The 144,179-nt window shown below is 38.2% G+C and overlaps 8 protein-coding genes across 13 annotated transcripts in view; 5 read left to right on the top strand and 3 right to left on the bottom strand.

Annotated features, from left to right (window-relative positions):
- Positions 1–17,258: 17,258 nt before the first annotated feature.
- mybpc1 (myosin binding protein C1) lies at positions 17,259–43,471 on the top strand. Its single transcript, XM_066669563.1, has 28 exons — positions 17,259–17,272; positions 17,914–17,955; positions 19,893–19,934; positions 20,661–20,771; positions 22,077–22,225; positions 22,332–22,449; positions 22,538–22,589; positions 23,404–23,460; positions 25,640–25,803; positions 26,473–26,605; positions 28,422–28,546; positions 30,018–30,123; positions 30,319–30,485; positions 30,663–30,828; positions 31,491–31,597; positions 32,151–32,287; positions 32,463–32,622; positions 32,969–33,073; positions 33,186–33,374; positions 35,411–35,545; positions 35,761–35,928; positions 36,212–36,300; positions 36,484–36,679; positions 37,834–37,973; positions 38,118–38,277; positions 39,196–39,332; positions 39,970–40,156; positions 42,888–43,471. Exons 2-28 carry the CDS (start codon positions 17,925–17,927, stop codon positions 42,995–42,997), a joined length of 3,441 nt encoding a protein of 1,146 aa, XP_066525660.1. The 5' UTR covers positions 17,259–17,272; positions 17,914–17,924; the 3' UTR covers positions 42,998–43,471.
- A 1,175-nt stretch (positions 43,472–44,646) lies between these two features.
- On the top strand, positions 44,647–63,608 carry chpt1 (choline phosphotransferase 1). Its single transcript, XM_066669564.1, has 8 exons — positions 44,647–45,040; positions 50,722–50,869; positions 52,271–52,412; positions 54,015–54,099; positions 55,214–55,345; positions 55,732–55,890; positions 57,525–57,650; positions 62,654–63,608. The coding sequence occupies exons 1-8, from the start codon at positions 44,801–44,803 to the stop codon at positions 62,768–62,770; spliced, it is 1,149 nt and encodes a 382-aa protein (XP_066525661.1). The 5' UTR covers positions 44,647–44,800; the 3' UTR covers positions 62,771–63,608.
- Positions 63,609–63,932: 324 nt separating this feature from the next.
- gnptab (N-acetylglucosamine-1-phosphate transferase subunits alpha and beta) lies at positions 63,933–96,442 on the bottom strand. Its single transcript, XM_066669562.1, has 21 exons — positions 96,126–96,442; positions 94,622–94,707; positions 94,184–94,303; positions 93,492–93,542; positions 89,866–90,062; positions 89,209–89,273; positions 88,218–88,352; positions 83,287–83,448; positions 82,914–83,093; positions 80,516–80,686; positions 80,232–80,355; positions 79,930–80,142; positions 78,246–79,213; positions 76,149–76,348; positions 75,072–75,291; positions 73,563–73,676; positions 72,991–73,076; positions 72,023–72,121; positions 71,716–71,883; positions 68,722–68,812; positions 63,933–67,297 (listed from the first exon to the last, which is right to left on the bottom strand). Exons 1-21 carry the CDS (start codon positions 96,255–96,257, stop codon positions 67,226–67,228), a joined length of 3,654 nt encoding a protein of 1,217 aa, XP_066525659.1. The 5' UTR covers positions 96,258–96,442; the 3' UTR covers positions 63,933–67,225.
- A 2,424-nt stretch (positions 96,443–98,866) lies between these two features.
- On the top strand, positions 98,867–111,022 carry dram1 (DNA-damage regulated autophagy modulator 1). Its single transcript, XM_066669668.1, has 7 exons — positions 98,867–99,105; positions 100,042–100,109; positions 107,560–107,699; positions 109,339–109,516; positions 109,666–109,724; positions 110,018–110,110; positions 110,737–111,022. Exons 1-7 carry the CDS (start codon positions 98,969–98,971, stop codon positions 110,779–110,781), a joined length of 720 nt encoding a protein of 239 aa, XP_066525765.1. The 5' UTR covers positions 98,867–98,968; the 3' UTR covers positions 110,782–111,022.
- washc3 (WASH complex subunit 3) lies at positions 111,023–116,203 on the bottom strand. Of its 2 annotated transcripts, XR_010802301.1 has the most exons (8): positions 116,032–116,203; positions 115,212–115,310; positions 114,412–114,477; positions 114,084–114,215; positions 113,147–113,257; positions 112,756–112,820; positions 112,390–112,654; positions 111,023–112,285 (listed from the first exon to the last, which is right to left on the bottom strand). XR_010802301.1 is itself a non-coding variant. In XM_066669669.1 (7 exons), the coding sequence occupies exons 1-7, from the start codon at positions 116,080–116,082 to the stop codon at positions 112,561–112,563; spliced, it is 618 nt and encodes a 205-aa protein (XP_066525766.1). In that variant the 5' UTR covers positions 116,083–116,203; the 3' UTR covers positions 111,023–112,560. The 2 variants fall into 2 exon arrangements, 1 of the variants encoding a protein (XP_066525766.1); XM_066669669.1 differs by having other exon boundaries at positions 111,023–112,654.
- A 239-nt stretch (positions 116,204–116,442) lies between these two features.
- On the bottom strand, positions 116,443–126,041 carry cwf19l1 (CWF19 like cell cycle control factor 1). 3 transcript variants are annotated; one of them, XM_066668160.1, is made up of 15 exons: positions 125,921–126,041; positions 124,626–124,792; positions 123,309–123,393; positions 123,140–123,224; positions 122,790–122,891; positions 122,462–122,676; positions 122,256–122,371; positions 122,055–122,139; positions 121,801–121,947; positions 121,351–121,480; positions 120,265–120,344; positions 119,410–119,619; positions 118,659–118,778; positions 117,544–117,641; positions 116,443–117,451 (listed from the first exon to the last, which is right to left on the bottom strand). In XM_066668160.1, the coding sequence occupies exons 2-15, from the start codon at positions 124,646–124,648 to the stop codon at positions 117,307–117,309; spliced, it is 1,641 nt and encodes a 546-aa protein (XP_066524257.1). In that variant the 5' UTR covers positions 124,649–124,792; positions 125,921–126,041; the 3' UTR covers positions 116,443–117,306. The 3 variants fall into 3 exon arrangements, with proteins under 3 accessions (XP_066524257.1, XP_066524256.1, XP_066524255.1); XM_066668159.1 differs by lacking the exon at positions 125,921–126,041 and adding an exon at positions 125,120–125,339; XM_066668158.1 differs by lacking the exon at positions 125,921–126,041 and adding an exon at positions 125,074–125,282.
- Positions 126,042–126,067: 26 nt separating this feature from the next.
- On the top strand, positions 126,068–130,388 carry klhl42 (kelch-like family, member 42). The gene is made up of 3 exons (XM_066668161.1): positions 126,068–126,879; positions 127,583–127,776; positions 129,055–130,388. Exons 1-3 carry the CDS (start codon positions 126,068–126,070, stop codon positions 129,510–129,512), a joined length of 1,464 nt encoding a protein of 487 aa, XP_066524258.1. The 3' UTR covers positions 129,513–130,388.
- A 2,053-nt stretch (positions 130,389–132,441) lies between these two features.
- nrip2 (nuclear receptor interacting protein 2) overlaps positions 132,442–144,179 on the top strand; it is a 41,396-nt gene continuing 29,658 nt past the window's right edge. The window contains exons 1-2 of one of the 3 annotated variants that reach the window (XM_066669834.1): positions 132,442–132,564; positions 134,682–135,187. In XM_066669834.1, the coding sequence (XP_066525931.1) occupies positions 135,032–135,187 (156 nt within the window). In that variant the 5' untranslated portion in view covers positions 132,442–132,564; positions 134,682–135,031. Of the gene's footprint in view, positions 132,565–134,596; positions 135,188–144,179 lie in introns of those variants that run through there. The other 2 variants (XM_066669835.1, XM_066669833.1) reach the window with 2 other exon arrangements.

The following is a 144,179-nucleotide window of genomic DNA, read 5'->3' on the forward strand; positions in this document are numbered from 1 at the left end:
ATGTGAGCCACTGTTTCATAACCATATAAGCATATCTCCATTTAAATACAATTATCAGAGCCCTGAAAAATAGGCTATATGGCAATATTTCATCATGACTTGTTTATTTGTGTATTTCTAGGGCTTAGTGTAATTCATTTTTACAGCTCTGTACTAAAATTAATCGGAGAGGCAGAAGGGGTGAGGGTTTCCTCCAAAACTCTGCTGAACCCAGAGTAGCAATGACAGAGGATCTTTGTTCCCTATCACATGCAAGTGAAGCATCACAATCATTTTGAAGCTGTAATTTTAAGGTAAAACTATTACATAGTGTTGCTAAAAAGAGAGCACAGTTAGTCTGGGATGTATAAAAATCAGTAAGTGATTATGCTGATATAATAATAATAATAATAATAATAATAATAATAATAATAAAGTTAAACATTTACAAACTCAAGGATGCTTTACAATCATAGCAAAACATATTTGCATATAAGTTCTGCCGTTATTAAATGTGGCCCTTCTAGTGGATCTTGTGTGTCACAATATGATTGTACATATGTATTATCCATCTCCAACTGTATCGTTGATCATTAGATGTGGATGTTGATGAGATTCTATTTATTTGCACTTGAGCTGTCTGCACAGCTTTATCTACCCTCGGGTTGTCTCCTCTCTACACAACATTTTCATGTTCTGTCCTCCTGCATATAATTCCTTCCAGTGGAGGTAACAAAGCTAGAGCTCACACCATCCTGGGACAATGGGGATTACATGGTGGTATGAGGGGGATTTGCAGGACTGCATGGCAGTCAGTTATTTTGATGGTACTCTCCAACATGGCCAAAAAACAGTGGCAATATGGAGGGTCCATTTCTGTACATGTTTGGTGGGCATGCACAGAGCCTGTGTAGAGGTCAGTGATGGACAGCACAGCTGTCACACACATGCTTCTATCACAAGGACTGATATGTGATGCCTTTTCAATGCAAGAAAAAAATAGTACTCTGGGCAAGCAAGTCACAATACTCATGGGTTATGCTAAATTGCCAAAGACATTGCCACTGGTGCTTTTTGACTGAAAGAAGAATCAATAATTAATTAAATTTTGAGCAATAGGCATGTGATTGTTACAGCTTAGTTGTTCCAGCTTGCTTGATCATGATTGGTTCCAAGCTAGGCAACAGGGCCTGGATGCTTACTTTTAAAGGTTTAGCAACTCTAGATAGCAGCCATAGACATAAAGCAAGAAACTTAATGGCTTTTTCCGTTTAAGAAATATGTTGCATTCTTATAAACATAGTGGGTATGTGAAGGATAAGAGGTTTAGGTTGTTTTAGATTGCTGCGGCCAGGCTTTAAAAGGCAGGATGATGGGATGAGTTGAGCATCAGACCCTTGGGAACTGGATTCTTAGACCCGGGAATAGTTCAGAATGAGCAGACTTTTAATCCCTTCCCGATCCCTCCTTCTCTCTCTCTCTCAGACAAGCATACTATCCCTAGTTCTGTTGCTCTCTAATTACTCTGCGCTCTTGTTTGTTTGACATTTAACTCTTATGGTGTTCCTGGGATGGATGATATATAACAAGCCTCAATCTGTGATATTCTACAAAACTAACTATAAACCAGTGAAACAAACAGACGTAGTGTTAAGTGAAAGTCATCCATGTACACACTCAACCATTAGCAGCACCTCTCGTCTCGAGCATCATCTAACTTCTCTCTCCCTGCTAGGGTCACAGATTAAGGAAAGCATATGTCTACACCTCCCTCTGTTTACAGTCAATCACTCTCACCCTTCCCCTGACACAGACAGGGTCCTTCTCTCGTGGCACTGTCCTGTTCTTCATAAATCACTTCAATGTAAACAACAAGTCATCACCTCTGTCTTGCTCCCCTGCCAGGCTTCTTCTCATGCTTACTGTCTAATATGAGAATATGGGAGTGCTTTTCTAGTCTCCTCATTGTCACAGTTAAAATCCTAAGTAAGTACAAGTACCTAAATCTGTACTTAAGTGAAAATATCATGAATTGATAATACATTTTATCTACAAAATACACCCCACCCCGGCCAACACACACACACACACACACACACACACACACAAAATCCCAGAAAGAAATAAGCACTAAAACAACAGTATATCTACTAATAGACCTGCAGTGGAATTTCATATTATTCAAGATGTATTAGCAAATAAAGTGATGTCTGTTTCCCACTGTTCTTCCCTTTTTAAACTTTTTGGTAAAAATTAAATGCTAAAGCTTTTAAATTTGATTAAAATAGAAAGCATTTTGCTCTGGAAAATATGCAGCATCGTATGGCTGCATCTTTTTTTTTTTAAGTATGTGTATTTCTTAATATAATAAAATAAATGTAATATCTTTAGCAGATATTTTTAATAGAATTGAAAGCATTATGATTTATAAATACAGGCATATACATTATAAATGCATTCAAGTATGTGAGTTACTACCCATCGCTATATATTAACATTCCCAAATGTTAAATTCTTCAGCAGCACTGGAGAATTTAGGAGAAAAAATAAAATAAAATAACATTTGATCTATAAAGGGCTAATCACCGACTCACCATCAAGGAGTAATTATGGTGCTTTAGGCCACAATGGAATGACAATAGCATGTGGCTGAATATGCTCTTTATTAAGTGAGGTCTGCATTAAAAGATCTATATTAAGCTGGGAGGGCACAGACAGCAGTTTGGCTCCGTGTGCTCAATAAGAGCCTGTCTGTCCTCACAGCGGCAGCAGAGACAGCTGAACATACCTGTAGTCTGCCCCATGTGGATGTAAAACAATATTTTCTCCACTCCCATTATTTCTGTCAAGGGATAGAGGAAGCCCGGGCAGCACGCCACTGCCCAGTACTCTGGACTGACAACAACATAAATGGCTCTTTGATGGTGGTAGGATTCCATATCACAAACAAATCTCATGTAGCTTCCAAAGGGATGAGTCACATTTTGGTGGCATCCTTACATAGGGCATTGAAAAGAAGGCAGCGGTGGGTTGGGGGTAACTAAAGATAGCACTTATAGACTTTGGAAACCATTGCATTCAGTTCAACACTTATCTCATATAGTAGCCTGTGATTTCACAGTGGGGATATTAGTAACCCTTTTGGCTTCTAAAGAAACATTTTAGATGTGACCTGATTTGAATCCCACTTACTTGTTCATGTTTAGCTAGCTGATGTTTCTCCACAAGGGGGTGCTGTTAGTACTGAAACTGGCTTTGGTGCTTTTCATTAATCCAGTGGATCCCAAAATTTTCTGCAGCGATCCCCACACCCCCTCGGGAACCACTGCATCAATGGCACAATGTGTCTTTGGAAATTAGATGTTTAAAGGTTTAAATAATTATTTGACTTTTTTATAAAGTGATGGTTTTTAAACCTTTACATTTCTTTTTAATTATAAACAATAATAATACCTCATGACTTTTTCTAGGGACAACCCTTTTATAACTTTTTTTTTATAAAATTATAAAATTTTATAAAACATTTTTTTATAAAAAAAGATTTACCACACACACACACGTATCCCATTTGAGAGATTTGAAAGCTGAGAGAAGTCAAAAATATCTAATGGCTAAAGGAGGAGAGATTTATTTAATGGCACAGGTGTTTCTCCTGGCTCTCCCTCAGTAGCAGTTTTCACATGGTCTTTGAGGCGAGTGGACATAAATGGAACAGTCAGGCTCTTTATTCCTCCAAGCACTTGACAAAGGAGCTGCTGTGCTTGGCGCTTCCCTCGCCTGGCGCCCTCCCAGAATTCACAGCACACTGGGCCAGAGGGTGGGTGAAGAGATCAGCAAGCACATGTTGTGAGTACATTTAATGGTGACACTATAGGTTTTACACGTCCAGTGTGTAAGATTCACACAAACAAACACAAAAACTTATTCTCACAGGGATGCATAATTTCTGATGACACCAGGGGTTACACAAATAACAGAGAAATAAGATATTTTTAAAGGAATCTATGCAAAAATGATGGTATGCAAGGTCTGACTACTTTGAAAAAAGCCCTGTTGCTATTATACTAAGATCCTGGTCAGAATTTTTAGAGGTGTGTCTGTTCTGCAAAGCAGGATTTTTCAGTTAGTTTGAACAGTGGTCCTTAACTTGGGAGTCCTGACATAATCCATTGGGGTTGGCAGTGAGAGCGATGCCTTTTTCACATATGAACTCCACAAAATGAAAAATCCAATCCGGATCTTATTCACAGTTGCCATTTCACTGTATCAGACCGAATCATTCACCATTCTACTCGACTCCTCAATTCAGCTTGATTCAGATTCGCACCTGCGCGTTTACACGTCCAGATTTGCTTTTTTTTAAGCGCTTTTTAGAAGGTAGCAGTAGGAGCGGGAGGCAGAAAGTAGCTAATGTGCAAACACGCTTGACTCCAGAAACTACAGAAAGGTCTCAAAAAAATAATTAAATACAAGAGAAAATATGATGAAAAGTACTTGGAGTATGCAGACGAGTGATGATGCAGGCCCAGCCATCACATTAAGTAATTATATAATTATTATTATATTATTATTCCAAAGCATACATTTTCATCATATGTGTGTTGGAAAAAAATGCCTCCCACTGTGAAAAGGTTTAAGAACTACTGAGATAACTTAAGCCTAAAGTTGAGGATTGTCCAATAGGAATCTCCCTCAGCTCTGTTCCTGTTGGACAGGCTTGAGTTTGGGCTTACATTACCTGGCTAAACGTAGAAACCCTTCTTTGTGTAAAAGAATTGTTAGCTTTCACAAGTTTACCTCAGTACAAGCAGTCTCTCTATACATGTCATAAATTATGAACTGTAAGTTTTACTTTAGAAAATCTATTTATTTTGTATTTAAAATTCACTTTAAAATGATGGCTCTGCAAAGGTTCTATACAGAATCCTGAACAACTGAAAATCCTTTTTGTATAATTAAAGGGTTCTTAGCATTGTGATGGAGTTTTTCAGTTTGATAGAGAATGTGCTATAGATAGCTCTATATAGAAACTTTAACAAAAATGTTTTTTTTTTTTTTTTGTAATTAGCTTGATACTGTAACAATAGAAGATGAGTGAGTTTGTGTGTGCGACCTCATTTAAAGAATGTCAGTGTGCTTGGTGAGTACACAGAGATCATAGAAATGCTTATTTTAAAAGCATAATTTTGTTTCTACAAAGGTGTGTTCCAACCTTGTTAAAAGTTCTACATAAGACCCATTCTAAAACAATTTCAAGAACAAAATGTTGAAAAACAAGTTACAAAATGGTTGCTGCAGAGTTTATATTACACTGGGTTTTTAAACCCCAAAATAATTACAAAATATGTCCAAAAATGTGAAAAAATGTGCCATGCTTTTCTGTTGAGTATGCAATAGTTTGTGTATACTCATATCAACCATAGAATTATGACCACATTCTTGTTTCTACACATAATGTCTGTTCTCTCAGCTCCACCTACCACAGAGGTGTACTTTGTAGTTCTACAATTACAAACTGTATTCCAACTGTTGCTCTACATACATTGTCAGTCTCTTTTCACCCTGTTCCTCAATGGTCAGGACCCCCAGAAACAACCACAGAGCAGGTATGATTTTCATGGTGGATCATTCTCAGCACAGCAGTGATTTAAGTGGTGGATGACGATTTAAGTGGTGAAACAGACACAGCAGGCCTGCTCGGGGTCTCTGCTGGACTGAGAATAGTCCACCAGCCTAAAATATCCAGTCAACAGTGTCCTGTGTCCAATGATGAAGGAAAACCAACACAAGCTGTGCTGCAACAGATGAGCTACTGTCTCTGACTTTACATCTACAAGGTGGACCAACAGTGAGTGGACACAGTGTTTAAAAGCTCCAGCAGCACTGCTGTGTCTGATACACTCTGACCAGCACAACACATCACCACCACGTCAGTGTCACTGTAGCGAAGAGAATGGTCCCCCAGCCAAATCACACCTGCTCTGTGTTGGTGTTGTGGGGTCCTGACCATTGAAAAGGGGTGAAAATGAGCTAACAAAGTATGCAGAGCACCTTACAGACTCCAGTCTGTAATTGTAGAACAACAAAGTGCTCCTGTCTGGTCATTGGAGCTAAAAGAACAAACAGTGAGTGTAGAAACAAGGAGGTGGTCATAATGTTATGATTGATCTGTGTATTTAGGGATATTATTCAGAGTGACGAAGTGACCTTTCCAAAACTACATTATGCAAGTGTGATATTGTTAGATGCCTAATTGCAATGTGTGAAGAACCACTCAAAGCTATAAAACCATGGATTTAAAAGTGTAAAGATCAGGCTTCTTTGTCCTGGGTAGTAAGAGTCAGGTGCCCGCTCACGTGTCCTTGCTCTGCTAACGTAAAAATAACACAGCCAGTTTAATTTAAACCCTCCTGGCTTGACCATACAAGAGATGTATGGGCTCATTGATCCAGTAGGGCCAACGCCTAAGTCCTCTAATCGGTTTGGGGTTGTGGAGAGACCATATTTGTTCTTTCATCTTAGCAGTCTCTGCATGCTTCAGTATAATGGTGTGTCAACAAGACCCTCTGTTGGCAATTAAGATTTATTGGGTGTCTAGACAGATGCACCAATGTATACTAATTTTGCAGTGGTGTGTAATGATTGAACACTTCAAAAGCCAGTGTAGCATTTTTTAGATATTTGGAAAACTTGAAACTGACAATTAAATATGAAAGCCAACACAAGTGATAAAGGAGAGCTAACAATTTAGACTTATTAAAGTAGAAAATCTGTTTGAAAGAATAATTTTGAATAGAAAAAACAACAAAACACACTTCAAGTATTAGACAAAAAAGCACTTTCTTAAATTCCTTGTTCAAATCATGTTCTTATTTTGTGAATTTTTATTTTGAAATGAACATCAGGAACAACAGGAAAAGTAAGTATGCATCAGGTAAATTAGTCTGTTGATGTCCAAAGTTAGTAAAGTTACTCTTTTACTTATTTATTTATTTAAAAACTTTAAACATTTATGTAATTTGCCTGTTGTTATAACACAGTACGACAAAACCAATACATACATCCCAAAAATGTGTTTTTGCTTTACCTTAATTTCCAGTAAATTCCTAGGGGCAGTTTCTTTCCCAAAAATGTGTTTTTGCTTTATCTTAATTTCCAGTAAATTCCTAGGGTCAGTTTCTTATTCAATGATACTTAAAAGGAAGAGCTCATAAATGCTTAATGGGCAGCCTTAAAATGTCGATTCTGAAGTGGAAGTTATGCAAATGCATAATTCACATGAATGTAAGGTGATTTACAAGCAGATGGCATTGGATCATGTTTCAAAATATCATAAACAATACAGGGCTCTGTCACATGTTGTCATTCTCCTTCTGTAATCAACTTAAGATATGTTGCCAAAAACATTTGAATAGTTTTAACAATATTAACAAATGCACTGAACGATCGATTTTATTTCCATTTTCTTGATGTTGTTAGCAATAAATGTTTGTATACATCAATGCATTACAAAGCGCCAATCACATAGTCAACATGGACAATACTCCATACTAAAGATGCCCTTTCAGTAGTGAAGAACATTGTTTTAATTACTTCTCTCTTTTTGTTTTTACAGATGATGGTCAACCTGAAGGTGAGTAGAGAAATGGTGTCTACAAATACCTTTATATATTTTACAGAGATGTTGGTTTAAATGTGGGAATAGACGATAGTGATTGAAAAGTCAACAGGCTATAGAATAGTGCATCCCTGAGAAGTTTCATATTTCATGGTAGGTTTCAGTGTAAACCAAGCACTCTTTACTCATCAGCAACTATTTATTAATTAAAGTTCATGACTAAAGTCAAGAATGAACTGAAACAGTTAAAGAAAATTTGAGAGAAAATGTTAAGTGGATTTCCTCCTTTATATTGCACTTTTCTAGATACCCATGGCCTTTATATTTTTGTAACATTAGAATGTCACCTCAACCAATACCAATGTGCAGTGTCCATTTCGTTGGTGCGATGGCAATCAATCCACACTACACTGACCACACATAAGAAAGGAGGCAAAAGTATAACATTTTATGGTGCTGTGCACTGTAATCAGTTGAATAATCAGGATCATTATATAAACATTACAGAGCAATTTTTTTTAAGTTAATGATGTGTTAATAATTTGATGTAAATGAGGCATTAACATAAATGGCCTTGTTGACTAATGATTTCATAAGTGAGAATTAAACAACAATCATTTTGTTTTTAAAATGTTTGGAATATAGATTTTTGCCTGTAGTGGGTCATTTGACCTTTTTTAAGCAGCTAAAATTTTTTGATGCATTCATTTTCAACACATTAATATGATTATAACAATCTACAGGCCACTAGATCTGTATTAAGCACTTATCTGCTCGAGTTTAAAAACAGCCACACAGATCATTGCCTGGTCAAAATAGATGTCTGGGCAGAAGATTTGTCTCGTTCAATATAAGCTTTGTGAATGCCACATTTTTTTTTTTTTTTTTAAGTTTTATCACTGTGCAGATATAAGAGCCACTTCAAATGACCAGGTATATGTACATGTCATTTCTACAGTAAATGTGTAAACATGGTCACTCCAGTTGTGCTGCTCAGGCCATCTATGTGTGTAAATGAGTCTAGTTTGCCATGTGATGATGGGGTGTCACTGCTGTTCTGAGTTCAGTGACGATGGTCAGAAGCTCTGCATTCCAGCAGCCCACCACCTGATTGCGGGGTTGTTGATTCAGCTGGCGCTCTGAGCCCATGTGACCATGCTGCTGGCATTTGATGGATCGCCCAAGCACCATTTCAGACTGTTTATAAACTGCTGATGAGCTGTAGTTAGTTAAGGATCAGAAGTGGGGAGCTGGACTAGCTCGTCCAGGGCTTTCTACCCTTCATACATGTCTGCTCTCACTTTATCAGTTTGAGAGTGTGTAGTTCATGCTCATTTTGAGATATCACTTTGAGAGGATTATTAATATTCAGATTTAGGTTTATGAGACTTGGATGACATAGTACACTATCAGAAAAATGAGTGCGGTCGGTACAAGTACATTTTTGTGTAAGTTCAGTGTAAGTATGTTTCTATATTACACTCACTTTTTCATGGGTGACGTTGCCTATTTGGACTTTTCAAAACATTTTTGTAATAGAAAAATACAGTCACTCACTTGTTTAGAAAGTTAATGAATTTTAAAAATATACAAATTCAATTGTATCTTAAGTAACTAAAGTCAGTATAGACATGCACAGCTAAAAATAAAGGTGCTTCAAAGGGTTCTCTGGGCGATGCCAAAGAAGAACCATTTTTGGTTCCATAAAGAATCATTTTTTCTAATAATTTTGAAATCAAGTTTACGTCAAGTTAAGTTTCTTTAAACTTATGAAAGTTCACACACATCGCTTTAAAAAATATGGTTCTTTATGAACAAAAACACACGTTGCAGGTGGATTGGCGACTCGAAAGTGTCCGTAGGTGTGAGTGTGTGAGTGAATGTGTGTGTGTCTGTGTTGCCCTGTGAAGGACTGGCGTCCCCTCCAGGGTGTATTCCCGCCTTGCGCCCGATGATTCCAGGTAGGCTCTGGACCCCCGCGACCCTAAATTGGATAAGCGGTTACAGATAATGGATGGATGGATGGATGGATGGGTTCTTTATGGAAATATAAGTGGTTCTTCTGTGGCATCGCTCAAAGAACATTTTGTAGCACCTTTATTTATGAAAGTGTACCTTTGATGGTATCAATACACTGTCCCAAGGGGTATCAAGTTCAGTGTCAGATCCACTGACCTCATTGACCTTTCCTTATACAATTATTCTAAATTAATATTATCCCTATCAATTTCTCCTGCTCTATTGTCAGAAGGAGAATAAGACTGTGATAAAGTAATTTACATCTAATTCCTCCCTTTTACTGATATTTTGTAGGGGTGTGTGTGTGTGTGTGTGTGTTAAACTGATTGCTATCTTGTCCTGTCCCCATGTCTATGTGTAGTATAAAAGGTCTTATGTGTGAGTGTTTATAAGTGTCAGTATGTGTATAACATGTCCTGTGTCTGGATTGGTTTTGAATGGGTCTGAGTGTGTGTGTATGTGTGAGGTGTTGGCCTGTATGCTGATGCTTAATGCTATGAAAGTGGCGCTTGCATTCCCGCTGTGTTTGTCACACACTCAGAGAATGTTGCACCAGGCACTGGGGAGGCCCTGCCCCCAGCTGAGATTTCTCTTGAGGTGTCTCCACCAGGTAGGTCTTCCCATTTCCCCATTCTGTTTTCTTTCTGTGTCTCTCATTCCACCTCTTTGTAGCTCACTCTCAGCACTTTTTTCTTCATGTGTGCAAGGGTGTATTTGGTTTCCACCTTGTGTTTTTCCACACTGTTGTGAATGTTTAAAAAAAAAAAAAAACCTCAGACACACCCCCCTCCAAACACATACATGCACAGGCACAAAAGCTTTCACTCTGTTGGCTCTAATACCCACCTGAGCACAACACTCACTTGCTTTGCTATGGATGGCAAGCTGTCCTTACTTCTGCTTACTCTGCACATCTCAGACACAGCGGTAATGTCTGTGTAATGAACGGAGAATGAGAAACTGCCATGTAAAGGTATAGTATGCACCAATAAGCACAGTACTTCCAGACTCAGAAAATGTTGTGGCATGTGTGCATTTTAAACATTTCAAATTGATGAATATGTTTGTGGTAACCCTTTACAATAAGTATACATAGTTTACTACTTTTATAACAGAATTAATTGCTAAATGGTTAGGTAATGTCACAATGAGTCATTAAGTAATGATAATAAAAAAAACTAGCATTAAGTAGCATTTTTGGGGGGATTTTATATTTATTTCAAATAAAAAAAAAAGTATGCACACAACTGGATGGTTTCTGAGTTTGTGTCATGGTAGCTTGCTTACTTGGGATTGGAATGTGTAATAGATGAAGAATGTCTAGATTTACAGTTTTAAGAGTCAAGCCATGGTTCAACTATACTGACATGCTAAACTCTAGCCTTGCTCTGTTTGTCTCTGGGTTTATGCTATGCTCGGGCAACTACGGGCCATGCTCCCGTAATTTTGGAGGAAAAGTATAGCTTATGCTAACTAGTAGAAAGTTGGCTATATATTTTAGGAGGACACTAACCACCCCCCCAACCGCATCCAAACTTATGTTTCCATGAGGCACAATGCATGCTTCTGAGGTGCATGAGATGCAAATTGAGGTATAAAGGAATATCTTTTTGTCAAGCATATTTTAATCACATTCCTTGTAACTATGGCTTTTTTTTTTGAAGATTCAAAACTGAGTACAACTCATGTTGCTGTTCTGATCAAATGAGAAAACTAGTTTTGATCAGGAAATAATTGTAAATCTAGTCACTTTACATCTATGCCAAGCATGCTCAATATGCCTGTGTATGGCTTTTTTGTAGATGTGTGAAAGTAGGCTATAGGCTTGCTACTGTACTTGGCTGTGTTTACTATGCCTGTGCAGAGGCTGAAGTGGAGGTCAAAGGCCCAGAGCCCATAGTGACTGTACCAGAGCCAGAGCCAATAGCACCTGAAGTCCTAGAACCACAGCCAATAATAACTGAAGTTACAGAGTCACATCCAATAGTGACAGAGAGCACAGAACCACAGCCAATAGTGACAGAGCCTGTAGAGCATGGACAGGCGAAGCCAGAATGCACACATGAGGTTAAGATGGTACAAGTGTGTGAGGTAAAAGAGGAAATCCCCATTCACGCCCCTGGTGAGTACTGCTCAGTCTCTGATCTTAAAACTTTTAAAGCATGATGCATAACATTGTTGTCAAAATCGTATTACTTTTAATCCAAAACAGGAGCCTTCAAAAGAACTGAAAAATTATTGTTTTGTATACAGCTTGGGAGTAATTAGCATAAAATGTCAAACATTGTTTATAAGAGACAAAGCTCATCCATGTAAGTTCTTTATATTTTACAAACTACATAAAAAAAAAGCCATGCTGTGCCAAATGTTAATGAAAACAAAATGCAATGATGTCCAAATAATTTTAACCTTTTAAAATACTACAAAGAAACTAAGGAATGTTATTTTATTTATTTTATTATTATTTATTAAATATATGTCCATTTTGAATTTGATGCCAGAACCACCTTCCAAACATGTTGCAATGACTCATAAAACTACATCAAAATATATTAGATTCATTGGCAACAGGTCAGTGACATGATTGAGCATCTCAGAGAGGCTAAGTCTTCCAAAAATAAAGATGGGGAATGGGTTATCCTCTTTGTGAAAACTGTAGGGGCAAATATAGTAAAACAATTCAAGATTAAGGTTTCTCAACATAAAAATACAAAGCATCTTGGGATTTCAGCATCTACAGTACTTAACATTAAAATGGGCAGAGAAGTGTCGATATGCACTGTTCCATTAAATTATTGTCTTTGTACTATTTACATTTAAATAGAGTTTAACTGATTTGCACAACATTGGCGTTTTTTTTTTTTTTACATAGTGCCCCAACTCAAAGCAAGTAAAAATTACATTTCCATAGCAGCAATGATATGGCCTTTCTTGGAAAAAAAAACAGGTATTCATGCTCATATAGATCAGCGTGTAGAGCAAACCCTCAGTTATTTCTCTAGAAAATCTCTTTGTCATACTGTAAGATAACTTTAAAAATATAAAAATATGATTTAAGTTTATTTGATAATAAACATGTAGAATGTATTATGTCCTCTCTGCTTGTTATATTACTTAGTTCTTAGGCTAAAATAAAAACCATTTACACTTAAAATGCATGAATATCCCTGAGGTACTGTTGGCTGTAATACTATGAATGCTCCTTGAATGACCACATTTTTCTTTACCATGTAGACAGTGCTTCTTTGCCTCTCTGAAAATATGTCCTTTCCTCTGTTTAGGGGGCATGAGGTTGAAGGGGTGTGTGAGTAGAGGAGTGTGGGAAGCATTATCCACTCTCTCTGAGGCTGAGACATAGTGTTAAATATTTTGCAGCAACAGGATGCTGTGACGAAGAAATTGCATCTCTGTCCCAACCTCACCTGTCCTTCAGCGATCATAAAACCTCTACTCTCTGAGTAGCCAGGACTTTTGGTGCCTGCCTCTCTAGATCACCAGGCCGTGGTCACTGGGTCTCTCTCTTTCTCTCTCTCTCTCTCTCTCTCTCTCTCTCTCTCTCTCTCTCTCTCCTGCTATCTGGAATTTAAATGGAATTCAAGTTCGTTATTAGTCATCCTTTTATTCAGTTAATCTCCAGTATAAAATCTGACACAGCTATTGAAGATTTGCTTTGATCTGTTGTGGCCGATTCGTTCATTTTTATTACTGAGTCAAAGCACTGTTTCCATGATGTAAAGTCAAGTATCTTTGCCTAACCGGCAGGTACAGTATGACCCAATCTAACAAAGAAGATACTAAGAATTGTCTAATGCTTTTTGCTGGCAGCTAAACTTGTGCTACCTAAATGGAATTTTGGATTTATTGCATAAACTACTTTTTTAAGCCTACCCCTCAACCAATACCTTAACTGTCTGATTTAGATTATCACTGAATCATATGCACATAAATATACACATGGTATATATATTCTAGAAGCAGACATTAAATGGTGTTTTATGGATTCAGAACATATGATACATGCCTAATGTACATGTGTGTTGGTAACAATCCAAATGTTATCTATAGAAAATTCTGAATAACTGAATAACTGTCATATATTTATGGTGTAATGTTTGTGCTAATATCAGAGTGTGTTAGATGCAGATGTCTTGAAGCAACAATGTGATTGAATGCTAAACAGCATATGTTTATGTGAATACATGAAAGAGACATATAGTGTGAGTGTGTGTGTGTGTTTGTGAGAAAGAGAGTGTGAGAGAGAGAGAGAAAGAAAGAGAGAGAGAGAGAGAGAGAGAGAGAGTGCAAGAGAAAATATACTAACATCCACTAGCCTTGTCCCAATCAGAACCACCTATGAATGATACAGTGAAGGCTGCTGATACAGTCCCGATAGTCATGGTGGTCCCCCCTCCTCCCCCTACCTTCAAAGGTCTGACACAGTGTGAAGTATGCTTGTCTGTCTGTAGTCACTCTCTGCACCATGTTTGTTCGTGTACCTGTGTATCAGCATATTTACATCCATGCACTTATAGCTTTGTTGCCTAAATACCTGTGTTCTATTAAGTGACCAGCTTTTGGAACAACCTATATGTTTGTGCTTTGATATAGTAAGATTTTAGGGAAGGTCCACTGTGTATTTGTATATATGGCACGATTTAAGGCCCGTATGTGTGGCACCCTTTAGCTTAGCCTGGTAGAATGCTCTGCTCTGTTCAGTACATTGCTTTATGTCATTTATCTGGCTTTTTCATTGCTTAAAGTCACCATTTTGGTACACTATAAATACATATTACATTTTCAGCTGCTTCAAAAAAACACATGGATTGCCATCTGGCCTGGCTTGCCATTAGACAAGCATGTGTTTTAATCAAAATAAAATAAAATTAAATAAAAATAGTAAATAAATTAATAATAGTGCTGCTTTACCTGCACACCACACATTTCATGCACAACTCATATTTCTGTTCCATACAGTACAAATGTGTCTATATGCAGACAAATTACATCATGCAAGATAGGGATGTGCATGAGTTCTCACATTTGGTGCATTTCAACCTATATCATAGTTATAATCCTAGTAAATGTATTAAATTTACAGTACTGTATAGAGGTTTTAGGCACCTGAGAAAATTAGATTTAAAAGGCTGTTTATCTGAGCAATAAGAGTTTATTTACTCTAAAAATAAGCAAAAAACAAACAAAACACTAAAATTAGAATAAAAACATATAGCAATATTACAGTAAGTATTGTTACTCTGTTTGTGAATCTGAAGCAAGATCTCTCTTTGTGGCAGTCCAGCATTGTTTTAAGTTATCATCCTATACTTAGTTTATTTGTTAATAAATACAGAACTTCATTACATTAAATTAAGTGTGCTGTTCGTTTAACAAACCCATACAATCAAAGAGAACATCTGGAAACAAACTTTGTTCCTCACACTCGCTCACATCTACTTTTTAGAAAGAAAATTTTACTGTATTTATGTTCTTTATTTATATATATTTTATACAAGCACCACACTTATTGAGAAGATCAATTATCTTAAATAATGATATCCTTCGGTGCCTAAGACTTTTGCACAGTACTGTATCTCAAAAGAAGTAACAAGCTGGTACATCATCAAACTGAGGAGAAAAGGCCTTGTGTTGAAGAGGCTGAGTCCTTATCAGCATCCAAGGTCTCTCTTGGTTAGCTGTGGTCTTAGCATATTAGTTCATCTGAAGAGACAGTATGTTCCACCCAGCCAAAAGAAAACAAGAGCAAAGAGAAACTAGGCAAGCCTATTTTTGCCGGACCGCCGTGACCCATATAGCCACTGTCACAGAGTTTTTTCTGGCATTTCAAAAATAGGAAAGCCCAAAATACATAGCCTTATCATCGGTAGTCTGGAGAAGCTTTGGTAATTCATATCAATGTCTTTGTTTATAATAATAACAAACAATATAAATAGTTTATCTTGTCAGTTGCGTACAGTGTGTGTATAATCATGGAAAACCTGTTATTTTCTGTTCACATAAAGCTACAAAATTGAAGCACCGTGTTGAGATGACAATAAAGCAATAAAACACGTTTCCCAGAAAGCAACAAGATAACATTTAAGCTTTGAACATTTCTAAAACCAAGCACATTAACATTTGATCAACCAATTAATCTACACTTAATAAAGGAACAGGGCATCACTGGGAACTAGATATTTGTTGCTGACACATTTCTATGAGGGTCCGACTGATAAAACGTTTGCTGTAACTAATTCACAGCCTGGTTTATTTTGAGTAACACCTCGCTCTGCCTTTAATAAACCGGAGATTTTGTCCGTTTTTGTGAAAAGTTAAACAAAATGCTGTACATATGTAATTTACTCGTCAGAAAGTCAGTAATGGTGAGATGGGTCTGTGTATTCGTGTCGTTATAGGGAAAGACAAGACGACTTTCTATTTGTTAAATATGTAGTTGGGGGGAATGGAGTAATGATCTCTCGCCCCTCGCTGCCGTTGTATGCTTAGCTGAACCCATGTGTGCTTTTAGGTCATTTACACCTTTATTTGCTACACAAAACATGGAAATTTCTTTTTTAATTCATACGAGAACTTACGTTTACGTTTCGGCATAGCTGCTCCAGATGAAGGTAGGTACAGGAGCTTTGCCTGAGGTAAACAATGACTACTGACGTGCAGACTGACCAATTACATGTTTACAGAGAAGGTTATCGACCAATAACGGTAGCTCTACAGTCAGACCGTGCAATCAGAAGATTCTAGGCTACTTCACCACGCACCCTTCTCACTCAAGCGAACCAATCGGAGTAGGGGAGGGCGGGACTAGTTTGTGAACGAAACGCTTCTCGAAATTCTATGTAAACTCTAGAAAAACCAAATCCTCGACGTTTGTGAAATTCCGCCCGGACATTTTTTAGGTCTGAGTGAAGATTTTAATAAAGGATATAGGGCTAGTATCAATAAACGGGATGGGGAAAGCCAACAGGCGGCAAAATCCCGGACATTTTTAGCGATTTAGATAATCCCTGCCGGACGCATTTTTTAGGTCCAAAAAGAGTACTTGTTTAGGGGAAAATGACATTTGGTCGAACTTGAATGTCCAATGTGGCTGAACGAACAACAGACGGTGTATTGGTGTAGTAGTGCCACCTTAAGTTCTCTCCATGAAATATTGCTGAATTAACAGTTTCTACTCGAGCATGCGCGTTTTAACATTAAGTATCAGGCAGTCAGTCAGTGCAAACGCCTCTTCTAGGCCTGCCCCTAAGGCGGTCCAGCAAAAAAGTGGCTATTTCGAAATAATTACATTAAAATGAAGACCTAATGAAATATATTTCTATAATAAATATTCAATTATATTGATAAATATTATAATAAATATATGTGTTTGTTAACTCTTGTAGATATTCAAACATGAAAATCACTAAACATGCACATCCCTAAAGTAAAAGTGTTGGCAAGTGCTTTTTTCACAGTCACTCCACTGGGGTCATGTCTGTAGACGTCATGTCTCTAATTATGTCTGTTTTTGCATGTTGTGTTGGTGTTTTGTTGAACGCGGATCTCAATGACAGGTGGGTCTATGTGTCAATTGCACCTTTATTGCAGATAAAGATGATGATATCACTGCCAGCACTCCATCACCTCCTCCCCCTTCAGGTTGGTAACCATGACTATTCTTCTGCTTCACATCACTTTGTCTTTGCGGAGGCTTTCATCATGGTAAACTGTAACGCAGCTCTGTTTTAGCTGGTCTCACAGACAGCATCAGGAACAGGTGTGGTATGATCAAAAAAAGGAGAAGGAGGAGCTGCTGTGAAAAAGGACAATTTAACAAGAGCTTAAAATTAAGACAGTTTTTTTTGTTTGTTTGGGTTTTTTTTTTTGGTGGAAGGGTTTTTAGCCTCTGACTGCTAAATGTATGTATTTAGGCATACATTCAGTGTATATGTTTGTCACCTTGGACACTGTCTAAATTTCCTACAAGCATTGCCTTTATATATCTACATACATATATAAAGGTGTGGAAAATATCATAAATGCTTACACATATACGGAATATTCATAATGGATGGATATGTATGTATATGTATGTGTAACTATACACATATTAATAAGTGATATGTGTATTGTGTCATTGCAGAGCATTTCAATGCTTACCATACATACTTTAGGTCTTTGTCACACTGAAAATATTTCAGCTTAGCTGAATTTTTGATTCATATTCGAGTTCACTTCACATATATGAATGACTTAATCAGAAGCAGGGGTCAATTTATAACACTTTGTTTCCTTTTCAGAGGATGGCAGTATGCAAAAGAAACTTTCTGTTGATCTACCTAGTAAGAATCCTCTTATCACTTAATCTCTAACAGTGAATTTAATAAAACACTTAAGTGAAAGTCAAATCCTTCTGATTATAAGACAATAAACTCTTTGAACTTGAACTTGATATGCTGTTCTTAAATAGGTTTGAATGAAGAATAAGTATGATTCTTTGAAATACCTGTGTAATTCAACAAACTTCAAAGTGCTTTGATGTGAAATAATCCTTCATTCATTCATTATCTGTAAGCGCTTATCCAATTCAGGGCCATGATGTGTCTGGAGCCTATCTGGAATCACTGGGTGCATGGCATGTGAAATAATGAAAACACATATAAAATGTATTCTATAAAATGCTAATTAACAATAAAAATGAATAAATATTAACAAACCCCATATACACAGACCAGCCATGACATTAAAGCAGCCTCCTTATTTTATCAGCTTAACATTCCATATAGGTTCACTGCATAGTTCTACAACTACAGACCGTAGTCCATTTGTTTTTCTGCATATTTTTTTAGCCTCCTCTTACCTTTTTCCTGCTTGACCTACAATGTTCAGGATACCAATACAGCAGGTATAATTTGGGTGGTGGTTATTCTGGGGACTGCAGTGACACTGACATGGTAGCGGTGTGTTAGAGTGTGTTGTATTAGTACAAATCAATAAGTGGATTAGACACGGTAGTGTTGCTGGAGACCTTAAACACTGTTCATTCTTACTGTCCACTCTGATAGACACTGAGGCGTTAAAAAACTCCAGCAGCACTACTGTGTCTGACCCAACTATACCAGAACAACACTCACTACCACACCAGCACTATGTCAGTTTAAGAACAGGGTGAAAGAAGACTAACAAACTGTGGAGAGCACAATTTGCACTACAGTCTGTCATTGTAAAACTACAAATTGAATCTGTATGGTCAGTGAAGTAAAGTCAATGATAAGAAACAAGGAAGTGTAGTAATGTTATGGCTGATTGGTATAATACCTGATTGGTGCTCTATTTATATCAGTGTGCAGTAACTGATTGTGCTTACTTTTGTACATTGGATTTTACTGTAATTTTATCATATGTTTAGCTATTTTTCACTTTGTAATCCCTTATATGCTTTACAAGGAGCTAGTAAATTTCACTAAAGTATGTCTTATTTCTTTACTGTGGGATGATAGAACCAGAACCTGGGCTGGCAAACTTTAGAAAACACTAATAGTCATTACACTTATTATGTGACACGTGAACATACAATTGTATGAGTCTCTGTAAAGTTGATAAATGGTGATATGGGAGTTTGTGCCCAGTGATTCAGGGTTGGCTCTGGACCCAGCACGACAATGAACAGAACAAAGCTGTTACTGAAAATGATGAAAAACGATACCAAAAATAATACTTTAGGCCAAGCCCTTATTTTAGAAGTATGCTCAGCAGCTCATGCAGCAAATGTGTACCCGTTTCCTGTATTCTCTCATTTTGATGAAGCTTTTAAAAACATTAAACAGATATTTATTCTTACTAAAATTCAGACTGTAGTTTTCTCTAGAACATTTCAAATTAGAGCACTCTAAATAGTCTCAATATTCATTAATGATGCTGAGATTTTGAAAAATGAGGGAAATTTGAGCACATATAGTCTTTCTAAACTTGTCTTTTTATTTGTGAATGTCTATGCAGCCTCCTTCCATCATTTTAAATTTAAAATGTGTATGTGAATGAAGTTCTGCCTAAAAGAGGAATGTTTGCATCTCTCGTATAAATATGATTTCAAACCTCATAAAAAAAACTCCAAATTTGCCTACAGAACTGAACATGGAGCAAAAGCACTGACAAAGGCTGCACCTTACTCTGACTGCATGTTCTTCGTCTGTGTGAGCGTGTCTTAACATGTGTCTGCTACGCTGGATATCACAGTAACCATAATGTGCTGTAAAAATTTCTCTCTGTCTCTGTTTAGATGATAGCATCCCTGAGTCAGCCACGGGGAGAAAAGACTCAGGTAATACTTTAGCCATGAAAGCAGCTGCAAAGCTTCCTCTTGAACTAGTGCAAATGCACACAAAACTCCACTGAGTCATCATTTTCCCAGAATGGCTGGTTAAATGGAGCCTGACTAAAGCACTACATTTTCAGGTTCTTTCCAGCCTATTGTAGTATGGAAAAGAGAGGTTTCCCAAAACTTCATAGTTCAGAACCCCACATTTGCTTGTAGGAAGCTATGGAGATTTTGGAAATGATCTGCTTTTTCATAAGTCATGGGAAAATGTAAAACAGGCTTGCAATGAGAGGTCATTGCAGCATGTAGAGTAGAAAGAAACGTAAGAATTTTCAAGTCGTGATGTGCCTTCGGACTTCCTCGGAAGTAGACCATCTGAAGCCTTTACAGATGAATAAGTGGGAGTCAATGAAAACATTTCACCATTTCTTCCTGCACAGGTTTCACAGTATTGTCTATGATAACAATCTCCCTCTTTTTTCCCCTTTTACAGGTTAATGGTTCATGTTTGATTGTTGCTAGCATCTTAATGCTTGTCACGTTGCTAAATGCTATGTTCTCAGCTGGCAGCTTTGTGTGTGTATACATGTTTATGTATGACAGAGAACATCTTTGTGTTTACAGTGGTTGAATGAATCTATTTTTGTGTGTGTAGAGTATGTATGTGCGAGTGTATCATATTTGCTCAAAGATTTCAGCTGTGATGATAATGTCCTACTCTATCTCTAGTGTGGTCTTTGGGGGAAGGGCAGCCTCCAGAAGACCTTGACAAGCAAGTAGAAAATCCTCCCCTCTCCACCTTACTGATTGAGAAGCCCCAAGGTGGTTCCATCACAGTAGGTTTGTATACCCAATCTTGCTTCTTTGAGAATGAAGAGTAACCTTTCCATTAAGGAATACTTTTTATGGCAGAACTCCAAAATTAATGCAGAGTTTCCAAAAGTGGGATGTGGGGGGGGGGGGGGGGGGGGTGCACACAACAAGGGGGAGATTGCGGGGCAGGGGGTGGATGGACATCATGGGACATCATGGGAAATCATGGGCCTACAAACGAGGCACTGCTATATGTAAACTGTAGCCTAATATAGCATGTGTACAAATACGTTTTAAAGTGTTTTTGTGCAGCATATTATTGTAAATTCAAAATTTTTTTGTCATTTAATAGTAATGGTTGTGTAGTATTAAAAATATGCTACTTCCATACACACTAACATCAAAATCACCATCTTTAAATTGTCTAAACCAAAATTCATACATACTTTTGGATACAGTATTATCCCCAAGAACAGAACAAATTGAACAAACACATAATTTTGCAGCATTTTTTCCTTTTGCCATTTTCAAGCCACATTATTTTAAGTAATTGTTTTTATTGAAAAATAAAATCCTTTTTAATACTACACAACAGTTAAAGGCGACATTTGCGTGCTGTTTGCATGCTTGAAACCACTCTAATGTATTTACAAAACCAAGTGTGTGTAAATGGTTATAACAACTTTGTGTTTTGGTCCAGTATGCTAAGCTCTTGCACCTCTCTCTCTCTCTCTTTCTCTCTCTCTCTCTCTCTCTCTCTCTCTCTCTCTCTCTCTCTCTCTCTGCTCACGGCAGAGAAATTGCACCTGGAGGTTTTTAGACCACTAATATATACCTCTAAAGTTGAAAATCATGAACTGAGTTGAATAGTTACTCTATTCCTTCTCAATAAGTGGGTAATATTTATTTATTTTTGGTGTAGATGGAACTGACTCTTAAATGGGAGAGCCCTAACTGCATGAACATAAACACAGCAAAAGCACTACAAACCTAAACAACTCAAGTTAAAAATGAGTTCCTGTGGTAATTTAAAGTGATTAAAACTTAGACAAGTTAAATTTCAGCAACATACAAACAACAGGCATTTTAGCCCCTCATAGATACTGTGCAACCTGAAAAGACAATGAGCTTTTGAACATAAACAAACAAGAGAACAGTGATTCCCCACAATCTTACACATTGCCTTTAAAATAAAATGACAAAAAGCACCTAATAAATGTGGAAAAATAAACTGTATAATTTCCAGCTCATCCATACGTGCATAAAGAAACACCAAATTGTTTTTTTTTTCTAAAATTGGGCTGTATCTAAATCAATTTACTTGTTTCTAAGGTGGAGACATTACCTTCATTGCAAAGGTAGAGGCCAAGGACTTGCTCCGCAAACCAACTGTCAAATGGTTCAAAGGGAAATGGATGGATCTGGCCAGCAAGACGGGGAAGCACCTACAACTGAAGGAGAGTTTTGACCGCATCACCAAGGTAATAATACCTGCTGATTTATTTAATATATAAAATATAAAAGAAAGTTCTCTGCTTTCGATGTCTACTGAGTAATTCTGCATGCTTTGATGTATTGCCACTGCAGGTTCACACATTTGAGATGCACATCATCAAGGCTAAAGAGAACTATGCCGGGAACTACAGATGTGAGGTCACCTATAAGGATAAGTTTGACAGCTGCTCCTTTGACCTGGAGGTCAAAGGTTTGTCTAATTTTACAAAAATTGTTATATTGACAGAATTTATTTTATGAATTAATTAGAAAAAAATGTTTGATGTGCTGTTTTTCAGATGTTCCAGAGATGACTCAGAGTATTGATATTCGGTCAGCCTTTAAAAGAAGGTAAAAGGAGACCAGCCACATGACCTTGTTCAATTTTGTTTTAACTATAAAATGTTTACAAAAGAAGAAGGCAACAGGACCATGCACCATGTCAGTTTCATTTAGAATATGTTTATTTATTACTTATTTTGAAATTAGAATATTTAGAATTTAATTTGTATATCACATTTGTATATTTGCATATTGTTGGAGCAGGTACGATTATGCGGGAAAAGTAACAAATGAAAAATGCGTGTATGTGTACATTTAAACTAGTGTTTGTCACTGTTGTTGTCTCTGTCGAGAAGCTGTGGTTATTTGTTTAAAGTTGAAATTCTGGTCCTGTAATCCTCCACAAACCGATGTTGGAACATGGTTTGATGTTCAGGATTAGTATGTTCACCATGGACTAATTCCAACAAATCAACCCACAGATCAAACAACAAAACATGCAAACCAATGTGTTGAATTGTTCAAGGCCAACGCTTGCATTTGAAAACTCCCCGGTGATGTGTCAGAAAGCAACGCACACTATTATCGCTCACAACATTCTCACAAAATGGCTGCAAGACAACACTGCAGCAGTGATGTGAGAACGCTGTCCTGGGTCTATTGGGACCAATCTTCATAGGCCTTGCACAAACTAATTCGCTAAATGCTGTTGACAATGCTCCCAACAGCAAAGCGAACAGCTTTTGTGTATGCCTCAATCATGCATTTGTTTGGACCTAATGCATAGATTGCAGGCTGAGGCCCTAGTTGCGTTGTTTTTATTCTAGTGTTTCTGACTGTCTGTCTAATTGAATCTCCATTAATCTCTCCTTGTTAACAACAGCAGTGAAGGCCAGGACGATGCAGGGGAGCTTGACTTTAGTGGGCTTCTCAAACATAGGTGAGAACCACAGTCCTCCCCTCAGGGGACAGAGTCATTATTTTTTTTCTTTTTTTTTTCTTCCCCCAACCCTAACTAGGGTGTCCTCTTCTTCCCTTTTTCACTTTTATCTCTCTTTTCTCGTTTATTGTGGACTAGAGAAGAGACAATTAGTGCCTCATTTTTCATCTTTCCAAATGACTAATTTCAGTAATATTTCATTTTGTTTACATTTTTATGTGTAATCTGTAATGACATGGTAAATATGTTCAGTACATGTGTGTTCACATTCTTGGAAGTAACCAATGAACATCAAACAGTGTGTAAATCACTTGTTTGGCTGAAAGGACACAGCATTTTTCACCATTGTTTTTGAGTTTTTTACTTTTTCCCCCCACACAAAAAGGAAAAAAAATGCATTTTTGGGGTTGTGCTTTTGTGTTCTTCTGTTCGGTGAATAGCACATACGAAACTCCAGTCTTAGAAATTAAATTCCACATTTATTTTGGCTTGTCTCTTCTTCTTCCCCATATATTCAGAAACACCAGGTTAGTAAAGAAAGTAGGTAATTAAGTTAGACCTTACTCTCGGTAAGTACCGTAATCCTGTAGTTATACCAAGCATGGATTGTAGCGATCAAAACTGGACAAGCAAGAGTGTTGGCCTACTGTAGTCTGGTAACACTTCATTTACGGGCAGCATTCATGAAAGCTCCAGTAACACTCAGAAATCATGGAAATTGTCCTTTGTTTTCCCAGGATTAAACCTTTAATATCCTGAGCTGAAAGGCACCATGGCCACCTTAAGGCATAGACTACAATGTTAAATCTATTTCAAGCTAAAATTTAGGAATTAATGATGAGAAATGCTTATAGTGTCACACTAGTAAGTATAATGATATTCAGATTTTAAATATGACCATGCAAATATAAAGGATAACTTTAATCGCTGTACTGAAATTGGTAAGCTTGTGAAGAATCTTCATGAAAACTGACTAGATAAACTGATTTCCCACAAGTGTGCTTTGTTTTGTTATGCTGTTAAAAATTAACCTACAAACTGTAATACTTTGAGAAAATAATCTATTATAAAACGGAAGCAAAGGGCATATTTTTTCCAGTAATTTATGAGTAGTTGGTGGACCACCTTGAAATGAAGCTGCAAAATAGTGTTATCGCTACATTTTTATGAATTACCACTCAATTAAAACGTAAATACAAATATAGTTACAAATGTAATCTTCAGTGCTCTTAATACCTGCCTGAGTATATGCAGACATGAAACATACTATAGAGGAAATGACAATAATCATTTCGTGCTGTTCGCCTCAAACCTTCCAGACATTTAGGAAAATGTCTGTGAAAGAAAGGCCTGTTTGACATGCTGATGACTAACTGAAAGTTTCACATTTTGAAAAGTAATAATAAAAAACACAACATGCTCAGTAACCATTTTACAACACTTCTGTTCACAATTAATAAACCCTTAACCTCTAATCCTGAGCTAATCTCAAGGAATAAGTTGTTTATGAGTTTTGAATTAGGAAAATTGCAAAGGGATGGGCCTACTTAAAGTGTAAGAAGTGAAGATCATCTTACCTCTCCAGCATGGCTTCGTATCAACATAAAATATTTTTAATTGCAGGAATGAACTTCACCTCCCTTTAGTGTTTATGCATCAATTGACAGTGTAGTATACACTGTAGTTATTAATCCTTTCATGAATACACAGATAATCACCTGATTTTCCCTGACATACTCCCTGTGGTATCAAAATATAAAAATTGCCCCTCTTAATGGAAGTACATTTACAGAAAGGCTTGTGTAGCATCTAGTAACAACCCCACTCCTTAATGCAAACACCTCATTTCCCTGACAGGACCTGATCCCATAGATCTTTTATTGATCTTACATAACAATTCATCACAAGACACCCACAAAACAAAAGATAGAATAAACAAGATTTGTGCTTTCTTTAGCCCATCCCTTTGTATGACATGTACAGAGGAACTGGAGAGAAAAAGACAGTAAAAACCAGCAGATCAAACTCAAACAAAACTTGAAAATAAATGCTGGAAATTCCATGCTCAAACACAAGCATTCGAGTTGGCCCCCTTGTTATTGATCTTGGTTCCTCTGCACATGTTGTTAGAGCCTGTGTGGAGCTCGTGAACGGATACTTTTCTATTGTGTGGTACCAGAGAGCCAAAACAGGAGGAAGTACCAGAGGTGGACGTGTGGGAGATCCTGAAAAACGCCCGGCCAGATGAGTATGAGAAGATTGCCTTCATGTACGGCATCACCGATCTTCGGGGTTTACTGAGGAGGTTGAAGAAGACAAAGAAAGAGGAGAAGAAGAGTGAAGGTGTTGAGTGAATTTATTTCAAATGTTTCTGGCAATTTGTGAAACTTTAAGGAAACGACTGGCAGAATGTTCTGGAACATTCACATTTAACTGCCGCAATGTGTTAAAATATCTAACACGGTCACTCACAAACACAGACTCGCAGATGACACAGACTCACACTCACACAGTACACACAGACTCTCACACACACACACAGAGTCCCAGCACTATTTTGGGGATCCGCTATTTTGTAGTAGTGTCGAAAACATGGACAGTTTTCAGTGCATTCAAACAATCCCACAATGCACTGCAAAAAGTACATTCCAACCCATGTACACTAGCAGAAACCACATATGCATAATCCACTGCTCTTTGGTTAAAACCCAAAATCTTTCACTACCTTCCTGAATTTAATTCCCTATAATAACACATTGTATAATGAACAATATAGTGAATAAGGAACCATTTTGGACACAGGGAGCATCTCACTCACATCACACACACACACACAGTTTGTTTGTAATCAGAAAAAAACAGCTTTCTCAAGGTTTCCCAACTACCGCTGCAGAGATGCAATCACACTCGCAGTTTCAGCAGAAACTGCACACTCTAGTTTTTTTAAATATATTTTTGTTTGATAATTTGATCACATTATTACTGAATTCACATATTCTTACTTTCCTTTAGCTTTTGCCAAGAAGTTAGACCCTACATATCAGGTGGACAAAGGTGGGAAGATACGATTAGTCGTGGACCTGGCTGATCCAACAGTCGATCTGAAATGGTATAAAAATGGCCAGGAGATCCGTCCCACTCCTAAGTAGGTCACATCTTTTACTTAAGTACTTACTTAGCATTTTGTTTATTCCCATCTCTTTTCACAAATGAAAGGCATTTTTGGGGTTCTCTCACAAAATGTGTTTGATTTGTGGTATGGTTTTGCTGTAATTTTATCTGTAGATTGAGCTACTACAGGTCCCAGATGTAATGGCTCATGCAAGTTCATTTGTTTCATATTAGAACACTCTCTAAAATTATGTTAGTTGTTTTTCTGTAAAATCCAGGTTTCTTCCAGACCAACTTGCAGTGAACCATTACACACAGCCAATAAACCACATTACTTAAATTTTGAGTTGTCTTGTAATGAATGCCATGCATTTCTAGACATATATGTGGATCCTGAGCTACTATTTAAATAGTAATGTCTTGTATCACAAGAATAATTATCCTTGGTTATTAACGACAGGACTTTTATTGTGCAAGAAATGGCTCTACCTCCTTTACAGGACTTTAATGGAGTGTGGCTTTGCAACACCAACTTTCATTCATTCATTCATTATCTGTAACCGCTTATCCAAGTCAGGGTCGCGGGGGGTCCAGAGCCTACCTGGAATCATTGGGCGCAAGGCGGGAATACACCCTGGAGGGGGCGCCAGTCCTTCACAGGGCAACACAGACACACACACACATTCACTCACACACCTATGGACACTTTGGAGTCGCCAATCCACCTACCAAAATTTTTTTAGTAGCATATTGTAACTTTTACTAAATGTGGATGACAATTAAACTGTCCTTAAAAATAGTTGTTACAATTTTAATTACACTTGTTATAGTGTAGTGGATAATATGATAGAAGACACTATACAGCAGACTGGGATTTTCTTCTTAACCCAGACAAGCACGCTGAGCTATTTCAGTATTGTTTGGCAAGGCTCCTAACACTACATTCCTCTCTGTAACAAGAGACATCTGAAGCATTAAATTGGAAATTCACTCGTCTACCAGACTAATGTAGCATTTAGCCAGTACTCTATTTAGCCAGAAAATCTATCAGATATTGAATCTACTGGTAATATTCACAAATTAAATCAAAGTCACAAAAATGTCCCCAAGTTTGTTGAAAGTCAAACTACGCTAAAGCCATCTGGGTGGTTAGTGCAACTTTCTTGCATTTAATTTCTGATGCTGTCTGTTGTCCCTGGAACACTCTCTCTTTCTCTCTCTCTCTGTTTCTCTATACATCTGGCTCTATAACTTTATAACAGTGGCTCTTATAGCCTCAATTGTTCCAGGCATGATGTATTTCTGTCCTTCTGTCCTGTCCAATTGTGCCTGTTGTGCCGTGGTGCTTTCATCTCTACACCATAACTTCCAACTCTTCCATTCTCTCCCTGTGGTTCCATTCTGGCTCTTCTTTTGGCCTTAAGTAATAGGAAGTAAGTCTGCATGTCAGTAAGTCTTAAAATATTTGCCTCTTGTGTCCTTTGATAGTCTTTGTCCTGGTGTGCAGTGCCATTTTTTAGACTAATAAAGCATGGAGGGATGTGTAATTCTTACATACAATAGGACAGTTACTTCTAGGTAGATTTTGGTTCTAACCAGTCGTGAAGCAATTAAAGGGTTATCATTAGGTGTTTATACACTTAGGTTTATGGCATTGCGTATTTCAGCTTACTTTGTTTTAAAATGTAAACAAAATTAAAACAATTTGGTTTTATAATAGAACCTGTACATATTGTGGCTTCTATGATGTTTTGAATAGAAAAGTAGAGTTCTTCCATAATACAAAAAAAAGCAATAGATGGTCTAAAAGGTGCATTGTCAGTAACTGAATTAATGATTCCATTGGCCAGGTATATCTTTGAGCACAAGGGGACACAGCGGATTCTTGTCATCAACAACTGTCAGATGAGTGATGATGCTGCCTATGCAGTGGTTGCAGGAGATGAGAAATCTGCCACTGAATTATTTGTGAAAGGTATATATGTCCACACATTTATGAACTGATAGTCAGAGTAAATTTAATTAATTTTCACGTTTAAAGGAGTTATGTCCCGATCAAGTTTCTTTTGCCCCTGATCCGAATCTTTTAATAGTATCTGCAGATACCGTATTCTGGGTAGGTTCCGGACCCACCGTGACCCTGAACTGGATAAGCGGTTACAGACAATAAATGTATCTGCCAATACCAATTCCCAATCCGATACTTAGATTACCTAGATACTACTGTTACACAGTGCACACTTCAAGCAAACACCTTATATGAAATCATCTAATGTTATTTTTATGTATAAAGAATTATTTTGATTCTAAAATCAGTCAGGGGCAGCACGGTGGCGCAGCAGGTAGTGTCGCAGTCACACAGCTCCAGGGACCTGGAGGTTGTGGGTTTGAGGCTCGCTCTGGGTGACTGGAGTCCTGCTCTGTGAGGAGTTTGGTGTGTTCTCCCAGTGTGCGCATGGGTTTCCTCTGGGTGCTCCGGTTTCCTCCCATGGTACAAAAACACACGTTGGTAGGTGGATTGGTGACTCAGAATTGTCCAAAGGTGTGAATGTTGAGTGTGTGTGTTGCCCTGTGAAGGACTGGCGCCCCCTCCAGGGTGTGTTCCCTTTTGAGATCAGATAGGGACATCCCTAAGTCTAAAGGTGATTTTGATTATTTAAAAAAACAAAAAAACAAAAAAAAAACATTTTATAAAATTAAAAAAAAACAATGTGTGTCGGCATTCTAATCTCTCTCTGTTACTCTGCTCATGGCAGAGAAACGGCATATGAATTTTTTTTATACAACTCCAAACGTTGAAAAGTATGAACCAGGATGAGGATATTGTTTTATTCCTGCTCCACAGGTGATTTATTTTTGTTGTTTTCGATCACTTAAAGTGCAGATGTCTCCAAATTTGGGAAAGAGCAGAAAAGTAAACACGGCTACAAAACAAAACAGTTCAAGTTAAAAATGAGTTTCTGTGGTAATTCAATCAATGTATAAATACTTACAGACAAGTTACTTTTCCTCAAACATACCGTTCCACCTTAAAAAATGCGGAGCTTCTAAAAGTAAACAAACCAGAGAGAACTGTTCCCCACAATCATAAATGTTCCCTTTAAATATCTGATGGATACTGACGGAAAACATACTTTTTTCCCCAATTTATTACTAAGCTATGACTGCATTCAGTGAGAGCATTATCAGGTAAAAAAATGTAGTCTTATTTTATGATGAATTTGTACATGTAGTAGTTTTGAAAACTTTTGGTACTCACTGGATAGCTTACATATTTTTTACATATTCCAAGTGAAAATAAGTACACATTATATAGAGAACCCACATCTGCACAATTGCTGTTTATTTGCTGAATTTAACATAAATTCAACATAAACTATCAGATGATGTATGTCTCCCTAGATTGTTTCTGGTGAAATCTTTGTCTTTGTCTGTTTATTCTGCAGAGTTACCAGTGAAGATTGTCAAAGAGCTGGAGACTGTGAAGACTACAGTCAATGAAAGGATTGAGCTGGAGTGTGAAGTGTCAGAAGAAGGAGCACAAGTTAAATGGTTTGTGTGCTTGTGTATTTGAGAGAGAGAGAGAGAGAGAGAGAGAGAGAGAGAGAGAGAGAGAGCAAGATAAAGATAGGGAGCACTTTACACCACTTAAGACCTATATTTGCATTTGTAACTTTCATTTTCACACAAAAAGCTAAATTGAACCATACTGAGTACTGTTTTCCATTTTATATCTCACCCTAATAGGATGAAGAATGGGGTGGAAGTTCCCACTGGGGTGCGTTCAAGATATCGCGTTAAGTGTGAAGGCACCAAACATTGGCTGATTATAGATGATGCCATGAAAGAGGACACAGGCACATATTCCCTCATGGCCACAGGGGGCACCACAGAAGCCCATGTCCAAGTGGACTGTACGTAACATTATAATATTTATGTACTCACGTATCATTAATATATGTTTGCATCAATAAAATATTTACATGTATGTAGAATTCTCTCTAACTATTCATTATGCTTACTTCTCTTACTTTCACTCTTTGTTTTTTTTTTCTTTTTTTTTCCTTCTCCCATGTTCTTGTCTGGTTCAGTGAAGCCTCTAAAAATTCTGCAGGATCTACAGGATATGACAGTACTTTTGGGAAAACCTTTAAAGTTGCACTGTGAGATCTTACCTGGGAATGTTCCTGGACGTTGGTATAGGAATGGCCAGCTGATCCAGTCCAGCGATCGCCTCACCATTATTCACAGAGCCAAGTACAGTGACTCAGCTTTGCTCATATAAATGATTTGTGTTATTTTGTGGTTGGTGTTTTGCCCATATGTCTAACGTGTTTTTCAGTATGACAGAAAAGAATGGGTGTGAACAAACCGTTATATTTTGATAACATATCCATTTTTTCTCTGAATTCTCTGAATTATTGGTTCCTTTAGGAGTTGAAATATGAAATATACTAGACATAACCTACAAGCAAGCTACTACTTGCACATAAAATCATATTGAATTTAAATCACAGGAAATGTATAAATTAAAATTTGAATCAGTAATGACCTTGGAATTTGTATCATCTGTTAATCTTCGATGGGAAAAGAGCAATAAGACAAAACCAGGTTTACCAAAGAGCAGAATCGGTTAAAGTTTCAAACAATGCTTTATTTTATGTTATAAAGGAATCCAGCTTAAACCTGGAATTCCTAATATGGATATATTTATTTACTAATAAATATACTGCCTCATATACATTTGGGCATACATGTTCTTATTATCTTATTAGTCAGAAATGTTTCACTTTCACTCAGCTTTGGTCAAATTGTGATTCAATTCTCATAGTTTAACCACACCCACAGTAGGTCTACCTCTTCTATTTAATTGCTACCACTTCTCAAACACCATCGTTTATCCTTTTTTGCATTTACAGGGTCCACAGGTTGGAAGTTGAGAGCTGCACTCTTCATGATGCTGGAGACTACACTTTTGTGCCTGAAGGATACTCCCAGAGCCTTTGTGCCAAAGTCCACATCATAGGTATTAACTAAATATCATGGTGGTATTACAAGGGTGGCACAGGTCGCAGCAGGTAGTGTCGCAGTCTCACAGCTCCAGGGACCTGGAGGTTGTGGGTTCAAGTCCTGCTCCGGGTGACTGTTTTTGAGGCGTTTAGTGTGTTCTTCCTATGTCCATGTGGGTTTCCTCCGGGTGCTCCGGTTTCCATCCACGGTCCAAAAAAAAAACACAAGTTGGTAGGTTTGGTTGGATTGGTGACTCAAAAGTGTCCATAGGTGTGACTGTGTGAGTGAATGTGTGAGTATGTTTGCCCTGTGAAGGACTGGCTCCCAATCTAGGGTTTGTCCTCACCTTGTGCCCAGTGATTCCGGGTAGGTGAATGAATGAATGAATGGTGATATTACAGGTTACAGTTAATTTCAAGAGGAACCTTGAAAGTGCCCACTCAGGGTGTTCTGCATTTCATGGGGTGAACTGTTACATAAATAGGATTTTATTACTCATACTGAGCAGTCAAATAAATTATGAATTGCTCTAAACTAACCAACATGAACTGGCTTAAATGCGATTTCAGATCCCCCAAAAGTGCATTTGGAGGCTCTGAATGCTCCAGACAACACTGTCACCATAGTGGCTGGAAACAAGCTGCGCTTGGAGGTCCCAATTAGTGGAGAACCTGCTCCCAGGGTGGTGTGGATGAAAGGAGAGAGGGTGAGTGGAACTGGAGTACAGCAGGACTGGTACTGGTGTAGCTTGATAAAAATAGTTGAAGTAATATAAGAGTGATGTCATGTAAAGCTGATTTATCAATTTTAGAATGTAATAATCTGTCCATAGCAGCAGTCTACAGTAATTAAACAAAACATTTTTGTTTGTCCTGGCTTAGGTCATTCTTGACACGGGGAGTCGAGTTCATGCAGAGACATTTTCTGACCACACCTGCCTCACCATTGATGTGACAGAGAGAGAGGACACTGGCAACTACAAGATTGTTCTGCAGAATGAAGCAGGAGAGGACACAGCCTGTGTCAAAATCAAGGTTGTTGGTAAGTCAATCAGATCACTGTATTTCAACGAGAATGTGTAATTCTACACTGAAATGTGTACAGCTAATGTGGTTTGCTTCATAAAAATTAATTACATCACAACAAACATTACAGATAATGTAAAAAAGACAGACACTTAGACTTACAAAGACACTGCTTTTCCCCATTGTTCATTTGCAGATCAGATTTGCCATGTAACACTATAAGTACTTGGTTTACAGTTCAGAACACTGTAGAACAGCTGAGGTTAGGTCATTATTCTGGTGACCTATTCTGGTGGTCCTATTGTTGATGGTATAAGCTGAAATAAGGTGAAGTAATGACTTATTTATGACTTCATCTCTAGATATCCCAGACGCCCCTGGGGCTCCCTTGGTCCCAGAGGTGGGAGGAGACTGGTGTACAATGTCATGGGATCCTCCTTTATATGATGGTGGTTCTCCTATCCTAGGTAAAGTTTTAGTTAATCAAAATTACTCATACTTTGTATACAGCATAACAAAAATAAGTAGATTCCCCAACACTATTCTAATGTAGAGGTCTTGTGTTCCTCTGTCTCTTAGGATATTTCATTGAGAGGAAGAAGAAGCAGAGCTCTAGGTGGATGAGACTAAACTTTGATCTTTGTAAAGAGACCGTATTTGAGCCAAAAAAGATGATTGAGGGAGTGCCTTATGAGGTGCGAGTATTTGCAGTGAATGCCATTGGTGTGTCCAAACCTAGTGAACCCTCCAAATCTTTTGTTCCCCTCGGTGAGTACCTACCCTTAACAGGAATGACACTGTGTCCTGTTACCTACACATACTCCATGTCTCAGTCTACCAAACACTGTCAAAGAGTTCCTTTGATCAATTATGTCACCATTGCTTGTTTAATTATATAATTGTACACAATCGTAGCAGATCATATCAAGGGAAATGGCGACGCTATAGATACACCATTACACAGTCACCATATCTGAACTTGCCCTTGGGTCTCCCCCTTTGCAGCTGTTGCGGTGCAGACTCCAGCATCCAAAGCATTCTGACTCTGACCTCCACCACACAAGCCTGAGATTTAGAGGATATTAAATATGTCTTTATGATGGCTGCCAAATCATCTGAGGATTATAGGTTTAGGCAATCAGGGTCTCTCTTGGAACCTGTCACACTTTGGGCATGAGGAGCAGTGGAAAAATAGAGAAACATAACATAATGAGATCTAGAGACAAGATGCCAGAGAGATACATGGAGGACTCCCTCCCCTCACGTGTGTTCATGTATGTGTGTGTTTGTGTGTATGTGTGTGTGAGGGAAGGATTTCCTTCTGGATGCAGTTTGTGGAGCATATATCTCGCAATTATATACCAAAATACATCAGCATGAAGAGGCTAACAGCCAATATCTAGTGTACTTCACTATATTTGTCATAACCAGAGAGAAATAAAGACACAATTACTTCATTCCTATTCTAGTAGCTTGTTCATGCAGCAGCTGACAGCATACCACAGCAGGTATTTACTAATTAAACACCTCAACAAACCTGAGTTGAAATAAGGGCAGATTTCTCAAACAAGTGGTTGCTAAGCCAAGTTCCTAAAACCTGCAGAAACAGATGATAACAAAAGTGTAAATCTTTCCTATTCTTTGTAGAAAACAGCTTTGTTACATGACTGGTGGTGACATAGGATTCTTATTCAAGTTAGCAAAATGGCATGAGGATCCACAGCACCTTTTTTCTAACATTTTAGTGGGGTGGCACAATGGCGCAACAGGTAGTGTTGCTGTTACACTGTTCCAGGGTCTTGAGGTTGTGAGTTCGAGCACCTCTCACTACCTATGAGGAGTTTGGTGTGTTCTTCCTAGGTTTCTGTGTGGGCTTCCTTCAAGTGCTCCGGTTTCCTCCCGTGGTGCAAAAAACAAATGTTGCTACGTGGATTGGCAACTAAAAAGCGTGATTGTGTGAGTGTATGTCACTCTGCAAAGGACTGGCACCCCCTCCAAGGTGTCTTCTCACCTTGTGTCCAGTGATTCTGGGTAGGCTCCAGACCCATCATGACCGTGAACTGGATAAGCGGTTACAGATAATGCATGAATGATTGAATGAACATTTTAGTGGCATCAAATACATTTTTGGGAGGTCAGAGGTCCTCCCTCTATCTACTCCCCTGACATGAGCACATGAATGTCTGTGTGCTGTCACATTTATTCTCCATAGAGGCAAGTTTTAACTGCCTCATAACTTTGTTTCTGTTTTTTTTTTTTTGTATGGGGATATCAGTCTCAAGATTAAAACCTGGTTTTAATTCGCTGAGGAGTGAATATAAATTATGCAAATGTACAAATATGCAATTATTTGTCATTGTACAATGTAAAATGAAATGTGTCTTCTGCATTTAAGCCATCTGTGTGGCACACACAAATAAATTAGTATTTACATAGCACTAGGGGCAGTGAATCTATACCCAGAGCGGCAGGCAGCCATCCCCTGTGCCCAGAAAGCAGTTGGGGTTTGGGTACCTTGCACAAGTGGGCTTCAGCTGTGGATTGAGGGTGGAAGACAGTGCTGTTCTTCACTCCCACCACCCCCAGTTTTTCCTGCCGGCCATGGGTATGAAACCAGTAACCTACCAGTCCTAAGCCTTCTTCTCTAACAGTTAGGCCACGACTGCCTCAATCTCGCTTGTCAAAGGGTGGATATAACTGGTGGTGAAGAGTCCATTCTTGATTTTGTTTGGTGCAGATCTAAGTGACTTGCTGGTATTACGCTCATGTTGTAAAGCTAACATTGGCTCTCTTTTCTGCTCAAGCTGTCACCAGTGAACCTACAATGCTGGTAGTAGATGATGTCACTGACACAACTGTGACAATGAAGTGGCGTCCCCCAGACACCATTGGTGCCGCTGGGTTAGATGGATACCAAGTGGAATACTGCTTTGAAGGAAGTGAGCCAGCTCTATCTTTGTAGTTGTTTCCACAGCCTTTTCTTGCATAAACTGTTTACATATACATTTTTATTTTCAAAATATATCAAAATTCAAAGTTTTATAGGAAGAAACAGTACATCTTTATATTTATATAGATATATAAAAATCTGTCATTTGTAACTGTGAAAATTATAAAGCCTGCTTTTATAAAAACCGAATTGTTTTCTTCATAGCGGATGAGTGGATACTGGCCAATAATGAACTGACTGAAAAAACCAGGTATACAATCACAGGCTTACCTCGCGAAGCAAAGATCTTTGTGAGAGTGAAGGCCATTAATGCAGCTGGAGCCAGTCCACCCCGCACCACACAGCACTCCATTCTGGTCAAGGAGGTCATTGGTAAGACACTTCAGTCACTGGACTACCTGCTTTATTTATAAATAATAATAATAATTGGTCTAAATAAGCTCATTTTTGTCAAAAAACATAAATGTCTGTGTGACGGAGTGCATTTGTTCCATGATTGCTTTTCCATCTTGTTTTATTCTGTTTATTAGAAGACTTTGATTGTTGTGTATTAGAAGGTTTGTAGAAAAGAAAAGCTGTATCAGAAGTTTCTTGAATTTCTGTGGATATATTGGTTCTAAATATTGCAGCTTATAATGAAGCTCATGCATTTCAGAACCTCCTAAGATTCGTATCCCTCGACATTTGAAGCAGACATACATGCGCAAAGTTGGAGAAGTGGTCAACCTAGTTGTGCCGTTCATGGTAAGGCAACAGATTTGGAGAAATCCACACAAAATATATATTTGGTCAGGACCATGTTGTAATATTCAGATTTAAATCATTTTAATCAAAACCACTTTCATTAAAATTAAATTTGTAACATTTTCCACATGGCTCTATTTGAACTATTAAATTACGACTGACGAATGCATGGCCGGTCCACAGGGCAAACCCAGGCCAAAAGTCAGCTGGCTGAAGGATGGTCAGGCCATTGATCCCACTCAGGTCAGCATCCGCAACTCAGACTGTGATAGCATCATCTTCATCCGCAAGGCTGAGCGCAAGCACTCTGGGAAATATGAGATGACTGTGCAGGTGGAGAACCATGTGGACACAGCTGTTCTAGACATCCAAATAGTCGGTGAGCTAATAAATACATTTTATTAGCCTTTGATAAGCAGAGGTTTGGTGTAGCAAGCATTAATTCTACCTGTTGTTAGATGGGAAAAGGCAATTTGAGTGACATCCGAATAACCAATCACAGACCACTGACTTAGGGCATTTCATCATGAAATTTTAACATTATGTAAAGGCCAGCTGCTGTGTTCAAACTAAAAAAAATCCACAAAAAAGGAGATACATGTTTTTAAGTGGACAGTAACGATTTGATTAGGCTTCAAGCGTACTGACACTGTCCACAACACATATCACATGATAAGCTCTGGTTGTACTTGCATTACCTAATTTTACTGGACTGAAACATGCTGTAGAGCACTAAATTCACATATTTGTACATATCATAAAGCCACTGAGAAAATCCCAAAAGTTGTGTTGCAATTAAGTGTAGTAAACTACCTACCCATTGTATATTTCTAGGTATACAAATAGGTTTTAAAGTGTTTTGTGTAACGCATAAATGTTATTTGAATATTAAATTACACAAAACCCCTTTTTAAAACCTATTTGCATACCTAACATATACATGGGATAATTAGTTTACTACAATAAGTTGTGAGTTAAGGTATAGTTTCAGTTTATTAATAAAATGTCCCTTGTAAAAAACATCTAAAAATGATGTATTAATATGCTATGTTCACAATTGCTAACATCAAAATCACCATCTTTAAATCATCTAAACCAAAACTCACACATACTTTTGGATACAATATTATTCCTAAGAACAGAACAATTAGATGCACATGCTTTTGAGTTGATGGAACTTATAAGGAATGCAGTGACTAATAAATTCTTCTCGCTTGCCATATTCAACCTATTTAAATGTCAGGTCATTTTTTGTTGATTAAAATGACATTTGTCATTTTTAATTCTATGCAACCATAAAATGCCAAAAAGCAGGAGAATGTTTGAATTACAGTTATGTTACACAAAACAACACTTTAAAATATATTTGTACACCTAACAACTTGGTTATCTCCATTTATTGGTTGAAACTTTACTAGCCAGTTATTATTGCTGGGTTTGAGTGAATGTAATGGCAAAACTAGAGGTTGTTTCTGCAGCTGAGCAGTAGAGTAACGTTGATCAGTTTACTGTTCCTGATACTCTCTAAATCAGACCTTCCAGGCCCTCCTCAGTGCGTTAGAATTGAGGAGGTCTGGGGTGAGAACGTTGCTCTGGACTGGACACCACCAAAGGATAATGGCAATGCACCCATAACAGGATACACCATCCAGAAGGCAGACAAAAAAACCATGGTACAAAGTAGTTTTCTTTTTCTTTCTTTCTTTCTTTCTTTCTTGGTGCACCTTTTCATCCTGAGTTTGATATCCTACATTTTGAAATTGCTACCCAGTGTAATTTCAAACAAAATGTGTGCTATGTTTGTGTGTGCGGAACAGGAATGGTACACCTGCCTGGAGCACTACCACCGAACCTGCATCACTATTAGTGAGCTGGTGGTGGGCAATGAGTACTTCTTTAGGATCTTCTCTGAGAACATGGTGGGCCTGAGTGAGAATGCTACCACCACAAAAGACAGTGCAATCATTTTGAAGGAGGGTAAGTCCACACTAAGTCCTGAAGTTTTTTTGGCAGCTTATTCATGCAGTGCAACCAGAAGTTAACTGTTGGTTTAAACTTTGTTTAAACGGCTTTGCAAAGTGTTAGTATTTAAAACCCTGCACCTAACCAAATATCTTACTGAACAGCAAATTCGAACATTGATTGAAATGAAGGTGCGGTTTTTAAGAATGAATAAAATAAAATGTTTTTTTTCTATTATTAATTCACATTAGCTGTCTTGTTTGTTATCCCTCAAACTTGAATTAACAGATTCCACCCCTCCGTGTTTTGCTTTGTTCCAGGCAACTAACCAGTGACCAGTGGTACTTGTTGGTAAAAACAAGTACTGTACACATCTGTAACTCAGGTCCTGCAGCTGTGCAATCCTGGATAACATCTTTATTTAGGGTTAAGTGATAATATAATGTTGTGTGCAAAAGTTTGCAATTCCCCAGGTCAGATTAAATGTTTTGTGGATTTTACAAGTAAAAGTAAATTCTTCCTTTTATTGCACAATTACTGTTATTAGCTGAATTAAATAAAAAAAAATTAACATAAAATTGACTTGGCCAAGTTATGGTACATGTTATTTTTTATGTTTTATTTTTGACATACTTCTACCTCAGCAAATAAATAATATCAACAAAACATGTAACTTGGCCAGGGGTAATCAGACATTTGCATATGACTTTAGGTGCTATAACACAAAGTATGATGTTACCCATCGTCCCTTTGAGGCAGATGATAAATGAAATCGCTGTTGTTTCTTCCTCATCACATAAGGGAAATTCCCCCATGATACAGCACTCGGCCCGTATCATGCACAGTCCCGCTCTCCCTTTCCCCCCTATTCCTCCTCCATTTCCTCCTACTCTTCCTCCTCTTCCTCTTCTGCCTCCTCTCACTCTCATTCAGGAATGAACTTGAAGAACCCGGAGTACATTGACTACAACTTCACAGAGCCCCCCAAGTTCACCCAGCCTCTCATAAACACCTTCGCCATTGCTGGATACAACACCTCCCTTAACTGCAGTGTTCGTGCAAACCCGCGGGTAAGAAAAAAATCATATATCATTATGTGTGTTTTTTTTAGGAAATAATTTAGTATAACATCTGCACTAAGCAATTTGTAGGGGAACGTGCAGATATCAGATTTGTTATGGAGCTGGTCACGGATAAACAAGCCATGCACTCTAAATTGTTTTATAGCTCTACTGAAACTTTTGTAAATGAGGAATCTAACATAATCATGTGTATTTGACGTAAAACTGTCCAAGTACACTCAACAACGTAACTTTGCTGGAAAAAAAATAATAATTAAAATGAATTAAATTAATATATAAAGTATTAGGAACATTTCTAGTTGTCCTAGTCATTTTTGATCATGCCTATTGGTCCATTCCTTATTATTTTTTTTAAATGTATCTGTGTTCAAATGATCAATAAAAAAAAAAAACTACTAAAACAAAAAATAGAGATACAGCAACTATATGCATGAACATTTAGAGGTTAAATATATTATTAAGATATTTACCTTCAGTTAAATATTATGCAGCTGCTTTAGTAAGCACTGATTCAACACTAAAGAAGTGATACACTATTCATTTATAAAATATTAGGTTTTAGGTTAATTAGGTTGGTGTTAAAAGCCTGTGTTTTGTCTGTTTTCCTGTAATAATTTTGTAACAGCCCAAAGTGATCTGGATGAAGAATAAAATTCTCATCTTAGATGACCCACGCTATCGCATGTTTAGCAATCAGGGTGTGTGTACGCTGGAAATCCGGAAGCCCAGCCCATTTGATGGAGGCGTGTACACCTGCAAGGCAATCAATGACCTCGGGGAGGCACAGGTGGAATGCAAACTGGAAGTGAAAGGTCAGTCTGTGTGCAGGAGTCCAGTGACAAAGTCTACTGTTGTATTGCATAACTGATTAAACAAATTATAAGTGGGATTTTGTGCACCTGTTAAATAACTATTATATTTTATTAACTATGAAAATATATTCTCTAATATGGTGACCAGGATTCAGAATCAAAATGACACAGGTTATATTAATCCCTGGATTCTGTTGGTTGGTTGTTTTTGGCTGGTGGACTATTCTCAGTCCAGCAGTGACACTGACGCTTTTAAAAACTCCAGGAGCACTGCTGTGTCTGATCCACATGTACCAGCACAACACACACTAACACATACCTGTTCTGTGGTGGTCCTGACGATTGAAGAACAGGGTGAAAGGTGGGAGGGGAGTAAGAAATTATGCCGAGCAACACATGGGCTATAATCTTTAATTTTAGAACTACAAAATGCTCCTATATGATAAGTGATGGTGATTAAGTCTCCACTAAGTGTATATCTCAGCAGTTACATCTCCCCAGATTCCCTGATTGATATTTTGTAGGGTGTGCATTTGCTACTGTTTACTTGGACCACTTACTTGATATATTTCAGAACATGTGTCTTAAAATCACTGTTGAATTTAGCATACTATCTTATATTATTTATCATAGCTGATTCAATTCACAATATCACTAATTCCTTTGTGAATTTAAAATGTTGAAAAAACAATGTGAATAATGTTATAAATAACTAATGCTTTTGTTCCAGATATAACAGCTGCCTTTCGATGTATTTGACTGTGATATAATGGCCTTTGCAAAAGGATTCAGGCCAGGTCAGAGTGGGGCATTATACAAATAAATAAATAAATAAATAAGTAAATAAACACCAGAAACCGTCACTTTCTTTCATTTTACTGATTTACTACAAAGCTCACAGAGGAAGGCTATGTGAAGTGTTTCAAGAGCTGATATCATTTGTAAACTTTGTGCATTTACAGATATTTGTCATATTATGTATCTCATACTGATGCATTTTACTACATCACAGCAAATTTCTTTATATAAACATTGTTTGAAAATTATAAGAATGTAAGTGAGGCCAAGATTAATGTTGTGTGTAGAACTGTTTTGTGTTAATCAGCACCAGATTTGAACTCTACCATACCTACACTATGACTCTCATTTTGACCAGATACAATCAGCAGATTTGTTCTGTTCCTCCTGAGGATGGTGCCCCTTATTTAAAAACCTACATTACTACAAATATAATTGATTTGTTTGTTTCTCTATCCTTATGGTTAATAGTTGTTAGTGTAGCATAAAGCTGGTCCAGCAGGAATTGTCCAGAATATAATGTTTACACACTCTAGTTTTTGATTCAGGTATCATCTACCTTTGTGAGATTCTGACTTTATACCCACCCCCAAACCCCCACCCAAACAAAAGCCACAATTCATCACCTCACTAAAATGTCAGCATTGAGAAAAATAAAGGAGAAATTATACACCTTGGACTGTAACTCTAATGTCATTATATATTTTTTTTGCTTATTTCTACTTTCAAGTCTGACTGAATTACATGAATTCTGTTTCTTTGTCATTCATCTTCACATCACCAGCAGATGGAGATTTTCCTTGCAGTCTGTGCCTTAATCCTTCATGTTAAATCTGTAATGACTAAGTCAGTGATGTTGCCATATAACTCCCTCATATAAACACTGGGTTTAACCCCTCTTCTTTTCTCTCCCCCCAGTCATCACTCAGGAATAGTGAATATGTTATTCTCATCTAAGGTAAGCTTTCATATGGTTTCGAGCATATGAAGCTTATATATGTCATTCATTCTGCTCCTCTCAGTAATCCTGCTTTTGCTCATTTTCTTTTCTTTTTGCTGAACTATACATTATGCACTAATGTCTCATAGAACAATGGTGAGAGTTCTATCAAAATAAGCTTTTTTTAAATATGCTGATGAGCAGATTTACCTAGAGTGAAGTTCCGAAATAAACGTGAGCTGTTTTAGTATGCTTTCAGCGTTCTTCCTTGCATGCTGATATACCACAGAGCTGACAACTTAGGCTGATGTGTGCATTTGAGGAAGCATCCTCTGTCTCTAATCACCTGGAAACCAGGATGTGTCTCCGCTACTGTCTCCGAGGACAATCTGCTGCTTGTGTGATCCCCATTTTCATAGTAACTGTGTCTGTTGCCTCAATAACATATCCCACAAAAAGGGTGAGTAACGTTGTCCTAATTAGACCAAGAAGTCTGACTAAGCCGGCAGTCAAGACTGACATCCATGGTGACGCAGCTTTCATCAGCAGTTATTTTTCCAGATGTTTGCAACTGCGAGCCTACAGCATTCAAAATGCAACTGAATGTCATTTTCAAACTTCTGGCAAACTAGTCATTTTAAACCACAGATAAGACACTGAATGGTAAAACATTCCTCTGTCTTTTAGATTTAAAATGCAAAAGGAATTGTTAACCTTACTGATAAGTGTGCAGATATGAGATAAGATACAGTAGACATGATTGTACTCACAGTGTGCAGAGCCTGCCCAATACTGACGTCTTTTTCTCCTGCTTCCTTTCTCTGTCTTTATGTATACCTGTCTTTTCTTCATAAAAGTGACTGCCTTAATATGTGGGAGACATATTGTGGACAATGAGCATCCATCCTGCTGCATACTGCAGTGTGTTTTTTTCTTTATTTATTTCTTCCTTCTCTCTGCCCTACCCTTGACTACTATTTTTCTCTCTCTTAGGAGGCTTTACTTTCTTTGAACTGATGAAGCGCGGAGTTCCCTTGCATCTTATTGATAAATACATGAGCGACACAAAGCCCTCAGAATCTGAGAAGAAGGGATCTGACTGACGGAGGATTCATCCAGAGCTTTCCCAGTAATCCCTGAGATCCCATCAATGATGTGTGTGTCCAGTCTTTGGCATGGAATGCTGTGTTCAGACATGGACCTATAGTTCCCATAGAAAAGCCAGTTGTATCCATCAACCCTGCTTTCATGAAAGGCTGTTTTTCCCAAATCCCTGTTGATACTGAAATGGATGTCTACAGTTGGATTGGACAATAGCTTCAGAACGTATAAGATGTTGTAGAATTAAAGATATTTAAGGGATTCAGTGATAAATATTTTAAGGCATTAATTTTTTGTTGTTATTCTGGTTTTGGGAAATAAACTGCTTCACACAAATAGAATTTCAATTAAAAATGATAAAGGGCTTTTTCTTGTTTTATTGTTTTCCATGTTTCTCATCCTAACTCCAGTATTCTCAGTATGTGCGGAAATAATTCCCTTTACAAAGTAGTAACAGAAATCTCTCTTTGACAATAAATGAGTTGCATAAGTTAGAAGTGCTTAGCTTTAATTTCTAACTGAACTGGTGCAGAAGATGAAAATATTTGTCTAAGATTAAAAAAACAAAGTTATGTGTAGCATGATTGAGCTGAATAAATGTCACAGTATGGAAAACACACTTTGTGGGTTTTTGTGTGCTTATGTTTTGTTTAAGATCTTGCAGTTTTACTAACAATTGGGTTGTGTGATTTCTGCATACTAAAATAATGTTAGGTCTAAAAAGTAATGCTTACTGTTCCTAATAGAATGTACTAAAATGTTAGGGCTACAGTATACTAGCTAGTGCTATTACTGTTCTTTCTAATGTAATGTTAAGCTTAATGCTGCATTCATGTGCCATTGGAATTAATGTAAATATGGAACTTGCACATGAACACACATCAAGTCATAATCCTAGTGTAAAATTCAGAGATAATTTTGATACCTGTGTTTTCAAGTCTCAAATTGAGGTGACCTTTTAACATAAAAACAGAAATAGAATTGGATGGTACACAATTCTTTATTTTTAATAGTGCAGCTACTGTAGCACAGTTCAAGTTATTAACCTTACATTAGCTGGTGTAGTGAATGCTATGTTTGTGCACAGCTGCGTTTTTCATGTTATACTGACCAAAAAAAAAAAAAAAAACACTTCACAGGAAAATAGGATCTCATGACTAGCATGTGAAAGCCGCATATAATGTACAAGTTAGTGAGCTATTTTTCTTACTAAAAGATTAGGCAAATTATGTGCTACGCTTCTTACTAGAAGGTAATGTTAGGGCTACATTGTACTAGCTAGTGTTACTCTTGCTAAAACAAAATTAAGTTAGGTCTACAATATTTACTGAAAATTACTAAGGTTAGCCCTACAAAACATGGATCCTTTTTTTTTTTTTTTTACAATTTTTGCTAAAAGTTACTGGTGTATTAGTGTTATTACTGGTGTTCATACAAAACATACTAGGACCAACGTGTACTAGCTAGTTGTTGTTCTTTATAAAATCCACTTTTGTGTGTCATTGTTGTTCTTTCCAAACTCTTTTTTGCGAACTTGTACACTTTGATGTTGATGAATAGGAGTTCTTAATAAATGCACCCTCCAGTGTTCGTTGTGAATATTTGAGGTAGTGCACTAGTGTACATATGTCGGATTGGAGCAGGGCCGTGACTGGGGGCTCTTCCGGGCGGTGTCTCCTGCTCTTTCGCCTTGTTTTGACCACTGTGTGCGGAGAAGACAGATTGTGTGAGAGCCGCGCCACTATGTGTGCGGACCCGTAGTCCGGTTTTCTCGGCGCGGTGTGTGTGTGGTGTGTGCGAGCGCTATGGCGCGGTGTGTGTGTGCGGAGCCGCTGAGTGTGGCGCAGTTGCGGCGGCTGGAGGAGCACCGGTACAGCGCGGCGGGCAGCTCCGTGCTGGAGCCGATCTGTCAGGTTTACTGGAACTGGCTCGTACAGCAGGTGCCCACTTGGGTCGCCCCCAACACACTCACCATCACAGGACTTATCGTAAACGTGCTCACCACACTCATCCTCGTCTACTACTGCCCCACCGGCACCGAGGAGGTAGGAGACAACACAACGGAGGAGGGGGGTTGCAGGGGGGGGCTCCCTCCAGAGACGAATTTCATACACGTTTTTTGTTCTACCTAAAAATAGCTGTTGTCTTTACCTAGATTTACTACACTTAGAAACGAAAAAAAATCTTACAAAAAAAGCTGTAGTCAAAAAGTGTAACGATACCTACTTCGCCATTTAAGGTGGAACGGCAAATTCGAGTTAGAAGCTGTCGAATACAGATTGTTTCTACTGCACTGTTTAAGGTGGAAAGGAAAAATAGAAGGCAATTCCAGGTTTGTGGTGGACGTCAAGCTCTGAGACTTGGCCTAGTTAACCTCTGTTTGTGTGTGTAAATAAAGTAGACACTGACGTTTACTGTGGCTCTACGGAGCCTTATCTCTACACAGCAGAACCACTGAGGCTAAACAGCTGAAACCTGAACAGATAGTAGGGCCTGTCATATTTAACTATTCATAGTTCACAGACTCGGAATAGGAAAAACATTATGCGCAGTCTATACTGCTGACATCTGAACTGTACACTTATGACTTCTCGCTAGGAATGTATCTAGTGAACTCAGCATAGAAATAATAACACATTCATTACTGATTTAATTGTCATTGTACAGTACTCAGACTCGTGTGCAGTTTATATATGCACATACATACACACACAAACACAGATACATACAGTGCATGTTGCCATTTGGTCAATATGAAAAGATTTTCTATAATTTCTATTGGCCCTTTCACAAAGACATGTTCAAGTGAAAGACAGCTGCTGTGTTTAAATGATGCAGTAAACTAAAAATCCACAATAATGGACACACAATTATGTTTTTTTGGGGACAGCAAAAAATGTTTGATCTTTTATAATGAGGAATTCTCCAAGTAAACGTAACCTGAAAGAATACATTAACATAAATCACATATTCAGCCACCACTTTTGCCATTTTAAAAATGTACACTACTAGACCATATCTGACTGGATCATGTTTTTGACTGGTGCTAGTCATTTGATAACTTTGTTGTTCAAACAGTTCAACATCATTAGAAGACTACTCAAAAGTGCATATAACCATGGTTTCAAAATTGCTCAGTTAAATGCCTCAGTGCTTAATGGTCATCAGTTATGGAATGTGATGTGGAAAATCATCATGTTGCGTCGCACATCACTTCACAGGTTGTTCTGCATATTCATCACTTGTGACGGAGATTTCCTGCAGAGTCATCATTTATCACAGTTTCATTCCAAAATAAACTCTGAGATCACATGGGCAGCAGGCAGCTTAATAAATGTGTGTACATGCTTTATTTTATTTTATGTCCACTACAGATGAGTTGTGGAAAACACATTTTATCAGTCCTGTTTGTCAGTCAATCTTGACCTTTGACGCTTTACGCACGAATTGACCCGAGTTCAGTATAATTCAGTTTAGCTTATAGTGTGTGTGGACATAACCCTTCACTTATATCAGGATCTGCATACAGCAACCTAGAGACAAAGTCCAGATTATTCTGCTGCTAGCTTAGAGCCACAAAGATCAGCAAGTTCCTATAAGAATTGAAGCCACCTGCTGCAGCAGTGAAGTAGTGTCCGATAAAAACTCACCTTTGTCCTCTTTGGCGATTGGTCTGTGGAATTCTGTCACAGAACAAAGGAATGAGGTGAGCTCTTGTCTCACCAACAATAGCTAGGCTATTAGGTGAGGCGGATATCAATCTCATTTAGGGGACATGCATACATAGTTAAATAGTAAGTACTGCAATTCCATTGTAATGATGGATTTATAAATAATAAATAAAGTCTTCCTAATACTATGTTAAGCAGACTGTAGGAAAAACTCACCATACTGTAAGGAATGCAAGTTGAAATAGCTTCTTATCAATTGGTCTAAAATATATATAGCCATGACCGAGCCACATGTTTAAGAGGAAAATGTACATATTACAGTTAAGATATAGATAAGAATAAACTTTGACCCCTGCAAGGAAATCAGTTGAATCAATCTCAGGCATTTGTGACATAATCTATGAAAGAATAAATCAGTATTTATAGACTGCACAGTGGCACTTTACAGATATTATACATAATCAAAAATTGCTTTAGGAAAGAAGAGAAACCCCATTTTAAAACATCACAAGGAACAAACTAAAAGCTATGTTAAAGAAATGTTTTCAGCTTGTGCTGATATTGATTGACCCAATGAGAGATAATGCTGTGTTATTCTTTATAGAAGCATAATAACGGAATGCAGCCTTCTGTGTGCTCTGTATTTTACAGAAGGCATTTGCAGAAGTTCAGTATCTATATCTAAGACTGAGTGTTGGGACATATGAAACTGTGAGGCAAGCGGGTAGGCAAGCGGGGTCAGTCACTGGAGTTTCTTGCAAAATGTGAATGAATGTGTGTTAGGATCCATGTTGGTGCATTATGTATGAGATGTAAGAGTATTATAACTATCAGTTCTGCTAAAAAGAAATACATTGAGTTTCTCACCATCACTCTGGATTAAAAAAGGCCTAACTGTAGTGGTAATTCTCAGATGATAAAGGACTGTAGTCACAGAAGTATAAAAATGCCAAACAAGTCCTTTTCATATCCCGAAGAAAGCCCAGAAGAATAAAATACAGACTCTTGTCAAAGCGCCTACATTTCTTTTGAAGTGAAAACACTGATTTTGCAACACGCTGGTCATATTAGCTGTACAAGCCAAAAAGGGTTTATTGCCATTTGTGAACCTGTCAAATATGGACTTTTCTCAAAGTCTTAAAGCCTGTACAGCACAGTCACTAAAGGAAAACAAAGTACTGCATTTGATCACTGGCCTTTAGTTACACCTTTGACAGTTCTTTCTTATCGTGCTAGACTATAAAAGATTGGTGAGCCTAAACAATCTTGTGACACACTCTCACTATGTCGCAATACATAGTGAATTGACTACATACGCTCTTGACATATACAGGCTGTTGTTTCAGCATGAGTTTAATGTCACTATGCGTGAGCTATAGGGGTATAGACTAGAACTATTCATCCTTCATCATTACCTTAGCTCACTAATGCTATTGCACCTTAATGTCATTTCATCCTCAAAGAAATGTTCCAAAATCTAGTGAAAATCCTTCCCTGGAGAGTTTGTTAGAGCCCTCCCAATTAGTACATTTGGCTTCTGAAGAAATCTTGGATGAGCTGGTTTTTACCATCTTTTGACCATATAGTACATCATGAGTAATCATTAGAAGCAGAGTAATAAAAAAAAAAAAAAAGAAGGTGCAGCCATGGCCTGGTGGTTCGGGAGCTGGGCTTGTTACCGGAAGGTTCAATCACCAGAACCAGCAGGTCATGACATAAGTGCCCTTGAGCAAGACACTTAACCCCCAACTACTCCCTGGGCACAGTGGTTAGGGCTTCTCATTGCTCCAGGAATGTGTGCCCACAGCCCCCGTGTTCACTACTGTGTGTGTAAATGTGTGTTTCATGACACGGATTGGGTTAAATGCAAGGAACAAATTCCTCTGTTTGCAAGCACAGTGGCCAATAAAGTGATTTTAATTCTAATTCTAAGTAATCACATCATCACTAAGGGCATTTTTTATAAGACACTTTGACTTTCTATAAGGCTTGGCTTTAGTCAGGGCCTCATTATAAGCTTTTATATGAGCTCTTTAAACCTGATTTGATAGTCTTAGACAGAATTTCAGAATCAGGCAAAATTTAATTGCTGTTCTTTTGATATAATTGATACAACTGCTGATACTGATACAGATTCGGACACAAGCTCTTTTACTTTAATATTATTGTTATTATTGTAGGTTTTGTATTTAAATGTTATCATGAGGCTGTAATCGACCGCATAGACCCAAATACCCCTGTTGCATTATGTCTTTGGACTGATTACTTTCCTGGTGTGTGGCCCGTGTGATTTATGAGCATTGGCTGTACACAATTGATGATTAAGATGTCTTAAACCACACAGATTAAGCCCAGTTTTAGCCAGAAATTGATATTTCTTTTAGCTAAAAGATAACCTTACTGTAAGATGTGGACATGCAGTTGCAAGGAAGTTGCAACTGTTTAGGATATTCAAAGACCTTTTAAGAAACAATGCAGTGACCACACTCCCAACCAGTCAAGCACGTTTGTGCTGTTACAGAAAAGGATGTCAGTAAGTTTCCGTTCTGTATTCATTCTTCATTAAACATATCCTTCTACAGACTTATAAAAGTTATAAATGCAACAATAAAGCTAAATGTTTTTTCTTGTCAATATATATTTAAAGTCAAGCAAAGGAAATTTCATAAACCAAACAATGCTTTTTAATCAGCATTTCCACTTTATTTTCATAGATTTTTAAAGAAAAAACTAAATTGGGTGGGGGAAAACTATGTTATTTATGGTGAACCATTGTTCACCACCAAAGATGTAATTTTAGGCAACTGTAAACCTATAGAGTGTCTAGAGTACTGTTTGGATTGGACTACTTAATCAGTGAAGCCTCAAAAATGTTTTACATGTCTTTAGTGAGTGAATATGTATGTTGGTATGTATGTGAGTGAATGAATAAATTAGTTACAAGCCTGTACAATGAGGTGCTTTTGTGTGTGTGTGTGTGTATGAAATATATTTTAATGTCTTAGACGCACAAACCCTATTTCCACAAATGCAATAAAAATGTACAATTTTAATTTGTGATCAAAAAGAAACTGTTTTCAGTGCATTTACTGACAAACCTAATTGTATTTTTTTACAATAACACAACATCATTTGATCCCCGCAACACAATCAAAGTTAGGCCAGAGGCAAAATAATTATCCAACACACAACTGAAAACTTTGAAACACAGAATTATCATCTGTTTATTCCCAGTAATAAACAAATATTTAGTATAGCATGCGCTCAAACTTTCTCTTAACTCTCTCATTATTCAGCACTCATTGGTTAAATATGAGACATGTCTCTTGACTGTGCTATTTTGACTAAGCAGCATCAGCACTGAAAACAGAACAGTCAGCTGTTTTTAATGAAACTGTTTTTGTTTACATTGTGTCAGGATTTGCTTCAGCAGGCCGTCCTGCCTTCTGAGTTCTCAGGCTGTTTATTTCCCACACTCCACATGATTTCCTGACTCACCAGATTCAATTAATCAGTTGCTGAATAATTTTAAAATGTGTCTCTCATTGACATAATAAACAAATAAAATCTCTTTAAACAGTTGTGAAACTAGCTGTATAATCAGAGCCAGATTTGAAGTCACTTTAAATGTGAATTTACATGTGCACACATGACTTGAAATCTGTATTTATAAGACAGCTTTGGGGGAATACAATGTATGACTTCTTTGTTGCTGGGCAGTTATAATCTACTGTTAACCAACTGCTGGTCAAATAATAATAAAAGAAAATGTGGTTTTGGTATTGGTAATTAATTGATTAATATATAATAATTATGTAAAGACATGATTAATTCATTGCAGGTACATTTTATACTATGGTATCTTGTGACTGTACATACAAACATATAAATGTCTTCACTTTGCATTATTTCTTACAACACCACATTTAAAAATCAGGGTAACATGTATATTGTCTTGATCTTAATTACGTCTCATTTTATAACAGTATTGTTTTTGCCAAATCACAATCTTTTTGTACCTATAGTAATTTCTGTCTCTCTCTGTCTCTGTATAGGCACCAGCTTGGGCCTTTATTCTCAGTGCCTTAGGTCTTTTCATCTATCAATCACTGGATGCCATTGATGGGAAGCAGGCACGGAGGACCAACAGCAGCTCCGCATTGGGAGAACTCTTTGACCATGGCTGCGATGCTGTCTCTACAGGTACAAGTCTTTTGTGCCCTTTAAAAGTTTTATTCTCTCTCACACACACTCACTCACATTGTCTGTCACTCTTTCTTGATCTGAGTCTCGCGACCGGCAAAGACACGGCAGTAGAGTTCTAGATCCAGAGTACCCCAGTAGCAAGCGATGTTCCATTGCTGCAGATGGGCAGGAACCTCAACCATCGAGCGAAGCCTAGGGGTAGGTTGCGAACCGGTAGATGAAGGACCAGGGGTTGTGGAAAATAATTCGTCATCAGAGGCGACGAGAGCGATGTCCATGGTGGGTGAGAGACAAAACGCAATGCGATCTTGTTCGACACGGGGATGGAGTGAGACTGAAGGGGTATAAATGAAGCTGTGGAGAGGTAATTGTGGCGCGGTCTAGTTCCCAATAATAAGTCACAAGGTGACTTCACTTCATGTGGTAAAGATATTATTCAATTCAGTTATCCCTTTTGTTTTTCAGAGCACAATGGATTTTGTAGGCAATAGGCCAGCATATAATACTTAAATTAATAAAAATTAAACCAATAAAAGGACCTTTACATTTGCAATATTTGCAAAGGACACTGATTATAACCTTGATTCTTTTTATTCATGAAAACCTTATTAAATTCCAACAGAATTAGCACTTTTCTTAGTGGGATATGTTTTGCAAAAGTTTCAAGAATCACTGAGTTATTAGTTGAATAAGAATTAAACAACAATTGCTCATCTTTTTATCACCAGTACGAATACGGTCAGTTTCTAGTCCATTTTTGTGCAAGCTGCTTACATCAGAAAACATGAGATAAAATAAACCATTCTGATTTTACTCAATTTCTCACATCAAGCGTGTAGACTACAGAATTGTATTATCCCTTCCTGTGAGTATCTCTAGTCGTAGTGCTGGATCACATTTATTAGTGTGTAGTTAAACAGTGTAAAAGAGGCACAACAACAGTGGAGAAATGAGAGAACCAATACAACATGGCAGTAATGAAAGGAAAGAATGCAGAAACACAAGCTAAAGCGCCTGTGTGCCTCGCCTGACAGTGAGTTGTCTGATTCATTTAAAAGAACAGGAGCTTAAACCAGTCCTTCAGGGATGTTTAGTAAGGGGAAGTGGTGCGATGTTGTTTGATCCTGGTGAAATTTTGACCAAAGCATGTCACAGAAATTTATTTATGACCCGAGGGAACCCCAGTAATTAATCCTTTGACTCATCATCCCTTATGAATGTGATTAAATATTCACAGATATACGTTCTGTGCATTTCAGACATGTTTAGATATTGTGCACAAAAAATGGATGTACATTTGAATGAAGCTCCAAAGTTGTATGCCCATTGTACTGTACTTATTACTTAGTCTTGATCCTTGATCATTGCTGTTTCCATGTGCTTTTATTTTCTCTGCAGTATTTGTGGCTGTGGGAACGTGTATATGTGCTGGAATTGGAGCTTATCCTGACTGGATGTTTTTCTGTGGCTTCGTGGGCATGTTCATGTTCTTCTGTGCACACTGGCAGACATATGTTTCTGGAACGCTACGCTTTGGCATGTGAGTACATATGCATCTATAAAATCCACTACACGGTTTTAAAGCCACACATTGGGACTGATTTTTAGTTACGTTTCATATGTCAGAAAATGAGTCTGTCTAACAAGAAAGCAAGCTAGTTGTATTCCTGGCCTGGGTTATATGGACAAAAATGTTATCACGATACATTTATCTATATTGATTGATATTGATAATCATCGCAATATAAAATTTGGGTGTGTTCACACAGCCAATTATTGTGTATTTGTTGTGCTTTCTTGGCCGTTTGCATTTAACACAGTTAAAGGGAAACTAGTAAATGTTCTGTTGAACATTCTTTCTTTTTTCCATGGGTCTACCACAATACATATTTCTATACTTTTATTCCATTGACTCACCAGACCCACCACAGCCTTGAACAGGACCATTACAAAAGAAGAATGAACATATTCATTCATTATCTGAAACTGCTTATCCAATTCAGGGTCGCGGTGGGTCTGGAGCCTACCTGGAATCATTGGGCGCAAGGCGGGAACACACCCAAGAGGGGTCGCCAGTCCTTCACAGGGACACACACACACACACACACATACATACACACACACTCACATTCACTCAAAAACTCACACCTACTGATACTTGGACCATGGGATGAAACCGGAGCACCTGAAGATACCCACGCAGACACGGGGAGAACACACTAAACTCCTCACAGACAGTCACCCGGAGCGAGACTTTAACCCACAACCTCCAGGTCCCTAGAGCTGTGTGACTGTGACACTACCTGCTGCGCCACCGTGCCAAAATGTGTTAAATCTTGAAATGGAAAATTTTCCATCTTGGTATTAAAATGAAAGTCAGATAGTTGCGTTAGGTGATCTGCTGGTCAAAGTTTTCAGGAGCGGGATTGAGAGCCAGAGAGATTTCAGATTAACCACTATAATAATTAAGATGTGACAGTGGAATTAATCTTTGTGGTCTTATTTTTAGGGATGCACCGAATATTTAGGAACCAAAATTATTTGACTGAAAATGGTAAAATATACACATTATTTTCAGCGGAACTAAATAATTTATAGACCTTTTTTCCCTTTTGGAACCTGAATTGAACCTAGCTCCTTAGCTTTAGGTCTATATGCAACTGCTCCAGTATAATACCCACTTTAATTAGTTCTTTTTCTACAGTGAGTCTGAGGTTTCCCAGTTTTTATTCAGGTTCAAGGATTTGAGGCAAACGTAACTCCAAGAAGACTAAAGAACAGAACAGAGCTGTTATGTTTACAAGCGTTAGTGAGGTACACAGCTTCTCAGAGCTTTAACATTTCAAAGTCTGACACTAACTTATTCAGCTGGTGAGAGATTCCACCTGTGCTCTTTTGGAAAAAAACCTGCAAAATAATTTGGACGGATTTGCAGAACATATATGCTATCTGCTCTGTACTGTTATGAATATATTCATTTTAACTTGCAAACATTTCTTGGAATAGCTTCACCTCAAACTAGCTGAAATTCACATTATATGAAAGCTGCGTTTTTGGGTTGGGTATTGATCTAGGTTGGATATTAGGCCAAGTTCTAATTTTGTCACTGTTTAGTGTCTTATATTATCTTATCTCCATTCAGTGTTGATGTGACGGAGGTCCAGATTGCCATCATAATCATGTATTTGATGTCAGCCTTTGGGGGAGTAAGCCTTTGGCAAACTACGGTAAGGCATTTACTATTATCATATATACTGTGGTTCAACGGAGTGGTTCACCCATGGGCCCTGAGGGTATCAGTTAGATAATATTTCCCTAGTGGGTTTGTCATCAACCCAGATTTTTTGTTATGTAATAATTATGTAATAATTTTGGGAGTATTTTGGCACTCAGATCTCTCCATCTCCTTTGTTTGATGGTGCCCCGATCATGGGAGCCTATATCATTGGAAATTTATTCACAAACACGTTGCTGATGGAAAAACACAACTCATTTAGCATTTTTTTTTCTGCTGATATCTCTTTATTGCATTTGCGAACGTTTGGATGGAAACCCAGCTACTGTCACTCTTGCTGTGTGCCTCTCTTGGGCACTTAAAGGGAACGTCTACGATTGTAGGGAACTGCACGTCTCTCTGGTGTGTTTATGTTCAGAAGCTCCACATGTTTTATGGTGGAATGATATGTTTGAGGAGAAGAATGGCAGCTGTTTGTATGTGGCTGAAGTTTAACATGTCTGTAACTTTCAGTCTGTGTTTTCATACAGTTAGCACTCTCTTGACTTTAGAGTGGGTTCCTAGCTAATTAATCTGAAACAGCAAAAACAAGCCAATATTTCTCACATATGGAGCAGGAGTAAAGCAATATCCTCATCTCTTTTAATGATTTTTAACATTTGGAGGACTCTTGGAAGCTTCACTGCCTAGCAGGTTTGGCTGAGCCACTTGGCTTTTATTTTATTTATTTATTTAATTTACATTTTTACTGTTTGCTGACACTGGGGCTTCATAAAAAACATTAGACTAGTTTCCAGCATGTAAACAGACGGGAGAGCAGCAAATTGTGATGAAATCATCTTTTGAATTTTATAAAAAGTTTTTTTTTTTATTACAGTTGTGAAGGTTCTTTTTAAGTGTGAACGTAAATGTAAAGGTTCGGTTACAACAAACCATCCCTATGGACATGATCTGGACCATCCAGCCAATGAGAGAGCCACTATTTCTTTTCCTACATTGCATAGGGATCTCACAGCTTCCAAATTTTGAAAAGAGAAACTAGGAAGAGTTATTTGAATTCTCTTTCCAGTGTTGCTTTTATTATTATTTCTATTCTTTTGGTGTAGTTGCCTGTGCTCGGCCTTAAGCTGCTGACCTTCCCCATTCTGGGTATTATTGGAGGATTCCTGCTTTCTACCTACAACTACTTCTCTGTTATTCTGAGTGGAGGAGTGGGGAAAAATGGCTCCACTGTGGCAGTAAGTGGTCTGGAGTTCTCTTATCAATGGAACTTGTAAAGATTTAGATCTAGAATTATAATTTATTATTATGTTGTTTAAATAAATTTCATAGTTGAACTGTAAATATTATGATCTTTTCGAAACTAAAGACCTTTCTTTGTTGTTTCTAGGAGTTTATATCCAGAGAGTGTTTATACAGTTTATACTTCATCTAGTTTAACACTGTTAGAGTTCATCTGTATTACATTTTTGTTTATTAGGAAATACAGAATAATAAATTGTCTAGTCCTAAAGGTTCTGCTAACTGCAGCAGACTTCCATGAACACAACACTTCTCCACCGTTCTTCAGACTAGAGATTTCATCCTCTGTGTCGATGCCAATATGTACTCTATTCTCCTCTAGGACACAAGTGTGTTATCTCCTGGTCTGCATATTGGCCTCATCCTCACCTTGGCTTTCATGATCTTTAAGAAGTCCTCAAGCCAGCTGTTTGAGCAACATCCATGCCTTTACATTCTCACGTTTGGCATGGTCATCTCCAAAATCTCCAATAAACTAGTGGTGAGTGCCTCTGCTATTAGTCTGGCTGATATTATCTGTTCATTAACAAATCAAGGCTTTGGCCTTTGGGTCAGCGGCTTGTGGTGCTCACTGGTAGTTCAAGTTTTGAGTGTGATACAGAAGTGAATAGAATTGTTGAATCTTCTCAATAAGTGTGGTGCTTTTATAAAATTGTATATAGATACAATAAATGTATCTTGAATTTCCCCTGGGGATCAATAAAGTATCTATCTATCTATCTATCTATCTATCTATCTATCTATCTATCTATCTAAATACAAAAACAAACACTGTAAAAGTAAAATTATTTTTATTTTTCTAAATATCAGATATGTTGCGAGAAGCAAACAGAATTTGTTTCCAGATGTTTTCCTTTAACATATCAATTTGTTAAAAAAAACAGCACATTAGATTTAACATAATTAATTATTTATTAAAACAAATATAAAATCAAATAACATTATTACAGTAAGTAGTGATATTCTGTTATTTGTTTTTATTCTAATATTATTTTTTTTGTTTTGTTTTGTTTTTTTTTTTTTTGAGCAAATAAAATCTTAATGCTCAGGTGATTAGCTTTTCAAATCTCCTTCTCAAGTGCCTAAAACTTGCACAGTACTGTATTTTTTACATGTCTTACATGTCCAGGTTTATGGACATATGTAAATTTATGGAGTTGTGGGTTCAGTGCCTTGCTCAAGGGCCATTGATTGAGGGAGGAGGGCAGTGCGGTTCCCACCGTCCCCAATTTTCAAACGCAGTATTATTGCGATTGTAATTACTAATGTTTTTACTATTGTACTGTTGTATGGTTTACTATTGTACTGGCAACCAGTTCCAACTGAAAACCTGTTCCTTGATTCATCAGAATCATATCCTCATATGCTTGCCTTTACAGATGCTGGCATATTTTTTGGGATATTGCACATTGTAACATGGGTCATTATGTCCAAATCTCCATCAAGTCTGCTGCAAACTTTTTCTGTAAATTTTGCTGCAAATTTTCTGTTCCACCCTAAATAGTGTTTAAACTCATTTTATTTAAATAGTCATTCATTGAGCCATCTTCTATAACCACTTTATCCAGTTCAGGGTTGCAGTGGGTCCCTACCATACACTGAATCATTGAGCGGAAGGCAGGAACACACCCTGGACAGGGCAACAGTCCATCACAGAAATGCAGATATTAAAAAGTAAAAAAAAAAAAGTCAGCCTTTAATTGCTACTTGCTTAACTGAGACAGAAACAGATATGCAAGTTAAATGTGTGGTGATGACGTTTGTGAATGACTGCTTTTTCCTGTCTACATGACTTGACTGAAAAGAGAGTTTAAGTGAAAATGATGACGGACACTTAAGTAAAAGCATTTAAGCATTGTAATTTTTTATAAAATGTTCACAAATATTAGGCAGATATTCTACAAATGTTCTAATTCAGAGAGTTTCAAATTCAGAGATAATAGAAGACTATGTTTTGATGCTGAAAACCTAAAAAGCCTACATTTTTACCTCAAACAGAAAATTGATCAGAAATGTACCGGTAAGCACTGTCGATTATAACATCAGTATTAATAAGGACTTTTTAAACAGCTTATGAACCCTTCACCTGCTAACAGCCTCATGTGTTCTTCGTAGGTGGCCCACATGACCAGGAGTGAACTTTACCTCAATGACACTGCCTTCGTCGGTCCTGGACTCCTCTTCCTCAACCAGTACTTCAACAGCTTTATTGATGAATATATTGTCCTTTGGATTGCTTTGGTGAGTCTCAATATTGTGCAATTGAGAAAGCTGCTTGAATTATCTGGAAAGATTTATGTCAATTTTCCAAATGATTTTGTGAGGTCTAGTTAGGGAAATGTCTAGGTTTGTCGAAGAAGTTTATCCAGCTCATGCCTAGAGCTCATAAAATTATTTTAAGGAATAGTATTGAACATTATTTAAGAATTCAAGACATTATTCAGAGTAGAATTTACAAAATGTCAGAGTTCTTTAGTCATGTGTGATAGGTGTATTTATGGCATTTGTGATATTTTGTGTGTCCTGTCACTTTTAAAGAGTGGGCAGCTAGGTGCTTGTACTTTCACAGAGTGTAGCTTGTGTGAGCCTGTGGGGTCTTTAACAGATATTGTGCTATTCTCCTTACACTGTGTGCTGTGGGAGATATTCCTTAGACAAATACATGAGTCAGGAAATTACAACAGAGTTTTAGGGCCACTGCACTGAAAAAAAAAAAAAGATTCAGGAAGATTTCTCTGAATCTCTGAATAATTCTGAGAATAATCTTGGAATAATTCTGAGCAAAAAGGTAATTATAATTCAGATCAGATAATTCAATTCTGAGTCAGCATATTTAGAGAAACACTGTTTTATTTATTTTTTATTCTAATATGGAGACAGACAGACTCTCAGTCTGTGCTCCATAGAGTGAGTTGTGAAAGAAGCAGTCAGTGAAGTGAACAGAATTATTTAATAAACGCATCCACACGACATGACGACCCCGTCAGTGCAGGCCCTGACTGCGATGCATACAGCTTTAGTTTATTTTAAGTTCATGAGCCGTAAAACGATGGAGCCTCGTGGGCACACCGGAGTTCCACTCACTCTGGATCCATCATTTTCGAGATCATTAATTGTATCCTGTACATGCCACTGTACAATGCACAAAGTATCCAGCATGCCCTCTTCTGAATAAACGATTCAGGGTTTAAATACTAATCACAATCTGAACCTGATGTGGCAGAGGACTGAGTGTTTATTCCTAAGACTTCAGTTACACACTGCATTCCTCAATTACACTGTGGCAGCCCCATTCTACATGTAGAGAATTATTGAGACATTTTTCTTAGAATTATTCCGAGATTATTCTCAGAATTCTGACTTTATTCTCATAATCTTTTTTTTTCTCCTCAATGCTGTGGCCCTAAAACTCCATCGTAGGAAATTGCTTCTAACACTTCAGAAATATCTGTTGGTGACCACACAAAAGATTTCAGTCTATTTAATAAAGCTATGTATCTATTTTTTCCAGTGCTCAAGTTGCACAAATGACGACTATCCAGTGGCCAGCATTCAAGAAAATTATTAGCTGTGCTTTTTTTTTCACTGTATTAAGTAGCAACCTTTAGACAATTATTTTTTGTTAAAAAATGTAATGGCCTAAAGCGTGTGTTAGTTTTTTTAATGCCTTTATTTTAATTCTTGTTGTGTCCTTTATATTTTTTATTAGATTTTGATGCAAAATCTGTCAGTCATACTGAAGATCCATAAGCTCTTTTTACTCATTTCCTAGAAGTACTTTCAAAATGTCAGTATTTATTCTGACAGCCTCTCATCACTACACAATATTTAACTTTCAGCCATAAAACTGTAATTTATCACTATTTTATTTAAAACCATTATACAATAATTAACTTGCATTTATGCATGAAGGAGGAATTTATGTTAACAATACATAATTCTGTGCTGTATTTACATTTTTATATCTGAAAAGCACATTTTAGTGCTTGCTTTAACACAATCACTTATCAACTAAGCAATGGCTGTTAATGAGCTTGTTATTTGGAGCAGGGAGAACACAAGACAGTAGGCCTCCAGGATCAGGTTGAGAATGTGTAGACCTGGAGCACACCGCCCTTTAAAACTCTGATTTTAAACCGCCGTAAAAATGCAAGATAATTTCAGAATTTTCATTGAAATGTCACTTACGATTTTAGGGAGAGCCGCTGCACCGATGAAAAGCTCACTGGAGTCAAGCTATCCGCACTTTGGAAACTGACGGTCAAGCCATTCGCGCTTCAAATCCGAATGCACGTATAGGCGCGTCATTACGGTTTTTCATTGCGGAGAACACCACGTCCGCTTTGGTACAGATAGAGAGTCTGAAACCCGCGTTTGAGCAGCGATGTCTCTGTTACTAAATAAATGCACGCAATGCTAAAATGGACTAAATGGGCTAAAATTAACAAGCCATTGGGAATATATTTCGTTTTAAATCACTTTAAAGAGGCAAAACACGCTCGGACACAATCGGGAATAAAATAAAATATGCAATATTATTAAGAGGGCCGAATAATATTGCATGCCCCACTTTTCAGTTTTTTATTTGATATTTTATTTTATTCCCGATTGTGTCCCACTTGTTGTTGATTCTTCACAGAAAAATTAAAATTTCATATATTTGTTTGAATCCTGAAATGTGGCAAAAGTTTGAAAAGTTCAAGGGGGCCAAATACTTTCGCAAGGCACTATATATTCTGCTGTTGCATTAGTGGTCTCTTCCCTGCAGTTACATAAGCATGGCATGCTGTACTCTGGGTTGCTCTGTAGCGGATGGATGCTCTCATTTGATTGGTTGTCATGTAGGTTATGTTCAAAAACATAGACAGCTAGGGTTAGTTTCCAACCTATACCGAACCACCTCTAACCCCCCCAACTCCAACATCCTAACAACTTGAACATTAATAATTATCAAAATTATGAAGAACTTGAATTACTGTGTATTTCCAGATTCTGTTTAAAAACAGCTGTGCAGTCTGCCTTCCAAGCATCACAGAAAAACAACTGTAACTCAAATGCTTTTGCCATATGATATGAAAATGCACAAGGTCCTTTTCCATGGGCTTCAGAAAATATCTTTCTTATCTATGCGAAGCATATACAGTGAAATTCTGTAAAAATCATACAGCTGATAGCCAAGAGGTCCCTCTGTTTAATAACAGTAGAATGGTTTAGTCATTATGGGTAATTTTTGAGAAATCCATATTAGTAATATTCAGTATGTGTTTATGAGAAAAGTACACAGTGAAATTCTACCAAAATCATACAGGTAATAGCCAAGGGGCCCCTCTGTTTAATGACAGTGGAATGGTTTAGGCATTATGGGTAATTTTTGAGAAATCCATATTGGTAGGTATTCAGTATAAATCCATGAGAATATTATACAGTGAGCTACCTCTGTTTAATGACAGTAAAATGTAATCTGTATTTCTACATGTCCTCCAGGATTACTATTCAAAGCCAGTTAAGTGTTTATAGAAAAGTAAAAAAAATACGTAAATGTATGAAATAATAAAATCAAAGCGTGTTTTGCCTCTTTAAAGTGATTTAAAACGAAATATATTCCCAATGGCTTGTTAATTTTAGCCCATTTAGTCCATTTTAGCATTGCGTGCATTTATTTAGTAACAGAGACATCGCTGCTCAAACGCGGGTTTCAGACTCTCTATCTGTCCCAAAGCGGACGTGGTGTTCTCCGCAATGAAAAACCGTAATGACGCGCCTATACGTGCATTCGGATTTGAAGCGCGGATGGCTTGACCGTCAGTTTCCAAAGTGCGGATAGCTTGACTCCAGTAAAAGCTCCATATTGACTCTCTCACCACGCTGCAGAAAACACTCGTTTATCTCCCGCAGATTTGTAACGGAACATCCCGGAGCTCTTAGTGCAAGGCAAAGGAAAGTTTTGACGTAAAGTCTTCTTGAATTTAAAACATAGGGCGTTTTTCTTAGATTCCGTATTTGCTTCAGAACAATGAGGGATGAAGAAGCGCTATGATTTTAGATATCAGTTTTATCACAGTCATAAACAACTAAAATTATAACTTGTGGGAGTTCAAATGTGAACGCTGAGGCGAAGTTGATTTTTAACCAAAAATCCCGAGGAGGAAGACTTTATTTTTCACTGCCCAAAAAGAATCACCACTCTCAACTCCAAAGAGCCGACAGAGAACCGACTCACCGCTATCAGTGAACCTCAACAGAATCCTCTATTCAGTCCGAATTAAAGGGCCAGCGGAATTAAACACAGCGTCTAAAATTAACCAAAACAAATCGTGTTTTGAGACAGTCTATTTTAAACTCTTTGACCACAAACTGCCTACCATGAGTTCGTTGAGTCGTTTAGTTTCTTTTATAGTGACATACCAGATATCTCATGTTCTTCGTCTTTCAGCTGCTCCCATCCGGTGTCGCCACAGCGGACCAACCGCAATCCGCACAAAAAACACACACAAAAAAACAACCAGTGCACTCCAGCCAACATTACAAACTTGCAGCTCGCACCCTGAATATTTTTGTTTAATCTATGTTTTTTGACTAATCTCTTAGTCAAAGAAGTGAGAGATAAGACAAATACCAAAATCAATCAACCACATTTTAATTCACAGTGAGAGTGAAAGAAAAAAAACAGGCCAACTGTGTTTCAGTCGGTTGTTGAAATGCCAGAATGTCTTTATGCTAGAGCTCTTTACAACCAAGGAGTCACTGTAAAGCCAATTGATATAAGATAACAGATATGTTACATTCCTTAATTCATTGTCTGAAACTGCTTATCCAGTCCAGAGTCGCCACACACACACGCATATTCACTCACACCTACGGACACTTTTGAGTCGCCAATCCACCTACCAACCATGTTTTTCGACCATGGAAGGAAACCGTAGCATCCAGAGGAAACCCACTTGGAGAACACACCAAACTCCTCACAGTCACCTGGAGCGGGACTCCTACCTGCTGTGCCACCGTGCCGCAGATATGTCACAAATAGCTTCAAATAAAAAAGGAACCTATTTTACAAGCTGTATAATCCACAATGACCAAAGTGTTTCTTTGAATTGCTTTAGGGGTTATTGTATTATAGAATGATTATGTTTTGACCATTATGTCCCAAACCTAAGACCTAGCCCTAATAGATTTCTTTAGTGACTCTAATGGCTTTGTGATTTGTATCTAATTCTCTGCTCCTGTGTGTTTGTGATGAACAGGTCCTGTCGGTGATGGACCTGACACGGTACTGCACAGGTGTGTGTCTACAGATCGCCTCCCACCTGCGCATCCGTGTCTTCAGTATCACGCAACAGGGCCACGCCCATAAAGACTGACGTTTTGCCCGGCGGGAGGAGGAAGCGGGGCCTGGTGGTCACTCCACCCCACTTCTGGAAGTAGAGCAGGAGAGCCAAGACCACAGCAGCCTTGACAGTGTGAAGACTGATGACTAAAACGACCTGAACTGAATCACACTTACACTCACACAGTTCATTCATTGGACAATGTGCCACTAAACCAGACCCAGACTGTCACACTAGAGAACAACTGAACACTTACATTACTGCACACTATACAATGTGATCTTCTTTCAGTGATATCATTCTTATTATAATTATTATTATAAAACGGAGCAATATATCAGAATTAGAACAATTGAAAATGGTTTATATACCAAATGATATTTAATCTTTAAAAATATGAGCTAACAAGCCACCCATTCATTAATCATAATCATTAAGTTTCTAATGATGCCAATAGTTTGAGCTGTTTTCTGACAGTTATGATCTGGAAGTCAGGGTATATTAATTACACTGCAAAGTTCAAGTACTTTTACAAGTTTTAGAAAGCTCCAATTTTGTAATGTAAAGATCACAGTAATTTTAGGGAAAAGAAAGCTACTGTTGCATTTTGGGTGTAATACAAACTGCCACTACATTTGCAATATTTTATAGTGTTTTTATCATCTCGTCTGATCCATTGTTCATTTCTTTAAGTGTTTCTATGCATTTTATACCCAGAGAAAAAATATTTTCTAACATTCCATAGCAGTGGTGCTGTCCATTTTGTACTTACTGAATTTGAGATTTCAATCCATCCCAAAAGCAACAGTAGCTTTTGTACAAATTTGCATGTGATTGTCCAGTGATTACAGCATTTGTTTTATTTATTTTTGTCAATTTGACTGGATTTGGTGTGAAATTGAGTCAGGTCTTGAATTAACAAGTCATTTTTGGTTGTAATTGTCAGGGACTGTGGAGACTGGCGTCAGGATTGTGTGTTTGTGCTAAAAACAGTTAGGACCCTCGTTCTGAGGACCACCCTGCCCCTCCAACCCAAATATGTGTGTTTACAGTCAGCATCTCCAGCTCCTTCTTCACTGAACTCTGGATTGATGAGCATTGGGGAGATGGACGATGAACGTTTAGGGTGATCCTGTACCTGTTTTGATGGTGCACTTACTCTCACAACACTGCCTGCTTTCGATATCTCCTCCCAAAGGGCTAATCTTCAAATAAATTTTATGTGATTTTATGTGTAATAAAAAATTTCATTGTGTTGATTTGTTTGTTTTTAAATTAAATTAAGCTTTGTTTTATTGTTTGGGGATGGATTGCTTAAAAAACAAACAAACAGGTAAACAACAACAACAAAAAATGCTGACTGCCACACGCTCTTTAATGGTATCGGTGGGGCCTTTTAAATATAGATCTTTATCTGTGGGAATGAAAACTTTTTTAAGTCCCTTCCTGGTCTTTGATTAAACCCCTAAAACTCAGTTCATCCAAATTCCACATTTGGGGGTTATTTCCAAGATAAGTTGTTGAGATGTACACTTTTGCCTTAATTCCTTAATTCTGTATGTGCTCATCTATGAACATGCAATTAGCCACCGCCCCTGTCTCCACCACTCCTTTACCTGCCTGCAGCTTGAATGCCCTGCCATGCTTCCATGATTGGTTCCGTAGGTTTATTATATTAGATTATCCGTCCATCTATTTGAGACTGTTGCTGGAATACTGCAGTGTCAAGTGGAAATACACTTGCGACTTACGTAACATGAATGGTGTGAGATTCTCATATTGGAAACAAATCATTCTTAATATCCAATGATGTGTCAATCAACATCAAAGCAGTTTACAGAAGACACCTTTGAGCAGAAAAAAAGTTTATTCCTTTCATTGCACTTTGCACTGAGAATATTCCTTTAATAAAAGCAAAAGACAAACAAACAAAAAAATGGCATGTTAATTATTTTAAATTACATTGGACAGAGATCCGTATCTGTACGTCAAAGGCTTCAGCAATCATGCTATAATTATTTTTTTCACGTTTTCACAACCTGAGGGGAGGAAACAAAATAACTAAATTTCTCACCTTGAGAATTATGTAAGACTTTAAAACAAAAAACTTAAGACATGTATTTGCTTGCTATAACCATATGCACCTGTAGCCTGTAATTTGCATGATGACATCATAACTCAGGAACATGCTAAATGAGAGACAAGATCTGTAGAACCTCATCTACAGATTATCATCATTGCGGATTAATCAAAGCTCAGAATAACAGAACAATCAAGAAATTCCTGAAGATATCCCAAGATATCACAGTCTAGTTCACCAAATTTTCAGAAATATACCCAATAAACTTTTTATAAGGGTTCAGTAATGTAGAGGTTGCGGTAGTAATCTGCCTATACTGCCAGATAATTTTGCTCATTTTTAGACATGTCTGAAACTGATCAAAATGATCTGCCAAGATAGTCTGTTTACTTCTCTGGTGAAGCAAGAAAAACCTGTCTAGTCCAAATGTAAATAATCTTACAATAATCTCAAGATGAAATTCTACATATAGATTTATAAAATATGATTTCATATTATTTTAGTAATACACTGGACTGAATATACAGTGTACTTAACTTCACAGTTGTTTTAAATAAAACACGAGAAAGCTTCAAAGCTCAAAGCTGCTCAACCCTTTATAAACTTCCTTTTTGCACATGATTCCTTCATTTATCTAATGAAGGAAGGCTGTTCAAGTTTGCGCACCCTCAATAAGAGAGCTGATGTGTGTAAATGAGAGTTAGTGAAGACCTGTCCTAGGTCACTGAGCTTCAAAAGTTCCCTTAAATATATATTTTTTTGTGATTCATGGTTGCCACTCATTTATCACTAAACCTGTTTTATCAAGGTGGAGCTCATATATAAAAAAGGGAGATTAAGCAGTGAAATGTTTACAGTTAATTGGTCTTGATCAACTAGTTCACATCCACTGTTTTCAGCAGGTCCATTTAGCCTCACTACGAACCTGGAACTGTTAAAGTCGAGAAATTCAGTCCACCAGGTTTGACAGAACTACATTCCACAATTCATTCCATTCACCACTGTAAATCTGGCCCAATGTGCAAATCAGAGGTGCAGCATGCCATGAATGGTTTGAAATTCATTCCTGACACAGACTCACATGTATATGGCTTCAGGCTACAATCATGTACCTCATCCCCATGCATTAAAAGAGAATTAAAGCATTAAAGAAACAAAGAAAAAAAAGATTTAATGTTTGTATCACTTTTGTTGTAGAAATAGAAAGGCAGAAAAAGACACCATCATAGTCAGTGATGAAGGAAGGGTGCAGAGCTCTCCAACTAGAGACAAGGCACTGTGTGCAAGACAGAGAGGAAAATGTAGCCAGAAACAATTATCTAAAGTCCTCCTCCCCTTTAAATATTACCCCTAAATCGATTTAAAATCCTATTATTTCAGAGCTGTGACACAAACCCAAATGCAGTGACATTAAATACAGTGCTGTTTTGTGTACAGAAAACCTTGGAGAACAAGGCCTGTACTCAGCCAACTCCTCAGAGAAGGACAGCTGTTAGTAGGATCTGTACCTGTTTGTAGAACCATCAGAAAAGAGAGAAATCTGATCACATCTACTTATCTGAGAAAAAAATAAAAATAAACTGACAACTGGAGTGTTTATCTCCCTCACCCCCCCAAGAAAACAAAGATTTAAATATACATCTTGTGACTATATATATATATATATATAGTAAGTCACCGTACTGAGAAAATCTCTGATTATGACTTCTGATGAAATAATTTTAACTTCCCATCTCATTCTCGTGCCTCTCCATTGGTCTTTCCTACCTCATAATATTACCTAGTATCTCATAATTATGATTTAGCATATTAGTATAACAATGACCTGGAATGTTAATAATGCCAATATTATAGGTTCCTCAATTATTTTTTTTACTATATCATAATAATTATATGCCATCTCATAAAAGTACAATCTTAATCTTTAACTGCCATTATTATGAGGTGCTAAGTTGTAATTATTTGAAAATACGTCATAATTATGAGATTTTAAGTCTCTTTTCTGAGACACTACGACATATTTATGAGCCACTAAGTCATATTGCACTGGGAAGGGAGCCTAGGAGGCATTTGAGACGCAGCCTTTCTGTTCTTCTGACTTCAGTGAAACGTGACGGTTGCTCCATGCCTAGCGGCGTCTCGCTGTCGCCCTCCAGTGGAAGAGGCATGCATGGTCCCACTGTTAGTTCCAGTCCCTCAGTTTTAAAATAAACTCTTTTAGGAAATTTGTTCAAATAAGCTCTGAGTTTTAATTCCCAAGAAAATATTCATGTCTGTGTTCTTGTGCTATCAAAGTTTATAGCACTGAGGTTACTATGGGAACAGACAATTTGCTCTTAATCCACAAGCAAATCAAGATCTCTCTTTCCTTGAACTCCACAAGATGACGAGTTTCCCCACACTCTAGTTCACACTCGTTCTGAGCTACTCTCCTTGCTGACCCTGCGTCTGGGGAAGAATCGTCGCTTCAACATAATTAGCTACAGGAAGAAAAACACACAGGATTAAACATAAGCATGACAACTATATTCATGTATCGATGATAAACTCAGGCAAGTTCCATATTAACCTAGTGGATCAGAAGATAGTACTTAATCTGATTCCACATAAACACAGTAGGCATAAGCTGGCACTGGTTCATCAAAGTACAAATGGTGTACAAGGTATATGAGGAAACAACATGCTATTTTATATATACACCGGTCAGTCAGAGACAGTAGCTCATATGTTGCTGTACAATTTGTGTTGGTCATTGGACACTGAGAGATTTAAAAACTTCAGCAGAAGTGCAGTGTCTGAGCCAGTCGTACCAGCACAACACACTTACCACCACCATGTCAGTGGTGTCACTAAAAAGAGGTCTTGATAATTTTACGTTATGGCTAATTAGTAAGTATAAATTTACTGCTGAGACAAAAAGAGTTGGCAATGTCCCAAGCTGCCAGAGCAGAAGTGTTCATATAGTTTATGATGCACTACATTGCCCAGTGGCCTGTGACCAGCTCAAGCCAAACAACTGACGATGAAACAATTTCCTGTTGATGGGAAGCATCCAAATGGACCAACAGAATACAAAACAGAACTGAAATGCAAAATCAGTGGAAACGGAAGAAGGAAATACATTTTAGTTCTGAAATGTTGACAAATTGTATATAGTAATAAAAAAAATTAAAACATAATCCATGATAGCATATTAAAAAATATTACAACACATACAAATACACATTTCCCTATAATAGTAAGCTTTTTGTTGGTTAAAAAAAAAATTGAGAGAGAGAGAGAGAGAGAGGGGGGGGGAGGGGGGAGGGGGGGATAGGGTCCATGAAGGATTCCTGTGTGGCACACAGAGTAAGACGTATGGTCCACTGAAAGGTCAGTGGGCTAATTAACCTTCTCCCTGGATCAACAAGAGACGAACATGACCCCTCCACCAAAAGATCACATCACAATGTAGCCATTCTCCACATGCTTCAGGAATGTGCTTGGCACATGTCAGTCAGTCATTTCCACTTACCTCATCATTAATAAAACTACCCTGGTGTTACACAACCACATAATTACATATAAATACGCAGCACCACAAAGATGCTATGAACTCCATAACCAAATTAAATACATTTTTAAGTACTGGTTTTATTTGACAATTTTGTATATATCAAATTTATTTTTTACAGTGTTATTTTTTAAAAATCATATGCATTTAATGGATTAATGGTATGTTTACTGTGGTGGTTTTATTGATGATTTATGAATTCGCCAATTAAATGTCACTAGAGTGTTTTCTGCACCATCTGTAGAAATGTTGTAATGTTTTTATTTTTTATGTTTGATGCATTTTAGCATTTGAATTTGCTTCATAGGTGATTATTATAATAAAGTTTCTGTCTATAGAAACTACACTAACCTGTTCAGCGAAGAAAGAGATGACAGTGAAAATGACCAACGTCACCAGTACACAGTGAGTCCAGAACTTCAGCTTGTCCCGGTATATTCGCCTGCAAAACAGGTAAATATATAATCAATGTTTGAAACCATTTTTAATGTGTGGAACATCATTCCTGAATGCATTAGCTGTGGAATGGTTTTGGACTGCGGCTACAAGGCTGATGTAACTAACTAGAAGATTATAAATACATATCACCACAGTGTAAATTGCCCAGCAAAAGGCACCAGATTGACCTCCAAACACATCAAGATACAGTTACTTGTCAGAGTGCCAGAAAGCACTTGAGAAAGTCCATTTAAGATTACTAGAATCAAATATTTGTTACTCACTTATTGTTAGCAGCACTGGTTTCTTGGGTGAGTGCAAAACTAATAATAATACTAATAAAAAAACACTTCAGACCACAAACAGCTCTCGAATGACTGAGGCAAAAGGGATATGTTCCATTAATATCCCAATCATGTGTTTCAGGACAGGGCTTGTCTCAAACAATAGCACTGTTCGCCTATTGTTAACCTGAAGTAAGTGATAATGACTGGCAGCGGTCCTCGTTTTAGTCTGAGTGTTATGTCATGCTGCAGCCTGCCTGAGGTGAGGGTGACTGACATCATCGACTTGCAGAACTATTGCTACATGTTTGTCAGTCTCCTGTCAGCACCTTGTAGGGGTGTGTGTTTGTGTGTGTGTTTTTGTGGAGGTGTATAAGCTGGAAACTATGAGTGCTGCACATGGCCATTCATAACTGAGAAGCCAGGCAGCTCTGTTACGGAGAAGAAAACTCAGCATCATGTGATCTGACTGCCCACACCGCAGGACGTCCAGCTATTTCAGAGCTGTGTCCAGCATCATGTCTAAAACCTGCCATGAATTTGAAAAACTCTGTGTCTTAAACAGCTGGTCTCCACAGAGACACAAGTCCATACAGGCAAACAATTCAATCCCACACATGCAATTGTATTACTTCATCTGTAAGGACCAAACATTACATCAGACAAGGAGGACTCTGCCTATTGCTTGATGCCTCTGACTAAACATTTCACCTTTGGCCTCAAAAAATGCTAATAATTTGTCCCAAGTTATGGAATGGAGATTCCTGTAAATGACATGTTACTGTAGGTCCCCATTTGTCAGATTACAGGACACTTACATAAACCTTTTATGACAAGTGTAAGAAACTTATATGTAAATGTCAGTATCATATAGCCATAGGAGCACTGACTTCTATGATTCTGGGGAACTGCAGTTCTCTTGTTTGTTTAGGTTCAGAAGCTTTGTGTCTTTAAAAGTGCAATGGCATGTTTGAGTAAACAAATGACTTGTTTGTAGGTGGCTGAAGTTTAACTTCTAAGTTTTTATTCACTGTTTAAATGACCCCAACACCTATTTGTAACTCGTGTTATTTCGTTTTGTAGCATATTGGGTCTGTGTTTATATTCATGCAGTTAGTGGTCTACCAAATTTAGAGTCAGTTCCACATTAGCTAATCTGAAACAACAAAAAATAAGTAAATTTTACCCACATATGCAACAGGTTCACACTTTTCAACATTTGAAACATTTCTCAGCTGTTTCTCGGCCATGATCAGAGAGAGAAAGCCTAGCATATAGGACTGAACAATCTCTTGGTAGCTAACTGCAATGCTAAACTACAGCTTTTACTGTTAAGTAAAACAAAAATCAAATCACATATTTGGGTTGTGCATAAAAAATAATGAAAGGGGCTTTGTTTGTGTGTGATTATAAAAAGTTATGAGAGTTCATCTTTACTGGGAGTAACTTGTTAAGAAATTACAATATTCAAAAGCAGGGCCACAGCTGTCAACGCAGGCTCTGTTACAGTCCTTCAGAGATTCCAAAAACAAATCCAAAGTTCGACCTTTACCCTGATCCATAACATGATGACTATTTCTAATCTTATCCCTACATTTAAAAGAGTCAAAAAAGTTAAAGCACTGTTTCAAATCACAGTGCATATTTAAATTTCGAAAACAAAAATAGAGAATATATATATATATTTTAAAGCAGCTCTTATTATTTTTAAGATGGAGGTCACACACACAGGTCTAAAAATACAAGCACACATTTACACATGCAAACACAACCTCAAGCGCCCTCCAATTCCCAGAATTCCCACTGGTGCTGACAGCTATTGGGCATCCCTCCTGCAGTGGTGACAGGAATAAAAATATAGCTCACATTCAAAAATACCGAGAAACAAATCACAACTGTATGATGAAGCAATACGTTAAATATACTTATACAACTACACATACTGTAAAATAAATACAGTATTCCCATACTATATATATAGTGAAGTGAGGACTAAATACATATGTATATTAATTTTAAGTGCTACTTCAATTCTGAGCGTTTTTCATTCATTCATTGTCTGTAACTGCTTTTCCAGTTCAGGGTCGTGGTGGGTCCATGGCCTACCAGGAATCACTGGGTGCAAGGCAGGAACACACCCTGAAGGAGGGCCAGTCCTTCACAGAGGGACACACTGTTCTGCATTTTTGTGGTTTGTAATTAGTTTTGTATATTTTCCCCTAATCAATATGTATTTTATTCAAATTTTTCTTTACCAACTGATGTAATTATATAATTGTATTTTAAATTTCAGTAGTGTGTAGTTTCAGTTAAGTGTCAGTAATGGGTAGTTGATTCACATTTGATTTCTGTTTTGCATAGTCAAAAACATAATTGTCTGCCCTGCCACCATTTGCTTTGATGTCTAAAAATAGGTGACAAAATCAAACCATACAACCAGATGATTCCCATGGTTCTTAATTATACTTTTGATAACTAAAGATCATCTCAGTTATGGCAGCCAAACAGGCATTGGCTTGTGTTAAAATAACCAAGATACCTCCTTGATATCATCACTCTTTCCATGCAGCTCACTTCCTCTGGGCTGTGGCTGGAATGCTAAGGCTAATGCTAATGCTCTCACCACTCCTGCAGCTCTCCCATGTGGAGGAAGCGGTTGCGGTACTCGCGAGGCAGCTCAAACTGCGAAGCCAACGGAAACATGGACTCATAGAAGTCCCTCAGGACAGCTTTCACCGTGCTAGCGTCCTTGTGGCTGTGGTCAATGTTGTCATTCAGACAGATGAATTTCCTGCAGGGAAAAGAGCAATGATAAACACAGCATGTTGTCTCATTAAACGATGACATATTTTCTCGTCGTAATGTCGTGATAATATCATGTTTTCGTTAGTCATGTTAAAGTGAAAGACCCTCAGAGCCTCTGAACACACCTTGGGTTTTTCCTTATGTCATCCAGCTGTCCCACCACATGTGAGACATTGGTTCGTACCATTTTAAAGGCAATCTCTTCTTCTCCCATTATCTCAAACCTAATCAAGAAGGAAAAAACAGTATCATGTAAGGATTAAGCAACTATTTATCTATTTCTAATCTTGCACGGTTGATACATAGATATATAGAGATAATATATTCTATATCAGAATCCATTCTATATCCATTTTATCAGCTCCTCTGACCAAACGGGAGCACTGTGTAGTTCTACATTTACAGACTGTAGTCCATTTGTTTCTCTGCATACATTGTTTGCTGCCTTTTACACTGTCCTTCAATAGTCAGGAATGATTTAGGTGGTGGATCATTCTCAGTGATGCTGGTGGTAGTGGTGATAGTGTGTGTGGTGCTGGTACATGTGGATCAGACACAGCAGTGCTGCTAGTGTTTTTAAAGACTGTGTCAAATTACTGTCCACTCTGTTAGAGTCAGAGTGGACACAGGATGCTGTTGGCTGGTGAACTACTCTCAGTCTTGCTGTGACCACGAGTGGTTTAAAATCTCCAGCAGCCCTGCTGTGTCTGATCCACTTGTGTTAGAGTGTGTTGAGATAGTACATTACCACTACATCAGTGTCAGTGATGTTCCACTACCCAAATCATACATGCTCTGTGGGTGTATTCTGGGGTCCCAACCATTGAAGAACAGGGTTGAAGTGGGCAAAGCATGCAGAACAACAGATGGACTATAGTCTGTAATTATAGAAATGCAGAAGCTGATAAAGCAGACAATGAGTGTAGGTACAATGAGGTGGTTCTGATATGTTCTGATATGACTAAATGAATATGAATAAATAAATAAATGCATAAATAAATAAAATATTCCTAACAACAGGATATTATATAATACATTACAACATGTACACAAGGTGCTACATATTATGTATACAATCCTATATTAGACCTACTTGTACTTGTTCTGGTCCTTGAAGGCTTTCTGGATTTTCTCTGAAATTGGCTTGCAATGCACCACCAGACCTTTGGTAACTGGAGGCTGCAGACAAGAAATTAAAAGCATCTAGCATTAGCCATCAACCCTTTTTAACATCTGTGTTCACATGTCCACATTAAGGCTGCACATTATGAACAAAACAACACAATTAAGATTCATATTGCAATAATGGAATGTCTTGCAATGTACTAAAACAATTGAACCCTTAAAAGATTATGCTTAAATTCAGCATAAATATGTTTGCCTTTGTTGGTTCATGTGATCGGCCACACAGCCGAAGAAGAATTGTCTTTTAATTATCTCACTCACAGCACAAAATAAAAGACTGGCTCAAATGTATTGTAGATCTTTGTAGTATCTATTAACTAACAACTGATTATGAAGTCCCAGTCCATGTAAATGAGATAAACCTCGTGTGTGTGTTCAGAGAAAAGCAATCAAGCAAACATAAACTCAAACCTAAGAGAGCACACTGAACATTTTAATGGATATATTATTTAGAAAAATGGTTCTAAGCAGCTCTCTCACCATGCTGGGGTCATAGTAGGTCTCCTGGGTGGGGTTCACCATGTGGAGCTGAGTCTGGTTGGTGGGGAGTGTCTTAGAACAGTTTATCAGCATCTGCTCCAGACCTGTCAAATCCTGCTCGCAACAACAGACACAAACACAGATGAGAACATTAACAAACAAACATCCTCAGAAATTCAAGGCAGAAACACATTCCCTTGGGTTGCTTTCACTTTTGGGCAGATATGTGTTGATTAACTGTGTTCTGTGTGGAATATATGTGACTTACTTACTACAAGACTCAGCTAGTCTTATGCACTGAAAGATAACTATATTAGGAACACCTACCTTGTATCTACATTCACTGCCCATTTTATCACCTCCACTGACCCCACAGGAGCACTTTGTTGTTCTACAGTCACAGACTGTAGTCCACGTGTTTCTCTGCCTACTTTCTTATCCTTCTTATCCCCATTTCACCCTGTTCTTCAATGGTCAGGATGACCCATAAGCAGGTCTGATTTGGGTGGGGGATCATACTTAGTGCTGCAGTAACACTGATTTGTCGCGATGTCTTAGTGTGTCTTGTGCTAGTAAGGGCGGATCAGACACAACAGGGCTGCAGGAGTTTGTAAAGCCCTCACTGGACTGAGAATAGTCCACCAACCAAAAATATCCAGCTGACAGTGTTCACTGATGAAGGACTAGAGGACGACCAGCACAAACTGTGCAGCAGCAGATGAGCTATTGGATCTGACTTTACATCTACAAGGTGGACCAACGAGGTAGCAGTGTCTTAAAAAGTGGGCAGTGAGTGGAGAATTTAAATACTCCAGGAGCTGCTGTGTCTGATGCACACAAAGCAGCGCAAAACACACAAATACAACACCACCACATCAGTGTCACTGCAGCCCTGAGAATTATCCACCCCACAAAATAATACCTGCTCTGTGGCGGTCCTCTGGAGGGCCTGACTGTTGAAGAGCAGGGTGAAATGGGGATAAGAAAGTATGCAGAAAAACAGGTGGACTACAGTCTGTAAAATTGCTAATGTATGGTCAATGGAGCTGAGAGAACAGAGAATATTGACATAATTGACATGAACAACATAAAAGCCACAGAAAAAATGGCAAGAATAAACAAGAAACATCACATCACCATCAAGCATAAACTTCTTGACTTTGCCAATATTTATATTTTTAAACTAAATCTAAAATCGAGTTTAATAAACTGATGACAGCACCCTGTAATAACTGTCAGTCAGAGACAGATGCTGTAAATTTTTGTCCATCCATAACTATATGTAAAATCAACATCTTACACTTTCACTGCAGTAGTTACAATATAGTCTACTTTCACATTATCAGGCTGAAGTGACTCACACCAGAGTTTATGCATGAATGTGTCAGAGATCAGATAAAAAGCAGGCCTTTTAGCAACTAATAGTCTTTAATAGTATGCTATATATACACCTAGTAAGTCAGGTCTGCAGAACCATTCGTCTTCTCCAGCAGGGCAATTTGTAAGTACCTGTAGGCTGAGGGGCAGCTCATGGATGCGTGTGGCAAGTGTGCGTATCTCTCGATCAGACAACACGCCCGAGTGGTCTGTATCAATTTCATCAAAGACCTGCGAGACGTTGAGCTGTTGCAGAGCGCTCATCAGGAAATAGAAATAAGAGAAAGCAAACTGCATGTCCTCTGAATGTCGAACACGATGGGAAGAAGTAATATCAAATTCTTCAGGGAAGCTGAAAGACAGACAGGGAAAGAGAGAGAAAGTGATAAATAAAGACAGATACTTTCAATGGCCCGTATTCATGGTGCTAAATATATCTTAAAATCCTTTAAAATAATAAATAATTTTTAAAAATGGATAAAAATAAAAGACAGACAGTGTAAAAGAAAAAACAGATACATTTTCACTGCACTTCAATGCATTAATTTCCACATTCCCAAATGGCAACTTTTTAACTGCAGAGTACACTACATAGGGCTTAAAATATCAACAAAATGCAACTAAACAATACAAAGCTTGTCTAACACAGAGTCTTTTGGGATTCAGCCAAAAGACTAACATTTTAGTAGGGATTTTGATAATATTCATTTTTAACATTCATAATATTCATAATATTTTTCAGCCACTGTTTATTTTGCTGTATTGAACTGAATTAAATATGTTGAAATATGATACCACTGTATCATAAAGATAATGAAATGTGCAACTATTTGTCATTGTACAACGTACAACAAAATGTGTCTTCTGCATTTAACCCATCTGTAGCAGTGAACACACACACACAGAAGTGCACTAGGGGCTCTGAACACACACCCAGAGTGGCGGGCAGCCATCCCCGGCACCCAGGGAGCATTTAGGGGTTCAGTGCCTTGCTCAAGGGCACTTCAGCCATGGATGTTCCCGCTGGTACCAAGCCCGGTTCTCTAACCATTACACCTCTATCACAATGGCTTAATGGAACTGAACTGAATTACAAATCATTACAATTATAATTAAAATTAAGAGTCCCCAAAAGACTAGCAGAAACTGTTACTGAGGGTATTTTGCTGCAATAATTCAGCAAACACAGTGTAGTTGTGAAGTTCTTACGTGTCTTGTAGCTCCTGCATGATGAGTCTGTCGATCATGTGTGGCATGTGAGCGGGCACTTTGCGGGACGTGAAGCCAAACTGCCTGTTTAGAAGCTTGTTGACATAGCGGAGAGAATCTGCAAAAGTGTCTTTCAGCTTACGGCCAGTGGTGCTGCTGTCTGCTTTATACTCCAGCTCTCTCTCCAGCCGCTCCTTCTCCTATTGGTAAAGTGTCATTTTAAATTGTTTCTGTATTAATCCAAAAATGATATCTTCTCAGAAATTATGAGAATTGTTCCTTAGTTATGAGTTCCATCATGGAAAAATGCTGCAAAAGCATGTGCATGGATTTGTTCTGTTATTGGGGTAATATTTTATCTAAAAGTATGGGAGAGACAATTTAAAGAATTTGATTTAAATGTTAGCGATTGTAAAGTATTAATACTTAATTTTATTTATATATTTATTTTTATACAAAATGAGAATTGTCATTTTTAATTCTAATCAACATTAACCATAAAAGGACAAAAGAGAGAGGGGGGATGTTTGAATTTTGAATTACAATTATATTCATTCACTTATGAATATAACCACTTATCCAGTTCAGGGTCGCTGTGAGTCCGGAGTCTACAAAGAATCACTGGGCGCAGGGCGCGAACACACCCTGCTGGGGGCACCAGTCCTTAGCAGGGCGACACACACACATTCATTCACACACTCACAACTAAGGACACTTTTGAGTCGCCGATCCACCAACCAACATGTGTTTTCGGACCATGGAATATATTACAATTACAACATTACAATTATATGTTACACACAAAAGAAATTAACTTATTTGTACACTCAAATTATACCAATTATAAAGGGTGCCAATTATACAATGACAATTAGTAGGATGGACAGGAGGGTCAACTTTTTCTTCAGGTCATAATGGGAAACCAGGCCAGCGCAGGCGCGTGCTTCAGTAAACTGAAGTCTTACAATCCTTACAGAGCCTTGCTTGTTTATTGTAACGTCTGCAGTACATTAATGATAAATCCATTACACCAGCTAATGTGTCACATACTACACGACAACCTTTGTAGTCAGGTGTCACTAACAATATATTATAGAGCAAATTCATCTAATGCTATTTGATTACTACCATACAAAATTTAGGCCTGTACCTGACTAACATTAAAGGCACAGATCACATAATAATCAAACTCTGTCAGCAGTTTCCTTGCCCTGAAAATAAAATACATATTATATAGAACCTCTTCCATGGGAACCATGTGTTAATTAATTCTGAACAAATGGGAATAATGTCACTGAAAGTAGCTTAGGATTTTGTCCTACCTCATACATTCATATTAGGACCAATACAGCATCTACAGTATGGAATGTTAAGGGGAGATTGGTGGAAAGGCTTTATATAGAAGCTTGGCCATTGTTAGTCTCCAAAGTAAAGTCTCTTTTAGTGAATCACATTAAGTGAAACAAGAAAATATAATGTTCTGTTCCACATTAAAAGCAGACAAATTTACGCTCAAAGCTCCTAAAGGTAAAACCTGTGTGGCCACTGCTGCATTTAAGGTGGAGCGTAAAATTGATCTAACATCTTCATATGAGTGATTTACTCAAGGCAATAAAGTGTTTTTAAAATGCTAGATAGCTACTTACACTAAATGCATTCTCTGGCTTGTCCCGCTAACAGCATCCTCATAGAAAGTCATTACATGAAAAATGCATATAAATATTTTTGTGTTGAACATTTATGTATTTCCTACACATTCACAGTGGATAAGTATATACACTGTAGTCCCAAACACTCCAGAATATATATTTTTTAATTTAATATTTCAATTTACCATTATCTGCACTGCATATAAAAAAACACAGCATTTGCACTGTAGACACACACCAACTCCCTATCAACACCACTGTAAAGACAATTTGTATCATATTTCTGCAAAACATCTTCTCACATTAACAGACCAAAACACATCTGCAACATCTTGAGGTTTGCTAGTAGCTTCATAGCACACACAAGTAGTAGTCAAAAGACCATTAGTGAAAATAATAAATCATTAAAATGATATGCTGTTCAAATATCAGTTCAATGATACCTCACCTCCAACAGGTCCTGGAAATATTTGCTCTTCTCCCATGGCAGGAAGCTCCATTCTGGACCTGTGTAGTACTGGAGTTTACGGCCCAATGGGGGCACTAACTCTGCCTCCCCATCCCCAGCCTGGGCATCTGCATCCCTGCTCTTGGAAAAATTGCCCACTAGGGTGCCTAGCAGTCTGGACGCAGGGGGCTTCTCTCTGTTCTTCACAGGTGATTGGTCAGCCAAAGCCTGTTCTTGTTGAGGCTCATTGTCAATCTTCACTGGGACGAGAGAAAACTTTTGTCTTCCTATTCTGTGCGATTCATCTACAGTTCTTTCACTTTCCTTTGCTTTGCCTTCTCCTTGAGACACTGCTTTGTCCATTAAAAAAGGCTTCAGCAATGTGGCTTTGGTCAAATTGTAACCTTTCATGGTGATGTCCCCAAGCAACAGCTTCTCGTCCAGTCTCTGCAGCTCGAGCCTCACATTTTCAGGCAAAAGAGATGTATTTAATGCAGGACATTCTACCACCCTCTCCACCTCTCCACTGGGATTTTTTCTTACTTTGGGGGCTTGCTTTTCAGACGGGATATCTGCAAACACAATCTCTGGCTCAGGGGTAGTGACAGCGAGCTTCTGCTCCTCATTGCCTTTCTCCTGGACTGATTCTGAAATATTAGGTTTGGGAAGCTCACGGGTATCCACAGTTACACTGAAACTCATGATGAATTCTTGGTCGCCTATACCCTGGAATGTGAGGTTGTAGATGATCTGTGTTGTGTTGTAACCTGGCAACAGAAGCAGGTGGATGGTCTTCCACTTGTTGGCGACAGATGTGTGACGAACCACAGGGTTATCAACAACATGAGCCTCGGACGCACGATTAGCAAAAGACGAGAAGCTGAAGTAGGGCCTCAGCTCACCCTGAGGCAGAATGTACTTCGTCTTGTTCCTCTGTAGGACAACATGATGGAGCTGGCCAAAGTTATCTAATAAACATACACACATCCTAAATGGGTTAAGTTCTCATTCAACAAAAGCATGCACTCATCATGAAAATTTTAAAATTAAAATAAGTTTAAGATGTTACTTACACAATACCAAGTTTCATAAAATACAACCATTTTATACATATTTTGTATGTAAAAAATACATACAAAATATGTATGTATTATAAGCCCACAGTTCATAAACCAGAATCCATGATATTATGAGAGTGTATTAGTGCACATAGGTCACTTGCACATCTGTGAAGGCACCGTTAATGCTGAACAATATTTACAGGTTTTGGTATAACAAGTATTTCAGTAAAACAAGCCCATATTTTGCATGGATTACATCAGCGTGACTCCTTAGTAAAACACACATATATTTCTCAGTTTCAGCATCTAAAATGTTGTATGTAGGGCTAAACATAATTCAAATTAGTTTTAATTTACATTCTGCACAGGGTCAATATTAATTTGACTTTTAATTAATTAATTTGACTTTAAATTAAATTTTACTTCTTTCAAAGGGTACAATATTAGATTTAAAAAATCACAGATTAATGTGTATACTCCACAGTGTCCCAGCTTACCAAACAATGTGGTTTATAAATATGTTATTATTAAGCATTCTCTATTTTGTTTAGATAGATTCCAAAACTGTTATTTACTGTTTACATATCTTTTAAGATAACCTTTTCTGCCCGTCTCCCTCTCACCTTGTCCGCAGTCTCCTACGTCAAACCCACAGGCCAGCACATTACACGCCTGGTCACAGAACTTATCAGCCAACCAAGAGTTAGCACAGCCCTGGTTGCAGAAGGTTACGCCCCCCAGGCCTCCCAAACCACCTGGAAACTGCCATGGCTGTCCGCCTCCAACCACTGGACCTCCAGGGCCTCCTCCACCAAAACGACTTCCTGCTGCTGTACCTAGAGAATCAAATTAGAGGGTGAAGATATTTCTAGCTCTCAGAAGTTCTAACCAATCCAGCATAGTACAGAGGAGAATTTTTCTTCACCTAAGCAGTCTCCACCATCCCAGTCACAGGCAGAATTGTTACAGGCCTTGTCGCAGTAGCCATCTTTGATCCATGAGCCTGGGCATCCCTCAGCACAGTTAGGAACAGGCCATGTGAGGTATACCTATGGAGGGAGAATTTGGCCTCAGTCATTATTTTTCTTCTTGGGACAACAGGCACATTATGAGACATCAATAGCTGAATCACTGAGAATAAACTCATGTGGATGCTAAATAAACACAAAAAATAGCTACTATGGAAAGAGGAAACATATGTGTTCTTACCTTCTGGCCCTTTGAGTGACTGAAGAAATCATCAGGCCACACATCCTTGCCAAACATGACGTCATCGTTAAGGTAGATGAACTTCTGCGAGAGGCCAGGAATGTGGTGGATGTGTGTCTCAATGGCTGGAGAGCTGAATGTAGGCAAATGGGACTGATTCTGGAAGATCTCCTGGAAGGAAACCAAACCAGTGGAATGAAAATGGCACATGATAGCAGGGCTGGACAATTAACGAAACAATAATTCACAAGTGGCAGTGCTGTGAAGTGAGATATTGGCAATGTGTATTATTGTGATTATACCACAGTTTGTTAGAACTGTTTATTTTTATTATGTTTTAAGATAAAGGAAACAGAAAAACAATTGTTTGTTTTTTTATCAACCTTCCATAAGATAAAATGGTTCCATTGCCCTTTTTAACAATCTCTGAATCTTTAACTGATTCCATTCAGTTCTGATTTTTGAACATTGGGCCGCATTTACAAAGGTTTTGATGGAAACCAAGCCTTCTCTTGGTCTAAATCTTGCGTTATTCTCTTGGTCTAAATCAGATAAACGGGTGGAGTCAGTAAAATATCATTGTTTATCGACTGTTCACAGTGTTATCAAATTTTAGTTATATATTATACATGTGTACACAATGTCAAGTTCTCTCTGTTTAAGTTAGAAGTGAGTATTTTGGAATATCGCTCAAGAGCTGTCCTGCTGAGCTGGTGAACCAGAGCAACAGAGCAAAATAAATAGATGTGCCTCCACTGCATAAATTGCTCCCCTGCATTTTTGTAATGCAGAATAATACCAGAAGAGCTTTGGTCAGAGTGACATTATCGTGCAATATTGGCATTTCTGGAACATCTCTACGCCAATAACAACGAGGGTTGGAATTAACCGTGGTATGATTAAAAATAAATCGAAAAAGACATTCAGAACTCTTAATCAACATAATCTTACCTATAACAAAAAAATAATTTTTTCTTTTAATTTTGTTCAGCTTTTTAGGTTTTAATTCTGTTATAGGGGACATATTATATCTCTTTTTAAACAAGTTAGAATAGGTCTATGTGTCTATACAATACATGTTCACAAAGTTCTTTGCGCAAAATCACTCTCACATAAAGAGATATCACCAGCTCTATTCTTGCCAATTTCAGTCCCTTTCAGAATGAGCTGTTTAAGGGCTCTGTCTCTTTTATGCAAATAAGCTGTTGCTGGCCATGCCCCACCCTTCCCATGTTTAAGCTGAGCGTTTACCACATGTGAAAAAGACAGAAAACAGAGGCGCTATCCAACACTGAGTCGGACCGAGAGCAAGAAGAAGAGGCGCCACCTGCACACAGAGCCAGTCCAGACTTTTCAGGGGCTCTAAGCTAAATTTTGAACTCTGAGGCAAAATGTGACCATTTTTTGAAAGTTGCACCTGACCCTTCACTAGTACTCTCCCTCTTTTTTGGCTTAAGAATAAAAAATATATGTTTTTTAAAAACAATATATAAATAAACGGTTTCTAAGATAATTAATTTTTAGTTAGCATTTGTTGGATGGATGTTTATTTTTTCCATGCTTGAAGTGTTTATTGGAACAGTAGAGAACCAAATTGAAATACAAAAGCATGCAAAAAGTGAGTTTTGCATAATATGTTCCCTTTAATATGTCCCTCCACTGTGCATTCATGTATTGTCTCCTTAAAACCATACTACTGTGCATGTAGTCATGTGATTCTGTCCCACATGGAAGCAACAAAGTGGAGAACCTAAACACAAAAGCCAAGTGAGCAAGTCAAGCAGCTTTTACTAGAGTAAAATGCTGTGACTTTTGTTTGGACATGTTCTGAAGATGACACTGAAAATAAAGAAGTCAAATGTAAACACCGAAAAAACATAAAGCATGCAAAGTTAATAGCACCAGTCTGTTTCAATACTTGAACTACAATCACATGAACAAATAAGAATAGTGGATGGCTTAAAAATATATATATTTTTTAATATTCCAACAGTATTAAAAAAAAAAATATATATATATATATATATATTTTTTTTTTAATTCTTGAGCAAAAGTACAAGCTTTGTTAGTGAACTTTGAGAGCAAAAATAATAATCAAAATAATTTATTACTACTAAATGAAATAAAATGTTCAATTAATCGTGATATCGATTTGCGGTCATATCATGCAGCAATACATGATAGTGACACTGATGAAGGTTATTTTTAAATAACAAAGAAGGCGAATCACCAAACGAAATGAAAATTAATTTCAGATTAAATTCTAATGATGCATTCAGACTTCCCACACTTGCTTTTTAAATACGTCTTAAAAACCTATTTCATAGTAAACCTAGGGTAATTCATTGTACCTTTTTTACTGAACGGGGTCTAATAAAAACACTGAGAGGGAACTGACCTGATGAGTAACCACAGTAACTCGGGGGTTATCCAGGTTGAGCCAGGAGGGGATTTGCCCGTTGGTGACGATAAAGATATGTCGTACCCAGGGTGCGTGTTTCTCCACAGAGCGGAGTGAATAGCGTAGCTCCTCGTTGTCTTCAAAGCGGCTAGCTGACACATCCTCATCCTGCTTCGACTTGAAGCACAAAGCAGATATATCTTTCACATAACATAGCAGGTACAGAGCCATAGGAAGTTTTTTCTTCTAGTTCTACAGGAACTAAATAAGGAACTTACTAAGAAATCACTCAATTATTTTCTAAACTAATTCCGTTCATGCTTGTACACCAAGTGTGGTGTTAAGATACACACTTAATAATCCATTTCACCTGTGAGACAGCACTGATGTCCCAGAACAGGTACGCTGGGCTGACAGTGAGCTCCTTGCCATCCAGTGTCAAGTTCTTTTTGGCCTGCTGAAGGAGGTCAGTGAAGTCCTGTGCTGTGTTCAAGTGGAGGAGAGCAATGCTGGCCTCAGAGTAAAGTTGCAGCTGAGGGATGAGATAAAAGAACAATTAACACAGTTACTACATCAAACCAGAATCATTAATACAACTCAATATATGCTACGAAATGGACAATTATACACAGTGCATCTCACACACAATACTGAACAAACAGAGAAGCACATTTTCAGTGGACAAGAGTGCTATGGAGCACTGTGCGAGTTTGTTTCTTCCCACAGCAATAAGCCTTTGAAACAAGTCTCCTGCTGTCTCAACTGTGCTGAGTGAGCTACACCATAAATGTTACATGTTCAGCTCATATACATCTATACCAGTGGTTCTCAAAATTTTTAGACCAGGTACCACCCATAGTCATGTCACAGCAACGCACACCACAAACAAAATGTGTAGACAGGAGGCATCTGAACGCCTTTACAACTTACCAATTTAGTGATGAGCCTGAGCCTACACAAGCAGTGGAAGGGACTAGATCCATACGCTTTAAACACAGATCTAGCTCAGAAATTTTTTTTGTCACATATTTGTTATAGTCATGTCTTTGGCAAGTGGTAAACAAACTCCTCACTAATTTTGTATGGCTTACCTGCTTTTTGCAATCCACAAATTAGCATTATAAGACAAGGTATTTCTTAAGATTTGGAAACTGGGTCATTTTCTTTATTGTTGAACACAAATTAATTTTATGTAAATATGTAATCTCTACAAGAGATTGTGTAATTTACACATGAAAACTTTAGATTTTCAATTTTTCACTAATTCATTTTTTAGTGACTGTAATAAATTTACAGATGTCATCTGGCTTACCACCTCATGATGCTTCATGTACCACAGTTTGTGAACCACATATCTGTACTGTTATGAAACTACTCCATTCTACACTTCTCTGTAGACTGACCACTTTTGTTTCATTGACTACTATTACTAATGATATTTACTGACATTTTCAACTTTCAACTTCTGACTACATTAATGCAATAACCACTTATGCTGCTCTTGTTTATGTCATGCACATATCCAATTATGCATAGAGACACTTTTCACTTGTGTTTTCATATGTTTTACCACTTATGATTCTTAGGGCCTGCGACTCTGCAACTGCCAAGCGGAAAAGATAATGATGATGATTCAGCTAGGCTGCTCTCGCATATGACATGTACAGGATTCATATAGGGCCGCCTCTATTTTTTATTTTGGTAACCCACTTCTGTAACACTGCCATATTTATTATTATTTGTACATGTCATCTCTTTGGGATTAATAAAGTATTATCTTATCAAATTAAAGGAAATATTGTACATAACCACAGTGTAATGTGGTTACTGTAACACATTACTTACTTGCCGTTTCCCTCAGCAGAACACCAAGTAGACCAACTGTCAGTTATGTACAACATCAACTCTCTTAGTCACTACCTGTTTTCCAAACATAGACAATGTCTAATCTTGGGCATTCTCCACTGAAAATCCTTTAGGCTTGTCTTAATGTGAGTTCATACTGTTCCACCAACCAAGTTATCCTCTCTAAAGCTAATAAGCAAAGCAGCAGGGGTTATGACCAGCTGGAGTGGACATGTCAGTGCACATAAAGAGCCTATCTGCCCAGCTGCCGAGACCCTGCTCACTGCTGTAACTACAGTGCCTTTGAGGGAAGGGGAGAGAGAAAAAATAAAAATAAAAAAATCATAGCTCAGTAGCTAAAAATAAACCAAAAAGGACAGCCCAACAGCCAAGAATTGACTTATATATATATATATATATATATATATATATATATATATATAAAGTCAATTCTTATATACACACACACACACACACACACACACACACACACATTTGTGTATTCATTCTACCACATATTTTCTCTTAAATGAACATGATTGAAATGATCAACAACCGTGCAAAAACATTTAATTTGAGCCACATTTATTCAAATGAAATTATTTTGATGATGTGATTGACTTCATGGTCAGTTACCCAAGCTATTCATTCTTTAATTAAATCACACTAAATCAGACAGTGGATCCAGTAACTGAAATCAATTCCCATGAGACTGCTTTGCAACAAGCTCATTAATGTCTGGATACAATCAAACTAGATTCATTCATTGTCTGTATCCACTTATCCAGTTGAGGGTCCAGAGCGTACCCAGAATCACTGGACGCAAGGCGGGAACACACCCTGGATGGGCACCAGTCCTTCACTGGGCCACACACACTCACACCTATGGACACTTTTGAGTCGCCAAGCCACCTATCAACATGTGCTTTTGGACTGTGGGAGGAAACCGGAACACCCGGAGGAAGCCCACATTGACACGGGGAGAACACACCAAACTCCTCACAGACAGTCACCTGGAGTGGGACATGAACCCACAACCTTCAGGTCCCTGGAGCTGTGTGACTGCGACACTACCTGCTGCACCACCTTGCTGCCCAAACTAGATTCAAAAACTGGCAAAAAAAATTATCCAATCAGTGAGCATGCTGCTACATGGTAAAGAACATGAGTAATGATTGGAGATAATTACACTAGATCCAATAACTGGCAAATTCTTCATCCAATCCATGGCCATGGTGCTGCTTTAACACATGCTAAAGAACCTGATTAACACCTTTTAAAATCCTCATGCATTTCACAACTTGTGCTCTATGTACAGCCCAACAAATCCGGTCCTGTCACAAATGAAATTATAAATGAAACCCATACACACACACACACACACACATTACAGCCTGACCTACACATCATCAATCCGCCACCACGCTCCATACACGGCAAAATACATCTACAGTTACACCTCCTTTCATCCCTCTCGCCTTTCCTCTCTTCTCCTGGAATAGTTCAGGCAGATTAGTGCACTCCAGTAACTGCCAGCACCAAGTCAAGGTCCTCCAATGATGAGTGTGTTCACAGGATCAAGTTCTCCCTCTTAAACACTTTTTATCACCGCTTATAATGGTGTTTTCATATACACACACACGCGCACACACACACAGACACAAACACAAAAGCGCATCCCAGGGCTGACATTCTTCCATACATGCCTCTTTAATCCCCACATGGACAGAACAGAGCACAGAAGGCTGCTGCTCTATCAATAGATTTTACCCAGTAGCTCTGTTTCCAGGAAGATTTTTATGGTCACTCACATCCAGGCCACATTAATTTACACAAAATAAAGGCTGGTATTAGTATGAGCCAAATCAATGCAACCAAAGAAAATATAATACACATATTGTCGCTGTCCAAAGAAAAACATGTATCTTCATTTTTTGCGTTTTTTAAGTTTACTGGGTCTGTTACAGTAGGTGACAATTTCATGGAATTTTCTATTTCATTTCCATAGAAATGCTCCAAAGGTATGTGGAATTATATCTTTTATATGTTGGCTTCCACTAAAAGTTAAGAAGGTTTTATGCTACTATTTTGGAGATATATATTTTGCTTTGGACAGAGACTATGCATGCATGTATATCAGTATGTACAGATGTGTGTTTGTCCAAAAATATAAATATATATAAATTATAGTGATTAAACTAATAGTGAATTATTCATTCTTTCATTATCTGTAAGCGCTTATCCAGTTCAGGGTCGTGGTGGGTCCGAAGCCTACACAGAATCACTGGGGACAAGGCAGGAACACAACCTGGAGGAGGTGCCAGTCCTTCAGAGCGCAACACACACACACACACACACACACACACACACACACACACACCTACTGACACTTTTGTCAGACATGTTTTGTCCTTTCTCTTGTCTACATTGTTCATATCCTCATCTTTCTCGCCCTTTTGTCAATACGGGTGAATGGAGTGCATTCATCAGCCCTGAAATCACGCCACCTATCAATCAACACTTCAGTCCCCACTCTCTCCCACTCCCTTTATCTCTACCTCCCTCTAACTCTTCCATTTTCAGGGAAACAAAAATATAGCATGATCTAAATATTACTGAATCTGAAGTCCGACAACTGAGAAATGGCAACACTGAGATCCAGCACACCCAAAGCCTACACATGGGTCTGTCCTCACAAGCTCCAAAACACAGACTGGGGCAGAGTGCCACCATGTGGGACATGAAAAAACAGCACCTTAGATTCATTCTGCTACAACAAACCATTGTAAACTACAATAAATAGAAAGGATAAAAATGTATTTTATATATTTCTACATCATTTGAAGTCTTGCTTCAAACATGCTTTTGGACCAGAAATGCTCCAGAATTAATTGAAATTAAATGTCTTTACATTAACTTGCATTAGACACAAAGCAGTTTATATAATAAATAAGGAATAATATACTAAGCACATTAATATGTAAGAAATAGGAAATAGTATCTAAGAAGACTGAATGAGAAGAAAGTCTGACAAAGAAAGATTCTAAAAAGTGATTCTGCTGCAACTGAGCAAATAAACAAAGCTGGAGCACAAAGGAAATACAGACTTTGGGTAGAATGTTGACCACTAGGACGAAACCCATACAGACACAAGGAGAACACACCAAACTCCTCACAGACAGTGACCTGAGGTGGGGCCCGAACCCACAACCCCAGAACCCTGGACCTGTGTGACATGCAAAATTATAGACTTAATTTATTAACTATTACTGAAATAAAAAAGCTTGATGAGCAAATAAGAGAGATTAAAAGATTACAAGCATTTGTATAAATTAACTCACAGTGACCGAGAGCTTCTGAAAAGAAGAAAAGCACAGGAGATGTAAATGGCACTCGGCTGCCATCTTGTGGTTGTTCCTACTAGCTGTAACCTCTAACCCCTGCATCCATTCTCACCTGTTTGATTTTGTTGGTCACCACAGATGGCAGCTTGACCCTCAGCTGCTCAGTCCCTTTAAAGGAAGCAGGAAAGCCACTGAGGTAGGCCAGTGTCTGAATCCGCACCAGACTAGGAGCATCCTTATCTGTCGTCTGTGAGGAGATCACATGTTTACGGAGAGCGGAACAGAAAAGGCAAACAGAAATATAGCAGCATAGAAGGCCATTTCTTTTGGCTGGTGACAGTTTTCCAGACACAGACGATGCCTAATCCACTGAAAAACCTTTAGGATCAACAAATTTCTCTTTGTAAATCATTGTATTAAATTAACTAAACATTAATAAAAAAAGTATAAAAAACTATGGCAAAAATATTTCAAAAAGAAACTTCATGCAACCAAATAAGAAATACTATATTGTTATGCATGTATTCTCTAATAATATATATGAGAGAGAGAGAGAGAGAGAGAGAGAGAGAGAGAGAGAGAGAGAGAGAGATTTAAACAAAGAAACAATGATTCAAAAAACTGTGGCATGAAATATGCAAAGCAGCAGTGGTTACAGCTGTATGACCAGCTGAATAGGTCACTGACATGACAATATATATTTTTTCCAGAAAGAGTATAATTAGCCCTAATTCATCAGAATTGCTGCGGTTTAAGACCTTAAATACTGAAAAATAATGCTGAATAGTGCCATTTCAATACATCTGTTCAAACTTATAAAATGATGAGCTGTGAAATAATAAAAACAAACTTTCTTCAGGTTTTTGTGATACACTAGAGGACCAATAGTTTGTAAACACATCATTTAACATTTCATCTGAATATTTGTTAACATACAGTGTATATTGTTGTCATATTGCCTAAGATTTAAACGACAAACAAGACTTCCTTCTGTTCTTCACTGCCAGACTTTAGGCAACAGAATGGAACACAGAAGGGTCTGAAAGGATAACCACAAATCAAAAGGCACAGTTTACACTTTTCAGAGCAAAAAGACTTCTCACCAGATAAGCTCTGGAGATGGAGTGTTTCGGTAGGTCCTTCGGTGCATCTGAATGAGCTTTATCCGCTGATGCATCAAAAGAACACAGATAAGCAAACTTGCTGTTACGTTCAAGCTCAATAATCATAAATCAATAAAGTGTCATGCAGGGTCAGTTTAAATTATTATTAGCTTAACTGGACAATTTATGTAATTAACAAAAACATAAACTATTTGCAAAATATTGATTAACACAGCACTCAGTCAAGCACTTCCTCAAAAAAGTAAAAGCTGGATTGTGAGCTGCTTTTTTAAAATGAGCTTTCTTAACTCAAACGTTAAGATCATCTGAATAGGCAGTTTCAGTCATTCAAACCCTCTCACTAGACAAGAAAAACATACCTAAAATATTTGATTAATCAAAAATTTCTAGAATGTTTTTTGGTTTGGTGTAAGTTGGCAAAACTACATTTATATTTCATCAGTTTTCACACACATAGGTCCACACTGAATATCTTGTCAAATATTTTTCAACAGCAAAATTTGTTCAGATACACTGCTCTGTGAGCATATTGAATCTCCTTCATTTCTACCAGTGATAATACAGTGGGAAGAAATTGTGGAAAATGTTGCTCTATGTCAAAATGTCTTAAAATAATGGACCAGATAACAAACACACCTTCACTCTGGGAGTGGAAGAGGAGCACTGAGACGCTGGTGGAGGGGTGAAGGGGCTTAGCCACTTGTAGGAGCTGCTTGGTGGAGGAGAGTGCAGCAGAGAGAGAGGGCAGCTCCTTCACTGTGATGTTAGAGGGCAGCGCACGGTCCAGCACCAGAGCAGGAGCCATGATGCAGTGGGACAGCAGACATTCAGGCCTAACAAGACACATATTCGCATCATATCTTGTGTCACCACAAAATAAGTCATTAGCATCAGAAAGCAGATTATCCAACATAATTGGAACTAATCTTAAACTGAAAAATTGCATATTCTGAAAGAAACATAGATAGGTTATGCAACTTAAATCGTTGGTTGCTAATTGTTGCTAGGGGGTTGCTAAGGTGTTGTTACAGTTGTTGGCTGCTACAGTGTTGCAAGGTGGTTGCTAAAGATATGCTATGCTATAGATGTTGGTTTCTACAATGTTGATTGCTAAGGTGTTGCTAGGGTGTTGCTGGTGCTGATGTGTGATTTCTAAGGTGTTTCTATGTTATAGGCTTTGGTTAATAAACAACAAGGCAAATGAATGAGGAGTGTTTGAACACTACTAGAGAACTGTAGGTCAGGTTTGGGGGGGGGTACTTCTAAACTAAGGTACTTCAATCTTAAAAAGCAAATATGATCACTCAGAAAAAGTAAACGGGTGAAACAAGGGCCATAAGATAACACACAGTACAAGCCCAGGCCATTCCCATTTCAGGTTGATATTTTGCCTGATAACTGTATTCACACACACACATTGATAAAAGTTAAACCAACTCATTCACACACACACAATATCAAAAATAATAATAATTAAAAAACTAGAGGTCTGCATTTCCAGGAGGAAACGCGAGATGTTGCGCCGCCTAAACCCCCGTCCCCCGATCCGCGTCTTTCCCGCTTAAAGCGAGGTCCTCGATACGGTAAACCCGCGTGGGTCACTAGGCGACGCTTATGCTGAAGGAGTTTACTGCTAAGCTGTCGGTAGTGGGATGTTAAGAGAGCACTCTCCCACAGCAGTTTACATTGGACTCTATGGAGCTCTGTAGGCCGTGAATGGAAAACGGGGTCAAAGGTCATGAAGCGGGTGGGCTATCGGCCCATAATTTCACGTGGCGGGACCGTGGACTCTCGGGTCTGCCCGTTTGAATTCTGGTGTCTCTAGCTCGAAAACTGAGCGTGTGACAGCAGTTTGAAAGTTTGACAAAAGTTTATGGACATTTTTCCATTCATTCCTATGGGAGAAAAGATGAAACTTCAAATGCTTACTGTGCAAAAACTATGCAACTTTTCCAAAAGCTGTATACAAGCCCGCATCCCACAGGGCAGCTCTACGAAACAAACTTTGAACGGAGTCGATATCTCGAAAAGTGTGGGCGGAGTTAACCGGACAAGAACGAACGATCCTCAGAATGAAGGGCAGCAAACGTAACACGAGATGTTGCGCCGCCTAAACCACCGTCCCCCGATCCGCGTCTTTCCCGCTTAAAGCGAGGTCCTCGATGCGGTAAACCCGCGTGGGTCACTAGGCGACGCTTATGGTGAAGGAGTTTACTGCTAAGCTGTCGGTAGTGGGATGTTAAGAGAGCACTCTCCCACAGCAGTTTACATTGGACTCTATGGAGCTGTGTAGGCCGTGAATGGAAAACGATACATTTTGAATTCCACCTTTAAAAACAATTCCACCTTAAGAAACCCAGAATTGTATTGAAATGTCCACATCACAGGCCAAAAGAGTCTTAAAAGCAACAAAAGATGGCCAATACATTTTAAATACCACCTTAATAAAAATTCCACCTTAAGAAACCCACAGTTGTATTGACACGTCCACCTTTAAAAATGACCACTTTAAATAAAGCTTAAAATGTCGAAAAGACAGGCAGTATATTGTGAATGAGGTATTCTTAAAAAATTCCACCTTAAGAAACCCTGGATAATTAAGATGTCCCCCTTAAAAATGACCTTTAAAGTGTTACAGACTGCCTGTGTATTTCTGTGGCCCTCACAGCTCTTCCCCTCAGTCTCTGCCTCTGCCCCTCCCCCTCCCCCCTCTGTCTCTCTCACACGCACGCTCACAGAATACAACTGACAGACTCACGATTCAATGAATTTCGACCGGTGGCGCACCTTCCAAAAAACCTCAAATATCTCAAAAACTTTTCCAGGTCCAAAAATGAACGAAGCATACCGTAGCGACAAGGAGAGTCTGGTGCTCGAGATGGTGTAAAAATTTTTGCACTTTGAGCGAGATTTGATGGTGTAATTACGAGTTAAAAACAGGCAAAGTTTTGAAAATCTGCGTGCCGAGCCGCTCTTAAAATACATTGAGCTCTATGGGAGGAAAACCCTCCCAAGTGTGGAACAAAAATTCATAACTCAAGAACGGTATTATCAAACGGTCTGAAACTTACAAGTGTGAGAAAGGGGAAATTTCTCTACCATTTAAAGTTTAAATGAAGTCTGTAGGTGAAAGTATAAGGAAGTTATGGTGAAATGTTCGGCAGAAAATTGAAAAAGAAAAAAAATAATTTCAATGGGTTCCTATGGGAGCGTACCCACCCTCCGAACAAATGCTTATAGCTCGGAAAGTTTTCCTCACATCACTTAACCGTATATACCGTTGCGACAAGGAGAGTCTGGGGATCGATATGGTATAAAAAATTTGCAGATTAAGTGAGAATTGAGCATGTTATGACGAGTTAAAAACAGGAGAAAATTTTAGAAACCGCACTCTGAGCTGCTCCAAAAATACATTGAACCCTATGGGAGCCGAAACCCTCCCTAGTGCCGAACAAAAATTCATAACTCAAAAACCGTATTTTCAATAATGTTCAAATTTAGAGGTCTTAGAAAGGACAAGTTTCTCTACCATTTAAAATTTAAATGAAGTTTCTAGGTGAAAGTATGAGGAAGTTATGGCAATTTGTTCGGCTGAAAAGTGAAAAACCCGTTTTCTGAGAAGGAATCTACAGTGTATGATGTCACCCACTCTAAGAGCCTCCCATTGAAATGAATGGAGGGATTTTGAAGGAGTGATAGAAAGGGAAGGATGAGTGCAAAAATTCCGAAAACGGAAGTGATGGGAGCCGGTACGCCCGGGTCCGACCGTCTGAAATCCCGTGTCCGTAGCTTGAAAAATGACCGAGTTAGAGCACTTTGAAAATTAATTCCATAGAAATGACTGGGGAAAAACAGAGCGAAAAACGAGTGTAGCGGACGAACGAGTGCGGGTATCGGAAAGCTGTATACAAGCCCACATCGTCGCTATAGGACGCACGATTTCCAGGTGGAACGGAGTCGATAGCTCAAAAGCTGCGGGACTAGTTAAGCGGACAAGGAAACGTGGAATAATAAAAATAAAAATAATAATAATATGACTTACGGATAACAATATATTGCGCGCTGCTGAAGCAGCTTGCGCAACATAAAAAAAGAAAAACCTCTGACTTTTCGCTTTTGCTACTGCATTTCTAACCTTACATTTACTTTAAACAGAGCCAGGTTTCAACAGGAAGTTTTCACACTCAGACCACAGACCAACTGACTCAAAAAACAGCTGATGAAATCATTGCTGTATTTAAAATTCCTCTTTCCTTCCCCACCTTCCTTTGGGTGCATCAGTTGTGTCACTGGCATTCTTCCCCAGCTTCTCCCTAAGAGAATCACAGCATATTATTTAATACACTCCCGATGGAAGTCATTTTCAGGCAAAGAAGTACTGTGAACATTGTTTATGTTATAACCCATAACAAATTCTAGAAAATGTATTTATTCAACAAACTTGTCTACCGAATCATTTATTTATTTATTTTTGTATTAATCTGGCTTATAACACCAGGTGTGTACCATGTTTTAGATCCTAGTCATAAACACAAAACTATTGTAATGTACTCTAAATTAGCCTTGGGCATTAGCAAATTTTCAACCATTACAAGTAGTAATATTGCTATGTACTTTTTCAGATTATTAGTTCAATTTTCAATCTATAATTTTTTTTTTAGAATGAAGCACATTCACTATAAAACTTAATGACTTACGTAAGCAGAGATAAAGATAAATCAACGGAAATCTGGCTCGAATGTAAGGCTTGCCAATTTTGCAATTCTACTATATTCGCAAAAAATAAAGACATATCTTTCCTACACTAAGATATCCTTCCAGACAAACTGAATACTAGAAAGCTACAAAAGTTAAATGCTTAGAACATGCTATAGTAAGTCTGAATTCAACATGTATTCCATATTAAGATAACATTCTGATCATATTAAAACCAGTGTGAGAGAGTGGGTGGTACCTCAGTTTTCTCTGGTCCTCTTCTAGTTGTTTTCTTACTGCACGGAGGTCTTTTAATAAATCTGTATCCGTACCATTCACCCAGGTGTACACCACGTCAATGGGCATGGGCAAGCACAGCCTATAATTGGAGAAGTGTAAAGACACAGCAGCATAAATGGTTTCCATTTAAAAGGGTAGAAAATCTACTTTTCTCTTTTCTTTCTTTTTATTTTTTTGCAGAGCGCCTCCACAAAATGACCATTGTTTACATTATTCAACAACTTCCATCTCTGGAGGTTAGAGATTTGACACACCATGGGAAGGTTATTTAACTGAACAACAGCACTTTATTTGCTGGTAAACATTAACAGAAATGAAACTCTTCATAGGTTTCCCATACAGCTCCCTTGTATGCTGAATTGTAGGCCAAATTATATCCTTCAGACAAGACACTCACCTTGTCTGGAAGGATTTCCCACCCACATTGTCTCTGTAGGAATCAAAAAGAACATGATACTGATCCCGACTCCACTCTACCACCACCTGTAAGGAGTAAACACAATCATTATCTGAAAATCAAACAGCTGCTCACTGTAGTTGTTATAGCTATAGTGAATCATACACAGATATATAAGCCACTTGAGGTTCTCTGGAATTTACTCAGTGTCAGAGTTCAAAGTCCAGTGGCGTCTTACAGTATACGTAAGTGACAAGGAGTAAACAACACCTTTGAAGAATCAATGGAAGTTTTAAGACAGCATACATCTGGGATAAGCAGAAAACAACACTTTCAAGATCATTAAATGGGTGTAAACCACCTTTCAAAGATTGTAAAAAATATATATAATCTATGACAAGCACTAAACACAAGCATTTATATACCAATTGTATGAAGACAATATACAGGTACAGCAAGTAATAAATGCCATTATTCAAACCTCAGTGGCAGTTTAAAGAGAGTATATATACATATTCATTCATTCATTCATTCATTCATTGTCTGTAACAGCTTATTAAGCTCAGAGTCCAGAGCCTAGACACAGAATCACTATATATCACTATATATAGGGGGCTATATATACATATGACAAATATTACACACAAAAATGTATACATCAATATCAAATACCTGTTGAGGCTTTTGGAGAATACATCTATGAAAGTGATTTTAACACTACACTTTGAATACCAGCACAGGTTTTAAAAAGAGTAAACACCTATGATAAGAGTAAACACCACTATTTGAAAATCTATGGAGGGCTTTTAGAGATTATACTACTATTACAGTATGCACACACCAACTGTCAAAGACCTGTAGAGGTATTCCCCTTATGACAATGAGTAAATACCACTGTTAAACTGGAGGATTTAGGAAAGTAAACACCACCATTCCAAGAACACTAGAGGTTTTAAGAGAATGTACGGTCATGAAATGGCATGGACACTGCTCTTCAACTATCAGGGGATATTTCCCAAAGCCAGATTTCTCAGTTTAGCCAGATAACCTATTGCGCCATACTCAACTTTGGGCTTAAGTTACCTAACTAACCACTAAATTCTGCTTTGTCGAATACACTCAGTTGGACCTTTAATACAGTGTACACCTAAAACAAGTAGTAAATAATACACAACAGTTGAAGACAAGAAGATATATTAATTTACTCATACGACAGTATGTAAAATCACAGTTTAAATACCAGTGGATGTTTGAAGGGGGTACACACGTTAACACTTAAGACCACCTCCATTCAACGGCCACTGGAGCTTTTAAGAGAGTACATGCCAATGAATATAGCTAGCTAACATTGAACAGCGGAGGAGAAACATTTAATAAACCATTATAAAAGAGCTTAAAACCGCATCAGTTAAAGAACAATGTTTACACATCAACAGAGGTATGTATGTATGTAGGAGGTCCAAGACCTCAGTAAAAATTTGCGTGTTCTTGTCTGTGAACTGACCTCTCCAAACTGGAAGGCGGACACTATCATGAGCACTATTCCCCCGAAGCACAGATAGAGTCCATACCGGTGAGACAGGCAGGTGTAGGTGTGCCTCTGCAGCACCTTCAGAACCGAGCTCACCATCACCATCTCTCCGCCACAAGATCACCATCCCTCTGCCAAGAGATCCGCATCCCTCCGCGCTGATCCGAGCTCCGAGATCATCCTCATACACACACACACACAAAGACACACAAACAGGGCTCAATGGAGCCGAGCTGATCTCATATTCACACACAGATCACGACCCATACACACACACAACACACACATCAGTTTGCTGGTCTTCCTCTCTCTCTCTGCTGCTGCCACTTGGTCACACGCTTCGCCGCTGAAGTCCGCACTGAGCGCCCCCCTGTGGTGGATGACTAATACTAACTCACCGCACTTTCGTTTTTGACTGTGGATTTAGACCCCTTTCGAAGTCAGCTATGAGCTGTCGGTCACTTGTGGGCTTTAGAAAACACACGCTGGGTTTCAAATGTGGAGCTCGCTCAGACAGACGTATACTGGAGGGGGTCTTCAACAAAGATTCAATGCACAAAGTGCACCACTAAATTTAGAATATGAAATATACTGCATTCCATTAACATAATAATTCAGAAGTTCAAGGCTGGAAAGCTAGGTTTCCTCCGGGTGCTCAGGTTTCCTCCCACTGTCCAAAAACACATGTCGGTAGGTGGATTGACGACTCAGAAGTGTCCGTAGGTGTGAGTGTGTGAGTGAATATGTGTGTGTGTGTTGCCCTGCGAAAGACTGGCGCCCTCTCCAGGGTGTGCTCCTACCTTGTGTGCAGTGATTTTGGGTAGGACTCACCGCCACTGGATTAACAGTTACAGTCAATGAATGGATGAATGAATGAATGAATGAACGTTGATGAAAGGATTCATTGTAGGGCATGTATGGAAAGGGCTTCAAGACTCCTCAGCTGGCTAGAGTTAGATATGATGAAAAATATAACAGCATTTAGATATACAGTAAATTTACAGATAAAGTTGAAAACCCTAAGAAATATATTTTTTTCTGACAATGATATTATTTATTGGTAATGCAGGACTTAAAGACTGATACAACAGAATCAAAATGCCAACATATACACATTTCCGAAGATTAAAAAAGATTATAGGAAACCCCAAAAATGCTGTCTGTTGTAAATCCCCCAGTACAAAGAGAATTGTACAATTGAGATTTTATGTAGTTAAGATGTGGCACATTGGCATATCTACAGAGATATGGAAAAAGTACCATAGTCAGAAGGCATATTTCATCATAAGTGAATGGATGCATGTGTAAGCAGTACAGGCCCAAATGCTTGATATCTACACAGAGGGGATCCAGTGGCTCTAGGTAGTGGGTGTTAAGCTGGTTTAGGTCCTTATGCGCTTCAATTCAAATCAGTACCATGTTATTGTGAACGATCACCTTTATTATATTATGAAACATTTCAAGATGGATTGGAATTCACTCATCTAAAAGACATCAAATAATGATAATCAAATAATAATCTAATTAACAGCTATGTGACAATTTGGATCATAGAGAATTATCTTCTCTATCATCAAAACACCAACTGAAGAAATATATTTTGGAATGAAGGTGTTCATCAATTTACCATAGTGGAGAAATCTACACAAAAGTGCACGGAAACATCTGGAGCATTTGGTGGCTCCACACTTTATGATGGTCTCTCCTTACTAGAAAAGCAGACATACGTATATACCATAAAAGTGATACTTCCTCAAATCTTTTAAGAAATGAGGTTGTATAATTTAGGTCACATGCTGTCTCCCCCCCACCCCCACCCCCATATTTTCCTCTTTTTCATAATTCTGGTTAATGGTCATATGGTCTCCACATTCTCTTTTTTTTCTTGAATATTCACAGCATTTCATATGCTTTGAGGAGAAAAAAGGTTCAGCTTTCATTTAACCTTCTATGGTCATTTTTTGTACATTTGTAACTTTATGGTTTGCAAATTGTTTTCAAAAAATATATAATAAAACAGAATATATTGGTGTGCAAATGTTGAGAATTCTAGCCAGAAATAAATTTCTTTAGAAGAAAACTATTGACTATTCTTGCTCCATCTAAATCAGAATAATTTCTGTATAATCTACTGATAAGAATATTAATTATGACTAAGGGAACATTTTACTAACTGTTTCCAATGAAAATGGAATTCTAATCATTTTTAATACAACAGGAATTTATTTTGCTGCTGATAACTACCAAACAAACAGAATTATTATACAGTGAACAAAAAATAAAATTCTATTAATAGTGCCTACTTTAATTCTGACTTTAAATAAGTGCTGATAACTAAGAAGATCTTTAAGGCAAGATGTAACAAAACCATAATGTACTGTTTAGGACACTCCGAGTGGTCAAGAAAAACAGTTTATACTCGGTATACTCACTATACTCTTTTTTCATATCTCTTTAGATATGCCAATGTGCCACATCTTAACCACTGAATATCACAATTGTACGTTTACCTTTGTACTGGGGGATTTACAACCGACAAAAAAAAATGAGATAGCAGCAGTATACGGTAAACGGTTAAATATCCACAAGACAGGCGGTAAAAAGCTGCAGGGAGACACGATGAGGAACTTGAATTACAAGCCCAAAGGGTACACGTGACCAGTAAAGTTAAAGCACAGGTCAGTGTCTGCTCAGAGCAAAAAGAGAATGAGAGAGAGATGAACAGGGCGATGGCAACTCTCACCACCTAAGCATCTCTTCACCGTGCCTTCCGACTTTTCAACTTTACTAAGCGAGGGGGATGCAGATTTAGGTAAATGGCGAGGTTCTGGTTTCTGAATGGAATGTGCTTCTTGCCCACTTTTCTGGTCATTTGGTCTTCAAGTACGTTTATAGTCAACTATGTGATTGCACTGTTACGTGGAGACATCGATGTGCTCTTCCCGTACATAAGGTAAGGGAACCGACTCTTCATCACACGACTCCTTTGTTCTTTTCACAGAGGAAACCACTCATTTAGCTAGCTATTTATGTCGAAGTTAATGACTACTAAAGGCCTATGAAAACTATAGTAAAAGTTGACTATTCTGGTGTAACGACTGTACATTACTCCACACACTGATTAAATGAAATATGGGGGAAGGGGATCTATTATTGTTTCAAAGCTTTTTTAGTTTCGTTTTAGCACGAAGTTGATGCCTACGTCTCTGTGTGGAAAGCTACCCACAGGACGTGGAAACCTTCTAATAATGTTAATTTGCCAGCCCAAAAATCACATTCGCTTAAATAAGTGAGAAAGAAAGGTACATAAAAATTTTCAAACGTCATTGTAACTGTCAGAGGGTTCTGGAAATTTCCTTTGTTGTACCCTAGTTTTCAAACGGAATTAAGGCTTAGCCCTCGAACCAAATCAGGACCACATAAACAGTGCCATTACACACTATGTGTGTATTAGCTACTTTGTGTATATTAAGTTGATGTTCAAATCTTCATTAAAAAGCATGCATATGGACTTGACCAGAAGGTCCTTAAACATTGTCACTCGAGCAGTGATATTTGAAGTGACAGACCATCATTCAGCATGAGTTAGGAGGTACTGTTGTGGCTTTTGTGATTCAAAACTATTCACACAACATTTGTACCTGACCCCTGTAATGTGGCTGAATGTAGTCACAAATCCCCACAGACATGTCCCAACAGCTTTTACTGTTGTAATGGGAAACCAACTACATTTTAATACCAGTTTTTAAAGGGGAGAAAATTTGGATATGTACATGCCACCAAAGTTTTGGCCACATTGTGTGTTTCATAAAAGATGTGGAATGCATAATAATTAAACATTAATTTAAATTGCTGTTAGTAGTTTAAAGTCATTTGATTTGTTTTTCAGTGACACTGGGGCCAGCCCTCCAGAGAGCTGCATTTTTGGTTTGATGTCAACAATCACAGCTTTTGCAGGTGGGAATTGTGTTTTCATTCCATTCTTAGTGTTATATAACTTTATTGTACTTGAAAAAGTAAACAGCAAACACCCATCAAGCCAAGTGCAGCTGAATTATGAATCGGCTTTCATTTTTATTTCTTTTTTATATATTTCTCTATATTTACCTTTTCAAAAGTTAAATGAAAAAAATCCAAAAGTCCCTGATAGAGCAAAAACTGGTGCTTGATTACCCTCATGGAGGTCATGAGGGAGTCTAGTATTAGGAAGCTCTTTTAACTTGTATGTCCTTGCATCAGATGATGTTACATTATAAGAAAGAAAATTGAGGAAGCCCATTCCCAGCAGTTCAATATCTAGTAATACCTACTCAGTGTTCATATGTGTTCAAACCTATAAAGAAGATAGTCAATGATTGAAGACCATGGAAGAATCTGCTGTTTGGACAGCCAGTGGAAGTTCATTCCACCACCTGGGTTCATGACAGAGAAGAGTACTGATAATTTACTTCCATGTGTTTTAAAAGATGTTGATCAAACACTGTACTTAAACCTTAGTGGGCTCAAGGTACACATAAGCTCTTAACTAATGCCATTGCCATTCTCCCCAAAACATAAGCATAGTTCTCACAGATTTTTTTTTTATATATAATTTTTCACTGTTAATATTTAAGTCACAATGTCAAATTTGCATGGCCATAACAATGTGAAACTGTATCTGGCAAAGTGAGAAAAATCCCTTTCAGTCACTTGATGTCATAAGAGTATTGGGAAATTACATGTAACAGCTTATTTATTTTCATTGTGCATTAAATGTGACTCCCGAGCGAAGCGTCAGAGGGGGTACCTTAAGTAACAATGGAATTTCTGCTTCAGTGGCATAGCAGTTACACTTCTCTTTCTGTTGAAAATGAAACAAACTCTCCACTGCCTGACACAGCTGGAATTTAGGTTGTAAAAAAATTAGGCCTAGACACACATGGGAAGAAACTGAACCTCAAGCGGCGGCTAAACAAATTGAAACTTATACCATAGGATGCCTTTCTGTAAGGCATAGCAAGGCAAGGCAAGTTTATTTATAGAGCACCTTTCATACAGAAGCAATTCAGTCAAAGAGACAGTTAAATTAAAAGTCAGATAAAAATCATAAAAGTCCAATAAAACAATTAAATAAAAAGAGTAAAATGATTAAAAATGATCAAAACAATTTAAGATGATACAATAAAAGAAAAGAAATAAAATGCTGTTCCAGAAATAAAAGTGCAGAATATTTTAAACTGAGCTGTAGCTGCTCAAACAGGAATGTTTTAAGCCATGATTTAAAAGTGTCTAAAGTCGGGGCTCTTCTAATATTCTCAGTCAACTGGTTCCATTTATGAGTACTATTTCCATAATAGTAGCTAAACGTTGCCTCTCCATGTTTAATTTGGACCTGAGGCAGGACTCTGACTAGTTCCTAAAGATCTGAGAGATCACCTTAAAGTCTATTCTGTAACAGACTGGTATTCAATGTAAGTATTTGAGGATGGGGGTGATGTGATTTGTTCTTTTGCTCCTAGTGAGAACTCTGGCAGCTGCATTTTGAATCAGCTGAAGCTGTTTAATGGTCTTTTTTGGAAGTCCAGCTAAGAGACCATTACTGTAATCAATCCTGCTAGAAATAAAGGCATGGATAAGTTTCTCCAGGTCTGGTTTAGTCAGAAAATCTCTAATCTTACTGATGTTCTTAAGATGGTAAAATGCTGATCTAGTAACCGCTTTAATATGAGACTAAAACTGAAATCTGAGTCCATTAATACACCAAGGTTGCGAGACAGTTCTTTAGATTTGAGGGCTCTCGAGTCCAGATACGTAACCAATCTTTGTCTCTCATTGCTGTTCCCAAATAGTATAATCTCAGTTTTATCTTTATTCAGCTGCAGAAAGTTGTGTCCCATCCAGTCAGTGATGTGTTCAAGGCACTTGCTTAATGAGTCAACTGGACCAGAGTTGTTTGGGGACAGGGCCATTTAAATCTGAGTATCATCTGCATAGCTGTGATAGGACAGCCTGTAGTCTTGTAGAATCTGGCCAAGAGGAAGCATATATAAATTAAGTAAAAGTGGACCAAGAACAGAGCCCTGGGGGACACCACAGGTCACTGGCATGTGGCTTGTCTCTGAAATATTATTTTCTATTTCTACAAAGTAGTTCCTGCCTTCCATGTAAGAAACGAACCACTTCAAGACTGTTCCTGAGAGTCCAACCCAGTTTGCGAGTCTATCTATAAGAATCTAAGCATTAAAGTCAAGAAGTAATAGAAGAGATACCTTTCCAGCCTCCGTATTTAAGCGAATGTCATTAATGACCTTAATTAGAGCAGTCTCAGCGCTGTGTTTAGACCGGAACCCAGACTGGAATTTGTCTAGGCTACTGTTTATGGACAAGAAACTACTGATTCGCCTGAAAACTATTTTCTCAATGATTTTGCCAATGAACGGTAAATTACAAATTGGTCTGTAGTTACTTATCTGAGATGATTATAATTTTTTCTTTACAACTGCAGTTTTTAGTGAGCTCAGAAAGACTCCCTACACGAGTGAGGTGTTTACAATGTGGAGTAGGTCTGGTGCTATAGTGTGAAACACACTCTTTAAAAATGTGGTTGGTAGTGTGTCAAGACTGCAAGTGGATGGTTTGAGATGATTAACTGTGTCAAATAAAATTTGATTATTAACAGTTCTGAACTCTGACATTTTAACCAATGAGTTTTATGAGGTGATGAAAAGGGTACAGACTCATTGTTGGATATAGATGTACTAATCGCTTGTCAGATATTCTTTATTTTAGTGTTAAAAAATAATGCAAACTCATTACATCTTTCAGTTGTTAATAATTCAGGTGCCATTTGTTTGGGTGAGTTAGTAAGTCTGTCGACCCCAGTGAAGAGGATTTTGCTGTTGTTAATGTTATTGTTGATGATGCTAGAGAAATAGGATTGTTGTGTTTTGCATATTATCGGGTTGTATTCACGTAGCCTATCTTTGTAGATTTCTTTGTGAATATGAAGACTTGTTTTACGACATCTGCGTTCTGCCTTGCGACACTCCCTCTTTTGGATTTGAACAACAGACACATTTCTCCATGGCGCTTTCTGTTTGCAAGACAAAGCCTTCACTTTAACTGGCGCAATCTCATCCATAACACTGACAATTTTTGAATTAAAACTATTCAGCAGATCATCAACAAAGTTGGATCATTCACATGGTGTAGTGCACAATTTACTCATGAAAAGTGTAGCTGTGCAGTCCTTTATAATCCTTTTCTTGAGACAAACTCTTCTGTCTCTGATGACTGGTGAGGCCCACATATCAAAGAACACACAGTAGTGATCTGACAATGCAACGTCCTTCACAGTCACTGATATGTTGAGATTCTTTGAGATAACAATATCCAGTGTGTGACCATGGCAATGTGTACTCCCTGTAATATGCTGTGAAAGACCAAAAGAATGCAATATGGTGTGTAGTTCCTTGGCAAAACAGTCCTTGGGATTGTCGATATGTGTCTTAAAGTCAGCAGCAATAGCAAAATGGTCAAAGTCAGTAGAAATAAAAGACAGCATCTCTTTAAATTCATCAATAAAATTAGCACTGTACTTCGGAGGCCTGTAGACAGTTACTAGTAATACCTGTGGTGTCCCTTTGAGAACTACACAGAGATACTCAAATGTTGAGAAGTCACCAAATGATAACTGCTTGCACTGAAAAGAACCATGGAACAGAGCAGCTAGACCTCCACCTTTTCTACTGGCACGAGATGCATTTAAAAAATTAAAATCTGGAGGAGCCGACTCCAATAAAACAGTTGCAGCACTACATTAATTTAGCCAAGTCTCAGTTAAAAGTATAAAATCAAGCTCATGTGCTGTAATAAAATCATTAATTAAGTGTGATTTATTTGTGAGAGATCTGATATTTAGAAGAGCTAACTGAGTAACTCATGCACTTCGCCACAGGATCTCTGTCTCAATTTTATATGCTGTAGATTGGCTACATTCACAGAATCTGACCTGAACTCCCTGTCCTTTCTCTCTCTGATAAGTACTGGAATAGGAGAGATTACAGGCACCAATGGTCCAAGCTTGTTTTGAAAACATGTACTGCTGACATCATCACTGCAGCAGCCAGGACCCGAAAAACATCACTTTTCCTCGCCCTAATCAGCTTACGAAGCTGTGTGAAGCTCCTGCTGACGATGGGGCCGTGAGCGAAGCTGCCTTTCCGGGGGTCGAGGAACTTGTCTCTTCCGTTGAGGTGCTCTAGGTGGTGATGGAGCGTGATTTTTCTTAGGGGACAGTGTCATTCTTTCCAATAATCCACTTCACATTTGTGTACTCAGCCAGTACAGCTGGAAGCTTTGCAGTAAGTTCAGGGACTGTGATGTTTGGCTCACATCACACTATGAGTTTTGGGTTTGTTACCCCATTAACAGTGTCATCTCCAAAGATCAGGGTGTCTGCTGTAGGTTTGTTAGGGTTTTGTGACCGGCTGACACTTCTGGCACTTTCTGCATTGTGTTCACTGCATTTGTGATTCTCACAAAGGGCATGCAGTGGTTCAAATCTGTTTTTCAACTGAAGTGAGTAAGACCGATATTCTGGTCTGGTTCTGGGCTGTGATCTCTCAGCAGCATTGTTAGGTTTAGCAGCTGAATTTCCTGGACCAGCTGTGGTACCAGGAGTAGAAGACAAGACTACAGAGCTATAAACACACGGTAATTGGGTCTAGCTTCAATTTGTACCCATTGCCTGTCTCTAGCTGTACTCACGGCAGTGTTGCCATCCACACGATCCTCTGGTCTGGATCGGTGTTCCTCCACTGTCCGCTGCTCTGTTAAGTCTTCAGCCCACTGTCTGCTGCCTGTACTCCCACTCACTGTTACTCCTTGCACAGCTCCGAAATGCCAGTCCTTATACTCTGATAGCAGGTTCTGAAAATCCCACATTACTCTATCACAGAAAAACAAGTAGGTTTTGAAAAAATAGAAGGAAAGAAATAGAAGATAAGCAGCAAAGCGTCTGAATGGCAAGGAAGCAGGAAGCAGAATTCGATGCACAGACAATAAATTCCCCATTAATTGCAATTTGACAGTTTCACAACTCTGGCATTTTATAAGAAATCTGTGTATAAACACAGAGAGACTAACTTTATGATTGGATATAATTTTTACATATCGCAACCCATAAGGGTCCATGTACCTTTTGTTAATTGGTTTTCCATTTCTAATCCTGCAATAGAAAAATGGATAATGACTCATTTCCCTACTTTGTATGTTATCAACAGTACCAGAGAATGTGGTAAGAGAATTTCTTAAATCATATTTATCACATTATATCGGAATTATATCGGAAATGGGTTGTTCTCCGTTTTTCTATTGCAGGATTATTAATGGAAAACCAATTAACAAAAGGTACACGGTTCCATAAGATTGACTGTACCAAATGCCAAATTGCCCAAGCTGCAACACCTTAGCAAGCACCAGAAGTTCTTAGCAACACCCTGCCAACCATCCAACCACCAGAGCAACCACCTAAAAAACAACAAAATACTATAGCAACTAGCAACCACCTGGGATTCATAGGCCACCACCTAGCTAAAACCTAGCAAACAGCTGGTGATTATTTAAGCTGCATAATAATAGGAATAAACTTTTCCCTTCCTTCTTAAATAACAGCAGCAGCTCCTGTGCCAGTCATTCTCAAACATGCTGTTTCCTGCTGAGTGCTAGGAGGAAAATGCAGTGAGATAGCTCACATTTGTTTCAGAGAACTTGGACCTAACGTTCTCTTTCAACTTTAAAGGCGACGTTTTCTATTTAAATTGACAAAACCATTTTTATTAAATTCTGAGGATGTTTCCTCACAATTTGAGCTCTTAGGTCTGTCTTTATGCTCAAATCCAGTCTAATGTGTTTAAGAAGCCCCAGCATCAGTAAATGGGTAATGGGTGTCTCAGTCCGGTATGCTAGACTTTCTCTCGACTCCCAGCAAAGAAAACAGGAACTTTTAGAGAAAATGCCAAACTTTGAATTGCATGGTTTTGGAAGTGACCTGAAAGGCAGAAGCTAGGGAGTACTGTATTACAATACTGTACTGTGCCTCCATAAAGGGCAAAAATCAGAGACTATGCCCCACCCAGACAAGCACACTAATAGAAGATGCTTGGGCCCCAAACACAGTTAGAAGGCAGAACTGTGTTTGCTCAGTCCAAGCCCTCAATCCAAGATGGTGCAATATCCAGACAGAAGAACTGATCAACACTTTCAGGGCTTATTCCTTTGGTGGACTGGTTTACCTAAAGGTACGTTTGTACACTCTGTGTACAAACCTACATGTTTCATCCAAGGATCAGTTGTCAGCTCAAGGGAAATGAGATTAACCTTTAGTTTCTAGCAGAAAAGATAAGTGATTTTCTTTGTCCCTGGTGAGGGTGGTTTTAAATAATAGCTGCCTGTAGTGGAGCCTGGCAGAACCACTTCCACACTAGAAGTGTGAACTAGAAGATCTACAACAGGAAAGAGGGGAAAAAATTGATGTAATGGGGATTTTGTTTGTCCCAATACCACCTTACCTTCACCATACATGCTAGTAGGGGGAGTAGCTTCTTGGTGGAAGGAGGGTGAGTAAGCAATCGTTTCACTTTAGTCAAGTCAAGCTCCACTTGGACTCCACTGACTGCCTTGACAAGTGGGCCAATCTGTGGATCTCCACAAAGTCAAAGTTGCCAACTGAAGATTTGCTAAGGGAGCAAACAGGTTTGGACATTTTGCCCCTGTAACAGAGAAAAAACCAGGGGCGCACGTTTCTGGACTCATTGGTGGTACTTGGAGGTTTTGGTTTGATAATGGGTGGTACTTGGTCTAAGTTTAAGTTTGAGAACCATTTATATAAATCAAAAGTCTGGTAAACTGGTTATATTTTTGTGATTCATTTGTCAGTGTAATGTCAGCTGTTGTGCCAATGGTGCTTTCATAGTTGTACAGAGGGCTATTCCAATAGTATGATACTGAAAATATTCTAAAAATAAAAATGCTGTCCTGGAGTTTTTTTGTCTTGTTATGTTTTGTCATTTCTCTTGTATTATTCGCTTCACTTGATGCAGAATATTTAGGGTTAGTGTGGTTAAGGACATTGGTCATACATTAATGTAGAAAAATTGTATAGTTTTAATATTGCAGGCTTTAATTAACGAAACTGGTATCTGCTTGCTGGCACTGACAGCTTGGGTATTAGCCAACACTGTTACAATCTTTTTTTTTGTCTTTTCTTTAGAACAATTAACCTTTAAAACGATCTATTTTTAATTAAGACAGTACATTTAAGATGATCATCCAAAATCACCCAGAAACCATTAAAATATTCTACACTACACATAGTATAGAATATTAGTATAAGATAGTAATATCCTTTTTGTTTTTTCTTTTCCAGGTTTTGCCACTATGTTCGCCAGATATAAATATGTAGAGTGTATAAATCAGAATAGAGGCTCCATTCCTATCCTGAACAAAACTGCTTTTGCCTTTGCTTTCATTTCTTGTTTGGGAATGTGTTTTGTAGCTACATTTCAGGTATGTCCATTAACATGTTCATGAACTAGTTATCAAAAATCGCAGTATAATTTGTATTGCAATTATTAATTGTATTGTTAAATTTGATATTTATTTGATACATATTGTTGATTATTACCATATTAAGCTTTTATAAAATTCACTCTTGTCTGGTAGTCTGTTACCAAAGCTTGTGTTGGAAATGCCTATATTTTGTGTGTGTGTGTGTGGGTATATATATATATATATATATATATATATATATATATATGCAGATGTATATATTACTTATTATATATATTTATATTATATTATATATATATATATATAAAGATGCATCTCAGTAAATTAGAATATCATCAAAAAGGTAATTTATTTCAAATTCAAAATGTGAAATTCATTATATAGATTCATCACAGAGTGATCTTTTTCTATTGTTTATTTCTTTTAATGTTGATGATTATGGATTACAGCCAATGAAAACCCAAGGGTCATTATCTCAGAAAATAAGAATAATCACCTGCAAAGGTGTCCCAAGCCTTTAAAATGGTCCCTTAGTCTGGTTCAGTAGGCTACACAATCATGGAGAAGACTGCTGACTTGACAGATGTCCAGAAAGCAGTCACTGACACCCTCCTGCTGTATCCAAGCATATTAAAGGGAAGTTAAATGGAAGGATAAAGTGTGGTTGAAAATGGTGCACAAACAAAAGCCATTCAAAAATTTGGGGGAGATTCACATGGAGTGGACTGCTGCTGGAGTCAGTGCTTCAGGAGCCACCACACAGACGTGTCCAGGACATGGGCCACAACTGTCGCATTCCTTGTGTCAAGTCACTTATGACCCAGAGACAAAACCAGAAGAGTCTTACCTGGGCCAAGGAGAAAAAGGACAGGACTGTTGCTCAGTGTCCAAAGTCTTGTTTTCAGATTAATTTTGCATTTCATTTGGAAATCAAGGTCCCACAGTCTGGAGCAAGAGTGGAGAGGCACACTATCCAAGCTGCTTGAGTCTAGTGTTGAGTCTCCACAATCAGTGATGATTTGGGGAGCCATGTTCTCATCTGCTGGTGTTGGTCAACTGTGTTATATCAAGTCCAAAGTGAGTGCAACCGTGTACCAGGACATTTTAGAGCACTTCATTCTTCCCTCTGCTGGCAAGCTTTATGGAGATGTGGATTTCTGAAGGCCTGAAAGCAGCTATCAATGCAACCTGGGCTTCCATAACACCTTAGCAGAGCTACAGGCTGATCACCATGCCACATTGATGCAGTAATTCATGCAAAAGGAGCCCCAACCAAGTATTGAGTGCATATACTGTACATACTTTTCAGTAGACCAACATTTCTGTATTAAAAATAATTTTTTAAATTTGTCTTATATAATAACCTCTGGGTTTTCACTGGCTGTAAGCCATAATCATCGACATAAAAAGAAATAAACACTTGAAATAGATTAATCTGTTTGTAATGAATCTATACGAGTTTCACTTTTTGAATTGAATTACTGAAATTAATTATTATTTTAATGATATTCTAATTTATTGAGATGCACATCTATATCTATCTATTTATCTATTCAGTATGAAAATATCAATTAATAAATTTACGCATGCCCATGTATATAATATATGTTTACTTGTATTTAATGTCTTGTTTTAGGAAACAGTCCTCAGAAAGGTCCATGACTTCGGTGCTTTTATTTTCTTCATCTCTGGAGTAATTTACATCATTCTTCAGACCATAATTTCATATAAGGCTTATCCTTATGGAACTTCAAAAGCTGTGTGCTATATTCGCACCATATTTGCCATTGTGGCCTTCCTGGCAGTATTTCCAAGTATCCTTTATATTTTGGAAGCACAAGCACCCAGTTGCTTTAATCGTTTTTAATGATGTAGTACAAAGATATTTTTTGCTGTAATAAAAGTGTCTGCCTTTTTATTCAATAAGCACATGTCCTGTGCATTTTCTTTAACATTCCTTAAGCTATCATTTGTGGGTTCATTACGAAATCAACCCAATTACACTGGAACACACATGACAAGGTAAAGTATACACATTCCAACATTTCTGAACAAGACTGAAGAATACTGTTCCAATCTCTTACAAGTTATAATATTAATTTTATCAAATGTTATATTAGGATTTAATAAAATCCTAAAAGAATGCTAGTTCTTCTTTATTATCATTATTGATTAAAAGTGACATTAGCTAACCATTTAGTAATGCTTATTACTCTCTTAAGTATCATGAATTATGTACCCTTATTGTAAAGAGGGTTACCAAGAAATTATATAAGAAATATATCATTTTTGATGTTTGTCTCTGTGGTCTATAGGACTACACACCCCATTTGGTCAGCGCTGTGTGTGAATGGACTGTCGCATTTAGTTTTGTCTTCTTCTTCTTCACATATATACAAGAATTCAAGGTTAGTTCACAGAAACCATTAAAAATTTTCAGATTTATTAACATTGAGATGGCCCAATACCATTTTATTCCAATAAAATATGATATTAAAACTTTAAAACTCTTACAGTACATTTAAAAAAAAGACAGCCTAAAATCTTGTCATTCTTAAATTCAATGCTATTTATGATGAGCACCTAGCATCTATTTTACACACTATACCTATCAGGTAACATTTGAACTTGCCTCATATAGGACTTAAAGTGTACACTATATTGCTACCAATAAAATTGTGGACACACAATTGCCAAGTGTATTTTCTGAAATCAAGGTTATCATTCAGGCAAATATGTTGGTGCTCAAAAGTTTGTGAACTCTTATTTAATAAATCTGCATAAATATGACATAAAACATCATCTGAAGTCTTAAAAGTAGATAAAAAATAAACCAATTAAACAATCAATCTGTGAGATGTCTGGGACTGAAATTATATATATTTCCTTTTTTTAATTGGGTACTGTTTATCTACTTCTGATGTCAGTTCATATTATCTGCTGTTCATAGTTTTGCAGAAATAAAGGAAAAAGCTCACACACTACTGGAAAAAAAAATTGAGAGGCACTAATTGTTTTCCCCGCTCTCTTACAGCAGTTCACCTTGAAAGTGAATACAGAATTACTGGAGTCTACATGACAGCCCCATTACACTATGGCCATTAAGACAGAATTTACGAGTGAATGTTCAAGTTAATGTTGGACAAATTTATATATTTTTTGTATTCTTTGTATGTACTTTAATCCAAATGTGTTTTATAATCATTTTCAATTTTGTATCCATTTACTTGATATTCACTTAATCACAGTGATCACCTATCACAGTAATGCCTACAAGGACCATATTGTATTGATAACAACTATTGCACTTTAGTCCATGTCATTTTAATGTTGTCCAACTCTTAACAGTGATACAGCAATAAAGAGATTACCATGTGATTACCCAGAGTGCATATGACTGGTGTATTGGGAAACAAAAGCACATGATTTTGTCATTACTGGTTACTACAGACAGATTCCAGTGGTTTCCCTGTGGTTAGGTGCACTGGTCATTTACAGGAATTCTCAGTCAGTGGTTTAGGATTCTTTGTGAAGTAGAAGGCTCACTTCTATAAAATTAACAACATGATCAACATTCAGTATGTAAATGTAAGAGACCCAGCCTTCCATTTTCAGTCAAATCAAATAATAAGCAGATGTTATTTATTTTTTTAGCGTCAGAAAAAAAAAACAACAGAAAATGTAGAATTAACGAAAGCATTCTCAAATTAATAGACACAAACCTACATATTTAATTTTTTCAGTATGTAGTGCATTCACTCTTTGCCTTTATTAAAGGTTCCAATCTAGTCGAGTGGACTTGCTTTCAATGTTTCTAATGAAATCTACAGTGGGTTTAATTCCATACTTCCTAAGTTCAGTTTTAGAAATCACATCTCTGGCTGTCTGTACCAAGTTTATACTCATTATTTAACAAAACTTTCTCTAGATATCCGATATCAAGTTTGTGTTTTTCTTTTCTCAACAATGGCTTTTTGACAGCTACAGGTCAATTTAGATCTTCTTACCATTGACAGAAACACTCCTATCTCTCACAGAGGAAACATTTCAGTACAATTTATCATTTGTTTCCTTTCGCCTTCCCTTCATTGTGCAAACAGATTAATTTCTAGTCTTCTAAAAAATAACTCCTTTAGCAATTTTAGATGGACATAAGAAGGAAAAAAGCAGAAGTGCCTTAGGGTAAGTGTGTAAGTGTTTATGTTCCTTTAAGTAGCACATACATCTGGGAACAGTTTTTACTGGAGGAAGTGTAGACAGAAGGATGGAAGAGTGGCAGTAGAATGCATTAAATTACACAACACTTTTGTTGTACAATGAATCTACTTTTTTCTGATGCTGAAATATATATACATATAAATAAAATTTCTGCTCTCTGATTTTTCACAATACTCGACACGATAACGAGTAAAAACTGCACTACAAAATACACAAATATACAATAGCCTTGCAACATCAACCAAAGAATAATTATTGACTTGACAATGACAACAAGGTCACATTTAACTTCAGAATGTCACACTGTTTCTTGCTGTCATCCTGATTCTTCCTCTCAACATAAAATCATTCATCCACATAGTCATCTAAATGAGATGAGAAGTGTTATACAATCATAAGTAATCTTCTACATTTTTGATAAATGGCAGTTAGTCCAGTTCTTATCGAAAAGGGTAGTACTTATGCTTACTATTTAGTAACATCTTTCTCTTCTGCACGTCTGCATCTAAGGCACATATACATAGTGCAACTCCGTGTATTTCCATATTAGGCATGTACTGTAAGTACAAATACCTGGTATAGAGCTGAACAGGACTAATGACAATATACAGTTCCTGATTGTCTGCAGCAACTGAATCAATCAATCACTGAAAGATGATTCACTGCCTGAACTGTCATCGTCTTGTCCTTCTGTCACTTTCTTGCCACAGTCTGGAACAGGGGCATCTGGGGAACTGAATGTGAAACAAAACATCTAATTTAACAAGAGTCACTACCATATTTATACAGGCTGATGTGCAGAAGAGCAAAAGGCATATTTATTTAAAATACTCACTCTAAAAGACTGGGGTCCAAGCCCTCAAGGATCATTTTGTTTTTTATTGCCATGACCGGAACACCCTTAAGATACAGAGGAATTAATATGAGTGGTTAGTTTCAGCTGTTAAACAATTGTTTACCTCAGTTATGGTACAAGAACACAAAATTATTGGGGCTTCTAACAGCTTAATTCAATAAGCAGCAAAAACATGTTAACACGTGTACAATAAAGATACTGTATAAAATTGCACACAACATTCAGGTAATGTGTGTGGTTGTTTGTGTGTTTAGGTATCATGCAACAACATTTAACATAACTCAATCATATTTTAGAATTGTAACTGTTTATTTAATCAGTAACAAAACACTATTACTGGAATTGCACAAAGGAAACGACAATGACGTACCACTTGCACCATTTTCAGATATCTGGCATAACGTGGGTCTTTGGCTACAGTCATTACATTATCTGCCACCGCCTCTTGTTTTTGCTCCTGAGGAACTTCTTGTCTAGGATCCTGCAAAACATCAACAAACATACACATTATATATATAATAAAAAGACTCCTAAATCAAGTGAACCTTTAATAAAGTGAATATAGGTTCCACTTTTCTTGGAATAATGAGTAAAACTGGCAAAGGTTGTGTGTTCTTCAAAAATACAGTTAATCCTGTAGCGAAAAAGGAATCAGGCTGTTAGTAGTTTATTAACTAAGATGCAAGTTCTGTCAAAACAGCAGACTGTGCTAACACAACCCAGCTGACATGTCTCTGCAAAGGAAAAAGTAAATCCTCTCAATCCTTCATTTTTGGTAGCCCATAATCAAATCTCAGTTTTCCAGCACTTTTTTTCAGATTATTTAATGTGCCAACATTTATTTATAAATTTGTAAAGTATAATATATTTTACATGGCTTCAGCTGATGTGTTCAGTATTTTAGTGTTTTCTTTTCTCTTTCAAATATTTGGAACAGAATAAAATAATTTCTCATGCATTGCACTGTGCAAGGCAACTGCAATGTGACAACAACAAGTGTGTATAAAAAAAATACACAACATAGAATTCAAATTAATATTGTCGCTCTTCAATTAAAAACATGCATCTCCATTTTTGTGGATTTTTACTTTTCTACATCACCTGACATCATGTAAAAATTTCATGATGAATGGACCAATAGAAATGCTCCAAAATTGCTTGGAATAAAATCTTTTTACACTGACTTCCATAAAAAGTTAAGAAGGTTTTTCCTTCTCCTGAAAAGTTATTATTTTGGGAGATACATGTTTTAAAGTTGGACAGCGACAATATTACATTTTTGAGAGGGTCTTTGTTTGAAGGTCTACCTCAGAAGGAGGAGAGGAACCAGTTGGGGCTGCAGCACCACTGGATCCACCTACTGGTCCGTTACTCTCTGTAGAAGGCCTCTGACTCACACCATCCACTGTCACATCCTCCAGGCCAGGGATTGAGGACAGCTTTAGGATAACAAAATACATATACAACAATATGGCACCTAAAGACTTGGTCAAAGGCAGTGTAGCTGTAATTGGTGAGCTAGATCCAATTGATAAACAAATTAATCTTATAGTGCTAAATAGCTCTATAATTTAATGTATTATGTGTGGCTATACAGACTGCACTGTGAGTTTAATGATGTAAGCACAAACTTACCTTTGCCTCCAATATGCTGAGAGTTGTTTCAATCTGTTGGATTCGTAACGATATTGTTGCAAGTTTCTACAACAATAAGAAAATACGACAAACCATATAATAATTATTATAATTACCTTGCTCCATTTACGTACAACAGACTTGATTTTGAGATTAAGGCACATGATCGAAACACAAAATAATAGTGCTCTTAACACAGGAAGTTACACTAAGAGTTGAGAATGGTCCTGCAACAGCCCATCAAGATATGTGTTACATGCAGTGGTGCAAATTTGGTGTGAAATAAAAAGCAAGGCTACAATTTATAAACTCAGAAAAAAATTGTACTATTAATAAGTAAAATAATAATAATAATAATAAAGTACAAGGAATAAATAGCCATAATATAGTATATTTGTAACGTCAGGACAGGTAAGACCTTTATGTTTGTAGTTACTGTCACTTCTAAACAAGACAAATATTTTGTTCAAACTGTAATCAAAAGCCATATAACAACTGATATCACAGCGGTATGCAACTCCCAATATTTATTTTCCCTTAAAATGTAGATAACAAAAAAGTAAAGTTTGTTGCAGTAATGTACTTTTTAAATGTCCATGGTTTTACACATACACACACCTTATCACATAAACCTGCCTTAGTCTAACCTGATCTGGTTAGTCAGAGGTTTACCAAAACTGTAATTCCTGTGTATAATTAACATGAATATTGGCTTGAGTTAATGATAATGGTGACACAGAAACAGAGCAGTTGAAGACAGTTGTTCTTTATACATGTAATGTATTCGTGGTTTTATTTACCTCCTCACAGACGGTGGAAAACCGGTTAAGGAACTGCACCGTATGAACAATGAACTGATTCAGGAAAGCAACAATTCTCCTTTGTGGGATGGCAGGAACCTAGTGGAAAACATTTATATTTTCAGCAAGGTAGAGCCCCACTAGTGAAATCTCTTCAAAGACATGGGAACAGCTTTATTAGGCTTGGGAAGGAGATTTATAATGTGAGAGAGTGACATAATCAAGTGTGGGATTGCGAGCCTAATTAAGTAGTTTTTACTAATAGTAGCATTACTAATGGCTCCATCAATTAAAGCCCAAAGAACTCATCTCTGTTCATCGAAAGAACATATTTATCAGTTACTTCCAAGAAAGAAATGTGTAACTCATTTGCACACATTTACGTTTATTTAGGAATCACTGGTCCACGAATAAGCCATTAGTCCCTGCCTCCATCTCCACCGACCCCTCTGCCACAGGCCTAGAGTTTTAAGGCCAAACCCCACAGGTTGACAGGATTAGCTCTTTGGTTTTAATTTGTCAGAAACCCTGGCTGTCTGAATCCGCGTATTTTTGAATACTGCAATTTCAAAGTGGAAATGTTCAGTCATGACACCCTTTCCTAATGTATTAATAACAACACAAGGGCATGTTAAAAATCAATTTTAATTGAGGGGGGCCTTTAAGTCGTTCCAGTGCCTTAGTTTATTATGAAGAGTTATCAGCAGTAGTGTTCTTCAAACAACAATAAATCAGAATAAAGGATTAGTTCATTAGTTTCATGCGCGGTGTCTTCTCCGGGAGAAGAGCAGCGGGGACGCGCACACGAAAATAAACTCACCTTCGTGAGATCTACTCCAGAGCCCACGATCGGCAACCCGTCCTCGTCCATACTATACCTCGGGGGCGGACACCACTTCACTAGCCGCAATGCCTGAGACTGATTTAAATCATCTACATCAGTCCCTCTCTCTCCATCTTCATGCCACTCTCCTCACGTGACTTCTCGGCAACCCGTGACTTCTACGTGTGAGAGCCACAATAAAAGTCCTGGGGTAGAGACGGAAATATAATACAATGAAATAATTTATTCATAAATAATTATTTCATAAAATAATTATTAATAAATTTTCATTTTTCTCAGTTTTATTGTGATAAAAATATTATTTTATTTATTTTCGAGATCTTCAATTACGTTTCAATTAAACAGCAAAAAAGTATTAGTTTGAGATCACAAAAAATAATTTATCAATATTTACCTCAAGTAAAATTCTTACAATAAAGCAGATTTAAAACTGTTCCATAAAGAGTTACAAAACTCTAAGCTCAGATTTTTGCATACAATCAAATTAAAAATATATTTTGTCTCACTAAACACATTACTGCTGGAGAGTAGAAAGAAAGAACTGTGTATTAAACATTTCTAAATCCGCATTTCTTGTTTCTTTGTAACAGAGTATGTAATGAACATATATGATGAATTTGAGCTGGTGGAGGCAGCATCATCTTCACACAGCTCCAGAACCTTAAGATCATGTGGTCGTTGCCTCAGATCACTTGGAGGTGTTTGCTGTGTTCTCCATGTGTCTGCATGTTTCTATTCTTATTCCTAATTTACAGCTTGCTCTTGAGAAATCTCTCTCATGTAGTATTGCTTAAGCATTTTAGGAAAATAAGATGATCAAAAGCACCCTCAAAGAGTTATCTCAAAAATAAGAATTTATTAGGTACATCGCTGAAACATTAAACTATTTGGTCTTGGTCATGAGTTAAAAAGCTCACAGGACCTGTTTTTTGTTTCACATTTTAGCCCTCAAGGGGAAAAAAATGGAACATTACAGAACCCATTCTTTAAAAAACTATTCAAAATTACACCCGTGACACAAACACAAACTGGATGTTCACAGATAAAAAATTAAAATTAAGTGATTTCTAATAGTAAGTAATTACTAATAGTAATAGTAAGAGCAAAGTGCTCCAATATTAGCTTAAAACAATTTAAAAAACAAACAAAAAATAAACACTGTAATCTGAATGAGAATTGGCTGCTTTCTGTGAAACCAAACAAGACAAGTGTGTTCAAGAGTTAGAAGTAGTATGCTTCTTTATATGTTCCTCAGTCATCCATGGTGAAGTCAAAGGGTTGGAAGTCAGAGCGGACTTGTTTTGTGAGAGCTTCTTCCTCCTCTCTGCTGTATTTACAATCTCTCCAATCTGCCCTTGTTGGGATATTCAACACTGCCTCACTCGCCAGCACTTCCCTGAAGATGCATAAACAGACAACCACACTGTCTTTACACACAATGCTTGTGCAAAATGAATGTGCTTTCATACATTCCAATTTACTGTATACCTGCCAAACTGTAATGGGAAGTTCTTCTTGATGCGATAAAACAGCTTTTCTCCTGTATCGAGTTCCACATAGAAGTAAGGAGTTCCTGGAGGAGCAATCTTGAACAGAAGAACGGATAAAACAGAATCAATAACCTTACCAGAAAAAATAAAAATATAATAATTCTTTCAACAAAATACTGGAGAAATGGTGTGTCATCCAGTCCACATCCACAAGAGTGTTTGTTAGACCTGATAATTATATTTTTTGCTCATGATTAAATTCCATATAATACATTTTACTTGAATTCAATATCAATTATCAGTATAATCAAAACAGCTAATGAGCTATCAATATTTACCTCCCAACTCAAGACAGACACACCTCAAGCTAAACATGGAACTTTACCTGTTATCATAATACCTATGTGTTCCAGTAAATTTGCTTCCTGCTCTTTTTTTTTTTTTTTTTTTTTTTTTTTTTTTTTTTTTTTTTTTACATTTTTTGCCTCAAATGAACAAATCTACTAATACATTCATTCATTCATTATCTATAACCGCTTATCCAATTCAAGGTCGCGGTGGGTCCAGAGCCTACTTGGAATCATTGGGCGCAAGGCGGGGATACACCCTGGAGGGAGCGCCAGTCCTTCACAGGGCAACACAGACACATTCACTCACACCTACGGTCACTTTTAAGTCACCAATCCACCTGCAACGTGTCTTTGGACTGTGGGAGGAAACCGGAGCACCCGGAGGAAACCCACGCGGACACGGGGAGAACACACCAACTCCTCACAGACAGTCACCCGGAGCGGGAAACGAACCCACAACCTCCAGGCCCCTGGAGCTGTGTGACTGTGACACTACCTTCTACTAGTACAGACTTTGCTTATTATGACATAAAACAAAGGACAATGAAAGCAAGCATTTATTTATAAAGCACATTTTATCCCAAGGAGATGTACAAGCAAAATACATTTAAAAAGACAATATAAAATAACATCTAATGTACAAACAAAACAAAGAATCCATCAATTTACTGAGTCGGTATGGAAATCAACAGTGATCAGCTTAAATGATCACAGTTCAGATTATTTAATAACAAAGTTGTCTAGGTATAGAGCCTGTTAGTACCTGTTTGAGGTCTGTGTGCTCTGGTATTTCCATCAGCTCCATTTGCTGCTCCTGAGCCTGCACCATGAAGGCCTCTTTAATGTCCTCTGTACTGCACCTCTCCATGGGCACAGGCACTACCTGTAATTCAGAGTATTACATAGGGCTTTTAAAGGGCACACAGCAAAAGTTAAGAAAAAGGTGCACTGTAAAGAAACTGGGGTCCAGAGTCAACAGGATGAATAACAAGTTTATGTTCAGTATGATCAGGTTAAACATAGACTGAGAGATGATGGTCATCATCGGACACAGGGCCCTCAGACTGTTTGTTCCTCAGCACAATGTTTGCTTGCTCAGACTTAAACTGATGACAGAGTAATGTATGTGAGTCCACAAAAGGTGGAGAACTGCAGCTTTTCACATCTCCACCTTATTAGACGTGTATTGCCAGACTCAAAAAAGTTCATTTTTGTGGCGCTGCTAGACTGACCTTGGGTCTCAACAGGTCAATCTATATGGGCAGCAACCACAGACACTGTCAAGTTAATTAACTCAGGAAATTCCACAATTAAAAACAAAACAATTATTTTAACTGGTATAGATTTTTTTCATAACCATAATGCAGCAAACAGAATGCATTAATGTGCTGAATTGCTCAGTGGGAGGTAGAATCACTGTAGCACATTCTGTCAAACAAAGAAAATCGTAAATAATTCTAGTGAACTACAGGAAACGTCAAAATTAGTGAAGTGCAGACACAAGACACAAGCACCTGTAGCTGAAGGTGCTGGCTGCGGTAGTTCCTCTCAAAGAGAACACAGCGGCGGCCACGGCTCTTATGAAATTTCCTGATGGCACTTTTGAATTTCTCCAACTCTTCTACCACATCAGATGGCATATCAACCACAGACTGGTAGTGTCCAATGGGCAGCAGCAACACATGGTCTGGGGTGAGGCAGCCTTTAGCCATGGCCATGTAACACTGTGGAAGCAGGACAATCAGTTATTCTAGATGTACAGATCACAAAACTACAAATGAACTGTGCACATTTTGCAAAAGCTGAAATATACACTATATTGTCAAAAGTTTTCAATTCACCCATCCAAATTATTGATTTCATGTGTTCCAACGGCTTTCATGTCCACAGGAGTATAAAACCAAGCACCTAGGCACACAGACTGTTTCTAAAAACTGTCTTATACTGTATTATAACACAATAGAAGCGACTGGGAACGACAGCAACTCAGCTATGAAGTGGCTGAGCTCAGCCCGTTAGCTGCAGTGAAAGGAACTCTTAAGGATACCAAGAGATTTTGGACAATTTCATGCTCCCAACTTCAGGGGAACAGTTTGGGGATGGCCCCTTCTTGTTAAAACGTGACAGAGAACCACCAATGTCCATAAAGCCAGAGCCAGGCCTCCTTATCCAACATCTGTGTCTAAACTCACAAAGGCTTTTCTGCAAGAATGGTCAAAAATTCCCCAAAACACACTTCTAAAACTTGTGAAAAACCTTTCCAGAAGTATTTAAGCTGGCCAACATGATATTAAACCTTATGAATTAAGAATGGGATGTCACTCAAGTTTATATGCATGAGAAGGCATTTATGTATAATTGAAACTCACGTGTGTCCCAATACTGATAACCAGGTGTTTCTCCACTTCAGGGCTGGCCAAACAGAACCAACAGGGTCCTGTAGGCTGAGCTGAGAGCAAGAGGATAGTGTTAAAGTCTGATGAAAATTCATGCCTATAATTAATGTGAAATAAAAAGAGATTATGTTTAAGGATGTATTATCTGACTTGCCATACCTTTCAACCCAGACAAAGGTAAATACTTTTGCTAACTATTATGCCAGAACTCTTGAGACAGAATTATGCATCACTTTCATTATATAGCTAGCAGCCCTATATATTGGGCTGGCTGAAAATTCTTTGCTACTATAATTTTAAGAGAGGCGGTGCTAATACTTTTGGGGGTTCATGCAGTTTCCCTGGAGCAAACTCAGAGAAGTGGAGGTTCTGAAGCATCACTGAAAGGAGGAGTGTTTTTTTTCTGTAAGAACAGTTGTTCTCACAAAATTGTATACAGCACATTTACTGTTGAGATTTTGGCTAGTAAGTATGTAAAGTATAATTGTCTTTAAAGCATAAATTTGGCTGACAGTGTGAACTTCAGCATAAGTCTAATAATTAACAGTATACAAGCCTACAAATATGCGTCTGCCCCAAATCTTGGTGAGTCGTCTAATTAGAGAGCTTATTACGTCAAAGTATGTGCGCTCCTGACATGTAGGCTGTCCCAATTCTTAGACACCTCATTATGCTGTCTACTGAGATCTCTTAATTTGGCCAAATTTTAAGGCAGCATCGAACCCTTCCTCAGCCATGAAGGTGATCCCATGATGCAGTGCCAGAACTCACTCTTCTCCCAGAGCAAAAATAATTAAAATCGTGATAAAAATGGGAAGATTAGAATCCACCATGCGGAAAGGCTGAGGCGATGCTTGCAACTGAAAAAGAAATATATAACAGTTGCGTGTGGGGGGAGGCAGGAACAAGCCATGACGCATTAGCTTTTTAAATACAGTGCCTCAATAATCTGCCTCATGAGGACAGATGGCCGTTAGAATGCTTCCTACTTAAACAGTCAGTGCCTACTTAGACAGCTCACTAGGTTTTGGGACAGATCTCATATGGGCACCGACTCACGGGGTTTACGAGGCTGTTTTGGCTGGCCAGCTCCATCTCCCTCAGAATACCGCTTCCGACCTGCACCTTGATTCTGATGATGCTGCTTCTTTTGGCTCAGATCAAAGAAGAACTGAGCTGCAGGCTCCTCCTGCACAGAAAAGTTCAACATAAACCTGGTAATCCATACTCAACTCTGATATCCAAGAATTAACAACAACAATTTGAAGGAACATAATTACATAATGTTTAAAAGACCATGGGTCTGTGCTGTGGAGAATGTGGGCATGACAAAATCTGGTCTTGAAAATTATCCTGCATGCAGTAATTTCAGTGAAACTGATGCAAACCCCTGAATAGCACCCTTTTTGTAAACAAGTAAAACAATTTACTGCCAGTTCCATGAAGTGCTACACATTTAATCAGTGCACTATATGGTATATGCAGTTATGAAAAAGTATATGCACACACCTCAACAGCTGCAGGGGTAGAATGTTTCTCCTTCTTTCCTTCTTTCAGAGGTTTTCTGTAAGGGTTCTCTGTTACATCCTGAGGCTGTTTGACCAACTCTGCGGGATCCATACTTTTCATCGGGACAATGTTAAATGCATACAAATACTGAGAGAGAACAGCAACAAAACATACATATTAATTTGGTTATATTAATATGTCAAAACTCTGTGTTACCTGTTGCACAAATCATGGGCAAAGTTAATATGGCCTACTTTTTTCTTGCCAGGGTTGTTAACAGCTGCCAGTGCAATAAATCTACTGACATGCTGTGCGTTCTCTTGAAGAACCACATGGTTTCTGTATAAACAGATGTACAAAAAAAGCAGTGCTGTTTAACCAAAAACAACATAAAAAAAAATACAAAAACATGATCAACTTGTCATTTAATATTTTAGGGAAGTTTGGCATCAGACCTGTAAGGCAATCTTTCATAGTGAACCCCTTCCAGTGCAGCAAAGTGGTAGCGAGGCTTCAGCCTTTCTGCAAGATTTGCAATTGAAGAAACTCCACAGAACTTTGTGTCAATTTCCTATAGAGAAAATACGGACATTAAAAGCTTGTCCATCTATAACATAGCAAGCCACATATAAAAATATTACATATCAATAACAAAACTTACTGGGTTATTCCCAAACTGCCATACTCCTCGAGGCCACTGGGAGGTCAAGAGGATGTCAACTCCTTTAAACTTTGAGGTAGATACCAAAGGAGTGAGCAGAGCTGTGAGATCTTTTGCAGTGAAGCAATGTGCTGGTGAAGGCTCCTGCTGAGACTCTCTGCCACTAACATATGCAATCTGGAGACCTGAAGCTCCTGTGAAAATTCCCCTTCGCCCTAAAATCCAAAGATTCTCACAAGTTAAAAAACTGACTTATATTTAATACTTATTGTTAATATCAGTAACAGAAATGCAAAAAATACTTCTTACTTAAAAAAAAACTTCTTACCTAAACATATGATATTTTCAGCCAACTCACAACCATCAGAGCTGGGGAAATACTTAACAGTCTCCTGGCTGGCAGCCCCCAGAACGTATGTATGGATGGGAGCTGAAATGTGAGGGCAGGATAAAAGTAAAAACTCTTAGCTTTCTTTAACATAATATTTATAGATAAAATTCATTCACCTTCTGTAACCGCTTATCCCATTCAGGGTCAAGGTGTGTCCGGAGCCTACCCAGAATCACTGGGCACAAGGCAGGAATAACCATGGAGGGCGCACCAGTCCTTCGCAGGGCGACACACACTTGCACATTCATAATTTAAATTTGTGTTTTAAAACGTAATAAGGCAAATACCTTTCTTAGCACCAGACTTGTATGCCTCCCATTCAGCTTCAGCCTCAGGAGATGTACCAAAGAAATCACCAACACACAATAATAACTGGAAAAGAAAAGATTAGATGAGATGCATCCGCTCTTTGTTTTCCCAAAATTTTGGAACAAACATTCATAGACACAGACTTACATCAAACTGCCCACTCTTTTTTTGGATTGCATTAACTCGATTGAACAAAGCAGTGATTCTACCTTCAACGTCCCCACACACGAGTCTAAAGAAAGGCAACCAAAACAATTACATAAAATCATATTTAAAAAAAATATTACGTTTATGAGGAAAGCAGAATTGTCAATTGTAATGAAGCAAAATAAATCATAAAAGACCTTGTGTCGTCCAGGGCACAGCTAGTGTTTTACAGCTAAGATTTATTTATTTAATAAATAATACATTTATTATGACCCTAGGAATTCTGAATGTATATTTGAAGCAAATTATTGTTTATATGGCTATATTATAATCTACATGTTATAAGCTTCATTTTAAGGATATCTAGCTTTATATGTGTACATTGTTTAGCCTTTCTTGACTTTGGTCGACCACAATCTTTGCGCGTTTTCACATTCCGTTGTGATTTAATTTACAGTTTGTTTCCCAGAAAGGGAAAATCTGAATGGAGATTCTTAACAGAACGCAAACTATTACAACGACCACCTTGTATCATTGACCACTTACAATTCAGGAGCACTTTGTACTTCTACAATTACAGAGTGGCGTCCATCTGCTGCTCTGCATACTTGGCCCCATTTCATCTTGTTCTTCAATGGTTGGGTTCACCACAGGACCACCAAGAAGCAAGTACACTTTGGAAAGTGGATAATTCATAGTATTGCAGACAGTTACACTGATGTAGTGGTGATAAATTGATGAGCGTCACTGCTTGACTGAAATTAGTCCACCTACTGAAAACATCCAGCCAACAGCGTCCTGTGCCCACTGATTAAGGACTAGAGGATGACCAACACAAACTGTGCAGCAACTACTGTTTCTGACTTTACATCTACAATGTGGACCAACGAAGCAAGCGGCTCTAACAGTGGACAGTGGGTGGACACAGTGTTTAAAATCTCAAGCAGCCCTGCAGTGTCTGGTCCACTCGTACCTGCACAACACACACTAACCTGCAGGGCAGAAAATGATCCCCTCTCCAAATCATACCGGCTCCGTGGCTGTTTTGTGGGGTCCTGGCCATTGAAGAAGTGGGTCAAAGGGAGCAAACGCTGTATGCATAGCAACTTCAGCCTGTAATTGTACAACTACAATATGCTCCTGTATGGCAACTAAAGTTATTTCAGTCATAGGAATATATTTAAAATAATAACACAACTAAAACTTATGTAAAGTGTGTAACGTGTACACAGCCCAACATTAAAAAAAGAACCGAGATCAGCATTCACCTTTATCTCCTCAAGAGAAAAAACAGAAAATAGTTAAAGATTCACTCACACTCTCAGTGGCTTCTCCCCCATCCTCGTTTCGGGTCTCTGTGAAGCTGCAGCTTTAATAAATTTAGTAAAGAGGATGAACAGAACTGGCTTTTTCACTTGAATTTGAAACGGTTTGAGCGCGCGTTCACAAAATGCACACGGGTCAGGACAGTGGAGTTCCTTCAGCTAAGAAACAAAACAACAATAAACAATGTAATCATTAATAAACCGTTTGAAACTTTGCGAAGATGTACGCAGCCTTCACAAAACAGGGAGACACGCTTCTCTCGAAGAGAAACATATGAGCGCGGTCACAGGGAGCAGCGGCGAGTCAACACTGCGCACTTTCTGTGCATATTGTACTGACTTGAATATAAACCCACTTTCTCCCATACTTAAATGCTTTGTTGTTGGCGGAGTTTCAACTCCATTTAAAATAATAAACACAGCGTAAGTGGTTTTTATACCCCGTTAAAAAACGTCTGCGCAAAACGACTGTAGAGCAGCCCTCACATTGTGACGTGTGAGACCAAAACAGGAACTCCTAACGTACACACAAAAAAAACACGTTTATTAGCCTATTTCCTATCTTGCGTATATAAACGAATGACTGTCGAAGCCCATGTGAACAGACAAGGTTCAAACTCAGATTTTCGTTGTGTCATGTTATGTTTTCTTGCTTTTTCTAGTTTGTTCTTTAAAGGAAAAAGCTAAAAGCTCTCTAACAGCTAGCGATAACAGATCTAGTTTGACGCGGCTGCGTGCCGAACGGCAAACTACTACACTAAATAGTGTATGAGATGAGTGGACCCTAATAAGAAGTGCACTCATTAGAGAGGTATAAACAGTAAAGGAGAGTGTGGTTTGGGATGCAGCCACTGGAAAGACGACTCAGTCACAGGAGCGAAACATGGATCAGTCGATAGGAACCGATTCAAATATTCAAAATGCTGGTTTTCCATGTGACCTGACGTTTTAGTGGCCGAGTGTTTGAATATTTCAGCATTTGTTTCTGTATAAGAAAGACCTGCATATTCAGATATACGCTGCAAAACACCGTGACAAAAGCTCGTAGCAGTATTTGAGTTTGAACACCTTAATTTCTAGACAAACATTACTCGGGTCGTTGTGATTGGACGAACGGGAGTCCGGTACGTGATGACGCTGGGACCGTGTCCTCGAATACAGGAGTCGAGAGAGTCGAATCGAGGCAGCGAAGTTTATGTCGCTCGCTTCTATCAATAGCGCTTTTAGTGCCGACATGGAGCAAAGCTGAGTGTTTTCACAGTAGCAAGGCTCGTGTACGCCCCTTACAATCTAGCATGGGTCGAGTTTGGAATCAGAGAAGACCCTGGACCTCCGGGGCTGAACATGTCCATATATAGGCTTTGGAAGTAGGGAGCCAGCGGCAGAGCTTCTGCCTCAGTGGAAATGTAAGCCCGAGTTCGGCTACCAAAACAAATGCACTTCGCTTCGCTTCTCTCCCATGCCAGGAACAACGCCACAATGTCAGCCCCAGAGCAGATAATCGAGATTATCATGGATGACAGGACGTATAACGTGAGCAAGAGCAAACTGATCGAGAAGAGTGATTACTTTCGAGCCCTGTACAGCTCTGGAATGAGAGAGTCTGGGGAAGACTCTGTCCAGCTGCAGGGGCTCAGTGTGCCAGGCCTAGAGTTGGTTCTGGAGTTCATTAACACTTCCAAATTTCAGGTTGACAATGAGACACTGGAGGACCTGATTGAGACAGCCTCTTTCCTGCAAGTGACCCCCATCCTGAAACTCCTTCTATCTGAAATCCGTCTGGACAACTGTGTTGAGCTCTTCAAGCTCTCTGAGGTCTATGGAACCCATGACCTGAGGACAGCTTGCCTGAAGTTTATGAGCTGTCACTACCACCCTATGCTGCGCAGGCCTGAGTTTCATGTCCTGCCTTCCTCACTGAGAGAGCAGGTCAGGGAAATGCGGATGAGGGGCACCGCCACGTTGGTGGCCATAGGAGACTTCATGGGCACCTGCCTGGACCTGGCTGATCAGGATGAACCCTGGTCTATGCTGAGGTACGGGGAACTAGAGCAGCGCTGGAAGCCGCTCGCCAACAACTTGCCCTCAGACATGGTAAACGTCAGAGGTTATGGATCTGCAGTGCTGGACAACTACCTGTTCATCGTCGGTGGATACAGAATGACAAGTCAAGAGATCTCTGCAGCACACTGCTACAATCCTTGCAAAAATGAATGGAATCACATAGCCCCTTTGAACCAGAAAAGGTATCAGAGTTTGCAAAGAATTAAAAAAGCAATTACAGAGATTTTTAGGCGTTTGCATTATTACGTGATAAAGATTTAACCAAGTGTTCAGTGTGGTTTCATATTTTTGAATTTGTTTTAAAGATACTTTTAGAGGCAGAATTTTTGTTTACAGGGGAGGTGATATTAACCAAGACTTTATTGCTTCTAAATCCTTCAGCATAGAGAACTGTTACGCAAAACAAACATGGGTGCACTGCCTGAGGACTGAGACATTGTTTTGCAGTATTTAACATATTTTTACATACTGTTAATATACATGTGTCATGAAGAAGAACACGGAGGCAAAATAGCACGTGAAAATTAATTTAGCCCTATTTTACCATTATCAGTAAACATAAAAATCCTGCTCTTTAGGCATTTTATGGCAACTTTTGTGTAGTATTAAAAATGACATCTATCATTATTAATAGTTAATACTCTTAGGTTACTGGTTATTTTTTGTTGAATAAAATGACAGTTTTAATTTTTAATACTATGAAACAGTTACCATAAATCACAAGAATAGAATAATATTTGAATGTTATGTTACAAGTATATGCTCTGAACACATCCATATTTTCTTTACACTTAATGATTTTATATTTGCAGAATTGCATTTTAAGTTGTACATGCCTAATGAGTGTTGATCACTGTGACCAGTGGGTGCTGTGTTTGTGTTCAGGGCCAACTTTAAGCTGGTGGCAGTGAGTGGGAAGCTGTACGCAGTGGGCGGTCATTGTTTAGGTACAGTGGAATGCTACAGTCCTGAGCAGGATTGGTGGACTTGTGTTTCCTCCATGCCGGACCCCCTGGCTGAGTTCTCTGCCTGCGAATGCCAGGGCATGATCTACATAATGGGTGGATACACATCCAGAGGTGGGGATATATATATATATATATATATATATATATATATATATATATATATATATATATATATATATTCAAGTGACAGTGTGTTGAAGTGTATACTGATCCAGATGTTTAGACTACCTTTGCCTTAACATGCTTTTCAATCTCAGGACTTGTGCAGTTCAACTCCAGCACTTTATGCTAATGCTGGAGAGTTGGCTGCAACAATGTTACTTAGTCATCAGCAAAAACAAAAGCAATGTAAAATGAATTATACTGTTTTTGATATATTCCATCATCCTGTCACACTCAAGTACTCTTCTGAAAGCTTGGGGGACACTATGGTTGCTGTGTATTCATAGCATATAATAAAAGTCCTTGCTTATAGCACAGAAACAAACCCCAGCACAGAAACATAGGCACTACAGTCAGAAGGAAATGTATAATGATGCATTCATGTCATGCATTCAAGCCAGAAAACCTTCATTAGAGGTTTTAAAAAATTACAATGCATTAGATTGTATTGCCCCTCTAGATTCAATGAAATGGAATGACAGGAGCCATAATGGAGTGAATTATAGCTGGATGATGTATTAGGTGTATAAATAATTTTAAAAGCTTTTTTGTAGTTTTGGTGTTGTGTATAATAATATTTCAAAATTCAAAAATTCTATTAAAATTAAATTGACAATTGTCATTTTATTTAATAGAATAGAACCTAAAAATTGGCACGTTTCTGTGAGGTGTTTGGTGTGTTCTCCCTGTGTCAGCATGAGTTTCCTCCAAAAACACACACTAGTAGGTGGATTGGCTACACAAACGTGTCCATAGTGTGAGTGGGTGTGTGTGTTACCCTGCGAGGGTGTGTTCCTGCCTTGTGCCTAGTGATATCGGGTAGGTTCCAGACCCACTGCGACCCTGAACTGGACAAGTGGTTACAGATAATGAATGAATGAATTAATGAAAATGGCACATGAGATTAGTTTTTGTTGCTGCATTGCTGCAAAAGCATGTGCGTCATTGTATCAAAAAGAACATTTACACTTTGATTTAGGCCTTTTAAAGGTGGTGATTTTGATGTTAACAATCATTAATGTAGTGTATTAATAATTCATTTGTATTATTTTTTTAAATAAAATGTCAGGTTTTTTTTTTCAAACATGTTACCATAAAATGACAAAAGAGTGTGAAAAAATACTTATTTGTACACCTAATAATAATAGAATTGATTATAGAGACAATTGCTCAGAAGGCTCAAGAGCAGGGGCTGAAGTGAAACCTACTCTCCTTTTTCTCTGGCAGACAGAAACACTAATGTCCTGCGCTACTGCCCGGCCTCAGACACATGGTCTGTGTTCCGCACCTGCTCAGTCCACGTGCGGAAGCAGCAAATGCTGTCGGTGGAGGACACCATCTACCTAGTGGGTGGTTACACGCACGAGCTAGAGTCTGTGGCTGGGGGCCAGAGGAGGGCCAGTCAAACGGAGGACATGCTGACTGTGCAGTCATACAATGTGCAAACAGGCGAGTGGCTTCATTTGAAAGAGAACACGTCCAAATCGGGCCTCAATCTCACCTGTACACTCCATAACGATGGCATCTACATCATGAGCCGTGATGTGAGCCTGCCCACCAGCCTGGAGCACCGTGTCTTTCTCAAGTACAACATCTTCTCTGACGCCTGGGAGGCCTTCCGCCGCTTCCCTGCATTGGGTCAGAACATGCTGCTGTGTTCCCTCTACTTGCCTAACATCCTGTGAGCCAAAAAGCACAAAGCCAACCATCAGAAGTAGCCTCAGGATGCAATGTATGCCATGGCTATTACACATGGTCTTTAAATATGGAGGTAAAGTACTGGCTGAAAAAGCTGATTGAGGTCAGAAGCAGGTGTGTTCAAGCCAGTGAAAAGTTACTGCTGAGATGCAAGCTATGAGAGATAGGTTGATTAAATGTTGCCTAAAATGGAGGTCAATGAATGATGTTTACATTAACAACAAAAAAAAACAATCCACCATACCTCAGTTAGCTATATTATAGCTTGTTGTTGAGGTACACGTGTATTTAAGTACAGGACTTATGCTGTGTGTAAGTATGCATAATACACTTTATATGGGAGCAAGTGCACTGTTGCAACAGAATTTTTCAACTTGCACAAAAAGATCTACTAATGCCAACGCATGCACTTAGTGTCTGTATATCCAATACAGAATACATAAATGCACTATTGATGAACAAGTGATGATTGGCTGCCAAAGGCTTTGGTTTTACATAGTCTTAATTGTGATGAAAAACTAAGAATGTGATCAGAAAGCATTAATAGTCTTAACTACTGCTTAAGCTTCATGAGTACCTTACCATTTTTGGCCTTGAATATTTTCAGGTCCCTGAAATGAAGCACAGATACAAAAGTGCTTGACCAAAACAGCTGTGATCTGATTTTAAATATATGATGTCATGGAGGGCTTGAAGGGAAAGGACCAACTAAGAAGGTGAACATTATAAACAAATAAGCAGATAACCCTCCTGAGTGCTTGACTTATTTTTTTTATTTATTTTTTTTTTATTCACTTCAGGTTTAACTTGGTTTTGTTTTAGAGCATTCTGAATATTGCCACAAATGCCTTGAAGAAAAAAAAAAACACTTAAGTTCAATAAAATATTCAGGGGAAGAAAATGTGTCTCTCTGAGTTTATTTTGTTATGGGTTTGGAAATGAGTCAATGGCATAACATGTTCCTACACTGCCCTTGAAGGACACATTTTATATCAGTAATTACAAGTATTAATTAATAAATTCATTCAATCAATCATTCGTTCGTTATCTGTAACTGCTTAACCAGTTCAGTTCAGGGCAGAAGGTGGGGCAGGTGGTATCCTGACCTCCTCCAAAATGTACATAGTGCAGTTTCTGCAGTGTTGAGCCCAGGTTAGCAATGACAGATGCTCTATTCTCCATATTACAGCTCAATGATGCATCAAAATGATTATCAAGCTGTAATTTAAAGGCAAAATATTACCTAGTGTTCTTTTAAGAGGTGGCTACAAAACATCTTTGCTTTAAATGTGCCCTCCAGCAGTCTCTGGTTTCTTTCTCCTTTCTCCTACATTATAACACGTTACACTTTCTACCAGAGAGTGAAACGCTACTTCCACTATATCTGAACTAACCTCAAACTTGCAGTTTTTTTGATAAGATAAAGGCGCTGCAGAGCTTTCTTATAAATTAACTCACAATTTTCCTCAAAATGCAAATAGCTGCCCAAAATGTGCTACAACAGCAAACTACATATATACTCTTTCCCCTTAATATCCACCAATGTCTGGTGAAAGGTGTGCCTTCTGCTGCTAAAAATCATCTTCTTTGTCTTCTGCTTATTAATGTCCAACCTACTCAACTGACACCAATCCTGAAAAGCTGTAATGTGCTCCAAATACTGTTTCTCTTCATGGCATCATTTTACATTTAATAAGCTGAGCAGCACCATGGTGTCAGAGGTAAAGATTATTATTGACTGCCTGTCCTAATACAAAAAAGTCCATATGGCCATAAAATACCTGAGCTTAAACTGTGTAATCTACAGCTGCTTATAAGGTCCACTTCGATTTCAGTACTGTAGACAGGGCAGAGGGACCAGACTAACTCTGTCCCTGCAGGTCAGTTTGGTCCACTCTACACAGAGTAGACAGATCCGAAAATGTCTTCAGACCTTGTGCAGTCTGCAGTGAGACAGCTGTAACGCTCCTATGGAGCCAGCAGGTGGTGCTGTATGGGTTTAGCAGATTAAGGGGAAGCTTGAAAAGTTGTCTGTGGCCTTGGTTGATTGGGCTGGAGGGCAGTTGGGCCCTGTTTGTACAAGGGATATTACAATCCCACACAATCCAGTTACATTCACTGAATGTTTATTCATCATATTTCTGTGTTTCTGCTACACGGAATAAGTCGATCTAGACAACTAGAAGTGATACTTCATTTCAAATGGCTCTGTCTTGAAAGCACCTTTATAGGACACAATTTCCCTCTGGTGATATGGAAGATGTAAACAGACTGTTCTCTGTTTGTATATGCAGTATATTACTTTTTCCTTCCTGAAATGAAGTTTTGCAGCTTTGGCCTCTCTGTGGACTCGTCATAGAGAGACTGTGTGTTATGAGGTGTTAAAAAATTCTGCAGCTTCTGCTTTTGATACTTAACACTTTTTCACCACAGCAAAATGTAGGAGGATCTTTTACTCAGATAACATTTTTCAGTTCTTCTTCCACAACTGTGACTGCTTTGCAGCTAATATCTCAGTAAAGAAAATACACGAACAGAATTAATTTGTAGAATATATATATAGAAGACAATAACATTTTGTCTAGAAATGCAGCTACTTATTACGTCCTCACAGAATACTATCTGGCCACATAGGGGCGCTGTAACATCATCATAAAACTCCTTCAAATTAAAATCTGTAAATGGGAAGTCAAAATATCGTATATGTCCAAAGTATTCGGACACTTGCCTAATCATTGAATGCAGCTAATTTAAGGTGCACACGTTGCTGATAAATTAATGGAATTCTGCGCAAGAGCAGAAGGTCGCCACAAAATAATCAGGAACCATTACACTTTGTGGTGAATTGAGGAACTGAGTTTTTGACTGCTTCAAGCACCTGCTGTGTGAACATAAGGACATTGGCTAAAGATGTGTGTGGTTTAAAAGATATTATATTAGCAGAAGAACAAGAATAAGCTCTGCTGCTTATAAGGTGGAATGGCATGGTTCATGGGGGAAACAACTGTTGCTTGTACATGGCTGATGTTTAACCTGTCTGTAAGTGGTTTTTTTTTTCACTGTTAGAATGAAAGTTGTATAGTTTTTTAACAGCTCACTCTTGTTTTCTAATTCCATGAAGTTAGCACTCTTCTGAATTTAGAGTCAGTTCCATTTACAGCAAAAATATGTCAACATTACCAATCTATAGAGCAATCCTCACCTCGATTAGTGCTTTTCAATGTTTGGAGGGCTCTTTGTTGTCTAAAAACATTTACTGACACCAGGGCTTAATCAGCACATTAGGCCAGATTCAAGCACGCAAACAGCCTGGAGAGCGGCAAATGGTGAGGAAACATCTTCAGGATTTTATAAGTTTTTTTAATTAAATCATGCATGTCACTTTTAAAGCACTGTCCTGAAATCAAGAGAGGGTGGAGGTGTTTAGCTGCATAGTACTGTTTCTGCAGTGCTGAAACCCAGGGTAGCAACAACAGAACCTCTGATCTCCTTGTTACAGCTCAGTCGAGCATCAACATGATTTTGAAGCTGTAATTTTAAAGTGAAAATATTACCTTAAGTTCCTTTACCACTGAGTTGCATGCAGTCGGACAAAAATACAGTGTTTCTTAAGGCTAATACATAGAATAATCTTCAGTGGTCTAAGTTTATTAATTAACATGAGTCCCACTGACTTGTTCACTTACAGAAAGATGAAAAGCAGGTCCAAAACAAGCAGGTCTTGCTGTAATAACTTCTAAATGAACCTCACAGTTTGTACTACACACTCGTTGTTTCATTTTAAACCGAATGTGCTGCAGACATAAACAAAGTTGTATTACTGTTCAAATACTGACAGACTGGACTGTGAGACCACAGATGGATTTGTGTTTAGCATGGCACTGTTAACTACATTCATCTGGCTCAACAGGGCTCCCCAGGTGGGAGGAATGGTAGATGCTCATCTCTCAGTTTCAACTTCTTTACTATACACACTCTGTGATGACTATATGAGTATTATTAAATTAATATATTTCCTTGAGTTACCAAAGATGGCAAAAAAAACCACCAACATATAACCCACTTTGTAAAGCCACTTTTTTATTTCTGTAATACAGGTGGTATTACTCAAATTACACACACACATATACATATATATATATATATATATATATATCAAATTAGTGAAGCTCACTCTTATTAACATTCATTAATTCATTATCTGTAACCGCTTATCCAGTTCAGGGGCGGTGGGTCCAGAGCCTACCTGGAATCATTGGCCGCAAGGTGGGAATACACCCTGGAGGGGGCGCCAGTCCTTCACAGGGCACTCATTAACATATACCATTAAAAACATAAATTAGTATTTCACTACTTTATTATTTTAAATCAGGCTTTCACATAGATAGCAGATTATACTAATACATCTACCTTGTGGGAGTGTGTTTATTTTACCAAAAAAAAAAAAAAAAAACACAAACCAAACAATAAAAATGGCACTGATTCTGTAAAACGCTTTTTACAAAAGCTCTGTTTTTTGTGAAGTACAGGTGTGGGGTTCAGATCAAGGAATCACACATACACACCCACACACATACATATAAACAGAAAGAGAGAGAGGGAGAGAAAAGATGTGTGTCACCCCCTTTTTAAAATGTGTTTGTGTGTGTATGTGTGTGTGTTAGATACATGAAGGACATTAGTGGAAGGGCATGCATTCAGCATACATTAATGAGACCTAAAGAGAAGAGTCACTTTGAGAGGTAGAACGAGAGATAAGGGGGAAGTCGTAGGTTACAGTGAAAGAGAGAAGGGGGAGGTGGAAGCAAATGAGTAAAGTAGGTGGGGGGTATTTTGTGTGAGGTGGGGAGGAAGAGAGAGAGGTGGAAGGAAATTGTGAGATTGTGAGTATATGGGTGTTAGAGACAGAGAAGTGGAGTTTGCAGGAAAAGAAAGAGAGAGGTGGAGTGTGTGTGTGTGTGACACACAGAGAGAGAGAGAGAGAGAGAGAGGGAGAGGGAGAGAGAAGAGAGGAGAGGGAGGGAACAGAACACACAGCTTGCCTCTCTGCAGCACTACAAGGACAGTGAGCGTTCCAGAGAGCCAGACAGAAAAGCAGAGAGTTGAAGCTTAGCCTTGGACAAGCCTTCTTTAACAGCATACGATATGACCTCCAGGTTGACCACTGCACATGACTGATCACACTACGGAGAGGAATCGTGCCGTCAGGAGCATCCTCCTACAAACCAAGACTGCACCGTGCATCTAGGAACCAGAACTGCATTAATTGTTGCTTATTCTTATAGAAAATCACTAAAGCAGGAATATATTACTTTTTGCTCTCTCATTGAGAGTAAATCTTCTTGACCTCCCTCTTGTGCTCTGGGATACACATCTGAATGAGAGTGTGTTTTAGCCTCTCTGAGCTCCAGGGTCACAGTGTAACTGCTTCTTGCCATTGAAGGAAGCTCTCCAGCTATAGTCTTGCTTGGGAGCAGTCTTTGCTTGCTTTGACCAAGAGTGGACCATGAGTGAATCCAAGAAAAGGGAGGTGGACCTTAGGGACAAAGCCATCATTCACCAGCAAAGGCGGCTGAAGCAGGCCACGCAGTTCACACACAAGGACTCAGCTGACCTGCTGCCCCTGGACGGCCTCAAGAGGCTGGGCACATCGAAAGACTTGGTGAGTTGCCTCCAGAGCCCATTTATCCAGAGTGTGTGTGTCAAAAATAGATGAATGGGACACTTTCAGTGTAATGTGTGGGGATGATTAAGTTAGTAGTAAAGGGATTTGTAGAAGACTGTACTATTCTGTGGAAATTTGATTTTGAAATACACTTACAATATTTGCAGGAAATGAAATAATCTACATCCAGATATAAAATTTGAGAATGTGTACATGTTACTCAGAATATATCTCTGGATGTAGATGATTTCAAAGTGTCATTTATTAGTGAAGTTTAAATAAATTTGATTACATTTTAAATATTCAACAGCTATCTTTCTCTCTTAAATTGACAGTAGGAACAGTGTCAAAAACAGAGTAACAATGAAACAAAAAGTATAGCAAGTGACAACAGAGTGAAATACATGGCAAAATTATATACACAAGTGTGTATGTGTGGAGACCTGCTCATCTAACGTTTCTTTTGAAATTGAAGGTAATAGAAGGTAGATTGTCCCACCCACCCACTATCCCACTGCAGTAAAAACTCTTCTGAAATGATTTTAGACTTAATATAAGAACATTGCTGTGAGGATTTGATTGCATTGAACCATATGTGTACAAGTGGTGTCAGGTACTGATGTTGTCCCAAACTCGTCCCAAAAGTATAAAATTGTTCTCTGACATTTCAACACAGTTCCACTGGTCTACAGCAGGGGAACAGGATACATATTTTGCCAATGCTTGGCACTGAGCATCGTGACTTTAGACTCATGTAGCTGTTCACGCATACTCACATGTATGTATATATCGCATATATGTATATATTAGTCATGAGATGAGGAGTAGTCATAAAAAACCCAGTTCCAGCACTGTGCTACTCTACATTACATGCACACCCAGCTTGCTGGAATATATCTCCACACAGTTTCACCTCCTCATCTAGCATCTCTCTCCCTCTCTCTCTCTCTCTCTCTCTCTCATTACTGGGCATTATTTTCATAATCGTCCTCTAATTGTCACCTTTTGCTACTGCTTTTGTTAGATGGTACATGTCCATAAATTCATTGTAACAAACAATCAATTGTGTCACTAATGTGAATCACTGATGTGTGTGTGTGTGTGTGTGAGATCTGTTTCATCATTGTGGGGACCACAATCTATTTAAATTAGGTCCCTGTAATATAAATAATAACATTTTATGTGGAAAATAATTTTAAGTAAAGTTAGGATAAGGGTTATGCAAATTAGTTGCTATTGTTAAAGATAAAATAAGTCTCCATCAAATTAATATAAACGAATGCAATGTCCCCACAAGGCATGAAATCAAACGTGAGAGTGTGTGTACTGGCAACATAAGTTGTCATAGGCATGGGGTGTGTGAGAGATTATAGTGTGTATTTATATCAGCCCCTCTACTCAGCAGGGAAGAACTGAAGCCTTGCTTTGTATTGCTTACAAGTAAACTTAAACCAACACACATGGCCGCACACACTTTCTCTCCCCTTTTTAAATAGATGCCAGATGATGCTAAAATTCAACACATATTCCTCTTACATTTATCACTAACTCACTAACAGCTGGGCATACTGTTAGTTAATCAGGTAGCCTACAAGTCTACAAGGCCCCTGGTGGCCATTCTGCCATGAAATAGAAAAAAAAAAACACCTCTTACATTTATAATAAAAAAGTACAACACTGTTCTCTCTCTGCATCTGCAGTCTTCTGATTCTCTGTTGAGCTGCTAGCGAGCAGTGAAGGCTGAAAAAAGGGTCATGCTTATAATTTAAAAGTACAGTACAAGTGAAGTCTGATTGATCTCGAAATATTGAGTATAACTGCCACAATACAAATGAACACAATAGAAAAACACTTTTAACAAATAGCTGAAAAATGTTGCTGAATAATTGTTGAAAAAGTGCTTAGGTCAAAGAAAATATTAGGAACCTTCAAGAAAAGTAAATAAAAGCTGGCAAGAGCAATAGCAGTGGCCTTTTAAAATTTCTGTTTGTTCATGGTGGAGCAGCAGGTAGTGTTGCAGTCACACAGCTCCAGGGGCCTGGAGGTTGTAGGTTCGATTCCCACTCTGGGTGACTGCCTGTGAGGAGTTTGGTGTGTTCTCCCTGTGTCTGTGTGTGTTTCCTCCGGGTGCTCCAGTTTCCTCCCATGGTCCAAAAACACACATTGGTAGGTGGATTGGCGATTTAAAAGTGTCTGTAGGTGTAGTGAATGTGTGTGTGATGCCCTGTGTGCCCTCCAGGGTGTATTCCTGCCTTGCGCCCAATTATTCCAGGTAGGCTCTGGACCCACTGTGACCCTGAACTGGATAAGCGGTTACAGATAACGAATGAATGAATGTTTGTTCATTGTGATATAAATGTTGGTTATGGAAATCATGTTAAAAGGCAGGTATTTTGTGAGCGGCGACTCAGCAAAATACATACACGTGGCATCTTGATCACTTGCATTTTATTATTTAATCCAAATAAAGAGGGGAAGGCATGTTTTGCATTTCTGGCCCCAAGGACCATGTAACATGAAGGCATGCAATTAAAATTTCTAAACCATTTCTAGAATTCAGACTTTCTTGCAAAAGAGCATTTTCTATCATCATCAGTGTAGTTGCTTTCAAACGCTTAAACATACTAGTAAAAGTTCCTTTCAGTATGCTCTCCAAGTAAGGGGCAGTTTTGCTCAGGAGCAAATAATTTATACAAATTTAAACCAACAGCAATATCCTTTTGACTCAGACTGAAAGACGCAGAGGTAGAAGATGCAGCGGTGGTTATTTAGCAATAGATTCACAGCCTTGAAGACAAAGTGCCAGCCATTGTTATCTCCCACAATTTCTGGCTGTCCTTCTCTCTCTCTCTCTATCTCTCTGTCATAATCAATTACTCCCAGACTAAGACATCACACACACATGCAGCAGGCACAGTAGCATGCACACTCGCATACACACATTCAAACATACACACACGCACCCACCCTAATGCATAAGTCAATTACGTAGGGGCAGACAGCACATTATATCTATGATTTCTCATTAGTGTTTGTCTCCTACATCTGTGACAATTGACATGTGGGGACTGCAGTATTCTGTGAATACTGACTCCTCATCAGGAGAATTGTGTAGATGCAATGGCTTCACATGCATTCTGCTTTGGTGCTTCCATTAATGTAGTGTCACATGTAGCAATTCCGGTTATGTAAGGATTTGTTTAGGTCCCCCCCCACACACACACTTTTTACCCTGAGGCACTCTTGCTTTTCACCTCTGCATTGCTCTGTCCTCTGTTCTCTCTCTCTCTCTCTGGCCTGGTGTTCAGGGAAAGGTTGAGTAGAGATGAAAGAAGCCAATTCACCCTTTAATTTACAAATAAAAATGTGAGTAAAGAGAACAATTTAAACTGCATCACACTAGTGTGTTCTACTAGTGTAGGTGCCAGACTAAAAACATCTCTCCTAACATTTATAAAAACAGTATGGTACACATTAAGCTCATGATTAAATATGATTCAGTAATGAACTTTTTGGGCTTTCTACATTAAACATTAAAATTTGAGGAATGTAAAAAGAACAGTCCCTGTTTTTTTTCAAGCTTATAGATATTATCTTGTTTAACAGAGACTCCTTCAGTAAAGAGAGTGATCAGGCTTTTACTCAAAGTCTTGGTCAGTGGTTTATTTACCAGAACTTGTATTTATCTAGAACTTGTAATGTACTTCTCACAAATTCTCACTCATTTAGAAATCTAAATATGTTGAATCCAGTGGCTAATCCAAACATCAGGCATTTAATTCAGCTCCAGAAGTCCTAATCAGTGTTTCCTGATTGGATGAATTTTTTGCGTGTTTCAAGAAATCGTCTGTGTATAACCAAAATTGGCTATAAATTTACTACACTACTTGCACACCCTCAGCATATCCAGCATTCATTCATTCATTGTCTAAAACCACTTATCCAATTCAAGGTCGCGGTGGGTCAGGAGCCTACCCGGAATCATTGGGTGCAAGACAGGAACACACCCTGGAGGGGTGCTAGTCCTTCACAGGGCGACACACATGCACTTACATCTATTGACATTTTTGATTCGCCAATCCACCTACCAACGTGTGTGTTTGGACTCCTCACACACAGTCACCCAGAGTGGGACTTGAATCCACAACCTCCAGGTCCCTGAAGCTGTGTGACTGCGACACTACCTGCTGCACCACCGTGTCGCCTCCGTAAATCCAGCAGGATATCAATTTTACATAAAATATGTATCAAGTTCAAATGAACCTGGTTGTTTGTCTTGCTATGCCTTTGCTGTAATATGTAGGATAAATTACCAGTGCTCAGATGTATGAGCTGTAATGTGCTCAAATTAAATTATTTTCAGAAATCTTCAGAGATATTGAAAATACTCAGAGATATTGAAAAGTATAAATTCACATCTTGACTGTTGTTTTGCATGCTGTAATGATTCGCTGCTCGTTGGCAAGAACAGAACAATATATAATAATGATCCACATATATTCTACTCCAATCTGCTATAATAGTGCTTCTGATAACTTTAGCAAGTACTGTAGGCTTAATAGGCAGTTATATATAAAAATGTGCTAATGGCTGTGTCATCACAACCATGATGAATATGCTGTTTTGTAATAATTTTTCTCTGAGGTTTTATTTACCTATTAAATATTAGGGCGGCACAGTGGTGCAGCAGGTAGTGTCGCAGTCACACTGCTCCAGGGACCTGGGGGTTGTAGGTTTGAGTCCCACTCTGGGTGACTGTCTGTGAGGAGTTTGGTGTGTTTTCCCCGTATCTGTGTGGGTTTCCTCCGGGTGCTCCAGTTTCCTCCCACAGTCCAAAAACACTTGTTGGTAGGTGGATTGGCGATCCATAGGTGTGAGTGTGTCACCCTGTGAAGGACTGGCACCCCTCCAGGGTGTATTCCTGCCTTGCGCCCAGTGATTCCGTGTAGGTTCCGGACACACTGTAACCCTGAAGTGCATAAGCGGTTACAGACAATTAATGAATAAAAGAATATTAAATATTAACCATATACATTTTATAACTCAGTTTACATATTATTTTTGAGATATCATTTACTAAAAATTGTAAACAGAGACTCAGATAGATAGATAGATAGACTTGTCTAGTATTATTTGCCATTATTTTTGTTGACTATGAAGTTTGGAGAAATGTCAAGTATTTGGGCTACAGTTTGGAACCAGTAACTGAGGAGCTTCTTCAGCCAGGATAAATTGTTTAGTTTTTAACATTTCTATTAATTAATTCTTTGTAGACTATGTTTATTTATATAGAGTCTGGAAAGCTAGCTTGAGAGACTGTTGTTAAGCTGGTTTGTGGCTGCATTGATCACAGTCTGCCATTAGCAGAGACTATGAAGTGCATTAGCCCCTAATGCTAGGGCTAATTAGAGCTGGCTGATGAGCTGTTGGGAGTCTGTTTTTTCACCTATTTTCTCTATCTCCCTCACCCTCTACTTCTCCCCCCACTGCTACGTGAACCATCAGGAGGGAGGAGGCTAAAAATACTACCTGAGTGTGGAAAACAAACAGCCAAGCAGGCTGAGAGATGGACATATGGAGACAATTCCCTCCAGGAGTACTAGGGCAGTATTGTCAAATATTATGGTGTATTATTTATTTATTTTTGCTTAAAGGAGAAAACAAAACACTTTTATTTTCAAAACAATATTTCTGAACATTATATTTTATTATGCTTACATTATTCTATAAACAAACAGTCCAATATCTAAATCATCAGAAGAATTAATCTAACCCTAAAAGCTCATAACGGCGGCAGCTATTTTTAAAATTTAGTAAAGTGTAGTAAAATTTAAAAGTTTAGTAAAGAATCTCTGACACATCCAGGCCACTAGGTGTCAGTTTCATTCATTTCAGGCCACTAGGTGTCAGTTTCATTCATTCATTATCTGTAACAGCTTATCCAGTTCAGGGTCTCGGTGGGTCCAGAGCCTACCAGGAATCATTGAGCGCAAGGCGGAAATACACACCCTGGAGGGGGCGCCAGTCCTTCACAGGGCAACACACACACATTCACTCACACCTACTGACAATTTTGAGTCGCCAGTCCACCTACCGTGTGTTTTTGGACTGTGAGAGGAAACCGGAGCACCCGGAGGAAACCCACGCAGACACAGGGAGAACACACCAACTCCTCACAGACAGTCACCCGGAGCGGGAACCGAACCCACAACCTCCCGGCCCCTGGAGCTGTGTGACTGCGACACTACCTGCTGCGCCACCATGCCGCTCCTGTCTGTTTCATATTATGACAAAGAATCTTTGGTTGAAAATAATGGGATTTAAGATTTTCTCATTGTAATTATGGGTAAGGAGGCATACAGCGATCAGCCACAAGATTAAACCCAGTGACAACTGAAGTGATTAACCCTAATGAGCTCATTACAAAGCCATGTGTCAATGGTCGGTATATATTAGATAGCAAGTGAATAGTCAGTTCTGGAAGTTCAAGTGTTTAAAGCAGGTACAATGTACAAGCCTAAGGATCTGAGCCAACTGGACAAAGTCCACATTGTGATGATCATAACATGATGGTCAAAGCATTCCCAGAATGGCAGATTTTGGGAAATGCTCATGGTTAGTGGCAGTGGTTATTGCCTATGAAAACTGGTTTAAGGATGGACAAGCAGTGCTCTATCTGGGTTCATGGGTGCTCAGTGGTGTGCCTTGGGAGGTTAAGGCTAGCCTGTTTGTTCCAGTCCAAACAGAAAAGCTACTGTACAAAATACCTATTATATATATAGAGTTGCAAACTGAGAGGGTTTTGGCTTGCATGTATAAAGCACTGATGTGTGATGAAAAAAGAATACAGTGTGACAAAAATGATCTTTATTTGCAAATATAAGGTATAATGATGATGGCTGGTTTATAGATTCTGACTAGAAATTGCTAGAAAACTCCAGAAGGGTTTTATTATGAAACAATTTAACAGAATTTCTTCTGAGCTACAAAACAATTCAGTTGCCTTGTGCCCAGTGATTCTGGGTACGCTCCAGACACCATGACCTCGAACTGGATAAGCGGTTACAGACAATAAATGAACGAACAATTCAGTGTCCCTGGACAGAGGCAAATATAATCTATATTGATATATCTGGTCATGGTCTTGTTTAGTCACACTATCAATATGTCTGAACCAATTATAAAAAGTGATATTCTCTTTCTACTTAAAAAATATTGCAGTAGAAAGAAAGGATGAGTGAGACAGTGAGAGAGAGAAAGAGAAAGAGAGAGAGCAGCTGGTTTAACATGCTGAGAGTAACAGGAAGTGTGCTCTGTGGCAGGGAGGACAGAGGGGGAGAGGAGGCATTAGACCGGGTCACATGATCTGAACCAGTGAGACAACCCTGTTGCAGTTTGAAAATTAGCTTTTAGTCTGCAGTCTCACACACGTATACACACAAACACACACACACACACACACACACACAGAGAGAGAGAGAGAGAGAGAGAGAGAGAGAGAGAGAGAGAGAGAAATGGTCAGCCCTTAGGCTGATTGAGGCTAGTGAGCTGGATCAGTGGTGCAGTGCACAGTTCATATCAGGACACACATTAACAGTGTGGGGCACACAAGAAGACCACACACACACAAATTGTAACTCTCTGGGAATACAGCAAGGGTATTGATTTTCATTATCTACTATGATCACTGCGTACAGTAGCAGCACACATCTATATAGTAAGTGACCGGTGCAAATGTGTATATTCAATGCTAGCAAATCTTGATATTATACAATGTTCTCTCTTCTGACAAACTGAACGCAAATCAATATTTGTTTTGATGCTGGGTCAAATCTTTTAACTTATATTTAAGAGAGCCAGTTCAGGTCAAGACTGTATTCCACTCTTTGGAGTGATGGAAGGCCATTTATTTAAGATGAGTGGCATTAGTAATCCAGAACTAACTATTCAGCACAAGTACTTGATGTCACTAATGTTCCTGTGGCTGAATACAATCTAATATATGCAGAGGAAGATTTCAACATAAGGGGTGGTTTCCCAGACAGGGATTAAACCTAGTCCTGGACAATGTAGCATATAGAATTGTGATTTTCTACTGAAAGGAAGATGTAGTCCAGGATTTAAAAATAAAGCTCTGCAATTTAGTCCAAGGTTTGTTTAAATCCAAGTCTGGAAATCTGGCCCATAGACCAATAGTGTGGGTTTTCAGCACAGCTCTGTATGATTGACACTCCCCTCCCTCTTTTAGGACAAAACATGCTCTCTGCCAGAACACTATGTATTCGAGTTGATTGATCAGGGCAGAGATTGTTTTATTCTGAGCAGGAAGGGCCAATTACCGACCCCTCAGCACCTCCATCAACACATTTCCTATTCACAGCGCAATGCAAATCAGCATGACACAGCAGTGAATAATTCATGAGGCTCTTATCTGAATGTCCAGTCCACATGTAAAAATAGTGTGAAGAGAGAGAGAGAGAGAGAGAGAGAGAGAGAGAGAGAGAGAGAGAGAGAGAGCGAGAGCGCAAGATAAAGCTTAAATAGTTTTAAAGACAACTGTGAATGTTTAAAAGTGTTCTTCGGCTTGCAAATGGCCATTTACCATTAAGCACTTCTTAAGAGCTGCTAATGGATCACTGCAGTTTCATTATTGAGAGAACGTGACTTAACCTTTAAAGCAGTTTGATTATATTTGAAGTTGTTTCAGAACATGTGCCCAGAAATAAATTAATAAATAAATAAAATAAAATGATATCCGCATTTTCTCACCCTTACTATTAAAGTGAACCAAGCTGAACTCTCGAAGGATCGAATTAATTCTGGAGGTTTTACTGGGTATTTGATAATTAGCATTGGCCTTCTGAGAGTTGATTGTTATAGAAAATGTCATGAAACCCTACTGCATATATGGTCAGTTTTTGGTCATATCTTTTAAAGTAATATAATTTAACTACAGAGGGTGAATGGGAGGGAGAGAGAGACGATGACA

Source organism: Hoplias malabaricus, chromosome 4 (genome assembly GCF_029633855.1).
Source record: "Hoplias malabaricus isolate fHopMal1 chromosome 4, fHopMal1.hap1, whole genome shotgun sequence".
Taxonomy (NCBI): Eukaryota; Metazoa; Chordata; class Actinopteri; order Characiformes; family Erythrinidae; genus Hoplias; species Hoplias malabaricus.

Bases quoted from the DNA above. Each gene is read 5' to 3' on its own strand.
- washc3 (XM_066669669.1), bottom strand. From the start codon at position 116,082: ATGGACGAGGACGGGTTGCCGATCGTGGGCTCTGGAGTAGATCTCACG. The intron at 115,311-116,031 runs GTGAGTTTATTT...GTTTTCCACTAG, and splicing joins CTGGAGTAGATCTCACGAAG to GTTCCTGCCATCCCACAAAG. The intron at 112,821-113,146 runs GTACGTCATTGT...CTGTATCTTAAG, and splicing joins ATCTGAAAATGGTGCAAGTG to GGTGTTCCGGTCATGGCAAT.
- cwf19l1 (XM_066668160.1), bottom strand. From the start codon at position 124,648: ATGGGGGAGAAGCCACTGAGAGT. The intron at 121,481-121,800 runs GTGTGTGCATAT...TTTTCTGTGCAG, and splicing joins CTACCCCTGCAGCTGTTGAG to GAGGAGCCTGCAGCTCAGTT. The intron at 119,620-120,264 runs GTGAGTTTCAAT...CTGCTTCCACAG, and splicing joins TTATCAGTATTGGGACACAC to TGTTACATGGCCATGGCTAA.
- mybpc1 (XM_066669563.1), top strand. From the start codon at position 17,925: ATGCAAAAGAAACTTTCTGTTGATCTACCTA. The intron at 32,288-32,462 runs GTGAGTGGAACT...GTCCTGGCTTAG, and splicing joins TGTGGATGAAAGGAGAGAGG to GTCATTCTTGACACGGGGAG. The intron at 33,375-35,410 runs GTGAGTACCTAC...TTTCTGCTCAAG, and splicing joins CAAATCTTTTGTTCCCCTCG to CTGTCACCAGTGAACCTACA.
- chpt1 (XM_066669564.1), top strand. From the start codon at position 44,801: ATGGCGCGGTGTGTGTGTGCGGAGCCGCTGAGTGTGGCGCAGTTGCGG. The intron at 50,870-52,270 runs GTACAAGTCTTT...TTTTCTCTGCAG, and splicing joins CTGCGATGCTGTCTCTACAG to TATTTGTGGCTGTGGGAACG. The intron at 55,891-57,524 runs GTGAGTGCCTCT...TGTTCTTCGTAG, and splicing joins AAATCTCCAATAAACTAGTG to GTGGCCCACATGACCAGGAG.
- gnptab (XM_066669562.1), bottom strand. From the start codon at position 96,257: ATGGTGATGGTGAGCTCGGTTCTGAAGGTGCTGCAGAGGCACACCTAC. The intron at 94,708-96,125 runs GTCAGTTCACAG...TACTCCTTACAG, and splicing joins CCGCCTTCCAGTTTGGAGAG to GTGGTGGTAGAGTGGAGTCG. The intron at 75,292-76,148 runs GTAAGAACTTCA...TCTGTCTTTCAG, and splicing joins ATGCAGGAGCTACAAGACAC to CTTCCCTGAAGAATTTGATA.
- dram1 (XM_066669668.1), top strand. From the start codon at position 98,969: ATGGCGAGGTTCTGGTTTCTGAATGGAATGTGCTTCTTGCCCACTTTT. The intron at 107,700-109,338 runs GTATGTCCATTA...GTCTTGTTTTAG, and splicing joins GTTTTGTAGCTACATTTCAG to GAAACAGTCCTCAGAAAGGT. The intron at 110,111-110,736 runs GTTAGTTCACAG...GCTCTCTTACAG, and splicing joins CATATATACAAGAATTCAAG to CAGTTCACCTTGAAAGTGAA.
- klhl42 (XM_066668161.1), top strand. From the start codon at position 126,068: ATGCACTTCGCTTCGCTTCTCTCCCATGCCAGGAACAACGCCACAATG. The intron at 126,880-127,582 runs GTATCAGAGTTT...GTTTGTGTTCAG, and splicing joins GCCCCTTTGAACCAGAAAAG to GGCCAACTTTAAGCTGGTGG. The intron at 127,777-129,054 runs GTGGGGATATAT...TTTCTCTGGCAG, and splicing joins GGGTGGATACACATCCAGAG to ACAGAAACACTAATGTCCTG.